Genomic DNA, 133,947 nt, shown 5'->3' with positions numbered 1-133,947 from the left:
AATTATCCCAAATTTGGGCAGTAGCTTTAAGTCAGCTCTTTTCACATGCCCCAGTTAGTCTTGGGCATTTCCTCGTTTCTAACACTAGAAGCTATTTCAGATTGACCTGGTATTTTTCCCTGCTCCAGGGCTGGAATCCCCCTTTTCCCTCTGGTGGACAGTGGTGTTTAGAAACCAAGGTCTAGGTGCCAGGCAGCTCATTGCCGCCACTGTGTCATTGTTTCTATATCCTTTCAACGGGCAGAGACATAAACACACGTTTTAATCATGAGTTCATATGATGGTGCCTTTACCTGCTACCTTCAGCCCAGCGTCAGTGGGATCTTGCTCACAGTCCCACACCTTGTGTTGGTTTATCTCTCTCCTCTCACAGCAAGAACCCAGGTTTCCAACGTCCACATATTTATCCATTTGCCAATCCTACAATACAGTAGTTTCGTAATTACTCCTACTGAAAGCAAACCTATTAAGTAAATTTCAACACTTCTTTATGGCTCTTTTGTCCTTAAAGTGTGTCCTACTGGAAGGGGCACAGAGTAAACTTTTCAAAAGTTACTTGAATTGTTATTTTCTTATGTGGTTATAATATCAATTTGATATATAGTTAGGTTCATCTGTTTCTGCTTGTAGTCAATTGTATTTGATTCCAAAAACAAAAGCCAAGGAAAATAGAAGAGTGCCACCTTATCCAAAGTATGTATAGAGCACCGTAACAGTGGAAAATAATACTCAGGTTGTTAAAAGGCAAATTTTAATTTCAATTAAAGAGAAGATACATCTCAAGAGATGTAGTGATATAAAATTAGACTTAGAGGATGATGACACTTCGATTATCCTTCACTGTTCTTTTGAGCAACCTTTAGAGGGCTAGGGAGACTTCCTAAATAGTCACACCATAAATAAGGGCAAAGATGGACCCCTGAGATCTGATCAACCAGGATAAGAAAAATATCACCTGCTGAAAGAACACAGAAGCACCTGGTGACCTCAATAGATTAAACGAAACAAAAAAACCCACCAAAAACAAAAAGAGAAAAAGATGAAAGCCTGGTATCCACTGGCCGTTCAGAATTGCTAGGCGTTTTCTGACTGTGGAACGGCTCTGAGTCAGAGCCGCTGTGAGGATGACCCGCTGTGACACACCCGGGTTCTGGCCGCTTCTCACTGAGCCTATTTGTCACTGGGCCACCTCTCCTCAGGACACCGCTGCCACTAGATTTACAAACTGTTCCGACCACAGTTTGGCAGCTCAGCTGCAACTTTAAATCTTTACTCTCCCTGAGTGTCATTCATAATATTAATTAAAATGTTGATGCTCATGGGATTCACAAATTCCATAGTTTTAAAACTTTGTGTAATTTTTTAAATTATGATTCAAATAACACTGACCTCTCCGAGGAGTTACTTTACAGTAAGCTGAACTAGCAATAAAATTAAAGTGTCAGATGAGAGTGAAATATACTTTTCTACCTTAATAAATAGCTGATACTCACATACTGTGAATGCAAATGTGTTCCCCACGATGTTTCTCAAACGTACCTAGCAAGGCCTCCATTCATCACCCTGGGTTTCCCTGGAAACCATTGATAAGATTTCAAAACACTTCACAACAATATAACCGTTCTCTTGAGATGTTTCCTCGGTTGCCAAGGAAACCCATCTCTCTTATTTTGGCTCTGGGCGTGGAAGGAATGGAGATTCCTATGCCAGGAGCAAAACGGTATCTAAAATTTTTTGAAGACAAGATTAGCCCAGAACAGGAGGATGCTCAAGTGTCTCCACCCTGCTGCCCGCTGGGTCTTGCCCACCACCTGTTGTGCGGGGCCCCCACTCGCAGGATGGGCGATCTCTGCCCCAAGGCCAACCTCCTCCAGCAGCTGGAGATGGAAACTCTTAGAGGGTGCGCAGGCAAGCAGCGTGCGGTGGTTGCAACGCAGCGTAGCACCGGGCGTCTCTCCCATCTCCGTCTCTGTCTCTCTCTTCTCAGCTGCGTGCTGCTATCCAGGTAATTAGTGGAAACGCAGCATGCACAACTGGCTCGCCCCCGCCCTGTGACCCAGCCCAGCTCCCTGGTTGTGAGGAAGGGTCTGTGGTGGGAGACAGGGAGCGGTTGACGTCTCAGGGCGGAAACGAAAGCTGGCCCAGAGAGGGGAAGCCTCTCCTGCCCCCTCCGGCCAGGGCTCAGCTCCTCCAGCAAGTCCCCAGGAAGGAGAAGTGGGTGCAGCACCCGAGGTCAGCGTCTGGTCAGAGGATACAGCGGGGAACCCAGGGGCTGGGTGGGCCAGGACCACTGAAGAGCTGTCTCAAGGGTCGGGGCTGGGGCTCGGCGGGTGGGGAGGGCAGGGGGAGTGAACGGTGCGCACGGGAGTGCACCGGGCAGGGCAGGGCTGAGACCTCTGAGGTGGAGGCTTTGTGGGGAGGAGGGGAAGGTGCAGAGGAGGGTGTTCCCGGGATGAGCCCAGAGCGAATATTCCAGAAGGAGTTGGAGGCATCAGTTTGTAGCCTTGTGGTGTGGAGCCCCCTCACAAACATATGACTCTACTTTTTAGAGAAAGTACAAAGGTTTTCAGGCAAGTAAAACTATGTATAACTTGGGCTCAGTTTGGCCTAATGGGTTGGATTTGGGCTGGGCAGGGTTCCTGGTCCCTCAACTCCTCTCTCATGGGGAGACAGGGATTTGGGGGTCACCTGGGGGGGCAAGAGAGGCCTTTGGGAGCCTGTTGCCACTGGGCAGGTGAAGATGAGTCCTCAGGGAGGGCCGGTCGTCCAGCAGGGGAGCTGAACGTCCAGCCGTCTGGAGCTCAGTCTGTGGAGGTGGCAGCCACAGGTGGGCCCGGGCAGGTGCAGGGAGCCCCCGGCCACTGCCGACTGGCAGGGAGCCCAGAAAGCAAGTGGGGGCATGATGGCTGCTAAATGTGCCCCCTTGGAAAACGTGGGGACCTTCCTTCTCCCTGGAGAATGGGGACAAAGGCAGGATTTAGAAGAAAGGCAGGCAGAGGGGGACAGTTTTGGTCTATGGCTTTCCCTGCAAATGAGAAGAACGTAGGTGGGTTTGCAAGATGCGCGGTGGTACAAGGTGGGCATCTTAGGTGAACACCGGGCACTCAACGTTCCTCTTACCTGAGACGATGCCTTGCCAGGCCATGTCAGGTAGGGACGCGACTCCTGAGCTAGCAGCTGTGCCTGCCCGCACGGAGAAGGAGAGGAAGTGTTGCCGCAAAGACGGAAGCTCATTTGGCGCTGGGCCACACCCCTCTGCCCTGCTCACAGCTAGGTCCTGAAATTCTCCCTTGAGCCCGTGTCATCTGTTTTTTCCAGCTACCAGATTGTTCCCATTAGCAAATAAACCAAACACACACACACATGCGCACACACAAACACACACACACACACCTCTGGCCACTGCCCTCTCTTCCTTCTCCCCTCTGCAGCCGGCTTCCCGGAGGAGCTGTCCCACCTGCTTCCTGCACCTGTTCTCCTCCCACCGTCAACCTCTCTCTGTCTGAGCTCAGCCGGCCTCACGGACCCAGAGCTGGATCAACCACAACCTCGCTTCCTGATGTGCCCTCACCGCTGATCCACGGATGGCCCACATTTGCTTTTTGAGTTATTTTTAAGAACCAGAGAAGTCGCTACCTGAAACAAAAGCTCGAACTTTGACAATGACCTTCATGTGTCCAGATGGCTCTCCTTCCCTCCGACCCTCCCGCCTTCCTCCACCTGAGCCGATCGTCACCCGAACCCCAAGCCCCCCACTCCCTTGCTTGCCCTTCTGTACAGCTTCGTTACCTCGATGTGTGACAGTGTTCACTTGCCGGCTCTTCCTTTGCCTGGGTGAGGCCATTTCCAGGTTTTTGTGGAGGCCCACAGGGTTGCAGGGAACATTCTTGTACATGTTTCCTGTTGTATGTGAGTGACATCTCCTGGGTTGGTCTGTCTTCTTTTTCAATTACTTGATCCAGAACTATTTTCAGTGCACATATGTCTGTTTTTTTTTTTTTTCAGGAAACACGTATCATGCCATTTCCCGCACTTCTGTTCTCTCTGCCCTCATTTTCAGTGGCCACATGCTCCATCATACGGACATAGCCATGTACCTGGGGCTTCCCTACACCTGTGGGCCCCGACCCCCAGTCCATGGCCTGTTAGGAGCCAGGCCGCACATCACCGCCTGAGCTCTGCACCCCAGCCCACCCGCGGTCCGTGGAAAAATTGCCTTCCATGGAAACGGTCTCTGGTGCCAAAAATGTTGAAGACGCTGCCCTACAGCATGACTCATGGTTGATGCAAAAGGTCCTACCAGGAGCGTCCTATTGATGCATCCTCCTTTGTATTTGATTCATTTTTCCTTTCTCTCGGTGTCGTCACAGATCATTGCAAACTAGAGTTAGTGAAGCAAAAGCCTAAATGTGGATCCTCCACCAGCTTCACTGCATGAGCCTCTGTGGCTCTCTATCTGGCATGTCTGTACAGATCTGCGAATGAGTGACTATTGTTAAGAAACAGTAAAAGATGCTTCTTTGGCTCTTCTAGAAGCAACTGGAAGAGTTCAGGGTTTCCTCCAACATAATAAATGTCAGGCAAAACAGAAGGAAAGACTGAAAAATGATTTTCCATCCACGCGGAGGTCGAGGAGCAGAGCTGTCAAGCAACGTTCCAGTTATTTGTCACCACAGAACAGAATTCCCCAAAACCTAGAGGTGGAAAACAGCAACCATTTTATTATGTTCATGGGTTTTGTGAGTCGAGAATTTTGGCAGGGCACTGTTGAGATGGCTTGTCTCTGTTCCACAATGTGAAAGACATGAATGACTGTAATCTTCTGGAAGCTTCTTCACTCACACATCTGGTGCCTGGCCTGGGCGTCCGTCTCCACGGCTGGGCTCTGCTGGGACGGCTGACCAGAGCATTTCCACACGGCCTTCCCACGTGGCTTGGGTCCCTCAGAGCACAGCGGCTTCAGAGTACTTGGCCTCAGAGTATTTCTTAGATGGCAGCCAAGACTTCAAGAGGAAATGTTCCAGTGAACAAGGCCACATGGTTGCTTTTGTCCTGGCTTCAGAAGTCACGTAGGATCACATTTGGCCTGGAGGGCTCTGAGGACTTGGTGCCCCTGGTCACGTTCCCACAGGACATGAGAGTGGGGTCCAGCACCTCTCACCCAGCCGCACGTGGAGAATTGCCAAGTGGTGCAGTTGTTCCCCTCGCATGTCCTCACCGGCTGTCACCGGCCTTGGCAGCTCCTTCCTGAACAGGAGCAGATGTGTTGGATGCACCTGGAATCCATTCTGATGAGAAAGAAGAGTATCTTGGCCGACTATGATAGAACAGCGTTGGGACCCACTGGCTCCTTGGCTGGAGAGAGGACAGCAGCAGGGGAGCTGGCAGAGGGGAGGCCAGAGTGGGGGTGGGGGAGGCCAGGGGCCTCGATGCAGCTGCAGGGCCGGGGGAAGGGCAGGGACTGATGGTTTCTTAATTGCGAAAATAGGAACACAAACTTCTACATTGCTATTCCAAAAATAAAAGTATTATGTGAATGATTAGTAAGAGAATACTATCTTCTTCATTTAGCTCCTTTTTAAGGTATAAATATATTTCCTTTGGGGACCTTCCTGAGAGAGGTGTCTGGGATCCAGGGCCGAGGCAAAATTCCAGCTTAACAGCATTCCAAAGTGGCTCCATGCACGGTTACACGGGTTGCTGTTGTGGTCACGGATCTAGCCTGGGTCCGTCCCTGGCCACTCACCACGAGATAATGGGGTAACCGTGTGTTGGAATTCTCCTCAAATCAGCAAATGACAAAACTGGTGAAAAAACACACCAAACTCCAAGAGGTGTCCTTGATCATTTCCTGCCTGGAGGGAGTTTCAGGGGAGCTGAACGGAACCACACCATTGAGAGTCCTCCCCGGTCCCAGGAGGGCTGCAGGACAGCCGCCACCACGCTGCGCCAGCCTTTCTTGCCCACACAATTCCCAGGGGGATTTTCGACATAGTCCACACGGAAAGATACCTGGATTACCAAAAAGATTGTTCATATTTTTGTTTTAAACATCTTTTGGAAAAACATTCCTTTGGTAGCACATTATTTGCACCTGTCTGAAAGTTCCGACCTTGCTGCCTTGTCTCACTGCGTAGTCGGGGCTTCCAGCTGGTCAGGCTCTCCTGTGCTTGTCCCAGGATTCGGATGCGTCTGGGCAGGGCTCTATGGCTTGTCCACATGGCCCACAGGCTGACCCCACCCACCATACACTTGCCGAGACTTCCTGGGAAATAGCTCATCCTAAGAGGAAGGAGCTCGGACAAGCACAGAGAGGCCAAGCCAGTTGGCAAGAGGAGGGGTCGCTCTGATGACAGACAGTGTCTGCCCCACAAACTGCTGTTGGCCCGGCACACATGGAGTCACGCCCACATCTTGGGAAGAGGGTCCTGAAATGACAAAGTGAGAACAGTGAGTAGGACGGAGGAGGAGGGGTGAGTGTGCTGGATGGTGGCGGCTGGGTCCCGGAGGTGTCAGGGGGACTTCAGCAGCTCCTTGCAGCACAGGTAGCTTCAAAGATGTCCTTGATCTTGGTGAGGGCAGCCGACTTCTCAGCAGGGAACTAGAATCCGAGTCTGACATCTCGCCCCTCCCTGTAGCCTGTAACTTGGGCACAATTCTAGGGGCCGTGCATGGGGTGCTTTCTGCATCGCACAGTGCACAAGGCTTGAGGAGATGGGAAGCCAAGGAACAGACCGGACCCAGACCGGCGAGGAGGCCTGGCCAGCAGGCAGTGAGGTGACTCAGGGAGGGATCCCCTGAGTTGGCAAAGGAGCAACCAGCAACGTTCACCAACTAAAACAAATAGGCCCTGTTTTCCAGCTATCGAGTTGGCAAAGATACTATAAAATTATAACCTCCAGGGAGAGCTGGAACCAGTAGGTGAAAAGCCGATGGGAAACTTCAGACAGATGGATCAGGCCGATGACACCTGCCTCCTCTCGTCTATCTTGACGTCGCCAAAAGTGGGACAACCAGGCATCGTGTCCTCTTGACGCTCTGCAGTGGGAAGTCCCCAGAGCCAGCTGGGAAGTATCGTTGTCTAAAAACTGAACCTGAACCTAATCAAAGCTCCAGATCTAACTCTCCATGCACAGGACATCTGAGGGTTGGAACAAAGCCTGAAACGATTCCTCAACGTTCAACCAGCCAGACCCAGAAGTGAGACATTCCGTAGGACAAATGATCTGGAAAGATTGTTTCCAACAAACAACTGGCTTGGAAAAACCAGAGGAGGTGGTGGAACTGTAAGATCATGCGAGAATTAAGAGATATACCGGCTAGAAGCAATGAATAGAGCAAATGAACCATGAAAGACATTTTTGAGACAATGGGGGGATAGATAGTTGAGGATAGATAGGTTATTAGATAATGTTAGGAAATTATTACTAAGCTTTTGAGTATAATAATGATATTGTATGTGTGTTTAAGCTTTAATCACTTATTTGTTAGAGATAAACACTGGAGTATTTATGCATGAAATGATCTCTGGGATTAGTTTTATTGATTTATTATTCATTTATTTTAATTTCTTTTAGAGACAGGATCTTGCTCTGTCATCCAGGCTGGAGCGCAGTGGTGTGATCATAGCTCACTGCAGCCTTGAACTCCTGGGCTCAACCCATCCTCCTGCCTCAGCCTCCCAAAGTGCTGGGATCATAGGTGTGAGCCATGCTCTGGCCTGGGATTGCTTTTAAATGCTCTAGAAAACAAAGAGAGGGTTTCAGGAGGATGGGTGAAAACACGAAGAACAGAACACGGGTAATTGTTGGAGTGGGTGATGGTGCTGGGGGTTCATTATACTACTTTTTATACTTTGTGTATGCTTGAAATATTTTCATAATAAAAAATTTTTAAAAAATTGTCCCCCCGGCTTGGCAAGGTGTGGAAGGACCTGTCTTCGGTTGGGCTCTGCTGAAGCAGATGGTGAGAAGCAGATTCATGCAAGGGTGGGGCATCGGGACGTGCCCCGAAAAGACCACTAGGGGAGGGGAAGTGGAACCAGGGAGAGGAGGGGGAGGGAATCCAAAAAGTCCCCTGGAGGGTAACTTTGGCTCCTACAGGAGAACTCTGGGGACAGTAGCACTCACACTTTAGAGTCACCTCCAGCAGGGGCAAGGGAGCTGGAGTGTTTATTTTTAAATCCTGTGCATGGAGTACACACACACACACACACACACACACACACACACACACACACGGCAACGACACTAGGAAGTACACTCACCGGTTACTTGTTTTCTCTAAGTAAGGGAGGTACAGGTGACTTTAAATTTTCATCTATATAATTTTGCAAATTCTCTACAATGAATGTGTATTGTAATTAAAGATTTACCGTCGGCAGGTCAGAAGCACAGGCCACACCTGGGCTTGCAGCTGGCATCTGAAGTGGGGGGTGGTTTTGTGGGACTGAGCCCTGGACCCTCGAGGGATCTGGTGCCATCTGCCGGTAGTGTTGGAATTGAATTGGATTGGAGGACACCAGCCGGCGTCTGCCGCAGGACTGGTCGCTGGTGGGAAGAAATTCCCACATGTTTTGGTGGCTGAGGGTCACGGAAGTGTTCTGTGCTGACTGTGTGTGGTGAGTACATAGTGGGAGAAACCGAGTCTGCGTTTTCCCATGGCCTCTTGCCAGTGAGCCGTGGCTGAGACCCATCTGCTAGTCGCGTGGCTCACGCATGTCAAGCGGACCACGCGTGGTCCGCAAGCCACGTGTAGGGCCCAGGAGAAGAGGGAGAGAGTGAAAAAGGGCCCAGGACAGAACCCACGTCACCTGGAGGCTGCATTCCTGGGTGTAGCCCGAGAAAGAGGACACATCTGCCCACAGAGACGCACTCACGGACGTCCACAGCAGCTCCATTCCTGGCAGCCTCGACTTGGAAATGCTCCAGGCCTGTCGTAAACGGATCAGCAAGTTGCCCTGTACCCGGGCAGATAGAGCAATACCAAGGGAATCCAGAAAGAGGAATCAATAAAAAGGAAAAAGCAGCTGATGCGACAACATGGGTGAAACTCAAAACCTTTATTCCGAGCAAAAATAATCGTTCCTTGTAGATAAAATTTTAGAGTGATGATTTGAAACATACTAACAGGAACTGATCAGTGGTTGCCTGGGGCTGGGGTTGGGCTGATTGCAGGGCCAGGAGGAGCCTTTCTGGGGTGATGAAATTATTATTCGCCATGGCTTGAAGCCAGAGTCCAACTTTACCATTTCTTAAAAAAAAAATTATTTCACTAGGCTAGAAGCTTCTACTAAATGAACCAAAGCAGAAATTAGGTTTTGACAAAAATCGAATCAATGTTTTTCAGCCAGTATGAGGAATATCTAAGGGAAGAAATGAGTATTGCTCATTATGTTGTCTCATTTCTTCAGTGGTTATCTTTGCAGGAAGAGACACATGGAAAATATAAGAAAAAAAAGTGAACAAGAGAAACAGTGCCTATCGGCCAGAGAGACTTTTAAAAGAAGTTCAATGTTTTGAATCAACAGTGAGCAAGTTAACTGACAACAAGGCTGCAGCATCCTTTCTCCCCAGCCGTCCCCACAGCAGGACCGGAGGCCGTGGTCCACTACCCAGGTACAACTGGGTCTGGATCCAACACCTAATAAACACGCATCCCCTCGTGGCATGCTTGGAAGCCTTTGCATTTTTGCCAGCCCAGTACTTGAGCGGACAGGTGCTGGCACAAAACCACTGTTATCGAGAGTGTGAATTCAAAGCAAATGAGCCTGTGCAAGAGCAATGAACAGAGACAGAGAGCAGGGACAGTGAAATCCCAGATGCTTTTTTTTAAAGGAGACTGCCCACCTGCCCTCTCGCTCAGTCCTCGGGTGCAGGGCAAAGGAGGTTCCCTCGGTGCTGGGGAACGATTGGCCTGGCTGCTCTCCCAGGGTGAAGAGGGCATGTTCTGGAATGAGGCTTAGGCCTGGAGGCTGCTGCCCACTGCCTCCCCTCATACTGAGCCTGCCTCCTTGCTGGCTCCGCCCGCAACACCAAGAACCAAATTCTTTCCCTGTGTGTGAGGTTCATGTTGATTGCTCTGAGGTTAGACACGGTTTTGTCTTTCTTCATTTAACTTTGGCTATGCATAAATAACTCAGGAAGAAAAACCAGCAATGGATATATCGTATTTGTTGCAGAGCAAAATGTGGTAAATGCAGTTAAAGGCCATGAGTTTTCTCAGAAGACTAAAAGGAACTCCAGCTGAGCTCCTCTTGGTCTACGGTAGCCTTTCATTTTGACAAAGTTGAGCTATAAAGCCACAGGTAATGATATTAGAACCAGATGCTTCTAGGCAATTTTTAGGAACCTACCATATATCCGGGTCTCTGTGTATGAAATGGTTTTATAAAATATGATGGCAGTTTTGTCACTTTAAGCAACTCTAAGCACAATAGAAAATGTTGCTTAAAAGCAACATTAAGAAGCTGAAGGACTACTGAGCAGCCAGCTGCGGCCCCCAGCGGGGGATTCCTCACTCCGACACCGCGATGGCCGGCTGTCTGCATTCGGGTATGATCCGCAAAACGAACGCCGTGCCCGGCTCCAGGCCTGAGCTCGGCAGGGTTGCCAGGCCAGACTGTCCACGTGAGGATTGAGATGAGCCCGCAGTGGAATCCTCCCTTTGTTCCCTGCCTTCTCTGCCTTCTCCTCCCTTCCTTGTTTCCTACCACAAGGTTTGGGGTGCCGACCCCCATCCTGACTACCAGGGGTGCAAAAGCTGGCACGGCCAGAGGGGCAACCCCCCCTCTCGTGGTGGGGCAGCGTCAAGGAAATAATCCTACTAAAGGTGATGTCACTACAAAGTGAGGTAGGTTCTCCGGAAGAAAGGGTCCCGGGTCCCGGGCCCGTGAGCATTTAACAAAGAACCCGGCCAAGGCCAGGGCTCGGGAGGGCACCCCTGGAGAAGCGTTAGAAGGAGTTACCCAGGAAGGGGGCAGGAGGGGGTATGAGGGCGACTGATCTCCAGGGAGGGGCCCGAGAACCTGAGAACCGAGAGCCGCTCCCAGGTGTGCTTTTTCAGGTGTCAAACGTGACCATCCCGTTCATCTCGTTCTCCCAGAGGCCTCTGCTGAGGAAGTGGCATCCCGGTGGGCAAGATGCTATTCTGAGTCCTCCCGTCCATCCAGATAAGGACTCCCGGCTGCCTCTTCTCAAGGGACCAGGCCGGGCCAGATCCCGGGGTGACCTCGACAGCAGCACTCGCAGCTCCCTGCATCTTTCATCACCCGCCTGTCTCTGATTTTTCATGCGGCTCCCACAGGGACATTTTGGAGATTTACAGGCTATTCAGAGGACGCTTCAAGATATTCTAAAGAATCGGACTACATGAAATATACCTCTTTTGAACTATTTTAGAGAGAGCTGTGATAAACAAAGAATATGTTAAAGAAATATGGATTTCAATTTATCCTCAGAACCTTAATGAAAGGACTGATATTTTCCAAAATTACACCTTTTGAATTGCCTTACAGCTATTCCTTTGGGTTTATAGAAAACGTAAATCAAAGGTACTTTGGATGATTTAAAAAATACCATCTTGCGTAACCATGAAAGAGAAGCTATGATCTGAAATCATTCTCTGATAATTTCTCATAAAAGGCTTGGCAAGTATCCATGTATTTTGGGCTTTCTCTTTTGGAAACTAAGGAAATCTTACTTTTTTTTTTTTCTTAGACTGTGGGTGTTTGCAGGGATATACTCAATCATTTCTCCTCCTATATTAAATTCTGATCCTGACAACTTCCACCATGTTCAAGACAACCATTATATTATATTGTAATATACAAGAGGGAAAATTCTTAGACTGTGGGTGTTTGCAGGGATATACTCAATCATTTCTTCTCCTATATTAAATTCTGATCCTGACAACTTCCACCATGTTCAAGACAACCATTATATTATATTGTAATATACAAGAGGGAAAATTTAAAGACTACACTTGCCAGCATCTATTTAAAATACAAGCTTCTTAAATTAAAATTTTGGAATTAATATAAAGAACATGAAAGATTTTCAAAGAAGAGAATGCTTTTAAGTTTATATTCATAATAGTCACTTGCCATTAGTGAGTTCTTGGCCTTTGAGGAAATATCATGTTTCGAAAATTTCATATTACAAAAATATCCCCCAAAGCTTCTCCCGAGGAAATACAGCTCAACCAAGGAGCGCCGGCGGTTGGATTGGTGCAGTGAGGGCCCGGGCCGTCTGGTGCACCTGAAAGAGAGGTGGGTGTGGTCCCGGGAGGCCGGCGGGGACCCCGCATGGAGAAGCCTTTTGATCAGATTCAAGAAACTCACCGCAGCCAGTCGACGGAGTTCTGTGTAGATGGAGATCTGCTGCCTCACATACAGTCACTCTGCACACGTCCAGACCTGTTTGGTCATTCGGTTCGAGACTGTTTCTCGTCGCTTCTGCTCCCGCTTCCCCACCAAACACTTCCCTGCTGACCGGGCTCATTCCTTGTGCAGCCTAGGAGAAATCTGTCCCTGTTGTTCTGGTGTCCTGGGGTGGAGGAAAGAGCTCAGAGAAGGGCATCCCGGTTTTCTCTCACGGTGAGGGGTGTGGGCAGCGACCCGCACACAGGACAGGCGCGTGAGGTTCTCGGTGATAACAGAGGTGGACAGAAAGGCCACGCTCAGAACAGGAACTTGAGCTGTGTCTGCGAGTGGATCAAGCACAGTTGGTCGTCTTATTCAATTTATTCGGGTCATGTTATTCAATTCATTCGGATATGTCCGTTTTATGAAAATGCATTTTGCTTTCGCCAGGAATCCTTTATGCTATTCTAGCTGCGTCACGGCTTTTATCAGAATGAAACTTGGATAGTTAAAAACCACGTAATCACATCCGTCTTTGATTCCAGTGGCACTCATGAGCGCAGGTCGGAGGCACCCCTCTGGCTGCACTGTCACAATGGGGCGTGAGGCCGGTTTTTAGGCCCAATGGACCCAGGAATCCGTGCTTGTCAGTTCAGGGAAACAGCCACGCACACGTGCTCCCTGCGTTTCCTGCACAATTTCCGCGGGCTCCTAGGACTCACAGGACCCCTAGTGGTTTATGGCTACATTGTCACCAACTAGTGAACCTGACGCTCCCCACCCGGCCCCAGACTCCCTCATAACCAGGGGGTGGGCACGAGGCACAGTCCTGGCGAATGAAACACAATAGAACCCTCCTGAGTGCAGTTGCCCACAAGGTTCTGGTTTCCCTTTTACAAAGAGACAGACTTAGGACCCCCTGGACCCTCGGCCCTCTCCCCTTCTTCCTGCCTGGAAAATGGGCCTGAAGCGCAGAGGTGAGCAACCGTCTCGACTGTGGGACAAAGCCACACCCTGAGGGTGGCTGTGCAGGAGGCTGGTGTCCTGAGCAACGGCCTTGCCCGGACCACGCACCTGCCCTGGACGACGTGTGAGGTGAGAAAAAGAACCCACTTCCTCCGCAGGGCTGTTCTCCGTCAGGGTCCTGCTGGGCTCAGCCTAACGCGACCCTGCAGATGGGTAGAATGACGCATGCCGTGGACATGGCACACCTGGTGCGTATCTGCTGAAAACATCCGGGCAGGGGGCTCCTGGGGTCGTCACAGCCTGTGTTTTCGTTCCTGGAGACTAAGAGCCTTGCACCTTACTTTCGTTTAGCGCTGGGTTGCAGAGTCGCTCGCTAATACTTGGTAAAACTCTGAATAATATAATCTTTCATACTGACATCCTCTCTTCCCTAGCCTCTAGGCTAGTGGTTGCTAAACTTTCGTGGATCATGAATCTGTGTAAGAATCTGCTAAAAACTCCACAAACCCTCTTCAGAAGATGCACACGCCAAAATTAACAGAACACTTGTGTGCCATTTCGAGGGTTTCATAGACTCCCTAAAACCCACCCATGGGCCCTGGCTGGAAAAGGCTTGTTGTAGGCATACATAATCTGTTTTGATTATCTGCCTATATATGCCCACTTGTTGGTTAACAACATGTAAATTAGGTACTTGTTTGATTTTTAATTTTGCAAATTGGGGCATTCGCTCTATTCCTTGGTACTTACAGCCAATTCTAAATTGCTCTCATTTCGTAAATTATTATCTCTAGCAAAAAAATGTGTAGAATTATGAAAATAACATCGGCACAAGTAAGATAGTAAGAAAAAAGGATACACGCGGGAAGCTGAGTGCTTCCCCAAATGCCGATGTGCATGTCCCAGCAAACCCATGCCATGTTTCTTGGGCATCATTCTAGAAATGCTTTTGTATGGCTGTATTTTTTTCTTTTAATATAAATAATTTTTTACTCACTGTTCTGTTTTTTCTCCTTACTATATCTTGGAAGTTCTTCCACACCAATAATTGTAGAGCTACCTTTTTCCTTTTAATGGCGGAACGATATGCCACTATACGAATGTACTGCAATTTAACTGCCCCATTATTGATGGGCATTTACGTCGTGGTAAATTTTAAAATCACTCCTGGAGGACCGTGTGCGGTCTCCATGCCAGCCACTGGAGTATGCAGAGAGAATACAGACTAATTATATCTTCCTGGACAAAGGAAATTAAAAACAAAAAGCCAATGGCAAATCCTTCTCTACTTCTAACCATCCTCTCCCGGTAACAAGTCATAAATTATAATTTTTGCTGTTTAGCACTTTGAATTGTGCAAGTTGTCATTTCTTTCTCTTGCTGGGATTTTTGACTCACAGAAAACCATCACCTGGGCTTCCTGGGAACAGGCTACGGCAAGAACCTTGATTGGAGCCAGGCTGCCTGGGTTTGGATCCACACTTCCTAGCTGTGTAACTTTGGGAAAGTTACTTAACCTCTCTGTGCCTCACATTGTCATCTATAAAATACAGATAGCAATTGTACCTACCTCACAGGATGTTGTCAGGATCAAACCAGTTAAAATCTCTAACGCGCTTAGGACTGTGATGGGCTCAGAGTAGCACTAAGGAAGTCCCGGCTGTCATTAGTCCAGGTGACCTTGAAATAAAACGAGGGTTGCTTGCTTCTGGTGCTGCCCAAGGGAAGGAACACTAGGAGCCAGGCCTGTCTCAGAACCCTCCTTGACCCGGGTGCAGACACACATGCACACACGTGTACATCTGCACACGAGAAAACCCCACTTGCGTACCTCCCGGGTGCTTGTGAAGGCCTGGTGAGGACCAGCGGGAGGGAAAGGGGACAACTGTGAGTCTGCCCACATGGCACCTGCCAGGGGGACGTTAGTCCTCCCTGAGTACATGGCCTCAGGGTCTGAGGCCAGGTTCCAGCAGGGGACAGAAGTCACTTTCCCTGGCAAACAGACAGCCTGAGACGGGCTGTGTTGCTAAGCCCGCCTGGCCCATTTCTCCCTCTCAGTGGAGACAGCCCAACAAGCCCCAGTGGCACAGTTTGTATCAGAGAAGACTCCCTGAAAACAACTGCCTGGATTTTAATTAAAGTTCAGCGGGTGGTGACTGCGACCAGGACCATGACTGCAAGCTGGGCCGTGCAGAGGGAGGAGTCTGGAGTGGCTGCTGCCGAAATATTGAGAACGCACGGAACAGAACCCACAGCTGTCCCTGCCTGCCCAGGAAAGGGAATCATTTGTTTCTCTTCTGCCTAGTGTTTTACCGTGAAATTAAAAATTGAGCTTGTCCTCACACTTTAGGGTACCTAAGAATCAGATGAAAGCTTGCTAAAATGCAGATTCCTGGGCCCCCACGAGCATCAGATTCAAGAGGCCTGGGCAGGCCTTGGAACCTGCATTTTATATGCTTCCTCCTGGTGAGTTTTATTCAGGTGCTCCGTGGACTGCACTTACACAGGAGAGGGGTCACAGCAACCACGTTTTCAAGATGACGTTACATAGTTGAATGTTTTAACTGTCTCCTCCCAGAGCTGTGAGTGTAAGAAAATATAAGGGAATCCAAGGTAATAATTATATTTCAACCAGAGCTCTGTTGTGATCTGATTGACTTGCAAAATACCCAAATTAGACAGTTTTATAAAAATGTTAATAATGTAAAGAAAACATATTTTGAAGACATTTTGAAAATACTGATGCTAATAAGCTGCTCTGTTTGACGACGTGTGAGTACAATACAAAGTTCTTTCATGGAGGGAGAGAAAACTGCCTGACTCTATCAAAGGCATCCAATAATATTTTAAGCAGAATTTTGGAATGCGTTACATGCATGTCACAAACACTTCCATATGAATTTCTGAATGCAAAACAAACTTATTCCTGCTTTGACAGCTTGAGATATCGTGTGCATGGCGTGGTGACATCTGCCTTCAGTATATCTCTATGCATTTTGTACAAACCTAGTATTTGAAAAATGACAGCTGTCTCCCAGGTCCCGGGTAAACACATAAATCTCCTGGGTTTGTGCGAATGATTTTTAAGTAGGTCAAGTGCCCTGAGTCCCTCGACACAGTCATCACCTTTTCTGTCTTTAATTTCTCAGCTCATCTACCACATGGAAAACGTGATAATTAGGAATATATAAAGGTGTCGTGCAAAATGCCTCGGAGAGCTGTAATCTGATTTTCTTTTTTTTTGTAATCTGATTTTCTAAAGTGATTTTTAATGCATAATTATATTCTTACGAATTCACTGGCTACACAAAGAATCCACCTCCATACGCACCTCTATAAACACACGCAGGGCTGCATTTGTATATCTCCATGTTACAAGTTGTTACGCTGAACCATCAGTGTGGATTTTCTATAAATTCTTCATTCTGTGTATGTTGGTTCTAACCAAGCTCAGAGTCAAAAATGAAAGTGACTCAATTCTCTAGATCTCTTCTCTCCTAGATAAGGACGACTCTGTGAGCCCAAGTTGCCGGGCAACCACCCCACCCCTCCTCCTGCCTTGGGCTGGGCTCAGATGTCAGGGCGACCGTCCCACTGTCCGGAGAGAATTTGCGACACCAGGCAGCTCACCTGAGGCTGCAGACTTTCATCAAGTGTCCCCACATCTGCTTTTCTCACCTAAGTGGGGCCATCTACACCTCGGGTGTGAACTGATTTTGCACTTTAAGTGCAGAAAGATATGTGGGTGTGTGAAAAATAGAGCAGGCACTTGTTAAAGCGTGAGCTTCAGCTGCGCTAAACACACATTATATTTTCCCCACAAAGCTCGTATTTGTTTGATAGAGAAAGAGTACTACGAAGTACATACAAAGCTCTTCAGGCCCTAGTCCCTGCCCTCTCTGCCCCCAAAGGCATCGCCCCGTGGTGTTCATTCAATCCATCGTTCACCCAAGACTTTACTGAGCGTGAGTTTGCATTTATTGAGTGAGATGCACTGTGGCATCTTCCTTGGCCAGGTCAGCGTGCGGCGCGCTCGGAGCAAACCCACAGCCGTGACACAGAGAGATTCAGGTAATGCTTGCAGTTGGGCGAGGGCTGCGGGGACACGAAGGAAGGGCCTTTCGCCAGATAGGGCATCCGAGGAGACTCCGGAGGAGTCTGGTTTTCAGAGCTAAATCCGGGAGGAGTCAGAAATCAAGGTGCTTATGTGCAGGCAGCAGAAAGTGCCGAGGGCTGATTCTTCACAAAAGGGGCTTGTTAAAGGAGACTTGGGTAACTCACCACAGGGTGGGTAGGGCCGAAACCCACACCAAGCACTAAGCTTCCAGGAACGGCGTCCAAAACAGGCCTGGTGAGGAACGTGCCACTGCCGGGGGCCCTCCGAGCACCAGGGCAAACTGCCATGGCCACGTGTCCCCCACAGACGCTCGGCTGGGCCAGGAGCTCACCCAAGGGACCACTGCTGCCCTGACAGCCGGACGCTTCCGCTCAGTGCCTCCTCTCCTGCAGCCAGAGCGCCTCGGCGGGAGGCTGGTGCAGGTGAAGGCCCCAGGACCTTCCAGACTAGCGGGTGTTTCTGAGATGCTGAGCACCTGGAAGACGCGATGAGGGCAGGACAGCCGCAGGCAGTCGCCTCGTCTCCTCTGTGCAATAAGCCAAGTCGCCGAAGGTGTCATCAGCCTGCCTTTTTCCTTGCCGAGCGAGGCATAAAAATGCAGAAACAACTACTACCACCACTGCAATCTACCACCATCACTGGTCACCAGGATAAAGGGCCTTTTAACACGAAAAAGGAGTGAAGGGCGTGATCTCAGGGTCAGGAACATTATTTGGTTTGCACCGATGTGGCTTGATGAAGAGCCTCAGGGCGCTGTCCTTTCTTCGCCCACTTTGCGTGTGCGGGTGGGAGCCTCCTGGGGCCGGCAGTGATGTGTGCTGGCGCAGGGGAGCCGTCCACTCGCCCGCTCAAACGAGGGGGCCGCTGGCGGTGGGGGCCAGGCAGGAGGCGGGCGCGAGTTTCCACTTTTGAAGGACTTTTCGGGCAGCCGTGGGAGGGTAAGCTGAGGGGAGAGGGGGCAGTGGCCGGGCAGAGGGAAGAGACGAAAGGTGGCTGGGGGAGAAGCCTACTGGCCAGTACGACGGGTGGGTGTGGCAGGGGAAAGGGCACCCGGATGCTGCCCAGGTTTCTGCCGCGTTCCCCTCTCTTCTTCCCAGGGCCTTCTCTGGCGGCCTCTGCACTCGGGTCGGCGAGCTCTCAGTTCCGCCTCGGATCCTTCCACCCCTCCCCCGTCCATGTCTTACTCAGCCCTCCCCCACCGTTTCCATACTCTGAGACCACCAGCCCAGCCTGGCCTGCGTGGCTGCCCCACTCCTGCCCACACAACGCCAGACTAAGCTGATCCTCCCTGGTCCCCTACACCCCGCCCTGTCCTCCTCATCCCGGGCCTCTCCCTGACAGTGTGTGAACTCTGGGGACCTGCATCTGGGCGTCCGACCATTGGCCCACCTTCCCACCTGTCCCAGTCCGTCTGTGCTGCTGTAACAAACAACCCGAGACTGGGTAGTTCAAAAACAGCAGGACTGATCTCTCAGGCTGGAGGCTGGGAGCCGTGTCCTGGAGGGCCTGGTCTCGGGTTTCCGCACCTGAGGTGGTCCTGTGTTGCTGCGTCCTCCAAGGGGAAGGGAAGCCACGTCCTCACCGGCAGAGGGCAGCAGGGCACGCGGCGCAGGCTGTGAGAAGCCTCTTATGAGTGCCTGAATCCCATTCTCGAGGGGAGGAATCCTGGTGACCCCATCACCTCTGAACGCCTTCCCATTTCAGCCATTAAGTTTCAGCTCCTGAATTTTTCCAGGGACACGTCCAAACCATAGCTCAGCCCACTCCGTCTGTCCCCGGCCATACCCAAAGCAACTTGCACTCCACTTTCCCTGAACCGCTCACTGCTCACCACAGTTTGCCGCATCGGAGGGGCCTTCCAAGGCCACCCTGCTCCCCCGCTCGTCCCGGGGTCACAGGATAGCAACTGTTTCTCTTCCTGGCACTTGCCTCTACCTGATCTATATTAAGTATCGATCCAGTTCCGTGCTGCTTCCCCACTAGCACGTGGGCGCCACGTGGCAGGGACAGCACCAGTGCCCGGAAGGTAGAAAATCAGCACCTCTCCTGCCCTGTAAGGCAGTGTCTCCTAGGCATTCTCCTCTGCCTCGGGCGTCTCTTCCCAGCCCCGGAATACCCAACCAGGACTAGTGTTCAAAGCTGCACCACCCAGCGGCTCTCTCCTCTTCAACTGCTTTCTCGAGCCCCTCTGATGGTGGCGCGTCAGTGTCCCGTGCGTTTCAGGGATTCGCTCCTGTGTCTGGATCTTCCTCGTTGGATATAAACTCCTGGAGGCCCAGGAACCAGCTCTTCTCTCCTTGCTGCCTGGGCCCCTCTCGTGCCCCGACTGCATCGGCAACACAGATCGGATGAGCAGCTGGCCGGTCCTCTGCCGCGCTGCCCCTGTCTCGCTGACGTTGGTATTGCATCCTCAATTTGGCCAGCCTTTTCCTGCCCCCCAAAATGAAAATTACACTGAAAGTTGGAATATATATATGACATGAGTATGCAGTTTTTTTAAAAAAGTAAACCAATTGAAATAGAGAGTTAAGAAAGATGACTTTAGACATTTAAAAGTCATAAGCACAACCAATTAATTTCTTCAAGTTTTCCTTCTCCCCCATTAGGCAGAATATTACATCAGAGAGGCAAAGCTTTAAAAATATGATTCCTGCTAGCCTGCAGCAGAGAATTCCACTGGGGGAGGCAGCCCCTGGTCTACGCATGGATACTTACACTAGGTTTTATTTTTGTTTTATTTAAAGTTTGGTTGGGTACAGAAAACACACACACACTTAACGAGTTAAAATATCCAAATAAAATTTACTGCAACTTTTGTAGAATTTAATTTGTGCTACAAGACATGTTGCATAGGAAACTATTCAAAGCCCCTGAGGAAAAATATCCATGGTTTTAAGGTGCAACTGGTTTCGTTTCTTCTTTGGGGAAAAAGGAGAGATGACGTGAGGTTCTGGGAAGCAGAATCAAGTTTGTCGCGTGTGATGCGTGGGGAATTGTGTGTCCCGGTTCCTGCAGCATGAACATCTAGTGTTTGTGTTTTCAGTTGGTTGGTCTTCAGTATCTGAATCAGTAGCTATGTAACAATGTTCTGGCGCAGGAGGGGAGCACACATGGATTATACTAAATAATTAACACGTTTCAAGAAGCGGTTTTAGAGAATGAGATTGAGGGACCCCCGGTGGCCCAGCTCCACTTCCGACAAACACGGTGCGTGTCCTGGCACATCCCTGGGAATCACCTCACTCCGGGGACTGGCCAGGTGTCAGTCCTGGTCTTGCCCCCCTCTGAGACGCCACCACTACCATGCAATTGTAGAATTCAGCACACATGTCTGCACCCTAAAGGTTACTAATGCAACGCTCTGCCAACGTCCTGATTTTATATGAGAAACATTTTCACTTTTAGAAAATGTTCATGTTGCTCAGATGATCTTTATGTTGTACAAAAAATGGTTTCACCTACATTATTTCTTTTCAAGGAGGTACACCAGGAAGGAAGAGGGATTAAATCTCAGATGAAATGAAATGAAATGCAGAGTTTGGCAAATGGCAGCTGGCACCTCTGCACGTCAGCGTACGGTGCCGCTTTTGGGGCCGACCGTGGTATTTGCAAAGGGCGTGAGAAGAGTTGGTGGCCGCCAGGGCTCTGATGCGGTGGTGAAGTTGTCTTCCCGTCCTCTGCAGGAAGCACCCCCTGCCCTCAAGGGAGAAACAGTACGATGGCTCTTGGGGCAGCAGGGGCCACCTCATTGTCAATGGCACTGTTCTTGCAAGTGACACAGGCAGGGGCCGTGAAGAATGTCACCTCCTGGCTGCTTTCTAGTCTGGTGGCAGAAACACCTCCCGGCACCTGATTGCTAACGTGGGATTTAACTCTGCCCTCTAAAGCTCACCAGAGATTCACGTGTTCTGTGGACGATCACCGACTACAGCATGAGGCAAAAGACGGAAGACAATTAAAATAAGAGGCGCAGGACCTAGGGCTTCTCCGAAAGAATGGGTGTGGGCTGCGCCCACTTACTGAACAGCCGCCTCTCCCGTTCGATTTATCTTTTTGCAAGCGGGGAGTGAGAAAGGTCCAGCACCCGAACAAGCATCCTTCTGTGCAGTGTTGAAATGCAAAGTATGTCTGGGAATCAGAGACGCCCCGATGACCTTTAAATACCTATGTACATCGGTGACATAATTTAAAAAGGTCTTAAACAACATAAAAACTTCAACAGCATCTGCCCCTATTAAGTTGTTTTTTGTTTTTCAACCTTTGTGGTCCATTACAAAATTAGATCCCACCTTTCTCGTATGTCCCCTCCCCCCATTCTTTATAAAAGTGATTTTACATTTAAATGTATACTTAACAAATAGAAAGCTATTTGATTGGCAACGACCAGCAGTAGAAAATCCATTCGGGCCTCTCCCTGGAGGGGGAGAGGGTGGAGCATCACGTGGACACGGTCCCTGGGTGCGGGTCCAGCGGGTGGACCCTGAGTCAGTCTGAGCAGCTGCCAGGTGACAGTAGGGCAGCTGGGGACTCGTGCTCCAGAGCAGCAGCGGGTGGCAGGGAACCCGTTCAGATCACAAGTTCAGATCACGAAGTCGTCGTGGTCGGCGGGGCTGAAGGCGGCGGCTCGCAGGATGTCCAGGGAGTTCACGAGGATCAGCGTCCCTGTGAGGTGTTTCCAGCGCTTGGTGATGGGGTTTTTCATCTTGTCCAGGCCCGTGTGCAGCTCCTGGATGACGTCCCGGTAGCTGTCCCCGATCTGGTGGCTCCAGGTGAGTAGGAAGTCATAGGCGGGTTTCCACATGGCCTGGGGGGTGGAGCCATAACAAAACAAAGGAGGGAGGGGGACAGAAGATCAGGAGACAGTGAGAGAGTTGTTCCTGTTCCTTGCCGCAGCTACGTTAGCCACTGTTTACCACACTCTTCCAAGAGTGAAACAAGCCCACGGGAGAAACAGGTGGAACCACCCTGGGTAGGCACAGCACACGCTGGAGGCAAGGATGGCACTTTGTGTGAGAGCAAGTGTGTGCCCAATGGCTCCGAGTAAACAGAAACGATTGCTCTTCCCTTACAATCCTCACAGCACTTCCTCCCTGTGCCATTCGTTTAGAAATTCACTGGGCTAATCAAGGACACCCTTACTGTTGGGACTTCCTGCTTCCTAGGTCTCGCAAGTCTGAATGTCTTCGAGGAGGCTCGCCATGGTGACCTTTGCCAACAGGAGTGAATACAAGAGCCTCTGAGCAGGAGCCCACCCGCACCGGCGTCGCCAAGGGCACGGAACACTAGATACTGCTCCAACACAGCTCGAGGATGGAGAGCAGGCCCGGTCACAAAGCACTGTTTGTGCATTACTCGATCTTGCTGAAGGTGATTTAGGATAGAACAGCACGCTGCAGGCAGTCCCGTGCGCGCCGCTCCCTCCCGTGTCGTGGGGGAGTGGCTTGCCATCCCAAAGCCAGGGCTCTCTCCCGCTCAGTGAGGGTGCACCGCATGCTGGGTACAGGCTCACATGTACCAGCTCGTCTTAACCTCATGGGAATGCTGTGTAGACCTTTTTATTATTGAGCTATGAGGGTCGAGGGACAGAGGGACAGAGGGGCTGAGTGACCACGGAGCTTGTTTGCCACTCACCTCACTGTCTACGACTCCGTTCCTGTCCCTGTGGGGAGACTCGTAGGCGTCCATCTGCTGCTTGGAGACCTTGGCCAGCTTCTCGGCCAGCTCCCGCCAGCGCGGCGCCACCTCCACGGCCGTGGTCAGGAGCACGAAGTCCTGGATGAGGCGGACCACCAGGCCCTGGCAGTCCATCTTCAGCAAGGCCTGGGGAGGAAGCACAGCGTGAGGCAGGGCAGAGTGCCGGCGCCGCGAGCTCAGATGGGTTCCACCCAGGGAGAAGGACAGGGAGGACAGAAGTGGCCCACGCAGAGATGGAGGGTGCACCACCAAGCACCTCAGTGACCAGGCCAGAAGACCCTTCCCAGGACTGTGAAACGACAGGAAACATCTTCCACAATCGATGCCCCCTTGTCAATGCTGCATGCATTTTCTAGTGTGTCTTTAGGACAGGGGTTACAACCACAGCGGGACTCGGGGAAATGCCCCTCACCTGGGAAGGAGGCCACAGGACAGAGAGCTCTGCTTGGACAGTGCAGTCCCAGCTCAGCCCCCAACAAGCACGTGGCCACCTTGGGACTCAATCCCATCTGGAAAAGGGGCTGGGTCGGACAGGCATCCGACAGAAGCCTCGACAGCCTGATGCGTCTGTGCAAGCCCAGCTGGGGTGACACGGACATTTCTGGTTTAAAGGAACAAACCAATCAGCGGGCAGAAGCCAGAAGGCCGCCGAGTCCGCACACTGCGCAGAGTGAGTCGCCCGCTCCCAGCCACAGGACTGTGCTGGGTGTCACATAGGCGGCTCTGGCTGATCACAGCTACAGAGGAGACCAAACACAGTGAGCGTGGGGCTCTGAGCTGGCCAGGATGACATCACCCAACAGGAGGAGCCCCATGAAGGCAGGAGAGCAGTGAGGGTCTGATTGTGGACCAGCCCTTAAGGCTTTCTGCTGTCCAGCAACGGGAGGAGAGGGGAAAAGACGTGGCTTCCTGGGAGAAGCGGGCTCCGAGGCATGCCCAAAGATGGTTTCTGAGTCTACCGTGGGCCCCTGCACAGGTGAGGATAAGACCACAGAGATGCTAAGATAGAAAAAAGTCACCAGGCCTGGCGTTCTTTCTCTCTATGCTCTGCTGGAGCACCTAAGGTTGTCATTTTAGAACTCCCAAGAGAGCATTTTAAAAAAAGCAAAACAACAAAGCCCACCCCACCCCCACCCTCCTCGCAGCTGGTGCCAGAGCTCTTTGGTCGGCCACTCTGTGAGGACGGGAGGGCAGGCTTGAGTTAGTGGCGCGCAGTCTGCTGGGCTGCACTTTAAAGCAAGCACAGCTGGTCTGGGCCGAGTGTTCCGACGTCTACTTCATGTTTGCCTGGGGCGGCCTGGCCACACCGAGGAATGGCGATGTTTCTGGTGACTCACTACGTGCACTGGGTGAGGCAAAACCCTTAGCTGGACACCCAGCAACTCGATCTGTGTTGTTTAAAAAAATCCTCGAGTGACAATGCATCCATCTGCGCCCTCCCTGGATCAGAGAGGTTGGCGGCTAGCTATCAACGTGGTCGGCCGGGAGGCGGTTTGAGGACCCCATGGTCTTTTTCTGTTTTTTTATAAGCTACTATGTGCCCCAGCACTCGCTGCGAGCCAGGCACTGGGCTCGTCCACTCCTCGGAACCACCCCACGAAGCAGGCGCTGAGTCAGCCCATGGTGCAGGCGACAGAGGGAAGTGTGGCTTCTGACTCTGCACCCAGTGACGGCAGGGCCAGAGCTGTGCCAGGCTCCTACCCAGCCTGCGGTTTTACTGGTAAGGAAGTGACACTGCAGAGGCCGTTGTTTGCCCAGGGTCCCATGGCTGGAAGTGACAGGAGTGGACAGAGGCAGATGCAAACTTCTTGGCACTCGGCCGGGGGCCTTTCCAAGTCTGTGAGCACCACATGGCATCAGGATTCGAACCACATTTTAAAATACTGGTCTGGATCAGGCTTCATTTCAACTACGTACATAATTCAGAAAATGGCCTGTTTCAACTTGAATTTGGATATATTCAAAAATTATTTTTTAAAAATTAAATGTTTACTAGATTTGTGTTTCAGAATTAAAAAGAGCGCACATGTATGTGTTCATGCGTGTGGGAGGAGGGAAGTGTGATAAACCTGTCAGAGTCTAATTTCTTTGGTGTGGTGGGCGCCTCGTCCTGGGAGGGTGTGCCGGACGGCAGGGCTGGACGCTAAGTCTCTCGCGGCTTCCCACCACACACCCACCAACCCGCGTGGCCGTGTGTGTGCTCAGCTGCCTGGCTCCGGAACGGCCCTGTTTTCTAGGGAAGAGAACACATCAAAGTCACCTGCTTCTGAGTGAGTCATTCCTGGCATGAGCGATCAAAACCGCTCTGTCCACAGGACACAGCGGTCCTGAGAAATGCAGGCTGCGTTTCTGGCCCTGGCTGGGGAGCAGCGCACCTGGACCCCGCCCGGGGGCAGCCCGGGTTCCATCTCCACGGAGCTCGATGAATGAAGAGGTCGGCATTTCCGACACCAGGACTGAGGCATCTTTCACGCCCTCACTCCGGCTCCACTGTACCACTTTCCCCGAGCCCAGAGCTGGTTCCATTTGCTACAGAGCTGCCCACATGATCAACAGGGATAATTTGTGCATTTTTTAAAGGGCAAATTTTGGGTGCCCACCAAGTTTTAGCAAGAGAAAAATGTCATTGCAGGAGGATTTAGCTCTGCGAACCTTCTCCCTGTAGCTTCCTCGTTAATGTCCGTGCACACACGGAAACCAGAAGACACCCAGTGAAATAATGCACAATGCTGATTTCAACTGGAATTTCGTTAACTTGCCAGAACTATGATGTGAGTCAGGGTAACCAAACTTTACCTATAAAGGGGCAGACAGTAAATACTTCTGGCGTGTGGGCCACAAGATCTCTGCCAACCTGGCCTGGTCGCAGCCACAGACAACACACGTACACGCAGGCCTGGCTGCGTCCCAGCAAGCACCATGTGCATGAACGGGGCGCACGGGCCATCGCTTGCCGACTTCTATGTCAAGAACATTCTTAGGAAAATCCAAAGAAGTGCCATTCAGATTTTTGCTGTACGTTTGTCCCACCCTGCTTCCTTCCCAGGATGTTCAGACACTAGACGGGAAGCCCACGGATGGTGGGCCACCTGCCTCCTCCCTCCACATGCACAGCCACAGGGGTAGAGTCCCCTGCTCTGGGGCCATGTGGAAGGACCCCCCACCCCCGCCTCAGGACTCTGTCTCATGCCCAGCTGTCAGCTAACCGCCTCCTCTTCTGGAGAACAAGGTGGGCTTTCTCCCAGTCCACAGAGAACCCCCCACACCTCTCTCTCCAGACCCAGATCTCCTGTTCCCTCACTACCTCCTCATTTTCGTTAGTTTTCCAGCCTCTCTGGGTTTATTTCAGCTCTCACCCCGCCCCTAAAAACAACCACCCTCCCTTGATTTGCATCGCGTAGTGACTCTTCCCCTTTCTTTCTCATAGAAACTTCTCCGCAGAGTCCATGACACCCCCATTTTACCTCCCACCACTTGACCAGAGCGACGCTTGTGACGCCCTCACCAATGGTTCCTGGTTGCCAAGCCCAAGGGCTTCGTTCTTGGTGGCGGCCCCAGGACCAGCTGTGACTGCCAGCCCTGGCCCTGCAGGAAACCCTCCCCTGGCTTTTAAGCCATTTAGTGTTTCTGCCCCATCTCTGACTGTCATCTCCACCACCCCACCCTGCCCACGAGACGGAGTCCATGCGTCTGTTCATGACGGTACCCCAAAAATCTAGAGTCATCTCGCATGGAAAGCATGTTGTCTTTCTAGTTCTTAAAAGCTGGTCCCCCAGGGTCTGTCTGCCGCCCACGTCTCCCAAGCACCCTCCAAACACACACGCTTTCTCGTGGGATGGCCGTCACCCAAACCTGCACAGGTGCACACACAGCTTGAGCCAAACTCTTTCTTCACTTGGTGTTTTCATAATTCACAGTACAAATATGCATCAATGTGTGTGTACTTCCCACTTGGGCTTCTGAACACAGAAAACCCTTTCTAAGAGACACAGAGTACTTTAAACATTCATTAAAGGACTTCGGTGCCCTAAAAACAAAGAATGTATTTTGTAGTTTCTCCGCTTTATAAAAACAACAAAAGGTCTCGACATCAAAGCCCAAGGCTCTCAGAAGCGAGGCGGGCGTACTCACCAGCGCGACTCAGTGCAATCGCTGCAGCAGCGCTGGACGCTGTCACCGGTATGCCCTGCCACCCTGGCGCCTGGCTCTCCCTTAAGTGACGCGTGCTACCGTGTACTCTGTCGATGGCTTTCCAGGTCTCTGGAGTGGGCTGCAGCTCACAGAGACAGCAGGACAGGGACACACCTCGCAGCAGGGGCAGTAATGGTGAGAAGCCAACGCTTCCAGGCCCTCTGGCAGCCTGAGAACCACCGGTGCCTTCCCACACGGCAGCACCCGAGCCTCCGCCGCACACAGAGCTACCTGCGCACGCTCCTGCGCGGGAAAAGCCGATTAGGGAACAGCCCGCATGACAAATTCCATTGAACTCAATGGACAACCAGTGTGTGCTCTGTTAAGAGGCTGCCTCTGGGAGGCGGGGCTGGGAGAGCCTTCTCTTCTCTGCCTTTGTTCTGTGGTATGGTAAAGTATGGATGCAAACACGCCTATGCTGCTCTTACAAATAGATAAAGCAATGAGGATTATTCTTACCCCGGAGAAAAACGACACCTGGGATGAGCCAAAGCAGCTGTGCGAACCCAGAGACCCTGGAGCTCTGGAGCCCGTGCTGATGCGCCCAGGGCCCTCGAGCACATGGGGGGGGGGGGGGCGCGCTTCCCCCACCACCTGCTGCGAGGCACCCAGAACGGAAGGGCTGGCCGCAGCCTGTCCCTCCGCTGCTGACTGCCAGGTTGGAAATCAGACGGAGGGGAAATGGCCAAGAGAGACTCTGCACAAGCTTGTCGGGGTGCTCCCAACCTAGCAGCCCCTGGATTTGAGCCGTACCTCTCACCTCTCACCTCTCTCCTTGGCTAAAAATGAATTATCCACTCTTTGCGTGAGCAAGAGAAGAATCCAGGGATGAGGGGACGAGTGTGAAAAGGAGCTGCTCCTGCAGACCCTGGTGTTCTGTGGGAAAGACACTGAGCGCCAAGAGGCAGCAGCGCAGACTCCCCTGGGCTCTGACGCCGGCTGGCCTGGGAGGGAATCCCACCAACTCCCCATCACCCCCCTAAAGCCCGCAAACCCTCCCAATGCCACAGGAGAAGCACAAGCCTTCCCTGGCCCAGGAGGCTTCATCCTCCTCCCCGACCCCATCTCCCAAATCACCCATGGTGCCTCTGCCCCCCTGGTCCTTGCCCGTGCTGTCCTCTCTGACCCGGTGTCCTTCCCCGATCAGGGGCTCTTACATGTCCTCCAGGCTCCAGCCCCCCACGCCCAGGAGGTGGATCGCTCCCAGTCTTCTGTAGGGGAAAGGCCCGATCTTCGGAAGCGCAGCACCAACAGGCCCTGCAGAGATGCTCAACGCCCACTCCTGGTCTGCTGGGAAGCCGCGGCCGTGACCTTCCACCCAGTCAGCCTTGTCCTGCCTCTGACAATGAATGTGACTTCAAAAGCTCTTAAATTTGAGGTCTGGGGGCGTCCCAATGTCAGGCTCCCCTCTGCCACCACAGACGGCCGTGGCCCTGATAGAGAGCAAGGTGGCCCCTGAGTGCAGCTATAACCGCATGTGAGGAGACCCACGTGGTTGCGTGAACGAAACCAGAGAACGAAGCATGGTAATGCCACGTGAGAATGTACCGGGCTCTGATCCTCAGCCCGGCAGAGGCCTGCACTCATCGCTCACTCATTCGTTCATTCGTTCACTCATCTGTCAGACATTCATTCATTCACTGAATGTCTCCTACAGGCTAGAGTCCCTCCTTCCTCCGCTGGAACAATGTCCAATGAGGGCAACAAGGAGAAACAGGTACACAGGTAGTAAACAAGACCAAAGCTCTGTGATGACAATGACAGGGGATGGCGAGGTGCACGGTGACCTGGGGGCACAGGGCTGCAGGGAAGGGCCCCTGCACGGAAGGTGGTGAGGATCAGCCCTGTGTATCAGCTCCGTGAGACCGGGGAAGAGCTCCAGGCGGAGGAACAGCATCTGCAAAGGCCTGAGGCGGGCAAGCCGGGGTGTGCAAGACACAGAAGGGGCTGGAGTGGCCGGTGTGCAGGGAGCACGGTGGCCCCCGGGGGAGATGGGCAGGGCCGGGCCTTACAGGGCCTTGTGGGGCAGGGCGGGGGCCGGGCTGCTCTGATGGCAGTGGGGAGACAGACGATTCAACTCCTCTTTCCTTCTCATCTCCCTGCGAACTGACCGTCCCAAACCTTCACCTCGCCTAATGCATTAAACACTTGGTTTCCAGAGCAGGAGTCCTAACAATGAAACAGAAAGCTATTCCAAAAATAGGATGGGGGGATGTGGGGTGGTCAGGCTGAGACTTGCCAGGGAGGGGCAGGGAAGGCCATGGCCAAGGCCGTAGGAAACTTGACTGCTCAGTGATGACCAATGTGTAGAAATGAAACACCGGGTTTGCAGTGACTCCTCAAATGGGCTGTGGTTTCTAGAAGCCTGGCCAAGACGATGGCTGAGATAGGTAGTGACGGGTGGGGGCGGGGAAACTGCAAAACCAGTTTCACTTTATTTCCAGAAATGCTAACCTTGCCTCAGGGAAACGTCCGGCCAAGGGCAAGTTCCGCTTCCTCCTCCCTGGGCAGAGGGGGACCCAGGGCACACAGGCCCCCTCCCTCATTGAACTGACCCGAGGAAGCCACCGAACACCCTCTCCCAAAGTTCGCCACATCGAATAAAAAGAGTTTGATCATTTAAGTCTTCTGGAAAACATTAGAGGGAAATGACCATAAAAGCCGCCTCCCCAGTTACTGCTTTGCCGTAGCTGGCGAGGGCTGCTTGGGTCGTTGTGTACTTCACCTCTGGCCACTCCAGGTGAGCTTTTTCCACTCGGTGAAGGAACAAGCGACCCCGGCATGGTCCATGAGAGCACAGTTCCACGACCCAAGGAGACACCGGCGAAGGCTCTCAGGAGAGGGAGGCGCATACTCCCATGGCTGTGCGGGGTCAGTCCACGGAGAAGACCAGGCAATGCGGTTCGGCACAGCTTCTGGAAAGCTATTTCACAGGAGGGCCAGGAGGTGTGTTCTGAACTACATGTGGGCGGTGGCCAAGGGGAGGGACACAAGTCAACCCTGAGCCCCGAGGCCAGGGGAGGTACCTCTGCTGCCCTGTTGCCTCCTCTCCACCAAAACCGCACTGACCTCCCTTCTAACTGCCACTTTCGCCCGTCTCCCGACGCGGGCAACCCCAGGCCTTGCCCGCTGCACGCCTCTGGGGCTGCACATTATCGTGGGCTAAGGTCAGAAGGTCTTGCTCATGCCCCATTCGTACCAGGCGGCACCACGCACACTCTGCGCACAGCAGCTGTGCCTCGGTGGACCTGTTCGTGTCATCCTAGCTCAACGCAGACAGCCGGGACACGGGTGTGTGCGATGTCGGACCCTCAGCCGTGCTCGTGTCGACACGCGCATCCCCGGGCCCTCTCAGATGCACCTGGCTCGCTATTCCACGACGTGCTCTCAGAACCGCAGGTGTCGGGTGGGGAAGGGGAGCGGCAGAGCGGGCAGAAAGGCAGGGGAACTGAGTCACATCTCACAGAAGCCAGGAGGCGAGAAAGGCTGGATGGGGCCGGCGGAACGGAAAGTAGGTGGCAAAGTGACAAGGGCTTCCCCACGGGAACTAAAACTAGTGCTGTGCCCCTCAGGAGGCTGGGGCTGAACCTGCTCCATCGCAGAAGACGCCGCAGAGGACACCTGCCACGGACACAGCTGGGGGCTGCAGGCCAGGGTGTGTCCCAGAGCGTGACACTCACTTCCCCCTTTTCATTCCTTATGATTCCACTCACTCAAACCAATGCGAAAGGGGGAGGAAACAACAACACAGGTGCCGGAAGCTTCAGGCAAGAAAAGGAGAAAAAAACTTACACTGAGGTAAAGTCAGGCTTTGGGGCAGTGGCTTTTAAAGCTTTTGGGTCACAGAGATCTGGTTGGGAACCTGATTAACCATGAGTCAGTCTGCTCCCAAGAGACCTGAACAGAGGTGGTGGGGACACAGGCCCCCTGTGCCCCCACCCCCACTGGGTCCACTCTGAGACTGCTGCGGACCCCTAGGTTCAGTAAGAAGAGACACCGGATGCTCTTCTCTGTAGGGGTTTCTGGGTTTCGGGCACCCTCAGGAACCCATGTAGACTCCCGCCCCAGGTGCACACTTCAAACCCCGTCTGTGCACTCTGGGCAGCTGAACATCGGCCAAGACACTGTCCCAGGACCTATCACCCTGCGCCCCTCACCCAGGTGTATCAGGAAGGGGCTGAGAGGCTGAACCGAGCCTGTCCCCGTCCACCCAAGCAGCCGCCCAGCACTCACCATCACGAGCTCCTTCTGAAAGGACTTCCGGTCTTTGCTCTCCGTGTTGTTGCAGTCCTCCTTCAGCTTCTCTAGGACAGACGCCACCCGCTCGGGCTCACTGTCCAGCTCTGCCCGGCAGAAGAAGGTGAGCGGCAGGTTCACGTAGCCCAGGGCGTCGGCGAAGGAGCGCCAGCTGCTGATGTTCTCCATGAGCAAGGTCCTCACCGAGGCGTAGATGTAGGTGAGGAACTTGCAGGGCCGGAGGATCTGCTCCAGCAGCACCGAGGTGCTCAGTTCGGGCCCCGAGAGCAGGCTGGGCCGGGCCCTGCCGACCACCAGCACGTTCTTGGCGTGCACGAGGCCAACCTTGCCCTGGTAGTAGCCGATGTACCACTCCTTGGTCCATAGCTGTCCCTTGAGCCTGATGCGCTCCTCACTGAGCAGCGCGATCCCGTCGCCCTTCTTGTACTCCAGTAGGTAGTGGTTCTTGTTCTGCCGCACCACGGTCTTGAGCAGCTTGCCGAACTTGAGGCTGGACACGGGCCGGTCCTGAAAGGTCGGGTACTTGGTGGTGGCGGCGAAAGGGGACAGGATGATTTTCCCAACTTCGTTCTTCTTGAGAAACCTCCTTTGCCCAGATGGCTTGATGGCACTTTTCGGGGGTGGCTGGGGAGTCTGGACGCAGAACTGGGTCAGGATGGCCTCCTGATCGTCTTTGACCTGCACCCGCAGTGTGAAGTCAGAGAGATCGCCGGGGTTCTGCGAGGTGATGGGGAATATGAGGCGGCTCACCCTGCCCAGCTTCATCTGGAAGCCCCGCACGACCTTGGCCTGCTCCCCGGCCTTCACTTCGTAATTGGTCATATTGGAAAACATGCATACTTTGAGATCCTGGGGCCTGGACAAGATGAACTGGTGCTTGCCCCACAGCTGCAAGGCCACTGGGGCAGGGCTGGGGGCCTGGCGGGTGACCTCGCTGACCAGGAGCGTCTTTGGGGCACAATCATGCCCGAAAATGGTCACCACTGTCTTGAAGGATGGGTGGATGTGTTTGGGGCCATAGAGACCCACGGTGACTTTTTTATGGATGAAGTCCCAAACAGTGGAGGGGTAGAGGATGTTCGGGCCGTGGGCAACGATGGCCAGGTACATACAGGGCTCGAGGTTGTCCAGCTGTACCTGGATCGTGTCCCCGTAGCTGTAGACAAGCGGGATGGAGATGTACGGCCCTTCCTTTGAGTCGCTCCTCAGGCACTGGAGGGCCACTGTGCTTTTGCTAAAAAGGTCATTTTTCACCTCGGCTGAAACTTTCATCTCCAAGATGATGAAGGTTTTCACTTCCAGGTTGCTGAGTTTGACCTCTAAAACGGGGCTGATGCTGCTGGACTTGTCGTTGTTGAGTTCCAGTGGGGGGTCCAGCAGGGCTTTCATGGAGATCTGCTGCGTCTCCCCAGGGGCCACGTGGCCCTCGGGCATGTGGATGCTGATGCTGGTGTCGGGAAGCTGCACGGCGCCCCCCGAACTATCCAGCTTGCACACGATGTTCGTCTCCACGGCCTGCGTCTGCCCCCAACCGGGGCTTTGGCCAAGCAAGTCCAAGTCGTGGCAAGACCGGGCCAGCTTCCGGTGGTTCAGCCAGGCAGTTCGAAAATCCTCCCGGCTCTGAAATTGCTCGGGCGCAGGTGACTTCAACCCCGTGAAGAAGTTCGATGACGTGGGAACGTCAGCCTTGGCTTGGAGGACGGAGAGCTCCGACAGGCTGTAGGAGCGCTTGCTCCTGAAGAAGGGGTTGTCCCGCTTGGCCGGCTGCTCTGCGTGGAGTCCGTTGGTGGCCGGAAGCTCATCGAAGATGTTGCCGGTGCTGTTCGTGGTTGCTGAGCTGGACTCCGTGAACGAGGAAGTGCCCGTATCAAAAAGGAGCAAATCCACAGTACTTTTGGGATTCAGCTCATCCAAGCTGGGCAGCGCTGGCACGTTCCCATTCAGAAATGGGTTTGTTTGGACCCCGCTCCAGAAAGGGTTGTTACTGTACGTTCTGCCCAACCCTTTCTTGTCATCCGGCCATCCCCCGAGCAGCTCTAACTCTGTGGCGACTTCATCCGGGCTGTCCGGGAGGTTGTCGATGACGCCGCTGTCGCTCAGGGTCGAGTTCCGGTAGTTCAGCGGCTGCACGTAGGAGGAAGGGATGTAGCCCATCTCGGTGGTGTTGTGTGCGTACCACCACTCGCCGCCCGACGTGTCCAGCACGTAGAGGTGGTCCCCCTTGGAGAACTTCAGGGTGGTGAAGTTGTTTGGGCAATAGTCCTTGATCGCGATCACTTCCTTTGCGTTTCCAAAAGGTGTGGGGCTGTCCGCTAGCAAGGCACTGGGGGAAGGCACTGTGCAAACAGAGAAACAGACGGTGAGGGCGAGGCCAGCGGGTGCCATGGGACGCTTCAGAGGGTAGGCAGAAAGGTGGTGTGCGGGAAGCGGGGACCGAAAACCAGGCAAACAACCAACAGAAACAAACCAGAGTGAAGTTCAGCACTTAACTCACTCGGGACAGCACCGTTTCCACACGGTCACTTTGCAATTCAATGGGAGGACCACAGAGAAAGTCTCTCCCTCACCCACAGAAACGCAGATCAGCGCAGTGGGATATTTAACATGTCCCTACAGTCCAAGCACCTCATTCTGACGCAATTTTTCTAACTTCTTAACGGAACTGCCACTAGGTACAGAGAGAAGCTGAATGCGATATATTAGAAAACACAGGGATGGTATGAGTTAGGCAACTCGTGGCATTTAACTCAGAACTGGAAAGGAACAGCTTCCAAAACAGTCTCTCAGTCTTGTGTAGGAGCCCATTCCAAGTTCTGCCTTAACACGGAATACGTCACGGAGGGAAAGGCTCCCTTGACAAACAGGCCAGGTTCTTAAATACCCAAGTTCAACTTATTCCCCACAGAAACGAAACTGTTCTCTTTAGAGGAAAGAAACAGTGTGAGGTCAGTCTCTTGCAACCTCTTTTAAGTGATCATTCGAAATCACTACGTGAAAATGGACTGTCCACACACCCTGAAAATCAGAGGTTTATGCCTGGTTGTCATTCACAATGCTATTAAACCAGTGTGTGAGCGGTCTGGAGAATTCCAGCACTATAAAAAGTGAATCAAGTTAATTTATGGTTCTTGGCATTAAACTATGTATTTTACCAAAGGAGACAGCAATTGCAACAGCAAAAAAGAACCATCTAAATAACTGGTGTGCGTTTTGAAAAATAATGGGTATGACTAAATACCCAAGCATTCTCTCCCTCCCATACATGAGAAGGTGTATTCAGAGGATGAAGGAAGTTCTTTCTGACAAAAATAAGCCCCAACACTTCTGCCCAGAACCTCTTACCCCCACCTCAATTGCCTTGTTTCCACAGTTTGCTGATATCTGCCTTCTTATAACAAGCAATTGAAAGAAAGCTTTTTTTTTAAGTTGCCTATGCAAATGATCAAACAAAAGACTAAATTTTTAGTTGAACTAAACCTACATCTTTTCAATATGTAATTAAGTCAACAGTCATCCTACTCTTATCAAGTTGGCCCTCCAAAAAAAAAAAAAATCATCTGCCAGTTTCCTTTCCCTTAGGAAAAGAATAATGAAAATTGAATTATATTTTGTTGGCAAAGTCTTAGGAAATCAGGCAGGAAGTTTCTATTAATTTACATGAATTAGGCTACAGAGATGCGCTTGGCTGGGAGCATGCTTGGCCTTGAAGCCTCACCTACCCCTCCTGTGAAACTACATTGTCTTTCTGGGGTGTTTCAGAGCACCTGGCTCTGGGACCACCACACCTGGAATACATTGACGCCTTAGAAGCTGTGTGATCTGTGCAGCACGAGATTCTTTGCGAGGGAGAACAAGCGTCTTCCCTCCGTGGGCTTTGGTGAGGATGCGGACTCACAAAACGTTATGTGAAAACGGACACCTCCGCCCCACTCCTGATGTTATTTTCTCCATAGGTCTTATCACCGACCACTCTGTCGTGTACCTGAGGGGGTTCGGAACATGCTACCCTAAAATATGGCTCCACGAATATTTTAAAGCTGAAGGAGTCTGAGAAACAGCAGGTGCAGGGAGGACTCCCTGACCTTCCCCTGGAGCAGGTGCTCAGACCCTCCGGTGGGAGGTCCCCTCCCTAAGCCTGGAGGACAGAGCACCCTTGTCGCCAAGGACACAGGGAATCTGGACACACAACCCTGGCTGCTCCCCCTTGTTCGCTACGCTGGGCTCGGGGTTTTGCTGTCCTATCCCTTCTCTCCACGGCTCCATACTTCATCAGATCCAGGACAAAAACACTCAGGTTCAACTGTTTCTTTGGATCTTCATTTCCTTATGAAGGAATATATACGTAATACTTTCGTAATACACACACAACTAAGTTTTCATGCTTTTCTCTCATTAATCTTTTGTTCCGGGGGCCCGAGCCAAGAACTCAGAGAGTAGAAGAAAATGACATTTTTCCTTGCCTGTGTACCTTACATATTTGTTTCGATTTTGGGGGGTGGGGAGGGTCTCCATCTCCCCATCAGGGTATAAGCACCGTGAGAGCCTGTTTTGTTTGCTGTTGTGTACCCGGTGCCTCGTGCACAGCCTGGCACGTGGCGTGGGCTCAACGAATATTTGTGGAAGGGATGGTCATCGTGCACGCTTCCTCGGCACGGAGAGGCCACACCCATGTCACTGGATGGTGGTGTCGGCCACAGCAAAGTCTGAATTCCCTTGGCTGTGCCCTTACACTATGAAATCACAAGACAGACAATCACTTGGCCTGGCACGGAAGTGAACAAAACAGTAAGAGAAAACGGCTTTGGGGGGAGGCGGGAGGAAAGGCTGTGGGCTGGGCCGAGGCGGGGATCCATCAGCAATTCTCCCCACTTGTTTCCTAGTCCTCGTCCTCAGAAACATAAACCGTTTCGTATCCTTGACACATCTATTGGAAATGTCACATAAAAACTAAAACCAAACGAAAATTCAACAAAGCTTGCCAGCCACTAAAATCTTGTTAGAATCCTTCAAACAATCCTTATGACGTTTCCCCAGAATAATTCCCTTTCAGTAATATTTTCAAAATTAAAAAACCAGAACAATCAAGCATGCTTTGTGCATAGCCTAAAACACATCAATGCAAATGATCATTTTGGCTTTTTTTGTTTTTTAAACCAGACTGAAGATAAGAAGGGTTTTACTTAAAATTCCAAGGACCTTCCTTAGAAGAGAAGTGGTCACATAGATTCCACTCAAGGATTCGGCTCATCCAAGAGGAAACTGCACCCCTTCCCTTCGGGACCCCCAGGAGGTGGATGTGTGGGCTCCTTTCGAGACGAGGCCCTCCATCTGTCCACTGCCACCGGGGACACCGGGGAAGGAAGGGGACACCACTCCATCGAACGCCAGAAAATCCCTACTGAATTCCACCTTAATGAATTCTGGGGCGCGTTGCCCAGATTCACAGCTACTTTGATTGTTATACCAAAAAAGCTCCCTGGTGTTAGGAAGTTGAACGCGCTGCATAATATATTTCCCATCTCTCTGCCTACGTTCTTATGCAGCAAAGCATTCATCAGAGCAGAAGATTCCACAGCAGGTATTTCGGCAGGAATAAATTCCCACCTTGAAGCCTGTCCGTCATTGGGATGTGATGCCGCGTGGGATGCCGCCGGGGGCACACGCTGCCTCTCGGCAGAGTCCAGAGGTCTCCGGCCAATCCGTCAATCTCGGATTCCCAAACACCCTTCTGCCCAAGCGAACCTGCCCCTCCTCATGTTTGAGGCTGTCTTGTTTGTCTTCCTCCCTTCCCTGGGGTGTTCTTTTAGAAGTAACAGCCAGTATTTCCTTCCAGATCATTATTTTTTAAAAATTCAGCTCTCTGCCCCTGGCTTTAAGACCCAAACCGCATAATTTACCCTCACATTTTCTAGCTTTCACACTGATTAGCTGGGCTATAAAGTAAGAAAACAATGTGCATTACTGGAAGCTGAAAAATAAATGCTTCCGTTACTTACAGCAACACCCGATAACTCTGTTGCTGTCTTATTAATAAAATCTCATGGTCCTTGTGCTAGTCTTTTCTCTTAAAGAGCACTTACAGCAACATTCAGGGCTGCACACACAAACCAGAGACGGGAAGCGTAATAGTCAGTGAGTCGGACATGAACATGGCATGTATGATTTTCAGTGCAGCAGGGGGAGCTTGTAATTCTATCTGGGGGAGAGCAGTTTGGTTCGAGAAACATTTATTTAGCGCTGACTTTGTGCAGGGGCTAAGGATGCAAAGGTAGTTCCTCCTGTACAGCTGTGCTCTAGGCAGCACAGGGGTGATTTCGACAGAACGTGCTAAACGCTACGAGACAGCAAACAAACGATGACATTGATGGTGACGCTGCTGCTGCTGCAACTGCACAAGGCACGCAAGACAGGCTCTGCACGGCCGAGTCAGGGTAGACTTCTAGGAAGAGAATGACGCACGGGTATCCACCTCGGTGTCCAAAAGGCAGGTTTTCTCATCAAGCCAATTTTATGAGGCCGCTGGCAGCACTGAGCAGCGGGGTTGCTAAACCCTGGGGCTGCCTTCCAGACCAGGTGTTGGCAAACCACAGCCCCTGGCCAAAGGTGGCTGGCAGTTTTTGTAAGTAAAATTGTCCTGGAACACAGCCATGTCTGTTTGTTTGCCCACTTCTAGGGCTGCTTTCGGACTGCAAGACCAGGGTCGAATGCCGTGGCAGAGATCGCAAAGCTTAAATTAGTCACCATCAGACCCTCTGCAGAGAAAGTTTGCTGAGCCCTGTCCCAGCCGACCTTTCCTCATCTCTAGTACTCTCAGCAGGTCACTACTCACCACCCTCTCCTTCCCCCTGGGTTTCTGCACCACCAAGACCCCCACCTAACTGTGGCCAAAACTCCTCAGGAGAAAGCAAACATATTCTGTATTAAGAAGGGGTTTCGTTATTAATGGAGACATGCAAAATCTCCTTCCAACACCAAAAAACAAGACAAGTGACTACTGTTCCAGGGCTGAACTGACAACATGATGAAGTGTGGAGAGCTAAAGTATAATTGTCTGAAAGCTACACTGGCGGCCTTTAAAGTAGAAAGTCCCTGGGTCTGAGGGCACTTGCCAATCCCAGCCTCTCCCCTCAGCTGCAGTTCCGTCCCCAGACGCTCACCTTTGACATCGTTAAAGCTTGTCTCTGAAAACCCCTCGCTCAGGTCGATCAAAGTCCCCTCTGACTTGCACCGGGGGAGGCCGTTGGAGTTGGCAGCTCGGATCCGCTGAGCCGCCATCTCGAAACTTGCCTCCTGCGTGAGCTGCTAAGGCCTCATGTTTCTTCCTGCAGCTATTCCAGCGGGTGCCGACGCCTCCGTCTCAGGCAAACACGGTGCACGGCGGCATCAACCTGGCAATGTGCTTCCTCCTGAAAGGAAGAGGGAAAAGACGATTTCCCTTGAGCAAGTGGACATGGCTTCAACAGTACTTTTATGGAAGTGGGAATCCTCTTTCTTGCAGGCCGTTGCGGCACAGACAGACCCATTTTCTCTCCCCTGGCCTACGAGAGCACAGCGCGCTCGCCCCGGACTCTGTGCCCACTTTGTGCTCTGCTCATCGGCTCCCTGGGCACACACAGTCTGGGCAGCGTTTCCTGGCTGCCGCCTGCACCTGCTCCTCGTGGGGGCACAGTGAGGTTTGTGAAATCAGCTCTAGCACCTGCCCCCCCGTTCACTGCAGTCAAAGAGGAGGACAAAATGGGACTGTACAGGCCACGCTGCTCGTCACAGGGTAGGGGAGAGGAGACACCCGCCTCCGTCTGTCCAGAGAGAGCTGGTCCCGGCGGAGGAGCAGCCATCACGGTCACTCGGCGCAATGGCTCTCGTCCTGCTGCAGTGGCCGGGAGGGGATGTGCCTGCCCACCTGCTCCTAAAATCCTCCCCTGACCCCAGACAGACCATTGTAAGCACAACACAGACTGGCCATAAAATATTCCTGGTGTAACTTATGCAGACGCACCTGGGCATATTTACTGAACCAGCACATTGTTACGAAGCCAGCAAAGATGTTTCTGTAGGAGACAGCACAAGGATCACCCCTAAGGCCTCTGCTTTTCCTGGGAGGGACACACGGACAGGACTTAAGCATTGGGGGGTGTTCTGGATACAATGTGGTAACTGGCTCTGAGCGGACCCTTCACTGGGACCAGTGGATAGGAAACAGGAACGGCTGAGAGCCGATTTCAAAGAGGTGAATTTCACACGCTGTCCAAGAGAAAGAGGCAGACACCGCCACAGCTGGCCCGCAGCACGCGGACCTGAGAGCAGGCCAACTCCACCCCAGAATAGCTGGGCTCACACAGGATGGTCTGAGGCCCCTTATCCATCAATTGCTCTATCCAGTGACGGCTGGAAACGTGGCTTCTGAGCTGGCGAGCTACCTTTGCCGTGCAGAGACCTGGAGGCCCTGACACCACCCTCTGTGGAGTTTCTGCATGGGGTGGGGGTGGGGAGGACCTGGGCTGCGCCCATCCCCACTCTTTCCCCAGGCTCTCCGCGTGGTGTCCACGGCTCAGGTGGCCACTGGCAGCGAGCAGAGCCAGGTCTGCATGTTCTGCTGCTCAGGTTCAATATTCGACCCTACTAAGCCTCAGTTTTTGTATTGTGAGCTGAGGTAATGAAAGCACTATCTTGATTTGATTTGTGTGAAGAATAAGTTAAGATAAACCACATAAGACACGTGGGACATGCAGCAGGGGCTCAGTGAGTGCCGGCCACCACGCCTCGGCTGCCACAGCCAGGGGCACCAGAAGCTGCAGTCCCAGCTCCAAGTGACCGGTGGGTGGCGGCTAGAGGGAGGTGTCCCTTTCTGTCCCAAGGCCTCGGACGGCTGCACTCCTGCACCTGGAAGCTGCCCACAGGGAAGGCATGTGTTAGGGATTGAACGGTGTCCCCAGGTCCTATGCTGGAGCCCTGACCAGGGTGATGGCATCTGGAAGTGGCGCCTTCAGGAGACAGTAGTTGGATTTAGGCGAGGCCCCAGGTGTGGGGTCCCCATGACACGATTAGTGCCCTTACTTGAGACACGAGAGAGCGTCCTCTCTCTCCCGCTCTGCTATGCGAGGACACAGTGAGGCCAGGAAGAGCCCTCACCAGGACCTGAGTTGGGGGCACCTTGATCCTGGACTTCCAGCCCCCAGAACGGTGAGAAATAATCTCCCTGTTGAAGCTGTGGGTCTGCGGTGTGTGGCCTTGGTGGCCTGAGTGGCTGAGACCGTGCGTTAGCAGCAGGGCAGGGGGAGGCGGGCAGAGCTGCAGTCCCGGACCTTGTTCCCAGCCGGTGCCACCGTCCCTCCCACCCAGCACCGCAGGGAGGGGCTGACGAAGGCAGGTTATTCCAAGGGAGGAATAAAGCACCTGGCAGTTTTCCTGTCAGGGGAGCTGGCATATTTTCCAGCCTGCCCCGGGAGGTAAGGACGGCTGGACTACGCGCTCTCACTCACCGTTCCAATCCCAGAGGACGACCTGGCGTCCTGGGGGTGGCAGCCCCAGCCCCCCAGGCTGGAAATGACAGCGCTGGAGCCAGGAGACCCTCTCCCGCCCAACACTCCACCCGAGCTGCGGTGTGGGACACTGAGGCTGGGTGCTGACAGGCTCTGGGGACATGGCACCCCCACCCCCATTGGAAGCAGTGACCAGGGGCTCTGTCTGCACATGCTGCGTGTGGAGCTGGACGCAGAGGCCTGGCCACCATTCCAGAGATGGCTCCACCATGGCCAGGCAGCCTGGAAGCCCAAGTGGCCCCCAGATCCTGGGGCCACATGTCCGGGACCCTTAAACAAGGACTGCTGGGCAGATACCGCGGAACCCCAGTGACAGCACCTCTGGAGCAGCCTGCTTTCAAAGGGCTGAGAGACAGCAATGAAAAGCCTTCCGGTCCAAAAGGCTCAGTATCATTTACTGGAGAAAACCAACGTAGACAGAAAAAAGCCATGTGTGAGCAGGTAGGGGAGGGGAGCTTCAGGACAGTTTAGAGCCCACAACCTGTGCTGGCCTGGGGGACTTTCACATGTGACAATGACACTTCTTACCGCAGTCTCAGACTGATTGTGCCTCTGGGAGTCAGCGACGGGCTATGGCCCAAGGAGGAGGGAAAAGTCAGGAGCTGTCAGCTGTGAGAGTGACTGGGGCACACCTGGCTCACCCCTGGAGCACAGCTGGCTCACCCCTGGAGCACACTTGGCTCACCCCTGGAGCACAGCTGGCTCATCCCATAAGCAGCTGGGCGTCCCCACCCACTCACCCAGTCCAGAGTTGCTCTAGGACCCTGTGAGCACAGGTGGAAGGGCTCTGGGGTCGCAGCTCGCTGCGCAAAGGCTCCTGTTCATCACCAGCACGTGCTCTTCCTGCTGCACCCACTGTGTCCTTCCGTGGAAGGGAAAGAGTCGTGCGTGTGGCAGCAAAGGCAGGTCTCTGCTGACAGCCTTACACAGAGAGACGCCGGGAAGCTTTGCAGGAAGGCCTTGCTATGGGGCACCTGCTGGGCCAAGGGGAGCAAACCTGCTCACGGGGACCCCCCAACCTGGTGAGAGGCCCAGGGCTATAGCAGGGATGGGTATCAGACAGCATGACCCGCTCCCTGGTGAGGGCCTGGAAAGCTGCCGAGAGAGCGAGGAGGAGGAGGAGGAGGAGGAAGAAGACCCTGCCAGGCAGAGGGCAGGGCCCAGCTGGGCAGGGGCCCAGGGCCTGAGAATGTGGCAGGCGTGGCGGAGAACGGGCTTGTAGTGGGGCCTGCAGCAAAAAGACGGAAGGCAAAGTAAACAGGGCCATGACATGGTGGCGCAGGGTCAGTCTTTCCTTGAAGACTCCAGGGGGCCACTGAAGGTCTCCGTTTGAGAAAGGCACCCGTGGCTACAGAGGAGGAAGAACCGAAGCAGCAGTGCTGTGTTCTTTGGAGACTGCTGGCACAGTTCAGCAGGGGCTGCTGAGGGCGGGGGGTGCAGGCTGCTATGACGATGGGGCAGAGATGCCGGGATGCCTCCACCTCCCTCAAGGTCTTGTGCAGAGTTGCTGGGTGAAGTCTACCCGGGGCTGACTTTATCCAGTGGTGGCCAACATCAGGTTCTGTCTGGCTAAGCTGAGGCACCTGCAGGACAGGTTTCCAACGATCACTTAGAAGAACAATCTGGGGATCCGTAGAAAGAAATGGAGATAAACACTTAAGAGTGACCAAGACCAAGAAGGCAGCGGGAGGAGAAATCAAGGCCTTACCGCTGGCCAGAGGAGAGACAATCACAGAACACCACAGTGTTTCCTGGAGATCAATCGTTGTTTTGGTTTATTATCATTGGGGGAATAAAGCCATTTTTCCGAGACAGAAAGCTAAAGCACTAGCAGTTCTAGAAAGAGATCTGCAGTCCTTTTCCCACGGAGAATGGCATTCAAGAAACAGAAAAGTCCCTAACTGTGTTGTCCGACGCCCCCACCCCTTCTCAGCCAGAGAGAAGCCATGCACTTAAGTCCCATCCCGTCCCAGACCAGAGCGCACTGTGTTCACACTGAGCATCAGTGTGCTCACTTACACGTCGCCCCGTGGGGCGGGGGACATTTGTCCCGTGGTCCTCAATGCTCTGTGCAAATCCTGGAGTGGCAGCATTTTCTCCAGGGGCAGAGGGAGGATGTCTTTGGATGGAGTCCTGACCCCACCAATTTAGTCATGGTGAGAGCAAACAGAGCCATCGACCATCTGGCCCTTGGGGAATTTTTTATACAGCAAAGAAAGGGCAGGCAGCCCCTCTGTGGACCACGCCTGTTGGGCTCCCTCCTCCAGAAACCTCCCCGAGCAGATGCCGTCAGCACAAGGGTGAAAGTGAAGCTCTGCTCCTCTACAAACCACTGTCTCTATGCAGAGCCAGGCACAGGCCAGAGAATGCCACTTGCGTCCCCAGAGAGCCCCTTTATCCTCCTGGCCGGGGTGTCATTGGCCCTGTCCTTGCTCCTACGATAGAATCCTCTCCCCCAGACTCCTCCTCACAGCTCAGCAGAGTGCAGCCTCACCTGCACCGGCCACCTCTGGACAATGACCCCCAAGTCTGTCCATTGGGATCACCCCGCTTCCTCTGATGGACCCTCCAACCGTCTCCTGTGTTGACTAGAAACAGATGCTGACATTTATGGTCCTTCACCTTACAGCAGCGACTGTGCTACACACTCTGCCAGACACCATCCCACTGGGTCCTCCAGAGCCCTATGAGGCGGGTACCAGGCTTAGGTGCACTTTGCAGACTTCGTGACAACAGACTTGCAGAGATCACTACGGCAACGTGCCCAGGGTAATGCTGCAAAGATGCGAGACTGTCAGACACTCTCTGCTCTCCGCCTTGCCAGCCGTTTCTTCCCAAACCCAGAGTCCATCCCAGGACTTTGCTGCCAGCAAGGCCATTGAAGCTCACTGCCATGTGCCCCAGGGGGGCCCGTGATTTTCTCAACACAGCCCTTCAAGGTCATGCCACTCCCCTGCTCAGAAACCTCCAGGTCCTGCTTACTACTCTTAAAAAAGCAAAGTCCAAATCCTGGCCCGGCGATACAAAGCCCCCCCACTACTTAGTTTTCACCTGCATCTCCACTGCCAACCTCAACCCCCAGATCCATCCCTGGCCACGTTTGGACTTGCTGCTTCTCAAGCCTGCCCGGCACTGTCAGCTTCTGCCTCCGCGTAGTTCCTCTGCCCGCTCCCTGGAGAAGCCCGACTCTCACCTGCGCTTCCAGGAGCCCCTCTTCTCTCTCCTGCCTCCCCCAGCTCTGTGAGGTCCTGGAGGGCTCAGAGTGCTGGCCTCCGACCTGCAGAGCCCACGTCCCGGAGCCTCAGATCCAACTCGCCGGAGTGCAAGCACCACGCCCTTGAACTGTTCCTTGCTTAGTAGAAAATTAACGTTGGGGTACAGGGCAAGATTTTCTGATTTACTTAACAATGAACTCGTGAAGGTTCATTACGCTATTTTCCCCATTTATGTACGTGCTTGAAAATGTGTGCAATAAAAATGTTAGAAAAAATTAGGAAAGTAATATTAGGAAACATATATTACCTGGTTTCCCAGGCACGTGCCAGGAAGGAACGTGTGTACGAGTGTGGATATCGCCCCTAGACTAGGAAAACCCCTAAGAAGCCACAACTAAATGCACAGGCAGCCCAGGCCCCTCAAAGGACAGGTGGACATGGCTGGGTTCCCACTCCGTTGACAGGTGACCTCTGTACCTTAGACTCAGATACCCACCTACTCTCCAAGAGCTCCCTTCAGTGCCTAATGGGCATCTCGAACTTTCTGGGCCAAAAGCCAACTCTGGGGGTGCCCCAAACCTCCACTTCCCACCTTCCTATCTCAGCCAGGGCAGCTCCATTCAACCAGCCCCAAAGCCTGATATCTTCCCCTATCTTTTCCCCCTCTCTCTCACACATGCGTGCGTGCACATGCACACACCCCCTGCACATGTACACGCATGCACACACCCCCTGCACATGCACACGCAGGCAGTTCTACTTCCACTTCAGAACATAACCCTGTCCGACCTCTTCTCAGCACCCCCACACCACCACCATCTCTCGGCTGAATTACAGTAATCGGCGCCATTCCAGCAGGTCTGCCTGCATCCACCCCTCAATTAGCAGCCAGAACATTTTGAAAAGTCAGTCAGACACCCTTGGGACTCTGTTCAAAACCCTCCAAAGGCTGCTGAGCTCTTAGGGGGCTTCCACTGTGCTACAGTGTCTGCACCTGCGTCTCTGATCCCATCTCCTGCTGTCCTCCCTCCCTCCACCTGACTGCTCTGGGCTCCATGCGGTTCCCCAGACACCACGCCCCTGCCAGCACAAGGGGCCTTTGCGCACGCTGTCCCCTGACCTGGAAGGCCCGGCCTAGATATCCACCACACTCGGTCCCTCACTGCACTCAGGTCTCTGCCCCAACGTCACTGCAGTGGGAACATCCGTCACCCCACCCTCTCTCCCTACCTTATCACCCCTGGACACACCGCGCACTTGCTTGTCTCTGGCTCGACTGCTCCACGGGAACGCAAGCTTTCTGAGGGCATGGGGCTTAGTTTCTGTTCCCACTGCTGAGATGGACCTGCGCAGGGTCGGCTCTCAAATACGAATGAATGAATTCTATTTCAATAAAGATGACGGTTTCAGAGGAATTTTGGTAGTATCTCTGGGATAATCTCTAAGAAGCCAAATGGCTGAAGTGGTTTGATGCAGGCTGAATTCAGGAATTCTGCTCTGTTCCTGAAATCTAAGTTGTACATTCCCACAACACTGGCAGGCTTCCTGGGTGGGCACCTTGGACACATGTGCACAGCCTGGCCCTGCAGGCTTGGCCCCCTCCTCTCAGCAGGCCCTAGTGGCCACGTCTCCAGGGCAGCCTGCAGCAGCCCTGCCCTGTCCCCTCCAGACCACACCTGGGTGCAGCGGGGAAGCAGCCCTCTACTCCCCCGGTGGGAGTCAGTCTAGAAGACAGAGGGGTGCTGAAGCTTACCTGTCTCCCACTCATGGCTGAAGAGCTTTTCCCTTTCTTGTGTGAAGGCTGATTCATTTAGAGAGAGAAGTTGCTGCTTCTGGCTCCTCCCCAGGACCCGGGAGGTCAGTCTCTGAGCGCACGGCACCGCTGCACCCAGAGAGAATCACTGACAGATTCGCGTGCAAGCTCAGGGAACCCGCACACACCCCCTTGGCCACAGCTGCCGCCTCACCACTCTCAGATTCCAGAATCTCAGAGCGTTCTTGTAGTGGCCCTGCTGCCAACGATCCGCCTTGAGAAACAATTAAACAACAAACCAGCCCAGAAAAAACGACCTAAGGTGAGCACGTCTGGATGCTTCTCTGGCGGCCGGTGGCTGTGGCCCGTGACCTTGTGGAAGGAAAGCCAGGGCCTGGGGGAGGAACGGGCTTAAATACTGGTCTTGGTTCCTCCCTTGCAATCCATGCGTGCCTTGGGATGACTCATTCTCCACATTTCATTATAATTGCTGGAGTATCATGTTGATTTCATCAAATTTCTCTAGGTTCAGGGGAAAAAGGTGTGAGTTTCGATCTGCTCCTGTGATTCCAGCCACCAGCCTCTGTTGCCAGAAACTTGTCAGCTCTGCCCCCCTCACTGTCGAGCCCCAGCGTGTTCCAGAGGACCCCAAGACCCAAAGATATCCCCGCCTCAGCTGACTGTTTCTCCTGTAAGCAACTCCCTGGGCTTTGGACACAATTGTACCGGCAATGCCTTTGGGGACAAGGGACAGCAGACACACGTGGCTTTCAAGGAGTCACTCTGATGACCACGGGGTTAACATCCCAGATCCCTCTCTCACTCCGAAAGCAAAGCCATGGAAACTGGCCTCCAGGTCTTGACCCGGCCGGTCTGGGCAACAACCCAGGTGGAGAGCCGACACGTGACTGGTGTCCCTGCGGGGCACTTCCAGGAGTGGCTTGGCAGGGAACCCACACAGGCCCCTATTCCTGGACGGGACCAACCTGCACAATGAAATTCAAACCTTCCCCGCCACACTGGCAGGACACTTCCTCCCCGGCACAGAAATCCGACGGCCACGACCTTCCTTTATCCTCCTTGGCACATGAGAGGAACGTGCTGTCCCGTGGCCTCCAAGGCGGGCTGCCTCCTTTGCGAGGAGGAGAGAGTGTGGCCATTGCAGGGCACTGTGGGCACGTCGGGGATTGGAGACTCTTACCACTGCCCATGTGGGGTGCACTTCCCTAAGCAACTGAGCTCAGTTCAGGAGGTGGCAGCATCTGGAAGCAGCTGTGCCCTCTGGGTGAAGGAACGAGGTACGAGGCGGAACCATGCAACCCAGTGCCGAGTCTGAGAAAGGTGGGCCTCTCGGGGGCGTCCCATCTACCTAGGACCACTGCACAGCCATCACCTTAGTGAATATCTACTGAGCACCAACCTCTAGGAACAAGGATCTGGCTCAACGCCGGGGACAGGAAGAAATGTAAGAGCTGGTTTTGAGGAACCTGTACCTGAAACACACACAAAGAACGAAAGACGTGAAGAGGAAGAAGAGCGAAGGTTCTACGTAGCAGGCACCGGGCTAGTGACCTGCACACGTTCAAGGCTTACCTGTCTCCGACTGAGACAACCCAGCAGAGACTCACGGAAAGCAAGTGCCTGGCAGCGGTAGGCACTCCTTGTTCCCTGTCTGTTTACTGTGGGAGCGAGCCGGCTTGGAAGGGGTCGGAGCAATGACCTGGGATGTTTTCACCGGCCAGTGACAAAGTGAGAAAACCTGCATCTCCCAGGCAGGTCAGGGAGAGGATGGAAGGGAGGGCGGATCCCTGTCCCCCAGACCTTCTTCCCACCTGGCTTCCTCCCTCCCCTGGACGTGACCCGGCTGTGGGGTTGTTCCTCCCAGTGTGCTGCACTGATCCTACCACTTCCCCAAGTTCAAAGCAACAATCCCAGACTCTTCCGAGGCTCCCACAGCTTGCAGGAGACAACCCAAACTGCGTGGCTCGTGTTTCCAGCCTGCCATACCTTCCTCCGTACGCCCTGCGCGCTCACCAATCACACCTGTTGTTTCTTTCAAACATCTCCTGACCTTGTGCCTGTCCTTCTCCCGGCCTCCCCTTCTTGAAGATCCAACAGGGCTCCCAGTTTCTGCTCCATTAAGCCTTCGTGTTTGAGAATGATCCACTGAAACAGCACCTTTGCAAGTGGAGTCCATCTCTTTCCTGAGCTCTCTTGGGACACGCCACCGTCTTCTCTGGGCATTTACTGCTTTTACCCCGAGCATCACCGCTGTTACTCTGCTGTTGTTTTTTTCTTACTTCCCCAACTGTACTTGTTTCCTTGAAAACTGGGTGCGGGGCTGCTCTGTCTTCATAATTTCCCAGCACCGAGCCCAGTGCACGGCCCACGCTGGTGCCTGGTGCCATCTGTTCAACGGATGAATGTTTCCTCCAAACATTTACTCAGCATCACATGCACTAGGGACAACCAAACCCACAAGGACCCGGTCTCTTCCCTCCACTGCTTATAATTTAAGACAAAACACATGAAACCGACACCGCAGGAGAGAGAGGGTGGGGGTCCCACCCTGTCTTCTGGGCGCACATGAGACTGAAGCCCACAGACATCTCCGCTCGCTGTCCAATGTGTGCCAAGGTCGGGCACCCACAGCGCCCCTCTGTGTACCACCTGCTGCTGAAACCACAGCGAGCTCAGAGACTACCCAGCGTGTAGCCGGTCGAGCGCTCGCCAAGCACAGGGCTTGGCAGGAGGCTCATCAGGATGGTTTGCGGTCTGAATCACATGGGAAAGCCCACCCACCCGTGCGGCACGGCTGACAGCAGACAGCCTGTGAAGTGGGACCTTGTGATCAGCCCAGACTAGAAACACTTCCAAGCTCTGGGCCCCAGCCAGGGACCAGGAAGAAACAGCGCCATTATCTCTGAAGATGAGAGGTCCAGCCATGTGATGGGCTGGCCAGGGGGCTGGAGTCTACTCCCAGCTCCCACCTGACACATCAATCAAGACCGCAGAGCGTCAGCAGTAGAAGGATTTGTGCTTTCCAAACAAACACTAGTCACTGATTTACCACCTTCCTTTTAAAAGAAATCAAATATTTAATAATTCTCTTTAAATCAACTCACTTTTTATAACTTGTTTACTTTAAAGGAAGCTTTCTATCACTACTTTAGATAGACTATCTTGATAAATCTTTTGTAGTAACATTAACTTAAAAGAATTTTTTTAAGTGCTTCGTAGATACCACCCTGGGAGACGCAGAGCTGGCCGGCCCCACTCATTCCACTGATGAGGAAACAGGTTTGTTTCTTATTAAAAGGGATTTTTCCCTGAGGTTCAGATTAAAATGCTGGACTCGGACCAGCCTGAGAGGGGGAGCAGCTTCTAGGGTTAATGCTGTCCCCAATTCTCCAGACAGTTCTCGGTAGTGACACACATGCCACGTTTGAGGCTCATGCTCGAGACAGGAATTTAACGCCGTGACAACAAGACAGGAGCCCCTGAAACCAAAGCAGACATGCAGGTGTGCGACAGCCCTTCCCAAACCCCGCAGGCAGAGAGTGGGCCAAGCCCGCCTCCCACCCCAAGGCACAGCTGAGAAAGAGTCGGCAGACGCCCGGGAGCCCTGACGTACTAAATTAACCCCATGCAAACTGTCGGTGGCCTCAGGGATTGCTCAGGAGAGAGGACTCTGCAAGGACAGATTCCCTTAGTTACCGTTTTAGTTTAGCCAGACCTTCGGCCACAATGGAAGGGAATGATCGCAATTTACCCACCAGTTTACCCAGGGTCTGGCATCCAGCCCAGTAAGCAATCAATAAATTCGTGGGATGAATGAGTGAATTTCTGAAGAGCTACCATGTCCACGAATCACTGATCAAGATACCTAGAGCAATAAACCAATCACAAATCCATACTTCATCAACATTTATTAAGGGGACAGAATTCTTGTCCCTCCTTCCATCCCACTGTCCCTCAAATATATCTGTCTTTAGGAACTTGAAGATGCAGATAAAGTGTTTACAACGACAGAGAAATGGAAGCAACATAATTATGCAACACACAAGCTTGAGGGCACCGTATTTCCACAAAGGGTGACGTAGCCATAAAAATCTATTTTCTTAGACTATTCAATAGAATGTGGAGTCCATACAATGTGATATTAAAAAAATTAAATCCATAAATTTTATAATAAAATCTTCTTCCACTTTGTTTTAAAAAAACATACATTTGAGCCGGGCAAGGTGGCACATGCCTGTAGTCCCAGCTACTCAGAGGGCAGAGGTGGGAAGATCACTTGAGCACAGGAGTTTGAGACCAGCCTGGGCAACACATGGAGATTTCATTTCTAAAAATAAGTATGTACATATATGTAAACATAAATAAATAAAAAAAAGGAAAACTTGATAGAAAAAGAAATTTCACACTAAATGCTTGCATTATCTCTAGGTGGCAAGTGTACAAAAATGTTTTTTCTTTGAAATTTTCTTAGTTTTCCTAAGTTTTCTATTTCTTTATAACAAAAAGAAATACATTTTATAAAACAAACTCCCATTCTTAGTCCCAAACATCAAGCCTTGATTCCAGCAGGTTCTCTGCAACTTTGCCAGGCCCTCTTCTGAGCGTAAGAAAAGGAACGCCATCTGATTCTGGATGCTTTCTGACACCTGACTGAGCACCTGTGTGACGGTGCAGCAACCCCAGCGGACCTAAATCCAGGCTTCCCGGCCCCAGCTCTGTGATTTGGGGCAAGCCATTGTACCATTACATGAAAGCGAAAGGTACGACTGTTTCTCCTGGCCTTGTTACCCACTAAGTAGGAGACAGGGGCTACCAGGCAAAGAGGTGAGGCAGGAAGGCCAGGCCCAGCCAGACCCACTGGGTCTTCCCTGCGGCTTTGCAAAGCGAGTACCTCCCGGACCCTGCTCCTCCCAGCAGGCTTCCACATTTTTGCTACCATAAATGGCACCGTAGTGGCCATCTTTATACCTAACCTCCCTCCGCATCTTGGATTATTTTCTTAGGACAACTTTCTAGTAGAGCATGAAGTATGCCAATCGCTTTCCTGGAAGGTCGTGGCAATTTACACTCTCGACAGCAGCAGGTGTCCCCTTCCCGCACTTGGCCAGCAGCTCAACAGATGCTTTGCTAATCTGACAAGTGGGGACAGAATATCAAAGCTTAAATCCACTTTTCTTTGACCATCAGTCAGAAAATTTTCAAATCTTTACTTCTTTCCTATCTTGTGGACTATAATTTTGCATCCTTTGCTCAATTACATTCTAAAATCTCATCAAATCAGCTGCAAATATCTTCCCCACTCTGTCTCCACCATAATCCATTTGCTAACTCGATAACGTCTCAATTATGTAACCCTATCAATCTTTCCTTTGTGATTTCCTCTGGAAGCACAGAAAGGCCTCCCTTAATGAAAAATTTGATAAATATTCACATCTATTCTCCTTTACTTAAAAAATGGTTTGTGTACTGACATTAATGTACAAAGAATTTATTTTGCTTCTCAGTGAGGAACTTTACAAAATAAATTAGCAAACAGATAAGCAATTACTCCTGCATGAGTTCCTGAACAATTTGTCCTCTGACTGATGTGATGTCATCTTAATGCATTTTAAATGAGTGTAGACACCGGGGTCTGAATTGGGGCTGTTCTGTGTCATTAGTCTCTCTATGTTTATAACATTAACCCTTATTTAACGACAGTAGTTTTGCCATGTTTGGCTACATGGAAAGACGAGTTTCCATGTACCAATCTATTTCAAAGTCCCACCGGTTATTTTTACCTATTTTTTCTTCCAAATGAACTTCAGAATAATGTAATAAAATGTCTTCCCACCACCTGATTCCCTCAAAAAGGTAATCTCACTAGGATTTTTTTGGTATCGTTTTGGTAAGAACAATCTCTATACCCTTTCATCTTTTCTTGCAGAAACATGGCAGGTCTCTATTGATTCAGAAATGAGTCCCAGAGCAGTGTGGGGCGGAGGCTGCCAAACGTCTCCTGCAAAGGGACACAGTAAATTAGGCTTTAGGGGTCATACATGCTCTGTTACGAAGACTCAGCAATGCCCTGTGGTCCTACAGGAGTCATAGACCAAACACACTAAGTAAATGGGTGTGACCGTGTTCCAATGAGACCTTCTTTATAAAAGAAGCAGGTGGTGGGCCACAGGCTGCCCCTCTCTGGTGTCAAGGTTACTAGCATGGAGGCTCTGGCTGGAGTCTGGCTGGCAGACTCAGAGCTTGGCACCACCAGTCACCAGCTGGGTGGCTTAGGGCAAAAATCACTTGACCTTGAAAAGGTGTCCTCAACTGCAAAATGGAAACAATGAGGGCCATTGTGAGGATGGAACGAGATAATACAGTCAGGAAAAGCACTCCCTACAGGGAGCACGCACAAGCAGCAACTAGTCAACGTTAACTGAAGGCAGTAACAAAAATTGCTGCCCAACACCAGCACTTCCACTAGCAACAACTATAGCAGCAGCCCCGGCAGTGCTGGGAAGAGATGAAGGAAGAGAACACTAAAAGTGTTTTCTTTCCAGAAAACATTTCCAGAAGATTAAAAAATTTCAAATTTGGGTTTTGATGTCATCATTGTGAATGCCATCTCTTTTTCCCATTATATTTTCAGGGGATTTTTGCTAGAAAAGAGAAGTCATTTACTTGAATATCTATGCATTTTAAATTCAGTAAGTAAAATCTTGTTTTAAGGACACCCATTCCTATAAACCTGCATCCTTCGCTCCCTCAGAGTCGGCCCGGCTCAGGGGGTGTCTGTGTCACCGTCTTTCTGGTTCCTTCTCACTGTCTCAAACAAGAGGATCTCCCTCGGAAAACTTCCCCTTTACTTTCTTTCCCATAATAATCAATTAAAAATATCATATACCACAACATTTCCAAAAAGAACATTTAATTTGTTTTTCTCTCTCTTTTTAAAAAATACTATTCTAAAAAAAAAAAAAATTAATCTCGAGACCTCTCATCTGGAAAGTGGGAGCTGAGCAACAACGGTCCTCAAGACGCGTCCATCTCAGTACGCCAGGGACAGGCCTCTTCCTGGTATGAGATGGCGGCAGCAGCAGCAGAGCATGGTGACAATAAAGTTCGTCCTTGATGCCATCAACCATCATTCTCACACATGACACTTTCCCTCTGCCCCCAAATCCAGCCCATCAAGTCTAGTTGGTGCTGTCTCCAGTTATCTCAGTCTGACCTAGGCTCCCTACCACCTGGTCCCAGCTAAGCACCTGTCTCTCACCTGGCCTTCCTGGCTCCACTCCCTCCACCTCCAAACCCCCGACCCTTCTCTTGGAGCCTTGGCGGCCCTGCATGACCTTTTCTCCTCCTTGGTGCACAGCTTTTCTCCTTCCTGCCCCAGGACCCTGGCACTGGCTGTTCCCTCTGGGGGGCAAGCCCTGCATCCCTCAGAACTTCACTTGGCTGACTTTTGCCACTCAGCTCTCAGGCCGATGCCACTTATTCAGAAAGGACCACCTGACCATTTGCCAACGCAGCCACACTCACTCTGTTCTATTTTATTCTTTATGGTACTTGACTCCATCATCCTTGTCTTTAGGTCTTGTCTATCTGCCGGCTCCCTCTGGAAGGTAAGCCCCATAATCATGCTCTACCTGTTCCCAGATGTGTGCCAGGTGTGACTTATACTAAAGAAAACAGGTTAAAAAGAGTAATCAAAACCCGAAAAGAGTACCCCACACCTTGGGGGTCTCTAGAACACCTGGTTCTCACCTCCCTTGTCCCAGAAGTACTTCACTGACGGAAACTATCAAAAGCCATCTAAATTAGCCAGATTCATGTCTTTTTTTTTGCTTAAAATTTTCAGGAATGTTTGCTTGCAAAAACCATGGAGGGGTGGAGGAATGATTTTCCTATTCAACAAAGGAGGCAAGCTTGCCCCAGAATCGCATTAGATGCTACGGTGCTACGGTTAACTTCAGTGTTTAAGAGGAAGATGGCAGCTTTTGCCTCCATCTGCTCAGAGGCTGACCTGGGAGGAACGGCCTGTCCCGCCCCCATTACCCTAGAAGGGGTGCAGGGATTGCTGTTTGACGTGTTGCTCTTATCCCCTTACCCTACTCACAAGCACCCGAACTCTTGTGGAAAGAACTCACAGACATGACCTGATTTACATGATAGGAAAGAATCACCTCCCCTGCCTCCCCCTCCCCCCACTCCCACAGAGGGTCTGGCAGTAACATAAACTACCCAGACGCGTGAACACAGTGACCCTGTGAGCTCCCCTCTGCCCCCACCCTTCCTGAGCCACCGAGAACTGGCCTCGGACCCCAGAATTAGACGCTGCAGCTCATTTCTGCACAGGAGACTTCTACACAGACGGTGTTTGACAGGACCCAGTGCTTTCTGCTAGAATGGACCACACGGAGCGTCTCTGCTGTGTTTCGGAAAGAACCAAAAATTAAATATTGGCAATTTGATGTGGGTCAACCTAAAACCCACATTCTACAATAATTCATTACAGACCTATTCTTCAATGTAGTGCTGCCTATAATTTCCTGAGGGATTTTAACGCAGAGAACAGACAGGCAAGACTCCGTCCATTAGAAAAGGCAGGGGGGACCTGGCACGTGGCACCCCCACACTGCCATGCGAGGAGTGAATCACCACAGGCATTTTGGTGGGGCAGGTGGCCACAGGCAGCTTGCAGAAATACCAATGCCCACCTGTGTCGCAAAGCAATTTACATCCAGCCATTCACTCTAAGAAGATGTATGGGGAGGGTGGTACACAAATTCCAGTGATAACCCAGTGCACCAGGGTGAAAGTAGGTTAATAAATTCTGATCTATGGATGACCAAACACCAAGCAGCCATTAATAGGCCTTAAGAGAAGATTTTAAAACATGAGACACATTAATGTAGTCAGTCTTAAAGTATTTTACCAAACAATATAAAGCGTGGTTTCAATTTTCTTCTTGTACATGAGAAGGACATATAACGCCCCCCAAAAGGCAAACAGAAACTTGCTGCAGGAAGCGAGATCTGGGTGATTTAGGTTGTTACTTGTAATTTTTTCTGTGTTCCCTAGATCTTCCAAAGTTAATGTGTTTTACTCCTGGGGGACATGTCAGGTGGCATCCCCCTCCCCATAGGCAGAAACCTTATCTCTGTGCCCGGTCTGAAGGAATGGACGAACGGAAGGACGGGTGGATGGCGGTGTGGAGGGTGGGCAGCCCCCCAGGCCCTGCTTGGTTTCCAGCCTCACTGGACAGCTGGAAGGTGTCTCCCTCCAAGCACAACAGAACCTCACTGCAGCTGAGCACGGAGCCCAGGCAAGCTATAGGCAATTTGCCTGGCCTTCCAAATCTCTTCTCACACACAGAAGAAGCAAAAACGAGGGCGCATTTCATTTTCATTCCTTGGATGCACTGGAGTTTTCAGCCCAAGCCTCTGTCCGTGTGGGTATGTCCATCACGGCAAACTCCCCGGGCTGAACACAGAGGCCACTAACGCTGCCCCTGCCCTGATCCCCCAGTTATGATGACTAAAAACCTCTCCGGACCCTACCAAATGTCCCCTGGGGAAGGGGTACCCCCAAACCACTATTCTAATCTGAGCTTCTTAATCTCAGCCAAATGTGTGCCCCTCAAATCCCTGCAATGTGCCCTCCATGTGACTGACACTGACGAGCACAGGGACCCCTCTGGGCCCTCCTGTCTGCACCTTCCCTGCCCCTGCCCAGCTCAGAGTCAGGCTGTGGTCTCTCTTGGGCAACACTGTGTGTGAGAGCACCCGAGGGAGAGCTGCCCTGGACGAGGCATTACTCCTGAGACAGGATGGACTCCCTGACTGCTTGCACCTTTGTCTGCTCTCAGCCTGCCCCATCCTCCTGGCCCCCACCACTTGGGTCCCCAAGAAGCTGTTCTCCAGCTCTTCTTGCCCCACCTTCTTCGACCCACCGTGGAGGACTTGGGCTCCCCCAGAGGACAGTGCGTGCCACAGTCGCTGACACACTCTCACTGCTGATGCTGGACTCAAACCATCCTTACCTTCCCCCCAGTGCCCTGCAGAGGAACCAGACTGCCAAGGGCAGCTGCAGAGCATTGCCACAGACTCTCCGGAGCTAGGGCAGCACTGCAGCTACTGGCTCTGTGACCTGGGGAAGGCACCTGACCTCTGTGTCTCACTGTCCTGATCTGCCAGGGGGGCGGACAGCAGCATCTGGGCTACCGAGTGAGACGACACGGCACAGTGCGAGGACTGGGGCCTGCCGACTGCTCCACAGAGGTCGGAGTTAAGCTGTTCATTGTGACCCAGCTCGCACACGGGCCCCACACTTTCCTTCAACAAGTGCTCTAAGTCTGCGTGAGACACACCCTTATTTTCACGAGGCCTTTCTGCTTCCCAAGTGCACCACTGTGGTCTGGAATGCAAAGACTTAAACCAGGTTGGGTTGAGTTTATAGCAGCTTCATTAAACAGAGTAGCAGATTTCTTTATAAACCACTGGTCACTTCATAACTTTTACCTCCACTGGCGGTTGTGACAACTATGGGCTGCGTGTAGTGAAGGTTTAGTGATGTTCACTGCACCTTACTGGTCCCCAATACCTGCACATGGGACCTTATTTGGAAACAGGGTCTTTGCAAATGGTAAGTAAAGTGCTTGGGGTGGGCCCTCCTCCAAGATGACTGGCATCTTCATTTATAAAAGGCAGAAATGTGGACACAGAGAGACTCGTACAGAGGGCGGGTGACGTAAGGACTAGTGAGGTGGCCAACTGCAAACCACGGAGGGGAGGCTGGAGGAACCCACAGCGAGGGGAGAAGGGCGGGGCAGGCTCAGAAGGAGCCACCTCTGTTGACACTTGGTTTTGGATTTCTGGCCTCCAGAACTGTGAGACAATGAATTTCCACAGGTCAGGACACCCAGCTGTGGTACTTTGCTGTGGCAGCCCCAGGAAATTCACAGGCCTCCCTAGAGGCTAAAACAGAAACATGTCCGAACATAGATCCACCTTCTCTGAACCTCACTCACCCTCAGTGTGTGTGGCCCCTGCCCCGGCAAGCCGCCCCCTGCTGTGCTGGGTCACAGTGAATACAACAGGGACTCCACGCAGTGCCCAAAAGGCAAGCGCCTGAATCACAGGGAACGCTCCATCCCAAACTCGGCTGCCTGCACACCTGTCCACACTTCCCTGCGATCCCAAATCTCCGGCCACCACGCCATCCCTCTCACATTCCTGAAGGATGAGTCTGACGTCGCAGGCAGTGGGTAATTACGCCCTACAGCCAAAGTGCGATTCACAAAACCTCATTACGTCACCTCAAGAGCCATGCAAAGGCATTTGTTCACGGAAACCAAATGGCTGGGGCTCTCAAACAAACCGTCACTAAGATACTGGAGCCATCTGAACACGGTGGTTAACTAACTCGCATGGGACACGAACGGGACAAAGCAGAATGGACTGTGGGCAAAGGCAGGGGAGGCTCTCGGCCCCTCAGAGCGGCTACTTCGGGAGCTCTCGAGGCAGTGCTGAAGAAAATCGAGTTCCTCTGGGGGGCCCAACCAGTCTGCAGCAGCGTATATACCAACTAACAAAATAATTACTAATGCAAATAAACGCCCATACATAGTCACAGCGCTAACATCAAAAAATTCCCTGAACAGAAACGTCCAGCAGCCGGTAGAAGCTGCAAGGAAAACCAGCTGCGGGCAGGAGACCAGGCTGCGGGGAGGCCGGGAGACACGCGGGCTGCCCGGAGACTCAGGGAAGAAAAAGCCCCACATCCTAGGTTCCTGCTAGGTCGTGGGGATGATGGGCTGCACCTTCTGTGAGGGAAGGAAAAAGGGCCACAGCAAATCATGCAGGCCAGGGAGAGCCACTCGGGCAGCAGAGGCCTGAGATCTCATCTCCCACCCCGGCCAGACGTGCCCTGTTAATCCACATTTAGGGTTTCAATGTGTCTTCGAAAAACAGTAATTCTGGGAGAAGACCAGGGAATAGAAAAGCTGTTTTGGAAGCATCTATTTTTCCTGGGAGCCTCCTCTCCACTGGGCTGGCCGTCTCCACTGCCCGGGAGGTAAGCTGTATCATCACCTGCATTTAGCGAGTGTGCACACTCAGCATCCTGCCCGGCCCCGAGGCTGAGGCCCAGAGAGAGAGGCACGGCCCTGCTCCCCGGGCCCTGTGCGCCCTTCCGGCGCGGCCCTTGGCTTTCTCACCGAATCCTTGGCAAAATATTAAAAATTTGTCGACGTCTCCTTCCTCCTGCTCCTTGGACTGCAGCAGGGACTAAGCTGGGGAGGTGGCACGGCACAAAGAAGGAAATACAGGGTTTGGAGCTGGATGTGAGCGTGGACGCACACGGAGGAAGCAAGGCAGGTGAGAGGAGGGCTGCAGGCTGTGTCATGCCAGAGCAGCCCGTGGCACGTGGCCCTGCCGGCCAGGCAGGTGAAAGAGGGAAACGTGAGTGTGGGGTGGGGTCAGGCCAGGCCTGCAGGCACTTGGGTCCCTGGAAGTATTAATAAAAGGAGGGCCCTCCCTTGCAATGCAGAGAGTCACCATTCCTGCTCCGACACAGGCGCACTTTATTTAGGTGGGACACTTGCGTATGGGAACACGACAGCCATGCTGTTAACTGGGACCTCCAAATAGGCTAAATGTGGCAGCATGGAGATAAAGGAAGGCGGAGGTTCTCCTGGACTTGTCAGCGTGGGGGTGTCCACGGGTGGGAGTATACACATACTGTAGCAGCGACAGACCCTGGCTAGGTCTGGGGTCAACAACTTGGGAGATACCCGTACAAAGAGGGGATGAGATCAAAGACATGGGGCAGAGGCAAGGTCACGGTCAGGACCACCAACGGGTGGGCCAACCAGCAAAGCGCAGAGACAGACGGGAAAGAGTGGAAGAGAGAGACCGAGAAGTAACAGTTGACCACAGCAAGGAGCGACGCCCCAAAGCACTCTTGGACACAGAGCCCCAGGGCTCCATCCTCCACGGCCCCTCTCCTCCACTCTCTGGATTCTCTTACCTCTGGCGCACTTAGCGGCACATTTATCCTTCCAACAATCCCGCCGTACTGGAGTGAGCCTCTGAGTTTTGTTCCTTGCAAGTGGAGGGGCCAAGTGTCTCTGCCGGGTACAGGCCCAGGGCAGACAGGACACGCAAGTGCATCCTCACACAGGGATATCATCCGCAGAGTTGGTTCGTGGAAGAGAGAGCACACTGGGGCGTGTGCTTACCCTAAATATCAGTCCCTAAGTGCTAACGAGGCAGGTATATCGCACACGAAACTATTTCTATGTAAACAAACCCAACAGCGGATCGGTTGTGAGATCAAGCTCTCAGCTATAGGGAAACAGTCTTATGCAAATCAGCTGATATCTAGACAATCCCAGTGACCACAAGCTGTCCCTCCACCTGCCCCTTGTGGGCAAGCCTCAGCCCAGCTCCAGGAGACCAGAGCTGGACCCCAGTGCCATGCTGGTAAGGTTGAACTAACAGGACAGTCAGACAAAACCAGGCGGCCATCGGCTCCCATTTTTTGTTTTTTAAATCAAAGCGTAAATGAGCAAACCCTGTGTGAATCACTCCATTTTCTAGTACAGTCTCTGCTGCGTGTCCATACCAGAGATAACATGGAAAGCAACCTACCCGACAGGTTTCACACCGGGAGAGTGAGTTCACCAGGCCTGCGGCCTTAGGATAATTCTTGGCTTGTTCTCCTTGGAGTTATTACAGTGACGAAAGGAGAGTAGCTTGTGACCCGGAGCCAGAGGACACAGCCAGAACCAAGGGTAACTCAGAGAAGCTTCTCTCGTCTCCAACGAAAAACTACCAGAGGTGCATTATTCTATACAAGGGTTAAGAAAAAGAACCAGGAGAAGGAATACCACCTATGAGGAGAAACGTTACAAGACGGGCCATCTCCAACGTCTCTCTGTCCTCTGCTTTATTTTGTCATGGTCCCTGAGCAGCCTTCTGGCTGGTTCTTCCTGGCATCTTCTCCCTGGCCCTCCAGATTCGCTGCAGGAAGGCCGTGGTGCAGAGCATCGCGTAGATGACCACCCGGCCCGGAGCAGTGCTGGGGCCTCCTTCCCACAGAGGGGCTGCCCCAGCCCAGGGCTGTGCAAGCGGCTGGCGGGGGAGGCGAGGTGGGCAAAGGGCCTCCTTCCTTCCAGCTTAGAAACCTCCCGCCTCCAGCCCAGCACCGTTCTCACCCAGGGACTTCCCTGTGCACCTCGGACAGCCTCTGGGACCTGCCAGCCACAAGCAGTGGCCGTCCCCTTTCTCCCAGGGGCACGGCTCACAGGTCCTTCTCGTCTTCCTTCAGAGCTGCCCCTCCTCTGCCCGCCCTCGGTGTCCAGTGTCCCCAACGTCCACCCCTGCTCTGCTGGTCCCCTCATGGGGCATTCTCCTTGGGGGCCTGAGTCACAGCCACGGCCATCCCAGGTATGGACTAAAGGCCACCTAGTCTCTGCCGATGCCCAAACCCGTGTCTCTATCCCATCCCCCCAGTACTATGCTCCTAACAGCTGCCCCCCACACCCGGCTCTGATGGCCACAGTCCCTCAAGCCCCACATGCCCAGCCTCACCTTCCCCATCCTAGCAAGCGGCACCTGGAAACTGTCATCCTAAACGCCTCCTTTCCCCCTAAAAAGGCCATCAATGCTTTAGTTGAAATAGCAAACTTTTTCTGGGAAAGAAAATCTGTCTTTGCCGTGGCCAACCTGTGTCCTGTGCGTGTAGGATGTTCAGCAGTGTCTCCGGGCTGTACCCACCAGACGCCTGTTGGACTCTCCTCCCTGAACTATGACAACAACACGTCTCCAGACATTGCGGGGAGGCGGTAGGGCAAGTCAGCCCAGATGGGAGTCACTGCTGTAAAGGGGCAGAAAGTGAAAGCTGGGGGCCTTCTGGGCCATTTGATCTCAACTACAACCTGAAGGAAGTGGGGGGGGCATCGCCCTGGATTCCATCTGCCATCTGTCCATCTGGCCAGCCCCGCTCTGCTCCCCCCCCCAGAGACTCACCTGTCTCACCTGCCCGACCCCCTGCTGCCTCCAATCTGCCTCTGCTATTTCTCAGGAAGACAGAATCATTTCCATTCTGATAGGGAGGTGACACCCTTCACTGTGGCCAGGCCGCGTGCCACATGCTTCACACGCTAATTTAAATCTCTGAAACAGGAATGGTTAGTGAGGAGGGTGGATGTGGAGAGTGAACTTGTCAGAGTGCACAGACGCCGCGTGGCATCCAACCTTCATTACTAACCACAATACCACCCTCCGTGCCACCGCTGTCACCACGCACCCCACCTCCCTCTGACCAGCTCCTCTTTGAACTCACGGGCAGAGCAGGAGGGTGGGAGCTGGAGGGTTCCGGCAGCTACACGGCAGCACAGAGGGGCACGCTCACTCAGGACCAGGCCTGCGCCCTTGGCCTTGTGGGTCCTGGTCGCAGACCTACGGGGCGCTGGCCCTGCAGAAATGCAGGCCGAGCAGAGTGAGGTGGGCAGAGCCTGCACACTGTGGCTCTGTGCATTCTGCGATCCTGACCACCCTCTGCCGCCCGTGTCCTCTCTGGCATGTTTGTATCACAGCTAAAAGTCCATGAGAAATAAAAACCATATACTTTGTTTCCCATAAAAATCTGCCCCGCAGATCTCTGACCCACCCAGTCTTTACTGGACTCACAGTCTGCTGTGACTCCGCCGGGCAGCCGGCAGCCCTTTGGAGCCTTCCCGGAAACACCCACTCCTAGCCCAAAGGAAAAGGACAGGAAAGAAACAGCCCTGCTGCAACAAGGCGGGAAGGGATGAAGACGACCACTCTCCCCACCCCCACCTGCTGTCCTCTCCCTACTTGGCCAGCGTGTGCACCCAGTGCAGAGTGGGCCCCATCCGGGGTCCCTCCACTCAGCCAGCCCCGCACGCACCAGGACGGGCGGCTACCACACAGGATTAGTGGCTGGAGCCAGAAGGCTGGAGCTGGACAGCTGCAGGGGCGAGGCCAGACCCCTCCCACACAGGGGTCAAACCTCGCTGCGGCACTCCGATGGCCAGGGATGGCCAGGAACCCGGGCCGGCACACAACAGCGGGATTCCAACTGCAGGAGCTAAAACAGCCCTTGGGGCACCCTGCCTGGGACCCCGGGCAGCCAGTGCTGGCTTGTTGATGGGTCAACCTTCCCAAAGCCACAGGCTCCGCCTCTCCTCCCGTTCTGCCCCCACCGCACTTTGAAGACGCGTGTTGAACATGCAAAGCCTGGATCCCCGGAGCGTTCAGTAACATTTGCTTGCCTTGAAGCTCTAAAAGGCAGACGGCAGAAGCGAGGCCAGCCTGGTGCCTAGACACAAGGGCGCTGAGAAGGTCAACGACCATCCGGGAGGGGGCCCACCAGCTCTGAGTGGTGTCAGTGTGTCAGGAGAAGCTCGTTAAAATGCAGGTTCCTGGGCCCTGCCTTAGAGACTCAGTAGGGACAGGATGAGATATCGCTCAGGGTCCCAACAGGCAAGGGACAGTTTACTACAGTGAATGGGGTGTTGGGACTCCCGGTGGGGAGTGACACTGGGGGGGTGGGAGGGGGAAGCCTCTACTGGGACCTGGCAGGGACAGGGACCCTCAGCCCAGAGAACCAGAATCAGCCCCAGGCAACGCTGCCCCCACCTCCTCTCCTCTACTAGCCAGGAGGCAGGGGAGCCCCCCATGCTACAGCCTTTCCAGACCACTTCGTGGACCAGCACCAGAGCAGGTGCAGCCAGGCTTGGAGGGGCAGACAGACACAGGCCGGCACAGAGGCGGCCCAGGAAGCTGCTTTTCACAACGCACCTCCTGTGTGATCCTGATGTAGGTGAGCAAGGGACCCACACCTGGGCAAACACCTGGCCTAGGTCTGCAGTTGACCACCCCACTCTCTGTGAGCAGTGACCTCACCACTTCCTGGCATTCTCCTGTTCACACACAGGCCAATCTGCAGGGGGACGGCACCAAACTCAGGCCCTTATGTGACAATGACTGATGCTGGTCTGAGCCAAGGGTGAGTGCCTGGCTTCCCAGAGAATCCTAAAATACGGGGGCAGGCATGGGGGGAGGCAATCAAAAGCTAAGCTGGGGGTCTCTCAAAGAACTTGGAAATGAGAGAAGACAGTTCTTAGAATAAAATTAGAACATCGAAATACAATGAATCCTAGCAGCACTAGTCACAACAGTCAAAAGGCGGAAACAACCCACGTGTCCGTCAGTGGATGAGTGGATAAACAAAACGTGATGTATCTCTACGACGGAATATCATGCAGCCACAGGAAGGGATGGAATCCTGTTACCTGCTGCAGCATGCATGAACGTTGAAAGCATAATGCTAAGTGAAGAAGCCAGTCACAAAGGCCACACACTGCACAATTCCATTTATGAGAAACATATAGAACAGGCAAACCCACAGAGACAGGGCAGACTGGTGCTGTCAGGAGCTGGGAGGGCAGTGACTGCTCATGGGTTTCCTTCTGGGTTGACAAAATGTTTTGGAAATAGAGGTGGTGGTTGCACAACTTTGTGAATATACTAAATATCACTGAATCGTGACACTTTAAAATGACTAATTATATGGTTATGTGGCCTTCCTCTCAATAAAATTTTCTACGAAATAATGAAACCTCGTAAAGAAGCCAAGTCTCCCTGAGGCCACTTGGGCAGCAACAGGCAGAACTTAAGAATGTGCCCGTCAGAAACCCATCTGGGGCTAAGATATTATTTTGTATATGCACTGAGACATCTGGAAAGATACCTTCATAAAGAAAACTGTATACCCCGAGAGTGTATTTCTGTCATCACGAGGAATAAACTATAAAGGATGGAGGGGCTGGCGAGGCAAAGGGAAAGCCCTGAACAGGAGTTGAAGCAAACTCCGCCCACAGAACAGCCAGGAGTAGGAGTCGGGCTTAGGAGCTAACTGGGGGCCTCGGAGCCCTGGGTCCCCGGAGCAATGTGCCTTGATGGGGACAGTGCCTGGGGCCATTTCGGGTGGGTTTTCGGACTCTAAAAACCCAACTGAAACTGGCTGAGCAAAAACAGGAACCGACTGGGGTCTCCAAAATCAACCTGACAGGAGAACAAGGGCAGGGCCAGCCCTGGGACCACGTCCTTGCAGACACTCCACAGCTCCTGGCCTCCAGCCCTCGTCACTGTCACTGCAGGTCAGCCTCTTTGTGCCACACCTACGTCCCCATCTCCCGGTGCAGGTGTGTGACTGGGAAGGCTCTACACACCCGTAACTGTGGCCTCTCATTCCCATTGTACAGATGGGCAAACTAAGGCACCACAGGGCCCAGTCAGCAGAGCCACACAGCCGTCAGTCACCAAGATTCGACCCCAAACCAGACAGTTGAGCTCCAGAGTCCAGGCTACAGCCCACCAGCACCCCACAGGTGAAATGGGAAGAAAAGGGGTGGTCTTCTCAGCAGACATAATAAATAGCCATTTGATCCCACAAACGCCCCTCATTCTGCTCAAGCCCCCACCCATCTGTAGTGAGGATACACTATCTAGACCCCCAGTTATCCCTCCTCTTCAGGTCAAATTAATAAATTGGTACCCTGGCCTCTGTGGCCTGGGTTTGCGGGATCTAAGTCTACCCCAGAATCCAGTGTGTGAGCGCCAGACCCCCGGCAGGGGAGCGTCCCCCTGGGTCATGCCGGCCCTGCCGCCCAGCCACGTCCCGCCCAGGGCAGCCCTGGGCTCATGCAGCCTGGAACTTATTCATGTGTGGAGGCCTGAAGAATTTTACAGGAACCCGGTGTCCCAAGTTGGGCAAACTAGTTCACAGTGACTTACACACAGACCGGCCTCCTGGCAAACGTTCCTGCCCCAGCAGGTGGAGGCTGGGTTCAGGTTACACTGAGTCCTTCTGAAATCAAGATCGCAAAGACGGTGGGAACCTGGTGTTCAGCGTTCCTGTCAGAGCCGCATCCAGACCCTCCTCGGATTCTGCCACTGTCGGGAGGCTCCTTCCTCTGCAGGACGGTTCCAGAACCCTGCTTGGCCCCCATCATCTGAGCCCAGTCCGTCTGCGCTGGGGACCCTGTGCAACAGCGCCGGGGCCAGAAAGGTCCTGTTTGGCCCAGCCCTGCCAAGCGTCTGACCTTGGTTTAATCGCTGCTCAGTTTCTCTGAGGCACAAGTTTCCTCACCTGTAAAAGGAGGCTACTGAAGCATAGTCGGCTCGACCCACCTGTCCTTGAGAAGGTTACGCGAGATACAAACCTAAGAGAGCTCTGCGATCTGTAAACCACTGTGCAAGATCTAAATATGAAACAAGCCTAGAGAATGGTCCCCCACCCTCAGCTTCCTCTATGCCAAGTCTGACAATGGCCCCAGAACCATTTAAAACCCACCCTCCTTGGACAGCCAACTCATAATCCCCCTGCAACGGCAGCACATCGAGGCCTGAACAGTCCACGAGGACGACTCTTGCCAGTCATCTGTCCAGGGGTTACCTGGATGCTGCCCTTAGCCTGGACCCTGGGTGTCTACTAACCACCTAGAGAACACCTTCGATTTTCAGGTGTTGTACGGGGTAAGACCTAGTTCGATGACAACCCAAAGATAATTTTCATGAGCCAGGTCTTCCCTACTCTGCAACTGAGCAAATAATATCTGGACTTAATGAAAAGCAAATGAAATAAAAAATAAATAAAGGAAAGAAGAGTTTTACTGGTTTCTGTCAAGTGTCATCTGGGTTTCGGCTGAGCACTCCAGCCAAGACACTCAGCCCCGGTACATCCTGCCTCAGCTTATCTTATCTCGAGTGTGATAAGCTCCGCTCAGGCCCTTCTCCGAGTCAGTGGCTGTGAACATTTTTGAGGGTGCAAATCCTTTGAGGAACCTGGTCAAGGCTGTGGGCTCTCTCTCTTTTTAGAAAACCAGCTATACCTGTAAAGTTTTGCGTAATGCCAGGGGTTTCACAGACCACTCTCAAAGGGCCGTGCTTGGGCCATGAGCCCGGGACAAACACACCTGTTCTGCTACTGATAACAATTATGTTCAAAAGCCCGACCTGGACCAGTGTTTGTGGTGCTCCCGCAGCGGCCACCACAGGTCACCCTGGAGCCTCTGTCAACACTGTTTAGAATTAATTTCATCAAAAATTGAAGGCAGAGAAGAGGCTCTACAATCCAGCTCACACACAGAAAATAAGCAACATGTAAACAGATTAATGGGCAACGACAAAGAAAGAAGGCAAAAAAATCAAGCTGTATATACTAAGAGCAAAGGCCAGGGCTGCCCCAGGATATAGGGGGAAGGAAAGGTGTCAGAGCAAGGTAACCTCTGCCATCGAGCAGTCGGGAGATGGGGACACAGCACACAGCAGGCAGCACCCACGCGGGGCAGCCAGCACAGGGAGCAGACCCTGGTCTGGGGCAGCAGACGGCGGTGGCCACAGCACAGCACTACGAGACCTCAGACAAGTCCCTGGCCTTTACGTCTCTGCTTCCTTTTCTGCCAAGTGCAAAGGTTGGCTCCATGGCCTTTCACGTCCTTTCTGGTCTGTACAGAGTGGAGAGGAGATCCCAGGCATACATGTGGGACTCCAGGACCAACCTCTACCCAGCGGGGATGTGAGCATTGCAGCTGGGTGTCCTACCTGTCAACAACTCAGAGACAAACATCATCAGAGCTCAGCCCCAAGACCCAGGTTTACCCCTGCCTGCTGGGCCTTCTGCTCCCCTCCTGGAAAGAGGGGCCCCACATTATTGACTCTGGGCAGGGGATCATGCTAAGCTCTCCTCTGACCTCTGTGACCCCTGGGGGGGTCAAATGGACAGGCTCAGATCAGAAGGGCACCCTGCCTGAGAAAACGTCAGGGACAGGTTAGCCCCCTGGTCCCATCAATCACATGCTCACAAAGAAGATGGACAGTTGACGCTCGGGGGCCCCGCAATAACCAAACAAGAACAGTGAGGCCCAGAGAGGCTGAAGGGCTTGCCCAAAGCGACGGGGTTGCGGGGACTTCTGAGGGAAGGCGGAAGGCGGGAGGGAGCGCAAAGATGTGTGCACACCACCGCCCCCACTGCCTGGGGGTTCCAGTGGCTGCCTGGAGAGGCACAATCCCCAGCCTGGATGCCCCTGTGGGTGTCCCCCCATGGACCAGCAACCAGGCCAGGTACAGATGAACCAACCCACTGGTGACCTAGTGCTTGGGGATGGGCTCAGCTGCTTCTCAGAACTGGGAGTTGGAACCCCAAAAGTGGCCCTGGGACAGCTCCTGCCAAGGGCTGCTGTGCATTGGCTGGTGGCCATTCCTGGGCCAGGGGTACGCTGGTGAGCAGCAGAGGCCAGGTGACAGTTGCACAGGTGAGGGGGACACACTTTTTCTGAAGAGCAGCTTCGTTTCTCAGAGTTTGAGAGGACCCTCTGTGCTCCGTCTCTGGACTTTCCAATAATCCTGCCCCTTCTTCCGAGGGCCTATGTGATTCCTTGTCAGTCTTTGAGAACCTTCAGAGACACTGGTTCTATTTTTACCAATGAGGAAACTAGCGTTTAAGTACACTAATTTATGCAACATGCTATTATGCCCATAATTGAAATTTGTCTACACTCAGAAAAGGAGATTAAAGCTATAAGCGCTTTGTGTAGGTATTTTTCTGACCCAAGAGTGAAATATGTCCCCGTGCCCCTCCTAAACTGCAGTCTGCTCAGCCAACTTTAAATAAGGAACTAACAAAGGGGGAAACTCCAGCCGCAGAGATAAGGAAATGCGGGCTTTTCTGATTACCTTGGAAGGTTCTTCAAAGTCAAGCAGGTTTCAGCAAAGGATTAAAATAAACAATAGGGGAATCTTTCTTCCACTGACATCTTTTATCCCCCAAACCTCAAGTATGTTAAAAATTCCTCCTCTGTCCTCAAGGCTGCCTGCTTTAAGAAGGGTGAAAGGCAGGCTAGGCATGAGGCTCAAACGCCAGCCTTTTAAGAAGGCAGATGTCATTTTCAGTCTAATGCGTTGCTGGGAGCGCGGAGCGCGGCTCCGATTTCATACTCATCTGCCCGGATTCCCAGGCTCCCCGCCGGCGGCTGACGACCTCCCATGCTCAGCTGTGCGCTGGATTTACTGAGGCAGCACCACCGTGTTGGCATCTAAAAGCAGAGGTTTGCGTTCAGCCACCTCGTGGCCCTGAGGTTCCGCTATTGGATCATCTGCTGATAACTAGCAGGTCAGGCCTCACCCCGAGAGGGCCCGAGCAGGCCTGGGTGTCGTGCTGCTCAGGATGCTGGCCTGAGCTGCTCTGTCCCAAGGAGGACTGAGATCCAGGACCTGAGCCACAGATTTGAGGCCCTAGGACTTGAGCCCAATGCAAACCTCAAAAATACACCAATTAGTGGTTGCCTGCGAGTAGTGGGCAGGGGCGATGGGAGCGATGACTTAGTGAGTACGAGGTGCTCTTCCAGGGTGACAAAAGAGCTTTGACACCGAGGTGGTTGTTACACAACACCGTGAACATGCAATGCCAGAGCTCTGTGCACTTTCAAATGGTTAACTGGATGTTACATGAATTTCACCTCGAAACCAAAGCAAACAAACACACACACACACACACACACACACACACACACACACACATACACAAATGGAAAAGTCTGGGCACTCTGAGTCTGAAAAGTGACCCCTGGAGAACTTTCCCCCGAAGCCCAGGCAGAAAGTGCCCGGCCAGAGTTGGCTCAGGCAGTCGCCTGCAAACAGGGCAGCGCGTCCGGCCACCGAGGCTGGATGGCGACCTCCTAGTGTCCAGTCCATTTCTTAGTTCTTTTCCCTGACTTTCGTGTAAGTTCACAGTGCTAAGGAAAAAAGTAGTTTCACCTGTTTCTTTTTACTTCTCCGTGGCTCATCTTGTGGTTCGCAACTGATTCCTAGCGGCTAGTGCTGGGGTCGAGGGCGCGGTACTTGCCCAGGTAGTTCCTGTGCCCTCCCAGACGCCTGCTGAATTAAGGGGAGCAAAGGAGTGGCTCACAGGGCACACAAATGCGGGTGGACTCCAGGCCTGGGCTTTGCTACTTCTTAGTAGCAATAACCCACTGAACTTGAACCTGAAGGGACCCGCTGAGTCTTGTTTTATCTGTGAAATGGGCAGGGAGTACAGAGCACCCCGGGGCTTGAGCAGATACGACACACGGCGGGTGGTCACTGAAGTAGCTATGGCCTGGCGCTCACCCTTCACAGCCGTCAGCAGGTCCCTGTGAACACCCATGAGGACAACCTTGAGGGCGGGCCTGCCGGGCCCCGTCTCCCCACCAGCCCCTGTCCCTGGGCTGACACATTCCCCAGGGAGCTGGCGGCCTGTATTCTGCTATCAGTCTCCGTTACATGGGTCACTTGCAATGGACTCAAAGAGAACTGAGACCGGGATTGTTCCTGCTCCCTCCATCATCTTGAACAGAAGTAACCACAGGCGTTGGAATAAACCATTTCTGATGGTGACAACAGTGGACACAAGAACAGGTTAACAACTTGAACCCATGTTACGGGAACTGCATTCAGATCACTAAATTAGGCCCCAGTAAAACTGTGGGCACACAAACCGAAATCCCAGGAAGCTCCCTCGCACCACGGCCCCGAGGCAAGTCAGACTGTGAATCTTAAGAAGAGGCTGCATTTATGTTTCTGGGGAAAAAAAGCCAAAACAAAAGTTGGCCCAAAGTGTCCCAGCCAATGGATGGTCTCTGTGAGTGCTGCGACGACCTGTGTCCACCCCTGACGGTCCACCAGCCGTCTCCGAGGCGAGCCTCCCTCACTCGGCTCCCGCAAGCCTGTGTGCCCACCAGGGAGACGGCAGGCCCTACCACGGCTCATCTCGAGATGGCAGAACCCCGTCCCACCCTCCTGTGCCTCTTCCCAGATGTCTTGCTGCCCCAGTAATCCTGGCACAGTGCCAGAAAAAGCAAACCACACACATGCCACCCAGGGAACTGCTGGAGCCACGGTCACCCCCCCATCCCCCCGCTTCCTTAACCTCCTCCTGCCTTGCCTAGGATGGGACCTGCTCTGGCCAAGCCGCACCCCAAATCCAAAGCGCAGGGAGGTGAGACCACGATGGGCACACACTGAGCCACACTGCACAACCATCCGCCGGTATCTACCAGGTGTATCGAGAGAGAACTGAGCTGCAGTGCTTGCCATCTGATCTGGGAAACCATCGCTTTCTGGCCAAAGCCAGGCCCAAAGAATGCTAGGAATGTGGATGCCTTTCAGTAGGTTTCACCGCAACCGAAACACCCCAGAGCCTCTGGGGAGAGGGGCTGCACTTATAAGGCAAAGCCTGCTGGTGGCCGCTCCTGGGCAGAAGCATTTCAAGTTTAGGGCAGAGGACTGACCTGGGACCAGAAAGCTCCTGCATCCTCACCTCACCATGAGAGCCCCGAGTCTTAACTGCAGACACCCCCACCATCTGCCCATCCTGGTGCACATGCAGATTCTGGCATGCAGAGGTGGGCCGAGGAGAAACAAAATCCAAGCAGCTTCCCTCAGTGTAAAGGATTTAAAGAAGAACCTGAAACAATTCAAGTAGCCGCCTGCTTGATTTGTTTTTTTAAAATTCAAACGAGACCCTAAGAGGAAGCCCACCCTGCTGTGGCTTCTCAACGCCCCTCTTTGGCCCCGAGTGTCCAAAGGATACGTTAAATTACAGCCAATCCTTCCACTTGGTGGGGAGAGACTCCTTTGTTGTTTTCAAACGAATGGAGGCCACACCACGTGACGCAAGGATAACATTCCTCCTGCTGTCAGCCAAGACAACAAAGACCAAGAGAGCCAAGAGGACACCCGCGAGCACTTTCCCAGAACACCATCCAACGCAGGTCTCCCTCGTCAACACCAGCCAGCGCTTCCTCTCCTGCCATCGCATGCCAAGGACAAATGTGCCCGAAGCCCCAGTGGGGGACCTGCACCCACGAGGCGAAATGGACTCTCTGCCCCATCTGGTCCCTGGTGACCTCTTCCCTTGGGAGAACAGTGGTTCCTTTGTGCCTACACGAGGACGGCCGACCTGGGCTCTGTCCCACGGCTGTCGGGAGAGAAAAAGCTGGCAGTCCGGTTCCTCAGCAGAGGGGACGATCTCTTAGCGGCAACAGAAAGGAGTTCACTGAAAACAAACAGGGACGAGGGGCTGTTCTGGGAATGCGCCAGTGCCAGGCTTCTGAGCTGTCACACTGATGGCAACTGACCTTCCCAAGCTGGGACGACACTGGGCTGACGAGGATGTGAACAGAGAGCCACGAGGGAGGTGCCTGCAGCTCCTGTAAAGGTCAGAAAGTGTCACCAGAAGCTTCCAGAAGTGACTTCTCCCTCCTGTGGCCACTCTACATGTGTTTGGGACCTGTATCCCCACACAGCTCACAACACAGCTGCCGCCACAAGGCAGGCCGAGGGCGGAAACCCATTCACACCGCACACCTGCACGGCCTGCCTGGCACCGCCCTGCTCCTGACCCGGAGGAAGAGCCCCAGGACCCGGCCTTGCACCGGGAAAGGCGGAATGCCAGACAGGAAGGCAACTCGAGTGAGATTCAGAGTCTTGTTCAGGGAAGGACTCGCGTTTGTGCTTCCCTCCAGGACAGCTCCACGCGCTGGTGAGGCGGCTACGTTCTGAGCACATTTCCATGGCAGGTGAGGGCGGCAGTAGATGCTGCCACGTGGCTCCCAGGCCCCCTCAAATCCCACGGTGGGAGTGTGGCGCAGAAGGACCTTCCCTGCGGGCCCAGCCGGAGCTGCCTCTCGGAAGGATCCCTCCCCAGGTCAAGTCAGCCCCTTCCCAGGCCCCATCCCCGTGACCACTGTGACGGGCCAGCCCAGGCCGGAGCTCCTGTGGGGTCAGAGACGGGGTTTGTAGGGCTGCATCCCAGCCCTGCCCTCCCGCCCGCTCCTGCTGCGCTCCCCAACAAACCTCAGCCTGTGACGACAGCTCATTGTGCACCCCCAAACCTGAGTCTCCCCTTACCCGCTGTTACTTCTGCTGCAACGACTGGCAGTGTTGGTGCAGCAGGATAATCTCAGCAGCTGAGCAGTGGGGTCTCTTCCTGTCCCACGGTGCTGACACAACTACAGGGCCTCCGTCTGTGGCAGCAGAATTAACCACCATTGACGAGAGACAGCAGTAACAGAGCCGCCGTGGGGCCGCGGAGGAATCCCACACGTCGTCAGGCTGTGGAAGAGGCCGCTGTCGTGGGGACTGACCGGGCTACGGAGCTCCCACAGAGCAGCCCCACAGGAGCACAGGAAATGTCCTGCACGTGGTCAAGCGCCTCCATCAGACATCTCTGTCACTGCTCACCCCTGCCCAGGCTGCCCAATTCCCACCCCTGGGCACAAAATACATGTTGCTGAACACTCTAGACCGCCACCTTATCTTAACTCCAAAAAGTTGCCAGGCTTCTTTGTCTACCAACAGAGAGGCTGCATTTATAACACCCTCACTCACTGCAGCTTTGAGTGCTCATTCTCTTAGTGCTTTTTTAGTGCTTTTGAATAAGGGCCCTGCAGGCCCTCGGGAGCTTTCTACACACTCATTCTGGCAGGTTCTTTAGGTAGAAGGCCTTTACTTATGGCCCCTTGGTCCTGAAGCTGACTTGGATTTCGTCTCATAAATCCCCGGCAGCCTCCTTGGATGGGGACGATGGCGTAAACTCACACCTCTCGCCTAAATGTGGGAGGGCCCAGCGTTGCCCAGCCAGGCTGACTCAGAGATATCTGCTCTGGACCCTGGGCAGACACAGGTGCACCCCCCCGCACCACCTGCCAACTTGGCACTGAGTGCAGGGGAAGGAGGGCATGTGGCTGTGACTGTCATGCTGGCGAGGTCTGGGGTGGATGGATAAGGGCCCCAGGACCACTGGCCTCTTCCCACCTCCCCACCTCCTACTTGACCTTTCTGGAAGCCCAAGGTCTCTGGACAGGACCAGCTTTCCTGAGAAGAGAGGGGAAGGGGCATGACCTTTTGGCCAAGCACTGTTCTCCCGAGGGAGCCGCCACACCAGTGTGGGCCTGTCAGTCCTCACAGCCCTCCGAAGAGAACCATGCGATTTAGTATGGGTGGATCGAGTTAGCATAAAGTCTAAAAAATGCTTAATTCTCTTGTTGTCTGTTTCAAGAAACACCAACATTGTCATCAGGCAAAATTTATGGGAAATCTCCACAAACCACAATGCCAAGAAGGCAAGATCCCGTTGTCTTCAGGAGCTCAAAACACAGGTGTCCTCTCCTGTAGTCCAAGGAGAACAACACCTATGTCCCTGTCGTGCAGCTTACAGTCTCAGTCGACGACAAAGCTACAGAGTTTATCCCACCTGAGCAGGCAGAAAGCTGGAAGGATCAGTGGTAGGAGGCTCCTGGTCCTCACCCTACCAATTCAGACAGGGAACCACATTCACACACAGACCACAACTGTGTCCTAAATCCTCGTTCCAGGACAGTCACCAACAAGACAGCCATTCCCTCCACTTCCGTATGTCACAGATTGAACTGTGTCCCCCAAATTCACATGTTGGCACCCTAACCCCTAGTACCTCGGAATGTGACCTTATTTGGAGACACAGTCTTTAAGGGGGTGATCAAGCTACATTAGGTCATGAGGGTGGGCCCTGATCCAGTATGACTAAGCGACTTTATAAAAGGGGGAAATTGGGAGACGGAGACACACGCAGGGAGAGGGCCGCGTGAACACGAAGACAGAGATCGGGGTGATGCTCCCACAAGACACGAAATACCAACAATTGCCAGTAACCACCTGCAGCCAGGAGAAAGGCGTGGAACAGCGTCTTCCTCACAGTCTCAGGAGGAACCTGCTGACACTCGAGCCTCGACTTCCAGCCTCCCGAATGGTGATACGATGAGATGATAAATTTCCATTGTTCAAGCAACCCAGCAGTTTGTGGTTCTCTGACAACAGCCTGATCAAACTAATCCATGATACCGCGGATGCTCCACCTGCAAAATGGGAACAGGAATTCTCATGGCCCTGCCCGTCTCAGGGGTGTTGAGGGGTGACGGCTTTGAAAATGCTCCGTGAACTCCTCACCCACCGCGCCCTACAGCCCGGCCTGTGCTTGGCCACAACACAGGGCCGAGCCTCTCAGGGCAAGACCCGTGCGGCTTCCTAATCTCAACGAATACACAAAACGTTCTTTGTTCCAACAACCTTAGTATGGGCTCAACGGTCTGATCCGACAGTTAGGTCCGGCACATAGTTTGTGAAGAGCTGACGTGAAGCCATTTTAGGATGGCTTTGGGGAAACTGGAAAACTCCTAGGCCTATTCCTTAGGTTTCCGAGCTGCCAGAGTAGACATCTATGGGTCCACAGGCCAAAGAATCTTCTGCATTCTGCATCTCCTGTAGCTGGAAGGAATCGAGTCTCTCCCACCCTTACCCCCACCACACACAAGTGCCAAAGGAGTAGAACTAAAGTACAAAGTAGAACTAAATTCAGGTTGAGTATCGTTTATCCAAAATCTTGGGACCAGAAGTCTTTAGGATTTTGGAATATCTGCATATACACAATGAGATATCTTGGGAATGGGACCCAAGTCTAAACTCAAAATTCATTTATGCTTCATATACACCTTCATATACATGTAGCCTGAAAGTAATTTTATAGCACATTTTTAATAATTTTGTGTATGAAACAAAGTTTTGATTATATTTTGTTGCCTGTCACATGAGTTCAGGTGTGGAATTTTCTACTCATGGCATCATGTCAGTGCTCAAATGTTTTGGATTTTGGAGCATTTCGGATTTTGGATTTTCAGATTAGGGAGGCTCAACTTATGAATTCTTGTCCTATACCAGAGGCAAACTATGGCCCAAGGGTCAAATCCAACCTGGCCACCTATCTTTGAATGGCCCATGAACACAGAATGTTTTTATATTTTTAAATAGTTGAGAGGCAGGGATCAAAAGAAGAGTATTATTTCGTGATGTGAAAAGTACATGAAATTTAAGTTGCAGCATCCACGACTAAAGTGTCACTGCGCACAGCCCCATCCACTCCATCAACGGTTCTCTTGTGCTATCACAACGGAGTAGCATGGACAGAGACGTTATGGCCCATAAGACAATGTTTACTCTCTGGCTTTTTGCAGAAAAACATTTGCCAGCCCGTGTTCTCTACCAGCCTGCAACAGGCAAAGGGCCAGGCGGGATGAGGCTCAGGCCAGAGGGCAGTGGGCATTCACCGGGGTGCCTGATGCCAGCAGGGTTTGCCGAGAGAGGAGAGATGTCGAGAGTGAAGGAAAGAAAACCAGTGGAAGGTGCAGTCCGAGAGGGAGAAAAGAATGAGCCCAACAACAATTTCAAAATTATTTCCTGAGCTGACTCCAATCTCAAAAGAAGGAGGCATTTCTGGTCCCCCTCCGGCAGCACGGTGAGGCCCACCTCCTTCACCACAGGTTAGCACAGTCCGTTCTCAGTTCTCACGAACTGACGTCCAAGACTGCACTGGGATTTCAGGGACTCGCGTGAACTTAACCCCAGGTTTTTCACCGTTTATGGGGGAAGATTATTCCACTCTGAGACAACCAATCTACAAAACTGAGAAAACGAAGCTTTGGTAGATGACCAAAGGCCTTTATATTGAATGTTATCAAAATCCACACTACAAAAACTGTTAACAGATACTAAAAAGTATTTAGGCAAGTACGGGTGATGCGGCCAAGCGAAAGTGTCTGAAATGTCACCTGATCTGTATGGTTGGATTTTCTCATGCGGAATATAGAACCGGTTCATTTACCTTTCCAATAATTACATAAAATTTCAAAGTTTACAGAGAAAGCAACCACGAACATGATGCAACCTTCCTCACACCAGTATTAAACCTATATTGAACACTAAGCACGAAACGGGGGAGCGGTGTCAAGACCAGCAACAACCAGGAACCCACAATGGTTTCATCGACGTTTATCCACCCACGTCCCACACGGTGCAGCTCCCACCTGGCACCTGTGCAGTGTCAGGTGGATGATTTAGCTTCCACTGAGTGGCCGCCTTTCCCGAACGCCCTTCCTCCCTGGCAGAGTGGCAAAGGAGGTCCCTTTTTGTCTCTGTGTATGAAGACGGGGAACGGTGACACACAAACCTGCCACACCTGTGGCCGGAAGGCTGCCTTCTCCTTCCGCTTTGAGTTTCTGCTCCCACTGGCTGGAGCTGGTGGTCCACGTCAGACTGCAAGTGAAAGGTGCCGCAGCCTGCTTGCGGGCCACACGAGAAACACCGTCGTTATGCCCACGTCCAGGAAAGACCTTTACCCAGCAGTTACACTGGAAGATACATGTACGTTTGGCTTTTTCCATTTAAAAAAAATTCTTCTTCTGGGCTTTGACTAACTTTTTCAGCTCACTGACCAATTACGTATGGACCTTCAGGGCTCCACCAGCAGGGCTAAAGGTTTTAATCCAACATTTCAACAATCACCACTTGAAAGGTAATGAAGAAGAACTTCTCAAGGAAGAGTCCTGCGCTCTGCTTCTGACTTTGTAACTGTCTCTCGTGATTACGTGGGGAGATGTCCCAGTAAACGGAGGACTCGGGATATTACCGTGAGTCAAATGTGTGGGGTCACATTTCAGACTAGCTCCATGACCTTTTCTAAACTACCTAACTTTTCTGGACTTTGTTTCCCTCGACTGTAAAACAGGGCTTTCCATCCCATTATATCCAATGAACATGGGTTTTTCTTCTTTTATTTTTTCTACTAGCACATAGACCACGTTGAGGGCAGGCACTCTGTCTTTTTCTTGTTTGAAACATGAAACACCAGACACATAGTGCCAAATACATAGCAGAAACTTCACAAAATACTTGTGAAATTCTTTGAATGAGACGGTGGTTCTCAATCATTAGCGTGTCCTGGACCCACCTAGGGGGCTCATTACAGCACAGATTGCTGCACCTACCCTGAGTTCCTGATTCCGCAGGTCTGGGGTGGGCCTGGGAATGTGCATTTCTAACTTGTTCCCAGGTGACGTCAGGAGCCACACACTGAAAGCCACTGGTATGACGTATCCCAGCTGATAATGTACTTTTCCACTGGATCCCTGGTTATTTTTCACATCCCTATGGGATAGGCAAGACAGGTATCATCATTCTCATTTGCAGGTGGGAGAACTGAGGCTGACTTGGGTTTCAAAGACTCACTCGAGATCAAAAAATGAGAAGATGGGACCATAACCCAGCGTACTTACAAAGCCAACAGCAGCAACCTTGATAAACAGAGTGACGGCAAAGACCGGGAAAGCAATCCGAACACAAAACAGGGGCAGTGAGACAGGATGTTTACCAGTGAGGGCATAATACACCAGTCTGGGTTCCAGCGTTGCATTTCCTTCCTTCTTTCCTTCTTCATGGCAGGTTGTAAAAGCTCCCAAGTCTTTAAAAGCAGGAAGAAGTTAAAAATCCTGCCTAGAATCAGATCAAGAAGAGTTTGTGACTGAGTCTTGAAAGAGTTTATCCTTCGTAACATATCTTGAGGGGGCTGAAAATACTTGGAAAAACTCGGTGTGTCGAAGACTCAGATCTTATTCGAATTTGCTCTCAAATCCTGGCTCTGTCACTGAATGCTGTGACCACAGGCAAGTTTTATCCTTCCTCCTCAACGCTGGGTGGGTCGGTAATAAGTGAGATGACACCTACGCCACGGTCCCTGCGTCGAGTGCTGGTTCCTTTCTTCCAGGACTCCAGGTGGCTAACGCCTCCCTCAGAGTTGTCTCTGCTGTGTGCCCACCCCTCCCTGACCGCAGGGAGAGCTGTCACAGACAGAGGACCACCAGGACAGATGGGGCTGGCAGGGCATCCCAGCCATCTGACCTCTTGGATTCTCCTTCCTGCCGGTCAACTCTTCACCCCGGCAACCTCCGACCTTTGCAACAGTGAAGAGGCCAGAGGGAAAACGCAGGCTGGAGCCACCACGTCAGCCTTTCACACTGACCCAAATTCCCCTCCATGCCTGACTCACTGCACACTGAGAGCCCTCTTATTCAATATTCAGCTTTGCAAGGGGGTCACAGGGGCCCCCACCTTACTGCCGGACTGTTAGAAAGCCTAGCCAAAGCACAGAGCAGCGTGAGGAATGCTTGCTTTAGAAGAGCATCGAGTGATTTATCATTCACTAACCTGATGGCGTATCACAGGCCGCCCCCTTCAGATAACAAATCCTGCCCTCAAAGCATGCAGAGAGACTGGGTCAGAAAGGGAGTCACTGGAGCATCTGCTGAAGCCCAAGACTGAGTAAAGTTAGCAGAAGACCATTCTGTATCTTATTTCCCCAAAACGAATCCTCGGTTTCTAAACCTCCTCGCTGAGATGAGTCCAGTATGTTACCCAGAAACACAAGGCAGTCCCCAGCTTCGAGGAACATCTTACTTTTTAAACAAGACATTTAAAAAAATGCAATCTTCAAAAAAAAAAGGTGGTTTCTTTTTTTTAAATGCAAACTTGAAACAGGCCAGTCCAATGGCCAGCTGCCTGTTGGAGTGGCTCCATTTTGGGAGATGTTTCAATTGGTGGTCACAGGGTTGGGGGACCAACCTCTCCCATTCCACGAGCAGGGCTGGCCAAAGGGCACAGCTACATGGAAAGTCATTTCCCTTAGCGATCCCACAACCTCCTGGCTGCAGTTCAGGTCCCAGTGAGAACACACCAGTCCAGGTGGTTATCCCGGGACATGAAAGGCAGTTTCTGTCTACTATCCCTCTCCCCCAAACAGAGCCATCGGAGCCTCACGGATTAGTCTCTCCATCCGGTGACTGCTCTAAATATTTATTTATTCTTCCCTTTGTCATCAGCAACCATAAATTAGGCGTGAAAGGCTAACACAACTATAAACACAGCTTAAGGTCTCATGGCTGGTGCTTACTTAGCTTAAAGGGACATGAGGTTGAAGAATGTCAACCCATCACTCCGTCATCCTGTGAATCCTCACGCCTTGTACAGTACAGAGAGACTGGTAAGAGAAATAAAAACCCCAGGTCCTGCACTTTAGAAGTTGGAAGAGAAAGCAAGTACCTAAATATAACACAAAATAAAAAGTGGAAGATGCCAAGACATCACATTGCTCACGTAAGTGGAGAACCAGATAGAGAAACAAGCGCTGGATGGAGTGAAGTGACTCGTGCGTCAGAGAAGAGGCCAGTTTGGGCCAACTGGGATCTGAGCATACCCCAAGGAGGGTGCTACGTATAAAGTAGTGACAAACCCCTGTCCAGGTGAGATGCCTGTCATCTCTGTATTCCCCGTCACTCTCCACAGATTCTGACGTTTTCTGATGTTCTTCTAACATCTTCCAACACACGGATGGTTCGTAGTCATTAGGGCAGACCTTGGTAGCTGTCTCAACTCTTGGTGGATGGAGCCAAAATACTCGCCTTTCTTATGATAGGCACAAAGTAAGGACGTATAGAAGGCCACGGCATAGTGCATGCTTGTACAATCAGCTACTCTGTCGCCACACTGTCAAGATATTCTCCAAATGATGGGTGTCATCTGCTGATGCGCCCCCACCCCAGCACACCACGGCTGTGAGCCCCGGCTCGGCCTGCGGGACAGAGAGGATAGGCTGCAGAGAAATACCTGCCGGGGCAGCCCTGGGATCAATGTCCCAGCCTGTCCACTGCCTGAGGGACAATACCAAGGCATATTCTCTTGGTCCTCTAGAGCTGTGGCCCCCAACCCCCAGGCTGTCCAGCAGGAGGCGAGTGGCAGGTGTGCCGGGCAGGTGAGCCCGGCAGTGAGGAAAGCCCCACCTGCATCCACAGCACTCCCCATTGCTCCATCACCACCCGAGGCCCCCAACCCCGGTCGGATGAGCGGTGGCATCAGACCCTCATAGGAATTCGAACCCCACTGCAAACTGCAAACTGCACACACAAGGGATCCAGGTCGCGTGCTCCCCATGAGAATCCGACGCCCGATGAGCTGAGATGGCGCTGCTGCCTCCCTCCATCCGTGGAAAGGCTGTTTCCTGCGAAACCGGTCCCTGGTGTCAGAAAGGTTGGGGACTGCTGCTCTGGAGGGCCCTCAGCACGATGGAGCCCCAGCGGACAGTCACGGTGGCCCTCAGCTCAACAGCTCACCCTGGATCTGCTTTCCCTCTTCCCTCATCTCACCCTCCTGGTACCAACTCTCGCTTGCTGGGACTCGTCACCTCCCCAAAAACATCAGCACCCAAGTCCTTGTCTCAGGCTCTGCTTTCGGGGGTCGCAAACCAGAACAGGTGGCAAATGTGAAACCGGCTTGGACTGTTGGTCTCTTGGCCAGACACAAACATTAGGCTGAGTGACAAAAATGAACTACCCCAGCGAGTTCTGGCCCAAGCCAGTGGGCTATTTTGTATTATTAGAAACTCCCAATTTAGAAAGCCAAGCAAATATGTCGTTTCATTAATAAGAGACATTCATGCTCAGCTAAATCTGGAGAAAAGCAAAGGTTATTTATATCCCAACTGACATTTTTACACTAAAAATACATAAATTCACTGTGGATCACTTCCAGGTGGAGGGCGGCTGGCAGAGCTCACAGTTCCCAAGGGATTCCTGACCCTCAGCGGGGCCCAGATCTGGGCTCGGGCTCCGTGGTCCCAGCCCACGTGTCAGCAGGGAAGCCCACCCTGCGACGTGCCAGAGGGCTCTGCCCCAACGTCACCTCCTCAAATTCTCCCTGCGGCCGGTGGTCCCCCTTGTCTGCGGTTTTGCCTTCCGCATCAAAGGTGGTCCAAAAATACTAAATGGAAAATCCCAGAAATAAAGACAGGGAGACCACATTCACATAACTTTTATTACAGTATATTGTTGTAATTATTACATTATTAGTTATTGTTGTTAATCTTCTCCTGTGCCTAATTTACAAATTAAACTTTATCACAGGTATGTAAGCACAGGAGAAAAACAATTTCCACAGGGCTTGGAACATATCTCCCAAGGATAAGGGGGGACTAGCGCATTACTTTTCTATGGCTGCTGTAACAAATTACCACAAATTTAGTGGCTTAAAACACATTTATTCTCTTACAGTTCTGCAGGCCATAAATCTGAAATCTGTCAAGGCACTGGCAGAGCTGGTTCCTTCTGGTTCCTTCTGGAGGCTCCTTCTGGAGAATCTGTCTGCCTGCCCCTTTTAGCTCTAGCGGGCACCTGGGTCCTGGCTCGCGGCCCCGCCCCCATCTTCAAAGCACGTCACTCACACGGGCCTTCTCCTCTGTGGCCAGGTCTCGCTCTGCCTCCCTCTTACAAAGACACTTGTCATCACATTTAGGCCCATCTGGACAATCCGGGGTGATCTCCATATCTCAAGGTCCCTAAATTAATCACATCTGCAAAGTCCCCGTTGCCAAATAAGGTAACACTCACAGGTGCTGGAGATTAGGATACCAATATCTTCTTTTTTTGTGGAGGGGTTACTCAGCTGACCACACACTCCATCAAAAGCAGTGTACCTTTTCCACTTGTTCCCTCACCGGGGCTCATCTACCACTCTGGACATGCTTTTGTCGATCATTCACTTACTTCCTTTCTCTCCCGCCAGAATAAATGCTCCACGAAGACGAGGGCTGTGTCCTGTTCAGCTGAGCACCTGGAACCACCTGGGATACAGCAGGCTGGGTAAATGTGTGTCGAATGAATGACTTGTAGGGTATCCATAAAGCACAGGTGCAAATGCAGATAAAAGGATGCAGACTTGGAGGTTCTCAAACCCAGTGTGTGGACAAGCAGCAGGAGAAGCACCTTGAAGGGGTTGCTCTAGAAGTCCCGTGTCCAGCATGCCAATGTCTAACAAGCTGAAAAAGTGGTCCTCGGGGCAGGAATGCACCTGTGTTGCTCACTGTTGTGTTCCCAGCCCCTCGGCCTGCGCCCCGCACGCAGTAACATGCCGCATGAATAGTTCCCGTTGCCGAACAGAAAGGAAAGCTTCTCAGGTACCCGTAATCTGCAGCCCGGTTTGGGATCCACTGATCCACTGCCTCCCAGCTGGTCTCAGCTACACCCCTCCACCAACTTGATGGTCCCACCACCTCACCCTGCACCTCACCTCCGTGCAGCATACCTGGCTTATGAACACCAAGTGCCCTGCTCCTCCCTGCCCTGCCCCCTTTGGAGCCAGGCTTCCCTGCCCCATTTGGGGGTTTTCCTCAGTTTGGCCCTACCTCTGTGTCCAGCCTCCTCAGTGCCCACTGGCAAATCCTCACTCCGGCCAGGTCAGCCGCCGCACCCTGACCCTCTCCTACACACATGCCACCTCCTCCCGTTCTTCCTACTGTAGGGAAAGCCTCCTTAATCCCCTCCCTGCCTCTCCTTCAAAGCCCAGCTCACAGGGAGGCTTCCACAAAGCCCAGGTCTCAGTGACAGCCCCCTCCCGCCCACACTCACAGTCCCACTGCACTTCCTCCTTGTGGGTGACTTTCTGACAATCACCTTTGCTCTCCAAGGAAGATGATGTTTACATTTCTCCTGTGTCCTCCAGCTCCTGGGCTTGGATTCTTACAGACCAAGAGTTCAAACCCCAGTGCTACCACTGGCCAGCTGCATGGTACTGACCAGGCTGTTAACCCTCCATGTCTCTCCATTCCTCATCCATAAAATGGGCACACAGTGACCCACAGCCACCGGCCCAGCACGGGCACGAGGAGGTGTGCAACAGGGAAGTGAACAAAACCCGGAAGCCACATGTGTCCACTGGTGTCACCAGCCAGCAAAGAGTAGGCAACACCCCTTCTCAAGTGGGAGAGGCCTGGGGACCCCCAAAGACCAGGATGGAGGGCTGCAAAGTGCAGCCAGGGGCGTTGGGGGTCTCCAGGTCAGATCCAGAACGCCCAGTTAAATTTGAATTTCAGGTACACAACACATGATTTTTTAGTGTATGTCCCCAATCCTCCTGGGTGTCTTGTATTTTCACTTGCAAAACCCAGCACCCCTCTTGGCTGTGCCAGTCCGACCGGGTTTCCCAAGAACTCTAGCCTCACAGGAGCGACGGGAGGAGGCGAGCGGCAGACTCACGAAGGTCACTATCAGAGATGAGCTCCGTGGTATTGCTCCTCATTAACGAGCTGCTTTCCAAAACAGATAAATAAATAAATAAAAATTTTCTTGCTAACTACCACAAGGGATTGTTTCAATAACATTTTCCATCCCAGTGTAACTCTGCAAGACCTCAGAAACAAAGCAGTGACTCCCACAACAAAGCTCACCATGGCAACAGCTCACCTCCATCCCCGAAATCATGACTTCACCTCACATTCCACCAGAGACCCGGTATAGACTGTTCCCAAAGAATCCTTGTGCAAACAAACACCAGTCAACTGCGACTGAATGGCAGGAAATGTAGCAGCTTTTTCTAATTTTAACTTTCTCCAGGAACGCATTCCATCTAAACACGCGGGGCCAATTCTCCCCAAACCCTCGCAGACCACGAATTCCTTTGCAGTCAAGCAACCACCTCCAGAGCCCAGAACTGGGATTTCACGCTTGCTGGTCTGGCCGTGGGGTCCCTGGGCTCCGGGTCCTGTGCTGACTCACTGCACGATGTTCCAAAGTGACTAAGAGGCTGAAAGGAGCTATCTGAACAGGAAGGCACTCCCAGACCAGCGGGCGCGTCGCCGACGGACGGAACAGAGCGCTGAGCAGTCTCCGCCTCAGGAAGGCCGCGCCAAGCAATGAGGACAAACAGAGCCGGGGCCCAGAGGCGAGGGACCGAGGGTACACAGGCCGGGACCGGGAACACTTCGAAAGCACCGTTGTGCAAATTATCCCCACCATGAGGGACAGAGGATTCAGAATGCGCCTCATTTGATTTTAAAAGCCCACAGGGCAAGGGACAAGCTTGGAGGCAACATTTGTGGTGCTCATAACTAAGAATGGCTTATTTTCCAGAAAATTCAGAGCACTCCTACAACTCAATAAGAAAAATGGGCAAAACCCATGAAAAGGATCTTCACATGGGAAGAAACCAGAACAGTCAATAAATTAGCTTGTGGTTAATAATCAGAACCTAAATGAAAAACAAATCAAATACCATTTCACTCCCACCAGGCCATCCCCTCGAAATTAGTAAAGGTGACGACGACAAGCGCGGTGAGGACGTGGAGGAACCTGGCGAACTTGAACGCCGCTGTGGGAGCCGATGCCCAGGTGCGCTCCTGGCAAACAGGTGCACACTGAGCTGCAGGTCATTTACAAAGACCTTCACAGCAAGTGTGGTGTGTGACGGCCAAGGGCTGTCGTTCAGGAGCAGCAGTAAGTAAACTAGGGCACTAACATACAGTAGCGCCCCTGACACAGGATGCCACGGTTTCAGTTACCCTCGGCCAACTTTGGTCCGAAAGCAGGTGAGTATAGCACAGTAAGATATCCTGAGAAAGAGAGAGAACCACATTCACATAACTTTTATTACAATATATTGTTATAACTGTTCTATTACTAGTTGTTGTTAATCTCTTACTATGCCTAATTTATAAATTAAACCTTATCATAGGATGTATGTATAGGAAAAAACACAGTATGTACAGGGTTCAGTACTACCAGAAGTTTCAGGCATCCACTGGGGGTCTTGGAAGGTATCCTCCTCAGATAAGGGGGGACTTACGATGGGAAACGACATAGTAGTGACAGTGGATAAACTAAGCTATACGTATCAGCACAGATGAACTGCAAGGACATGTTTAGCCAAAAAAGAACTCTTGGAAGAATATGTATTAGCTGCCTAGTGCTGCGTAACAAATCTCCCCAAACAACAGGCATTTATTATTTCACAGTTTCTGTAGGCCAGGAATCCAGGTGTGGCTCTCTTTAGGGTCTCCACAGGGCTGCCATCAAGGTCTTGGCCAAGGCTGGGGTTTCATCTCAAGGTTCAACTGGGGAGAATCTCCAAGCTCATCCAGTTGCTGGCAGCATCCAGCAACTGTGGGCGTGGGATGGAGGACCTCAACTCCGTGCTGGCTGCTGGTGGGAGAACACCCTCAGCCCATGCCACGTGGGCCCTTCTGTATGGCCGCTTGTCCCACAAAAGCCAGCAAGGGAGACAGTCTGTTATCCAGGAAGAAGACACAATCTTATGTAACCTAATCACGCAGGGGCACCATCACTTCTGATCAATTCTATTAGTTAGAAGTAGGCTGCAGCCCAGCTTACATCAAAGGGAGGGGAGCACACAGAGTGTGAACACCAGGTGTGGATTACTGAGTCTGCCAGCCACAAATGGAAACTGTGTGGTTCAATTTATATAAAAGTTGAAAACACAAAAAACAAATGATGTTCCTTAGGAACAGAACCTATGTAATAAAACTAAAACACAGTAGGGAAGGACAACTACAAAGTTCAGGACCATATACCTTAAATACTTCAGGTATATTAGATAAACACATTGGATGAGAATAAGCTGAGATTGGAGGAGCACAGTGAATGTCAAAGATAAAGGTGACATCCCATTTCCTGGCCTGGGTTGTGGCTACACAAGTCTGTACAAATGTTTGATGTTTCTGTGATTCTTTAATCATCCCCAGATATTTTCAAATACTGTTTGTATTTACTCAGAGTTTAGGGACCACAAGGCTTGGCCCCTTGGCACCCCATGGAACAGTGAGGACAGGTGCTCTGCACCCTGCAGGACTCCTGTGGGGCATCCCCGCCTCCTGCCCGCCTTGCCTTGCAAAGAAACCAGCTCCGACCCAGAAGCAGGGCCACCACCCAGAAATCCTGCTCTCCCTCCTTGCCAAACTGAATTCAAAGGCCTCCAGCCTTACCTGGTGCTAAAGGTTTTCCTCCGGGAGGTTCAGCCTGTTCCTCCGGGCTGAGAATGACTCCAGGGGCTCGCCCCACTTCCGCCCTTCAGTTTCCAACACAGGCCGTGAATGCTGCAGAACCCGGTCTCTCTTCATTGGGCCAGGGCTCCCCTCCAGGACCTTGAAGCACCCTATTGTTGGGGGGGGGGGGTCTGTCCCTTTCGAGGCCGCCGAAAACAACAAAAATCGATTGCTGGAAGTTGGGAGTCTCCCAGAACCACATCCTGTTTGGCCGCAGCAGTGATTCAATCATGCCAGTGCTGCCCGGACAAAAGAACTTTCTACGCAGGCTTAAAGGAGAGACATGATGCCTGCAGCAAGGAAGGAGCCCAGCCAGAGTTCACTGAACCGGTCACGAGCACAGAGTGCTGGACAGACGGCCAGCAGGGCAGGGAACGGACATCTAGCCCTGCAAGGACAGCAGTGGCAGGGACCCTGCATTTTCACCCAGGCTTCGGCACCCACACGCCGCTGTACAGGCTGCCAGATACTTGTCGAATGAATGAATAAGTAAATGTAACTCTCCTCCAGATGGGGTGAGGAAATGCCAAAATATAAACAGACCATCTGGGAGAGACGGAGTTGCCACTGGCAGCAGAAGGGCAAAACCCTGGTGACACCCTTCTCGCCTGAGATCAGAAAGGCAAGTGCAGGGATCCTGTGTGTGCACGTGCACACGCGTGTTTAGTTACTTTCCTCGTGTGGGGCTCACTCTCTGTGCACTGACTAATTGCATAAGCAGAAAACATCCGACAGAGCAGGCACCTCGGTGTGGCGGTGAATATCTGTACATACTTTAATCAGCCATCTTTGGAGAAGAGACAATCTCATTCTGTTTTCCATCTGCCAGCCCTAAGCGGCTAACGGGATTAGTGGGGGCCTTGGCCCCGGGTCCGACACCTGCCAGTCGCTCCAAAGCCTGTTGCTCTGGGCTCTGAATTTCAGAGCGGTTTAATAATGCACCATTGTCCCCGCCGCTCTGCTCTGTTTCTCAGGTTCACTTGGCAAAAAGATGAACCGTGTCTGTGTTTAGAAGCTCCTCACAGGCCGGGAGAGCGGCTCACCTCCAAATGGCCAGAAAGAACAAAGAACACACCAGGGAAGAGAGACAGGCCTCAGCCGAACGAACGCCGTGGCCCACCCAGCGAGGCTTCGTAGAGAAGGGCAGGTGCTGGCCAGGGTGTGGGACCCGGCGCTCCTCCCTGGCAGGGGTGCTGCGTGTCGCCCGAGGCACTGGGATTCGGACACCAGCCGTGGTCACACCACACAAGGCAGACGTGAGCACAGAGGGCTAGGCCAGTTTCCCCATGAGCATCTTACATGAGCGTGGTACGTTAGTCAGAATTGATGTCACTATGTTATTATCAAAGAATAAAGCCCATTCTTTATTCACATCTTAGTTCCTCCCTAAGGTCATTTTTTCCATTGCAGGAGCCCACCCAGGATACCACATGACATTTCCTTGTCGTATCTTTTTAGCTGTGACATTTCCCCAGAAATCACTTGTTTCTGATGACCTTGACAGTTTGGAGGAGGACTGGTTAGGTGTGTTGTAAGATACCCCTCAGTTGGGATTTGTCTGATGTTTTTCTCCCTATTAGTCTGCGGTTATGTGTTATTTAGAGGAAGACCACGGAGGGGACATGCCCTGCTCATCACTGATACCATCAACCCGACTTAGCGCTGTGACGCTGACCTTGCTCACCTGGCCCAGCCTCTCTCAACCCCTTCCCCAGGCCCCGAGTTCCCTCTCTGCTCACTGCCCACTCAGTACAAAACAAGAAGCCCAGGTCCAAGGGGCAGTTGCCCTGGCTTAACCGCAGGCAGCCACGTGTAAGAGAGGCCTTCTCACCTTGCACACCCCTGCCCTGTCACCCCACAAGGATTTAAGTTGGCTACTGAGAACTACCAGCTAACTGTAAGCTCAACACGAGTTTAAAATTGGAGTGACTGAATAAATAAATAAAGGTGAAAACCTGGCCTGTGTTTATAAAAAGGCAATTTCTAGGAAAAGGGCCCAGATACTACGTGCCCTGCCTAGGCCCTTTAAGCCTGTCCAGGTGGTTGGTGCTGGAGTGACCTCGGCCCCTGCAGGAGCTGCTCTTCGTGGGGAATGTGGGGTCTGTGGGTGACAGCGGGCCCTGTGCCTGGAGATGCAGCCCCACACACATCCCAAGCACTGAACCTGGCTGCAGACCCCTGCGCTCTGGGGTCAGCCTTCACCTCGGAGTTTCTGTAGGGACTTGGGAACGCGGGCTGGCAGATAGGAGAATGAGGCCAGAGGAAAGAAACACCCTCTCTTAAGCAGAGAAGCAGGGAAGCCGCTGGGGGCAGGGAAAGTTAAGATCAAATACTCTTCTCGGTCAAGCTACTTTTGTTTAATTTTTGACTCCCAAAGCTTGGGTGAACTGCTCGGTGCCTCAGTTTCCCCATATGCTGAATGAAGAGGCTTACAGTGCCTGGCTCACAGGTAGGATTCTAGAATTAGGCATGAGTTCCCCAGGTGAGGTGAGGAGGAAAGCCCCAGTAGACAATGGGGTTCAGACGCTGGATGGGAAGGACTGCTTAGGTGCACCCAGACTGCTGGGCTCACGTTCTGTCGCTACGACCTCAGCAAGTGACCGAGCCTCCCTGGGCCTGGCTTCTCCACCTGCAAAAGGGAGAGCAGTGGTGGGTGCAGGCAGGGCACCGTGAATCGGGCGCTGCCTCTGCTGAGCTGTGCTGCTGTTACTATTTCAGAGGCAGGAAACCAATTCGTTGTGGGATAACAACCCAACCAAGAACAAACTGCCCAGCCCCCAACCCCAGCTCTCCACCTGTTCGACTCCACTGGGAATATTCAATTCCTGCACCAGACTAATTCAGAGAAATACATTCCAAGCCAGCCTTCCCCTTTCCAGCTCCTGGAACTCTGGGAGTTCTGAGGCAGCTGCTTGTTGCCGGATCCTGGCCTGCTACCGGGACAGGACTGAGGCGTGTGCTGGGCACACTTCACACATGCCTCTGATCAGGCTGAGTTTTGTTATGATCCCCATTACAAATCGCCACTTGTCACGGGCAGGCAGGGCCTGCGGTGGTGATGCATGGACCGCAACACCCCAGTGCGAATGCACTGACTAGCTCAGAGTCCTTCTCCTCCTCCCACCCTTGGCCAAAAAGAACCCTGCCACCGCCACTGCCACCGCCACCACCACCAGCCAGGGAACAGACAGGACACGGAGGGGAGGGAAGAAGCAGAGAGGAGATGGAGAAGCTGGCATTGGATTCCTGGCTTTTTCTGAGCTAAGAAACCTTGTGAATGCCCTGGGCTCTGGGCTGCATCTAAGTGGTACTGTAAAATGCAGCTGGGGAACAGGGCCCCCCAATCTCAGTGATACACCAAGGCCAGCACCAAGGCAAGAGCTTAAGGGCCAAGTCAGAAGCTAAACATTCCAGATGCTCCCCGGGGCTTCCAAGAGGGCTCAGCACATCCAGAAGTGGGACTCTGAGCATCCTTGTTGGCTTCAGGGCAGTGGGCCCACAGGGCAGCTCCCCCCACCCACTCCACCAAATGCAGCAACCTAGGGGGCAGCAAAATGGGATGGAGCTAACGATCGCCATGTATCTCTAGATGACGATTTTCATCCAGAGGCTGGTGAGAAGCTGATGAGTTCTGGAAACTTCTCCTCTGACCTGTTAGACCTAGAAAAGCACTTGGAGATTGGCTTACATTCCATGTCAGCAGCACAGCCTTGCAGCCCCCCCAAAATACAGGCTTCACAAAGGAGAGAAGGGCTTTCCGGGAGCCTGCAGCTGTGCTACGTGAAGAGAAAGCACTCACGGTCTGTTCAAGAGGGTGTTTATCGCGTACGACTTCCCCAGAAAGGCAGGCTGCTTTCAGACTCCCACGTAAAAGGTGGTCGGTCAATAACTCCCCAATGACCTGATTTCAAGACAGGGTGCTGGAACTACTTCTGCAAAGTGAAGCTGTCTATCTTGCTTAGGGATGCTGCTGAAATTCCAATCTTAGAAGAGAAGATTGAAAGGGAAATGTTAGAACTGTGAGCGCACAAGGGCAAGTGAACTACTGCCTCCCATCAAGGAGGGGTCAGAAAGCCGCACAGAAAGCAATTCCCCCCAGGGACAGCATTCTATCGGCCACTTCGGGGAGGGCGAGCAGCTGGATGGGGAATAGCTGGGTGGGGACTGCCTGGTGGAGGCGGCAGGTTGCAGCGCTGAGCACGAATGACCCCATTTTAAAACTCGCGTCTGTGTGATTTATCTCACAGTATGGAGTTATAGGTAGTCAGAGGATTTTTAATTTTGTCTACAGGCTGTATTTCCTAAATCTTCTCTGTATACACATGCATTAGTCATAAACAAATAAAATGACACGCACTGGCCATGCTTTAGAGTCACCGGGAGGCGTCTAGTCTCAGACTTCAGGTCTGCACAGGGATGCTTATGTTTTGTTACTCATCACCACATACTTTAACTAGGTCGACTCTTTAAACAATTTGCAAGGGGGAAGATTAACGCTAGGAGGAAGGCTCAGTTCCACTTTCCATGGGAGGAACTCCTCCTTGTATGTGGTCTTTTCAAATTAAGCTCCCCAAGCAAATGTGCAAGGAGAGAAAATACATGATATCTACCATTCACTTGAGTTTTCATTTTTATTGTAAGTAGTTTCTGTACCTATAAAGAAAAAAGCCCAGCAGAAAAACTTTACAGAAAGTTGACGTTAATAAATGCTGTTTAAAAAGGGAGGCCGGACAACGAGCATATATATGCTCAGCATCACTCATCATTAGACGCAAGTCAAAACTGCAAGGAGGTATTGCCCACAGCCATCAAGACAGCTACTCCCAGAAACGCAGAAAACGGCAAATGCTGGTGAGGATGTGGAAAAACTGGAATTCTCGCACACTGTTGGGGGAAACGTAAAATGCAGTGACTGCTATGGAAAACAATATGGGGGTTTCTCAAAAAATTAAAAATAGATTTACCATAGAACCCAGCAATTCCACCTCTGGGTACATATTCAAAAGACTCAAGAGCAGGGTCTGGAAGAGATTGTGTGTACACGCCCTGTTCACAGAAGCATTACTCACAGCAGCCAAGAGGTGCAACCCACATGTTCCTGGGCAGATGAATGGATAAACAAAATATGATATAAACATATGATATTTATTATTCAGCCTTAAAATGTAACATCATATGCCACCGCAGGGGGAACCTTGCGGACACTCTGCTAAGTGGAATGTGCCAGTCACAGAAAGACAAAAGCCGTTATGATTTGGTATGACCCCCTGGAGTGGTCAAAGTCACAGAGACAGAAAGGGGACGGGGTTGCCAGGGAACGGGGGAGGGACACATGGGTAGAGAGTTTCAGCTTTGCAAGATGAAAACATTCTGGAGATTCTGTGACACAACACATTGAACTGCTTGCTTAAAGATGGTTAAGATGGTAAAAATCTACACTATGTGCCTCTTACCCCAATTAAAAGCTTTAAAGAATAGAAAGGGGAGCTACATATAGTAGCCTATTTTGTTTTCTTCACGGAGTTTCTGAAGAAATGTGTGTCTGGCAACACACTGGGCAGCAGTCCCCATATCTACCTCCTCAATTCGGACGGATGACCCACACAACAGTTCTAAGGCAGTTAAGGAAACAAAAGCCAACCCCCTTTCCAATTGCTTTGTGAGGCAACAAGTGATCCCCATCTCCAGAGCTGATAAACACAAGAGAAAAGGAGAGTTGAGTCCCATCTGGGAACACACACGAGGAAACCTAAGAGACAGAAGTCAGCAGAACGCGCCACATCAGACAGAATTAGCCTGAGGAACTCAAGGCCCGCTCGGCTGAGGAGTAGCTGCTCCAGCAAAGGAGTGACTCACGTTTCACTTTCTACGTGTCTGCAGTATTTGCCACTGTTACTAAGGCATTATTACTCCTACAATAAAAAGACCGAAGCCCACCCAAAGTTTTGAAAAACCACAATCTCAGAAATGCTATCACTCAAGACACGTATTCCAGTGGGAGAAACTCTAAGCTGATCATTTTCAATCTCGGACATAGAGTCGCCTAGGATGCTTTTAAAATTAAAAAGCTGGGGGCCACAGCCCCAGGCCAGCTGAATCTCTAGGAGAGGGACCATGCGATGTTTTGAACCCTCACAGGTGACTCTGACGCACAGAGTGAGGAGAAGCCGGGCCAAGGTTTAGAGATAGGCCGAGAAGCCCCTTAAATGCAAGACACCCTGGGGGTCTGTCCTTCAGCATCGGCGTTTACAAGTGTTTTGAGTTTTGACCAATGCAGCTAGAATTAAGGCAGAAACACTTTGGGGGCAGAGAGGGAGCAACTGGGGATTACGGGGTGTGTGTGCTCGTGACATTTAGCCTGAGAGCTAAGGACGAGGGTCCAGCCAGGCAGAGGAGCAGGATGAAGGCCCGGGGTGCACACATGCTTCACAGAGGGGACCAGCAAGGCATCTTAGGGACCAGCCTGGAGGATGCAGGACAGGGCCAGGCTAGAGACGAAATGCTCCCAGTCCAGCCTGCCAGACTCCACGTGGCACCCTAGGCTCACTCCGTGAAACCGGGAAGCCCTCGGGAGTCTGCAGGCCAGGAAGCAGCATGATCAGATCATCCGTGTTTTCAGTTCTCGGAAAAGGGCAAAGCGCAAAGGCCATGGCAGGGTGTCCGGTGTGCTAAAGGCACTGTGCACGTGTTTGCTGAGCAAAACACGAACGAATGGAACGTGGGTGGAACGAGGGTGGGGGCCTCCCAGACACAGCCACATCACCCACAGCCGCTGCCATCCCACCCAAACCCATGAGCACACACAATAACATGCCACCTCCAGAGAAGGGGACTCTGCGCAATGGGACTGGGGTGGACTGAGACCTGGGCGCTCGCCGTGCCCCGAAGCCACCCAAAGATCAGAGCATTAAACACACAAAATCAAAACCACACGAACAAAACGCTGGGAAAAAAAACACAACAAACTGGATTTCCTAAACATAAAACGCCTACCAAGATTGGCAGCTTCAACAATACAAAACTGAAACTTCTCAAGGAACACTCACTGCCCCGTGGCTACGACTGGAAGAGGGAGGAAGTGGCTCCGGGCTGAGATAAGCTCAAATGTTCCCCGCTCCTCTCAAGCTAACAGCTAAGTGGCTATGGCTACGGTGGGTGGCTGAACTTCCAAATCATAAAGGAGGAAAGCGCGACAAGAAGGCATGAAAAGCAAAGTCTTCAAATAAAAGAGCAGAGATAAAACCAACCAAATGTGTTATTACACCAACCATGAGAAACCCAGAAAGGGGGGCTGTGGCCCAGCAGAAAGATCCCTTAGACACTGTTTTCATGAAATAAAACTACAACAAAGTGGCCCAGAAAGGGAGACGATAAAGGGATTATCAGGAAAGTAAAATTCACGACCAAAAACATTAAATACACACACAAGAGAGGATTTTTACACCGACAAAAACTGTAAAGCACCCAAAACATCCAGTTACATGCTGAAAGAACAACTGAAATATATGAAGACAACTGTCCGTGTGGAGTCATTCTGCGAAGCGTAAGCCCGTCTCTTGGGATCTGACAGTCTAGACAAGACACGTGGCACGTGACACGAAATGGAGCACAACCTAGGAGCTTAATTTAACTGATCTACATCAAACCCCCTGAGCTGCAGAACTACAATTGCTTTTGCAAATATCCAGGCAATAATTCTTGGCCAATAAGCTTCCCAAAGTGAAAAATTGTACAGGACACCACCTAGCCCCAATGCAATAATACTAGGAGATAACTAGAAAGTAAGAGGAATAAAGAATTTTTTTAAAAAACCCTCTTGAATTAAAGAGGACACTAAAACTAGAGATTCCTTAGAAGGTACAACAAGGACACCCCAGAGTCCATCTGGCTCTATGAACTCACAGACGCACAGGGTGACGTGTCTCTGCGACGCCTCATCATGGAACACCACCCCTCTGTCCTCCACGCCACGGTTCTACTGATGTCGGTGCTGCCAACTACTCCCTGTGAGTAGAGTCCAAGCTGTTCTGAAGAAGAAAGAACACTCCACCAGTCATGACTGCTATGACTGAGCTGACCTGATCCCCGAGCACCGGCTCCAGCCCAGACAATCCCCACCGTTCGATCCATCAGGTAGACCTGAGAGTGGCCACCTCACCTGGCCAGGGGACGAGTGGGTGCCTCCACAGGTGGCGGGAATCCCAGCAGGCGCCTTCGGGGTGGGGAGCTTCCCGTCCAGCATCAACTCTCAGTGGAACATACAACGAGTAGTCAGAAAAGCACCACGAAGTGGAGACATCTGAGGCAAGCTTCTTAGGGTGCCCATTTATCTCTAAAGCTCCTGCCCCTCCGGGTGGTGAGGGTCTGTGCATCTGCCACAGCGCACGCCTCACAGAGGAGGGCTTATCGTCACCGGGTCTCTGGGCTTCAGTGACACCTCTCCAGTGAGGGATGGAAAAGAGAATGTGGGGTTGCCGGATGGGGGTTACAGGACCGCGAGGTCAGCTTCAACAAATACCACTGTGCTGAGGTGTGAGCGCAGAGACCTGCAAGGACGGGGCGGAAGTTTCAGGGCTGGAAGGAGAGTTAGTGACTGCACCGGGGAGATTCCCAAGGAGGCAGAGAAGATGGTACCCAAGCGCCAGGGTGCAGATGTGGAGAAGACCGAGACCTCGGCTCCACCCCCTCTTGGCGCTGGGGCCTCTCCCCGTCCTCCACACCTTGGCTCCTGCTGTTGGACTGGACTCGTCCCCCCCATGCCTGCACACCTGCTTTCACACACCCGCCCTGACATCCCTCCCTGCCTCCCCACACACTGCCGCCACGCTCCTCGGTCTGGTTCCAGCAGGCGCCTTGTTTGCCCCGAAGTTTGGAGACCTGGTGCCCGGTGTGGGGCAGAACAGTACGGCAGCTGGGACTGCCTGGACTGAAACCCTGCCTTCTGCACTGCCGGGCTCAGACAAGTCCCTTCTACCCAGAGGTGCCTTAGTTTCCCGATCTGTTAAACAGAGATACTAAGAGTCCCTCCCCTCCTACACGTCAACAGGATGAAGAGTTTGTAAGTAAAGTGCTGAAGACACTGTAACTATCATTATTATTAATGTAAGTGTAACATATGTGTTATGCATGAACACTGAACTAGGATCTGAAGCAGAGAGGGAATACATAAACATGCTCTGTGAGTGAAGCTGGATTACATATTTTATAAGACTTCTATTATCAAGTATAATGTTAGTTTAACTAAACAGAGCTTTTATACATTCTCTGCCAGACAGGCAATGTTCACAACAGTTTGATACCAGGGCTATTTGCCGTCAAGGAAAATAACTATTTCTGAAGTTTCTGAGGACCCTTATCATTCAAAGGAAGATAAAAAAGTCAAAATGGCACAGGCGTCCTCAAGTGTCGAATATGAAATAGAGTCAGCATAAAATCAAACGGCATGCCTGAGCCCCCATCTATAAGTCCTTCAGTTAATATCCAGACCTAAGTTCCCACACAATTTACTTCCTGGTGTTTCAGACACTTGCTGTGTCCACAGACACATTAATTATCCTCTCGGCTTTAGTTTCACCATTGTAAAATGTGAACGCACTGAGTTTTCCCGAGGATTAAATAAGGGAAAGAATCTAGTATAGTGACTGCCTGTAGGTGCTGTACAAGTATTAGCCACCACTTCCCTTCCTCCTTTTCTCCCCAAGTGTTTTAAATTTGCGGTTTTTTGTTTCCCTAAAGACAATAGGAGGTGGGGTGGGGGTGGGCAGGAGATGGCCATCCTGAACCTCACCTGACAAATCTCAACCCAAACAACAACTGCTATTTTTCTGCATTCCCTTCCTGGCCCTATTTGCAAAGCTCCACCCAGATGCCCATTTGCAATTCCCAGCAGCCCAGTCTGAAGTCAAAAGACAACCACAAAAAACCTGACATATGCAAAGTCACACACGGGCAAGTTTTCCCCCAAATGCCTAACTGACGGTCACCTGCTGCGCAGTAACCGGCACTCTGTCCTGAGTGTACTCACCCGTTACCGCCCTCCAACATGGCCTTCACCGTGGGAATCGCCGCTATGCTCCCACTTCCCTGCTCGTCAAAATAAGCCCCTCTTCTTCCCAGAATAGTGATCAGACTCCCGACTAAGCAAGCAGCAAATTTCTAGACAATTTCAATAATGACAAAAAAACTGGTGCTTATGACATCATTTTCCAGCTTTTCACTATTTCCTTTTAACCTTGAAAAAATAATGGTCCCCAGCGTGCTGAGGACAGCTGGTTTTCCCATTGCAGCAGCAGGTTGTATTCAAGTTCTCCCAGTAGTAGAGACAGGATTAGCCAGGTTAATGTGGGTTAAACACAGAAATCTCTGGATGGCTGGTAAGCTGAAACTTCTCCGCAGTTCGGTGGAGTGCAGAGAAGGTGGTTTCAGAAGGGGACAGGAACTGACAATCAAAGCCAGGGCACATTCTGACTGCTGACCTCCCCCACGGGGTACAGCCGCGTTCCACGGTTGGGGGCTCAGGTGACCAGACTGGGTGCTCTGATGCTGGGTCTCTCACTGGATGCCCCTGATGTGGTTTTAGCTGGAGAATCTCCACTTCTTTAATACCTTTCTTTCTGGAATATAAACATCCTGTGATTCCTTTAATTATCCAGCTGTTGGCTTAGTTTCTGAAGTGTCCTTTTGGGTAATAAAAGTAACTTTTACAAACTGTACGGGGCAGTCATTTAATTAGGAGATGATTTTATAAGAACCTCGCAATAGGCCTGGAGGGATCGTGTGTGGGTCACACATGTGGGGTCACGGGAGTACTGGGGAGGGAGCCCAGTTCAGCCACAGGGGTGCCAGTCTGCGAGGATGGGATCCAGGGTGATATGTGGTGTGCCAGGCATCAGCCTGGCTGGGTCACCCTCACTGGACAGGTCATTCTCCTGGATGGGTCACCTTCCCAGCCCCTTTCAAGTCACGCTCACACATCTAATCATGTCTTCCCAGGACCCTAAGATAAAAGTTCAAAGCTGATGGAAGCCCAGAAGGACCAGTCGCATCCAGCCACCTGCCTCTGGCTTCCCACCCAGGTGCTCCTAGGAAGTTTTCACTGTGTCCCTCTTTTGGTTCCTTGGACTTGCCCAGCCACCGCCCCCACAGGTATCCACACAGTTCCTGACTTGCTCCTCCTGCTTAGTGGGGCTTCTTTGGGGAGCCTGTCCTGACCCCCATACAACCTCATGAACCCTGAATTCCCCTTGTCAAACTCCCTGGTGGGGTCCCATCCCCTCCACCTGGCACAGAGTGGGCTCAGTTGTGAGTCAGAGAATGAATGAGTTAAGGTTAAACAAGAGTTAACAAGAAGATGGGAAGAGGGCCAGGACAAGGTCCCAGAGGGTTACGAACAGGTCAGCTCTCAGACGTGATCTCGGGGGCCTCAAGTCCTGTGACAGCGTCCTCAGCACTCGGAACAAATAACCAGAACTCATGAGTGGCACCTGCTTCCAGGCAGGGCCCAGGTGTTTTGGGGATACCAGCCAGTCCCTTACCTGACTTGCTGGGGTTTCACAAGGCCGCAAAAGTGCTGCCTCATGTTACCATTAGGTGGATGACTCACAGATACTGCAGCGCCAAGACCAGAGAGGCAGCCAGGCCCCTTTGCTCAGGAGACGGGCCAAAAAACATTCCGTACATGAATTAGTTTTCCTCTCTTGCCAGGATGAAGAAGGGCTGTGACACAGACCGCAGTTGGAGATCAAAATTACTGCCTTACCATCAGCAGACGGCACGACGAACTCTCTCCGCTTAATGAACCCGGGGTCCTGACAACCAAGTCTGTGCTTTTGCCGGATGCCAGCCCCAAGCAGCCCATCTTGTCACAGCTGATCAAGAGACACAGCCCCACAAATCAACCTCAATGACATAACCCTGGAGAAGTTCGAGAAGCCAAACACATGGAAATTATCATTCGATCCCTTCTAAGGGGAGTGGGCCCTGAGACCTCCCACAGAAACACCTCTTGGGCTCTGGGGCACACAGTTTCCCCCACGTGCTAATGGTTCCGGAGCTGGCATGTATGTGCCATCCTAAAACTGAAGTATGCCTTTAATGGATGAACCCTTTCCTTTTGACCCAATCTCCCACCCTGAAGGCTCAAAATGAAAGCACATTAGGATCTGGACAAACAGAAATCAATGCCCCCAAAATGGGTGGCAGCGAGTAAGGCTGATCTTAAAACTCACAAGTTTCAGACAACAGACTTAGAAACTCTTCCCAATGTCATTCCCTTTCGAGGTGCTTTTCTGAGTAGTGACTATATATTCACCCAACAATTAGTATAACTAGAAGTTCTTCACAGATTTTAAGCACAATAAAAGTCATTCCAAAGAGGAACTTAACATATATTAAAAGATGTGTGTACCAAAGATTTTCACTGCAGTGATCTTTATAGTTTATAATAATAATTTATAATTATTAGAATATAATTTATAATAATAACTGGGAACTATCTGTTCATAAGCACTTGTTAAATAAACAGGGCACACACCTATACAAATCTGACATTAAAAGTAAGGATGCAAATCTGTAGTTATTGATCTGAAAATATCAACAATTTTGAATAAAAAGCTGTTTTAAGAAAACACAGTATTCGACAAATACCTATTGAAAAATTACAATGTGCCAGGTGCACAGTGAAGTCCTCACTATATTATCCTGTTTTTGTTTGGAAGCTCCATGTTTACATGTAAACACATCTGAAGGACACACATACACGTCCACAGTGGTTATTGTGTGAGTGGTAGAATTCCACTGATGTGAATTTTTTTCTCCTTTTACATTTTCTAGTGTTTCTAAAAGGAATATGTAATTAGTTGATAATAAAAAAAAAAACTTAAGGACAAAGGGTTTTTTTCTTTTAAGAAAAGAAGAAAAATCACAAGGAACTATTCCCAAAACAATGCATTTATCTATAAAGTACTTATACTGAACAAATGCTTCTCTCCTCCTCCCCACCTCCCACTTCCCCCAAGGGCAGGTAAGGACCTCCTGCAAATAAAGGCACAGGTACAAATAAAGGTACAAAAACCAGTATTTTAGAAGAACATGATTGCAGCTTTGTGACTAAATTCTCACCAAGGATTTTCCTTGATAAAACGACTTTCAGTTGTGCAAATCAGGCTGTTTCATACTCCTTCTATGCTACCGTGCACAGCCACACTGGACCCCAGGTCTGGGGACTGGGTCTCATCAGACACATCCTCCTCCGCCCCACCTCTCCCCGCAAGCCCTTGAGGAACTGGGCTAAGTCAGCACAATGGGCCCTAAACCTTATCTGGACACCTAGGATGGCATCATGCCCCTAGTCCACACTGGTGTGCTTTTTAAAGGTCACACTGAACACCTAAAAGTATCAAACTCCTACACTCCGTTCAGTTCAGATGGTGGAACATTACAACTCTCCATTTACTCAATATTTAAGAATAAACTCCGGTACATGCACACAAAACTCAGATAAGGCCACAGATCGTGAAGAATGCCATGCTGATAAGTGTGCCCCAAAACCAACACGGACACAACACCGCAGCCAGACGTGCAGCTAACCATGTGCTGGCACTTTATGTCACCTCACTTAAATCTCCCATCTCCGGGAGGTAAGTACTATGATGGCTGTGTTGCACGTCAGAAGCCTAAGCCTCAAAGAAGTCCAAAAATGTGCCCAAGGTCAAAACAGGAAGTAAAGAGAAGCCAAAGATTTGGATACAGACAGGTGTGCTCTTTCCCACCGCGATCCGCCCAGAATGAAACTGGTCCCAACAAAGAGCCAGGTGAGAAGCCCCTGGAAGAAGGAACTGCTCATATTCCAGTTTGTGAAAATGTCATTTCAGCTGCTGTTCCCTGACAATGGCTCGGGTACAAAAAACAGTATGTCAGAAGAACGTAATAGATAGTGACAGATCGATGCTCAGTCACTAAATTCTCACTAAGGATTTTCTTCCATACAATGACTTTCACTTGTGCAAATCAGGCTGTTTCATATTTGACTGACAGCAAAGAAACAGCTATTTCCACAAGTGTCACCATGCCTGACAGGGAGGGAAAAGCCCAACAAATACAGGGAGAATCTGAAACCACAGAAAAAGCCCTACGTTAAAAACTGCTACTGAGCATTGCAAGTGTGGTGCGTGCGTGTGTGTCCCCAAACAGTGAAGTACACTTTCCCCAATTGAACACTTCTGAAACCACAGGTGGTTCTAATAAAATACATGTATAAGCAAAAAATGTGGACTAAGTAAACGCCTGAGATTTCGTTTGATGACTAGCCAGAGGCTGGTCTCCTGTTGTCACCCAGAGTCAGCACCCTCTGACGTGGGCCTGAAATGGGACCAAAATGTGAAATTGTTTTGGCTTCCTACTCCCACACTATCAAGGTGAAATATCCAATGGCAGCCCATCAGTACAAGACCAGGAGAGCGTTCCTCTTGTAAGCACCTTAAATCCCAATTTCTGAAGCCACAAGACAAAAACAAAAACACAAGTTTTTCAAGGGGATGTTTGGGACAGGGATAAGGAGGAGGAAAAGTGAAGCCAGACCACAGTAGTAAGAACCACACTGCGTTTTTACTTCTCACCACCTTCCACACCAGCTATGGAGTTGCGCTCGGGCACAGGCCCTGGGCCCAGCATTCTACATGAGTTATTTACAAATATTCTGTCAGCTCCAAGTATCATTTCCATTTAGATTTGAACACAGTACCTTTATTTTCCATTTATGCATGAGACACACACAAATATTTGATATCACTTGTCAATCAAGGCTATGATTCTTAGAGTGATTTAAAAATGTTTAAATGCACATGCATTTTCAGGATATTCCATTTACCTCTTTGTATCCTAAAGCTATTAAAAATTCAAATACTTTTGCAAAGGGCAATAGTGTAAAATGGGTAAACACAGGCATGGTAAGCCTACCTGATTTAGAAATTAAACTGCACAGAACTATGGGGATGTCCACTGGACAGTATTTATAAATGAGCTGACTATTATGCACAGGCCAGATTCTTAAAGCCAGAAATTACTTCTGCCATATATTATAAGTTTTAAACTGCCAAGATATCTAAGGAGAGAATACTAAAGTTGTCACTATATGGTTATATGAAGCTACCACCCTAAGTTTTTGCCTTGGCCAGCCTTTCTCTCTGCCAGTTTATGGGGCATGTTGTCTCCAAGGGCACAAGGATGCAGAGATAATAAGATGCAAACTGCCCCTAAGCAGTGCCCTGCTGAGTGGAACAACAGACACATAAGGACACCTGGACAGAGGAGATACATGGTGCAGGGCCAGCTCCTGGCCTCTGGGAGCCAGGGGAGTTTGTCTGAGCCACAAACCCCAACCGGGCCTGGAAGGGCAAATGAGTCCCATGAACTGGGGCCTCAGGACAAATGGGTCCCCCAGCCAGCCCTCCACAAAGGCTAGTGGGAAAAGCTGCAGATGCACAGCCAGAACAGGCATTTGGGGAAGTTCCTTTAACCAGCTGCTCCTGCTGATCTGCTATTCACATTCATCCCCCCCTCCCAGTAACCAAGGCCGCTCCCCAATGCACGGGCACCCCCAGATGCATTCCTCAGCCCCAAGAACCCCAGCCCCAGCTCACCCCGGCCATCCTCACATCTCAGTCCTATTTCTTTTATCACTAACATTCTTCTGAGTGGCCTTCGCTCTGTGTTCCTATTTCTTCTAGAAGTTTCCCTGCTATCACAATTAGATGGTTCTTATAAGCCAAACCCAGAGGCCTCCAGTCCTCCAGTTCTTCATCTCTCTGTGCATTCCCTCCCCGAAACCATCGGTGCTTCGGGGCCTCCGTGCCCTGCCACCCACCCCCAACTCCCTCCTCCTGGGCCTCAGGGACAAGAACAGAACTGGTTCCTCTGTCTCCAGCTGCGCCGTCACTGCTCCCCTTAGCTTCCTGCTCCATCACTGGGTGACCCAGAGGCGTGATCCCAGCCCTGATTTTCACACTCAACTCCCACTGTTAGCTCTTCCACACGTGGTGTGGCTCAACTCTAAGGACGTGAGCCCAAGCCTGCCCTTTCGCAAACGGCCCCTCTCTGGCCAGCAGGGCAGACCCTGCACTGGATGGACAACCCTGAGAGCTGAGAGCCAGCACCTCCTTCAATCCTGCCCCTGGGGCCCTCCCTTGCCTCTCCCCAGCCCCAGAACTGCCAACCAGGACTGGCTCTGAGGTTGAATGATGCTCCCTCCTACATGCTTACTGCCTCCAAAGGAAGCTCTCACATTTCAAAATAATTTTACTGTTAATTATGATGGAGAAAAAAATAATCAGCTTATGTGTGCACCCAACCCTCAGCCATGGATCTTGAGCAGTAAGGTTTCCCTTTTCTTCACTTGGGTGGTCCCAGGAAGCCCCTCGGGACTCCTGCCCCCTGCTTTAACATTGGAGAGCAGTTCATCACACTCACCCACCTGCCTGGCTTCATCCCGCCCCATCTTCCTTCCACGAAGACCCTTCTCCTTTCTAGATCAGAGAAGCAACCAAAGCAAAGATAAGTGACCACCATCCATCTGCAGAGGAAAAGGGCCATTGGAGGAAGACGGGCACTGCCCACTGGGAAGATGGACACTGCCTGCCTTTCCTGGGAGCCTGGGACTTCCTCACATGCCCAGAATCCTCTGTGGAAAAACATTCCCTTGCTCTGCAAGGGGAAAGTCTCACCTTCTTGGCCTCAAATACAGAGTCTGCCATGCCCAACCCCAAGCTGCCTCCCAGCTCTCTTCTTACACAAACTCATCCCTGTATCCGTGTGTCCAACCTAGATGTGCATTAGAATCACCTGGGGAGTTTTTCAAACCTACAGACGTCCGGGCCTCCACACCCAGAGATTCTGATTCAACCGAGGGACAGGCCTGGAAAGTTTATTGGTGTTTTTTTGTTTGTTTGTTTATTTGTTTTAAGCTCCCATATGATTTTAATATGTAGTCTGAGTTTTGAAACACTCTACTCTTGCTGGCCAAATTAGGTTACTCGATGATGTCCAAATCCTTTCTTAGCACTGCTCCTAGACAGACATGGTCCAAGCAGAAGTAGGAGGCAACTATTTCATCCGTTCCGTAAGGGGACTGGGTTGGCGGGGTCTACGCAACCAAAGGCGAGCTGGGGCTAGTTCTTATTGGCTCACAGACTATTAAATATTTAGTAATGTTGCCAGCCCAAACTGGTAGTTTGAAATCAGCCATGGTGGGAGTGTTTACACCACAGAAATTGGCAGATACTACAATCTAGGCTTTGCTTTTTCCTCAGAGAGCAGGTGTACCAGCACACTACCAGCTCAGGGAACTCCTACATTGGAGAGGCTAAAAAGAATGGGGCAGGGTTTTCTCAATCATGAAGGAGGATGGGGGCATGAGATTTAATAAGAACTGGGAACTATGAAATCCTTTCAAAGAAAGTATTCTTTTCAATCTGTTCAGAAGAGTTGGGCTGAGATGTCTCAGCAAATAGAGTTTCCCTGAGACAAGCTTTTATTGTGCAGATAAGAATAATCTCACTAGTAAGTCATTTATTTGATTGTGAATAGGAAGGTGGAACCCTTATACATTTACTTAATGGCCTTCCTATAATCTTATTCTAGTGACCTCATCTGCCCAAAATACCCTTTCCTTGGGACAAGGACAGTCTTCATAGCAGATCCTGTCTTCAAAATCATAATCTTCCAAATAAATCAAACTTTACCCTAAGGACAGGGTGAGTGGCTTCAGGAACCAAAGTGCAAACTGGCTGCCTTCCATTTAGGCTGAGAAGGTTTCACAAGTTTTAAAGATTTCATCACCTTCAGAGTACAAGCTATTTTATAATTATGTAAGGGAGGCTGGCACCCTGCTATTTTCATGCCTGTGTCTTAATGCTCCCAAAATGTGTGACTGAGAGCTGCTTATTTCTTTAACTTCAGCACACTAGGAGATGCGATTAAGAGCTCTGGACAGATCCAGGTTCAAATCCAAACTCAAGCACTCATTAAACTATTAGGTTGGAGGAGTTACTTAAATTCGTATAGCTTCCCTGTAAAATGAAACCCTTTGTAGTTTTTGTGAGGATTCAAAAAGTATGCACACAGGGCTTGGTATGTTGATAACTATTTCCACCCCTTAAAATGCCCCAAATCTCCAGGTAAATTAGAGAAACTCAGTACACCATTGTCCTTCCTCAAATTCATATGCTGACTGGTGATTTAAGGAGGCACCGTTCACCTGGCAGATGGGTGGCTATGATGTTCTAAAAGGGATTTCACCCTTCACACCTTAAAACATACCACATATACCCTTTATTCTGCATTCTCTCCCCTTCTGAAGATTGATTATGGACACTCTTCCCCTTAGAGCTGGTCATGACGGCATCAGGTGCTGAGTTATGTAACACGCGGATGCCCTCGGGGTCCACAGAGTGGCTGGTTTAGGCTTCCTGGAGAACATGGAATAAAATAGCTGGATTGTTCCCTGGGTGTTTTGGGGCTTGGTGAATTATTTTCCTGTCACTCCTCCATAGGGTGGTGGCAGAATGTGGGGCTTCTATTGTGCAAACATCTGAGGAGCCCAGAGACCCAGTCCAGCTCCCTAAAAGCTGAGTGTAAACACTGGATGCTCCTCCCCGCCTGGAGCTAAGCCTGCCAGAGACCTTTCCTGATTCCTGGCTGTCAGGCAGTGACCTGAGACAAAGAAGTCCTCGCACCCATCTCCAGGGCCCTGGGAAAGGTCCCAGGGGCCTGACTCCAATTCTCAGAAGAAATATCACAACACAGCCCAATTCAGGTGTCCAGTTTGAAAATAACAAAGCCAAGGGAAACCCTCCTGGCTGGCCACTCGCAAAACAGCAGCTTCCACTTGGTCAAAACAAGGCTGGCACCTCAAACAGGGAACTAGGGAGGCTTGCCCAGAGCCAGGGAAGCGGTCAACAGGGCTGCACTCAGGGCTCCCAGCCTTGTTTGGGTCAAGGGCTCCAGTAAGAAGCTCCCCAGGAAAGAGAGCACAGACACCTCCCACAAAATTTCAGGGAGGCCAAGAGCTCTTAACCAGCCGGCATCAGAGGATTTAAAAGCAGGAGCAAGCACCTCTCAGGATCCAAGGGCATAAACAGTATTCCCCATTCGCATATCTTATCATACTAGAAACCAGCATTAGAATAAGAAGAAAGTCTATTCAAACAGCCCAGAGGGAAATAATTCCAGGCTGCCCGATGAGCAAACAACAGCAAAGGAGAAAATCCAGGAAGACTCCCCCTTCCTCCCTCCACTGAGAAAATGCACAATGTAAGAATAGATGATGCTGCCGGTTAAGGACACTTTATTAGCAATTCATCCCCCTACGTTCTAGGTCTTTCCAAACGCCCTGTCTGAGCTGTGATCTGCAGCGAGACCTTGGTTGGACCAAAATGTTGGTGGGAGCCACAACTAAAAATGAAACTATCAAATGACAACTGGTGGAGCCCAGGAGACCTGTTACAGAAAGAGGATCTTCCACCTTGGTGGCTTGGGGGAGGGGGATGCTCTGGGACAACAGGCAACCATGAGGCTTCTCTCCCCACTTGGGCTTGTGGTATCTGGGATTAACAAATGATATGGGTCCCCATTAATTGTTTTATAAGGTCACTAAAGTGCAGTGCCTAACTCCTGGGACAACAGGAAAAAAAATTAAAGCTCACAGAAGCCTCTCAGGCAGCTGGTCATTGTTCATTTAATAAACAAGTGGGCATAAAACAAATCCCTAGGAAGCCCGTTTTGTTCACTTCAAGTGTCCTCCCAGAACTAACTGTTCCCTCTCAGATCAGCAAGGCCTCGGCATTCCAGACATGCAAGCATCAGGCAGTGTGCAACCTGGGGCTTGCCTTGATAATGCCCCCTTACTTGAGGAAATCCCCCATGTGCAGGAAGCAGAGGTGGGGGAGAGAGGATTCAGCGTGCGGGCTCCCTCCAAGCTCCCCACACTGAGGGATTTGGCCTGGACCAGGCTGCGCAGAGCAGGAAACCAGGAATATTCTCCTTCAATCCCCACACTGTACGTTCCTGGAGTCTGTTTCCTGGGCAGGATGGCCAGGTCAGAGGTAGCCTGCTGTACTGGATGACCACAGCAACGTGGACCAGCAAAATGCTCCCCAGCACCCTAAAGTACAGCCGCTGTCCATCCACGGATGTCAAACGCTCTGGAAACCATCCATTAATTTTTACGGTGGCCTGGGAAGCAGATTGAGAATCATTACCTTTATGTTTACAAGGAAAGGAACCAAAACCACACAAGGAAGCATGGCTCCATCTGGGCCACAGACCTCATGGAGAGCCCCAGCCCTCGGGAAGGGACCTGGGTAAGGAGCCAGGACAAAAAGCCAAACTTTGGAGCTCAGAGACGACCGCATTTAGCAGGGTGGAGAGGGGAGGGCTGCATAAAGGAATGACTCTGGTTGGGGCAAGAATGGCTTCAGCTCTAACTTAATGATTTAACATGCAAGGCTACAAGGCTAGCAGGAAATATGGGATCTGGGATGGCTTCTGTCTTGCTGTTTATACTCCTATTTCCACGCTTTCTGGTCTGAGAATGCATTGTTTTTGTAATCAGAACAAAAGTTATGCGAACTTTATTATTATCATTGATAAACCATACAGTACCAATCGGCTGCACTAGCTTGGAAAGAACAGGCACGAACAAAATCCAGTACAGTATTCCTTTTCAATCGCATTGATCCGTGAGTTCCACAACTCTCTTCCACTCCGAGCGCCGCGCGGCACGTCCTGGGCGCCCCGCACTGGGAAGGGCCACCGCCCGGCTGCACGGCCAGCCCTGGCCCGGAGCCGCGGGACCCAGGACTGGGACCCCGTCGGACGCCCACGGCACCGCGGCGCGGGCCGCCGAGTGAACGTCGCCGAGAACACAGTGCCTCCACCCCAGTCCGTCCCCACCCGCCGGCCGCCGGCGCTGTCACCTCGCGGCAGCCTGGGCACCCGACCGCCGAGCCAGAAACCGGAGTTTTCAATCCCATCCTTAAACGAGGGATCTTCGAAGAAGTTGAAATATGCATTGTCACCAACAAGTTTAACCGGGAACCGCGCGCCCTTCCTTTCTCCCCAGAGCCGCGCGCGGGGGGGGCGCCCCCACGGCCCCGCGCGACCCCCATTCGCTCCCCGAGGACGCGCCGGGTTGCCCGGGGGGCCACCCAGCAGGGCTGCCCGCCCGGAGTGGGGGTCTCGGCCCGAGCGCACGCCGGGGGCTCCGAGAGCGGCCCGGCGCCCGGAATCCCGGCCCCCGCCCGCCAGCCCCGGGGAGCCCCGCGCGCCCGGGGAGCGGCGAGGGGCGCGCCAGGCTACCCCGAAACCGCCCCGCGCCAGCCGAGCCCAGGCACCCCCACAGCCCCGAACTCAGGCGGCGGGGGATCGAGCCACCGAGCAAGGCGGCGGGGCTGGGGCCGCAGGGGATCGGGTCGTGCGGCCGCCTGCCTACCTGGCTCGCATGGCGTCCCCGCGGGCTCCCGCGGCTCAGCTCTCCGTCCGGTGGCTCGGCCCAGCCGAGGGCGCGCGCGGCTCCGCGGGAATCACCGCCGCGGGTGCGGCGAGGGGCCGGGACCGCCGAGAGTGCCCAGAGCGCGCGGCCCCCGCCTCGCCGGCGGAGGGTGGTCCCGCGCGGGGCGGGGCCGGGCGGCGGGGCGGGCCCCGAGCGGAGGCTGCGGGAGGCGGGACCGGCCCGGGCGCAGGCGGAGGGTGGTCCCCGAGCCGGAGCGGGGGCGGGGCGAGCCCGGCGGGGCGGGGAGGGCCGGGCGAGGGCAGCCTGGCGAGCGGGAGGCGGCGCCGCCTCTCCGGTACCCGCGGGGATCCGGTACCCGCGGGGATCCAGCCCCCTTGCCTCCTCCTCTTCCCGCTCCTCCTGCTCCCGGCGCCGTCCGGACCAGCGGGATCCGGGCCGCCCGGCGTGGCCCCGCTCTTAGTCCCGGGTCCCGAGCGGATCCGGTGCAGGCCGCGCTGCCGTACCCCGCACGCCTGTCCTCCCACCCCTTGGCCGGGAACCCGGCGAGGCCCCCGGGCGGTTCGGCCAGCGAGCGGGCGTTGGCGGGGCGTGGACGGCCGCACCTCCTCCCGAGGCTCCTTCTTACCACGCACCTGCCGGGCGGCGAGAGGGAGGGAGTGCGAGGCCGTGGGGGCAAGCCAGAAATTAAAAAGTAGGAGCAAGACAAAAGGCAGTCATGCGGAAGGTCACAAAGGGAGGAGAGCCCTCTGCTAAGTGGAATGCGAGTTGAATGCACCGGTCAGAATCCTGCGCACTCTGTCCGACTTGGGCGCCCTGGGTCCCCAGCGCCTATGCATGCCTGGTACGTAGTAAGCGCTCAATAAATGCCCAGTGAATGAATGCACCACTTACTGTGTGGCAAGCACTGTGCATGGACTGACACACTTAATCCTCAAAAAATCTCAAGTCTGACAGCTCTCCTTGGGCCAATGCAGGACGCAGAGAAGCCTCTGGGCAGAGGAGAGTTTCTAGCGGGCACATTTGGAACAACGACTAGGGAGCCAGCCTGCTGTGCTTGAATCTCTGCCAAGTTATTTTGCCTCTCTGTGACTCAGTTTCCTTAATTAGTATGAAAATTAAATGCAGCATGTAAAGTGCTCAGCAGAGTGCCCAGCAGAGTAGCTTTCAATAAGTTTTAGGTACTATTATTACTGCTATCCCAGATGACGGACATCCATGCTGTGTTATAAACAATGCCTATACAACATTGAAAAAGACAAGCCAGCAGAAAATGGACAAAAGGTATGAAAAGACAATTCCTGAAACACCATGAATGGCCCAGAGCATGATTAGCTCCTCAGCTACGCTAATGGGAGAGCTAGGGCAAGACACAAACAGCAAATAAGCAAACCGAAGTCCATTCCAGGCACAAAGCGTGTGCGAGTAAAAAAGCAGCTGCACATGTCGCCGGGGGAAGCAGAGAGCATGCCTTGCGGTGTCCACTTATTATGCACAATATGAGGGACATTCATGCCATGAGCATTTTCAAACCAGCTGCATCCTAGGAAAGGAATTTACAGAGGTCAGAATGTTTAAAGAGATTGACAAATAAAAAAAAGAGACAAGAAAACATTGTCTTATAGTCTTACTATAATAACTTGAATTGTTCTTCGGCTTGTGTGAGCTGGGGAGACAACATTACATGCTTAGGTGTAAGTTGTCTGTGAACTGGTTTCTCTTTTGTGTCCTGGAAGGCGAGGAGGTCTCTAGATGCTTCCTGTTGAATTTATGGTTTCTTGGTCAACCAGGTTTTGTTACTTGCCCTTCTAAAAGTCTGTAAGAGAAAAGAAAAAACAGGAGCTATTCATAACATTCCATTATTCAATAAACATTTCCAGTGGGAACACATACAGCAAAATCAATAACTTGTTTTTTTAGTACAAAAATAATACATGTTTGTTTCAAAGGATTAAAATGATTAGAGAAATGTGTAGAGTAAAAAGTAAGCATTGATCCTAATTTCATACCCTCTCCCAGATTCCATGGTTAACAGTGATTGTATGTCTGTCCAGAAGCTTTCTGCAAGCATTCACATATGTGTTAATGAGTATGTGTGTGTATATATGATACCTGTGTGTGATGTGAATGTGTATGTCTATATACATACACAGACACATATAGAGAAAGACTGTGGTGGGTTCCAAAATCAGGCTGCCTGGCTCTGAATGCCATCTGCACCATTTGACACTTGGGTAACATAAGGCAAGGCCACTCTGCCTGTTTTCTCATCTTAAAATGGGCACAGTGCTTGCAAGGATTAATTGAGGTAATGCATGAAGATTGCTTAGCATAGTGCCGGGCACACAGCACATCATTTAAAATTATAAGCTATTATCATTATTATTTATACACACAAGTTATTCTTGGGTTCACATAAAACCCAGGAGAATGATCCTAGTTTTAAAATAAACTCCAAGGAGAAATATTTTTTCCAAGAGGCTGTCCACATTGCTTTCCCGAAAAAGGGTTAATGAGACAGTTCAAGATGGTGAAGTTCAGACTTCACAAAAGTCTGCCACTTGGCAAGTCTTTCCATGGGCATGGACTCCTCTGTGTTGGTGTGTACTCAGTGAACAGTAAAAGTGCCATTTTAGGAAATCTCCCATGTCTAGGAAAGTAAGATGCACAGAGAAGACAGAGGAAGGGAGTGGGGTAGGTTTGACTGTCAACACAGCATGTCTGTTATTAAAACCAGTGACAGTTCAATCTACACCAACCACCACCACCAAAGATTCATTCTAGGGGCTTCTCAGAATCCATACAACACTCCCAGGAACAGCAACTCAGACAAGAATAACTCCCAACTGACATACACTATCCTGAACTCTCCAAAACTCTCTAACATGTTATAACATTCTGGCTACCTATAAAATACACTTCACATTAGGAAATAACTACAAAGAAATTGCATGTGGGCCTGTCATGAAAATACCTCTCTATGTACAAGGACATTCTCAACAATGAAATAAAAAGAATAATATTGGTGAAGTGAAGTGAAATCAATAATGATCAAGATGCTCATGTCAGGGGGAAAATAGAATAAAAATATACAAAACTCAGCTAAGGGAGGAAAGAAGAGCTTAAGGCAGACAATATTTTTCAAAAGGAATCTATAACAATAGATATTGAATCATCAATGTGGGTGGATGGAATTTCAAGTTTGTTGTCTCTGACTGACAGTATGCAGAGGGGATCTGTTGGCGAGACTCAGCCGGGATGCACACTGTTGTGGGTTTAAGTTGAGGGAGAAGGTGTTCCTCACATGATTCACAAGCCTGCAGAATGGCATGCATGTGTTCCAGAAATATGTACCGAACATTTACTATGTGGCAGCCCCTGGGTGTGACTCCAAGAGCAGGAGCCTGCGCAAGACAGAGAGCTCTGGCCTGCAGCTGCTGAGAGCCCAGCGGGGCGCCAGACAGAAGGAGAACCACAAGCCAGCAGGTGGTGATGAGTGCCTTCAAAGAAAGCACAGGGGCTGTTCGGGAGGGCGACAAGAGAGACCTGTGGAAGGGCTGGAGAAGGTCCTAGTGAAAGTAATATTAGGCCCAAAGGGAAAAGAATAGGGAGGAGCATGTGGGAAGAGGCTCTCAAGACCTTTGCACCCTCAGGGAACTGAAATGACACTGGCGAGGTTGGAGAGAAAAGAATAAGGTGCTGGATGGGGAGAGGAAAAGAGCAGGAGAGTCAAAGGGCACCGTGTAGGAAATGGGAAGTCCTGGGCCATGCAGATGCTGCCCCATCCTGTGTCCCTTCCTCGGCTTCCCCAGCAGCTCAGAGAAAATTGCTTTGTCAGAATTCAAAAAGACACTACCTATGAGAGAGAGAGAGAGTCCTCTTTTAGCCAGAAAATGTTGGGTGATCTGTTTGCCATTCTGAGAAGCCTCTATGAAGATTGCTTAGCATAGTGCCAGGCACACTCTATCCTTCCAGTTCTAAAATATTTTGACAGGGATCTCCCCGCCCCGCCCCCCCACACCCCGCTGGCTATCCTTAATGAATCTGCATGCACTGGGGCACAACCAGGGTATCACAGGCCCATGCAGAGTCCAAAAAGGATGCAGAGACAAAGTGGTTTGCGGAGAGAAGTTCTGTGGCTTTAAGGAAGCTTCTGGAAATACCACTAAATAAATATTCATTACCTTGCCCATTTATTCACTTATGCATTCAACAGATATGTCTGGAGTGCTTACTGTGTGCCAGTCAGTGTGCTAGGAACTGAGGATAGGAAGATAAGTATGTTCTAGATCCTTCTAGCTAAGGCGTGCATAGCTATGGGAATCAGCAATTACTTTATAGAGCGATTAGTTGGATAAGTTCAAGGGTGCACAGAGGAAGGCTACCTGCACCTGGCCTGGACATAGGTGGGCGTGGGTGTCCTCAGGGCTAGATGATGAAGGGTGACTATGATTTGTTAGTAGGCTTAGAAACAGAGAGGGCGGGTCGGCAGCCTGGTAGAATCTACAAGTACAAAGTTTGGAGGTTTGAGGGTGCTCTGGGGAAGGAGGAAGGGGCTTGCTGTTTCTGGTAAGGAGGGTGGGGGATGTTTTCGGAGCCAAGGAAAACCAGGCCAGGTGTGCGGGCTAGCCTGAATCCTAGGAAGCCCTGCAATTCGTAGAATCCTAACTGTGCAAGGCTGGTCCTCGCCACAGTTAATATTTCAACGTCACACTATGAGAATTTAATAAAAGCATTTTAGTCAGTATGGGAAATTAAGGAAGAGGTGACACTTTTGGAACCCACAGCCGGTTTTGTGATTAAGAAACAGCATGAACAGCAGAAAGTTCTGCCCAGAGGCCTGAGATTTACCCAGACTTGTTCCTCTTGTTTGCACATGGCTTTTCTACCATGTGCAAACTCAGCCTGGGTCAAGTTGCTTTAACTCTTTTACAAAAATTCAGTTATGGTAAGGCACGGTGGCTCACGCCTATAATCCTAGCACTCTGGGAGGCTGAGGCAGGAGGATCGCTTGAGTTCGGGAGTTCAAGACCAGCCTGAGAAAGAGTGAGACACCATCTCTACTAAAAATAAAACAATTAGCCAATCATGGTGGTGTGTGCCTATAGTTCCAGCTACTCCGAAAGCTGAGGCAGGAGGATCTCTTGAGCCCAAGAGTTTGAGATTCCAGTGAGCTATGATGATGCCACTGCACTCTACCCAAGGGCAACAGAGCAAGACTCTGTTTCAAAAAAAAAAAAAAAAAAAAAAAGAAATTAACAATGGGTTTGTCAACATGGGTTTAATTTGAGTTTAAATATGGGTTTAAATTGGTGTTTTCCACCCACATCAAAAAAGAAGAAAAAAATCTCAACTAACATTATGCCTCAAAAAAAATAGAAAAAGAAGAACAAACTATGAACAATGTTAGTAGAAAAAAAATCACAAAGATCAGAGTGGAAAGAAAGAGATTTAAGAAATGCAAAAGATCAATAAAATCAAGAGTTGGTTTTTTGAAAAGATAAAAACAAAATTGACAAAACTTTAGCTAGACTAAGAAAACAAGAGAGAAGACAAATAAATAGAATCAGAAATGAAAGAGGACTTATTAGAACTGATATCACAGAAATGCAAAGGATCGTAAGAGACCTGATGGCTTCACTGCTAAATTCTACCAAATATTTAAAGAAGAACTAATACCAATCCTTCACAAACTCCCTCGAAAAATTGAAGAGGAGGGAATACTTCCAAACTCTTTTTACATGGCCAGTATTATCATGACATTGAAGCCAGACAGGACATCACAAGAAAAGAAAACTACAGGCCAATATCCTTGGTGAACATAGATGTAAACATCCTCTACAAAATACTAGTAAACTGAATTTCACAACACACTAAAAGGATCATTCACCATGTTTAAGTAGGCTTTATCCCTAGGATGCAAGGATGGTTCAACATATGCAAATCTATAAATGTGGTATACCACAGTAACAGAATGAAGGACAAAAATCATATGATAATCTCGTTAGATGCAGAGAAAGTATTTGACAAAACTCAACATCCTTTTATGATACAGACTCTCAACAAATTAGGTATAGAAGGAATGTACCTCAACATAATAAAGACCATATAGGATAATCCCGCAGCTAACATTATACTCAATGGTGAAAAATTGAAACCCTTTCCTCTAAGATTCAGAACAATACAAGAATGCCTATTCTCTCCAATTCTATTCAACATAGTGTTGGGTCCTTGCCAGAGCAATTAGGCAAGAGAAAGAAATAAAGGGCATCCAAATTGGAAAGGAAGCAGTGAAATTGTTGCTGTTTGCTGATGACATGGTCCTATATATAGCAAATCTTAAAAGATTCCACCAAAAAATCATTAGAACTAATAAATGAATATGGTAGTTTCAGGAGACAAAATCAACACACAAAAATCAGCAGTGTTTCTACTGATTTGTTGACACTATCAATAAGCTTTCTGAAAAAGACATCAAGAGAACAATCTCACTTAAAATGGCTTAAAAAAATTAAATACTTGGGAAAAAGTTTAACCAAGGAGGTGAAAGACCCAAAAACTATAAAACATTGATGAAAGAAATTGAAGAGGACACAAATAAATAGCAAGATATTCCAGGTTCATGGATTGGAGGAATTAATTAATATTGTTATATGTCCATATTACCCAAAGCCATCTATAGATTCAATGCAATCCCTATCAAAATTCCAATGTCATGTTTCACAGAAATATAAATGACAATCTTAAAACTCATATGCAACCACAAAAAAAACCCCAAATAGCCAAGACAAAAAGAACAAAGCATCACAATACCTGATTTCAAACTACACTACAAAGTGGTAGTAATTAAAACAGCATGGTACTGGGATAAAAATAGATACATTGGCCAATGAAACAAAATAGAGAATCCACACAGGTGTGGCCAATTGATTTTTGGTAAAGGTGCATGAATACACAATGGGAAAAGAACAGTCTCTTCAACAAATAGTGCTGGGAAAATTGAATATTCATATGAAGAAGAATGAAATTGAAACCTTATCTCACACCATATACAAAAGTCAACTCGAAATGGATTAAAGACTTAAACATAAGACTTGGAACTGTAAAACTACTAAAAGAAAACATAGAGTAAAAATTATACAACATTAGTCTGGGCATAGATTTTTAAAATTTGATTCCAAAAGTGCAGGTAACAAAAGGAAAAATAGACTAATGGGATAACATCAAACTAAAAACCTTCTGTACAACAAAGGAAACAATTAACAGACTCATGAAACAAACTACAGATTGGTAGAAAATATTTGCAAGCCATATATCTAGTTAGGGGTTAATATCCAAAATACATAATAAATTCATACAACTCTATAAAAAGAAAACAAATAATCTAATTAAAAAATGAATAAGGGACTTGAATAGATATTTCCCAAAAGAAGACATACAAATGGCCAAAAGATATATGAAAAAATGTTCAACATCACTAATCATTAGGGAAATGCAAACCATGATGCTATAACCAGTCACACTTGTTAGAATGGCTATTACTGAAAAGACGAAACATAACAAGTGTTGACAAGCATGTTGAGAAAAGAGAACTCTTGTACACTGTTGGTGGGAATGTAAATCAGTTCCTCCAAAACCCAAAAATAGAATTACCATATGATCCGGCGATTCCACTTCTGGGTATTTATGCCCAAGATTTCAAATCAATGTGTTGAAGAGATATCTACACTCCCATATTCATTGCAGCATTATTCACAATAGCCAAAATGTGGAATCCACCTAAGTGTCCATCAACAGATGAATGGGTTAAAAAATGTGATGTATAAACACAATGGGATACTACTTGGCCTTATAAAGAAAAGAAATTCTATCATTTTTGACCACATGTATGGAATTAGAGAACATTATGCTAAGTGAAATAAGCCAGGCACAGAAAGACAAATACTGCATGTTTTCACTTATATGTGGAATCTAAAACAATCAAAGTCATTGAAGCAGAGAGTAGAATGGTGCTTACAGAGGCTGAGGGGTGGGGGAATGGGGAGATGATGGTAAAAGCATACAAAGCCTCAGTTAGACAGGAGGAATAGTGGTTTTTTTCTTTGAGATCTCTTGCACAGTGTGGTAAATATAGTAAATAGCAGTGTATTGTACATTTCAAAATTGCTGAGAGAGTAAAATTCATATGTTCTCATCACAAAAAGTGGTAAGTATTTGAGGTGATGGATAAGTTAATCGACTTGATCTAATTATTTCACATTGTATTCATGAATCATAACATCACTTTGTACCCCATAAATATATACAACTACAATTTGTCAATTTATAAAAAAATGATAATTAGGTATGATTGGTAAAAAAATTAAATTGGCGTTTTCAAGAATGTCAATGGGGTATGGACACAGATTCCATAGCAAACCTATAAGATTTTCTCCTCTTTTGCTGTTGTCTTCTGGTGGGATGGGCTTTTCTTTCTGTGTAGAAGATGTTGGAGAGGGTGTTCTCTCTCTCTCTCTCTCTCTCTCTCTCTCTCTCTCTCTCTCTGTCATCCTTCCTCCCTCCCATGCTCTGTCTCTTTTATTCTCTCCTCCCCTCCTGTCCCCTCCCCTTCCTTCCTTCCACTCTTACGTAATAAGAATCTTCCTTTACTTCTTTCTTAGCCTCCTTAGCCACATTTCTGTCCTCCTTGTCCTTTTGGGAGTCAGAGGGAAGACTATATTTGATATTGCTATTTAAATAGCATGTTTTTCACTGGGGAGAGGTAACATTCTGGTCAGCATGTGGTGTTTTGGTTTTTTTTATTTTTTTAATGTCTAAAAAATTAACAAGGAGCCTTTGTATTACTGGCTGTTGGTGTGTTTTGGATTGCCTTGCCTGCCCTCCAGCCGCCTCCTTTGTGTACCGTACCCCAGTCTTCCTTTAGGGGGGTCACACTCTCCTGTATGTGCTTCTGATGGGGCTGACAGCTCCTGACTCCAGCCCAGACAATCGGAAAGTCTGAACCTTCAGGATAGACACTTGACCCACGTCAGGCCAATGGGACACAAATCTGGGACTTTTTCTGGAGGCTGATGGAAGGGAAGCTGCACAGAAGCCTGGTGACATCTTGTCATTTCCTGGGGAGGCCCACAGTGCGGAAAGAGGAGCCTGTGGGGGAAAGAGGCATGTGCCGGCAGCATCATTTGCAGCCCTGGGATGTGGGAGGCCACAGGTGATCATCATAATATTAACCGCTACCATTACCAGCCCCTGGCAGGGGCCTTGTGCCAGGTGCCTTAGATGGGTGACTGTACTCAATCCCCACAGCACCCTTTGAGGTGAACATAACCCCCATCATCCCCACTTTGAAGGTCGGGAAGCTAAGGCTCAGAGAATTCGAAGGACTCTCCTAAGATCATAGCTAGTACAGCCAGAACTTGATGCCAGGTCTGCCCTCTCCAAAATCGGAGCTTCCAGCCACTGTTCTGAGGCTGCCTGGAAATTACAGGCATGAGACTATGTCAATTTCTTATTTCCATCTCATTTTGGTTATAAAAGCAAAGAGGAGGGAAATGATTTGCTTATTCACATTTACCTGTGAATCGGGTGCCTTTGAGAGATAGTTTGAAAAAGAAAAGAAAAAACTCGTCCCTAAGTGGGGATGCTTGTTTTGCATGGGGACCCATCTCTCCTGCGCACTCGGTGTGGAGGAGAGTTCACATTTTATTGGGACTTTAAGATAGTCTTGGCCTGTACCTTACAATTCATTCGACCCCAGTCGTCTGAGAGCAGACAGCCGCATTCTGGAGATGAATTCTGAAGCTACCAGGCAGTCCCTCCCCTCTGGTCAGCGGGGAGCAGCAGCTGGAACCATCCCCTGTGGCAGGAGGCAGTGCTGGGGGGTGGCCCCTGGTGGGCTCAGCTTTGGGATGGTCTCTCCCCAGGGTCCTCCCTTGGAGCTGACTATTTTATGTATCAGCCACTCTCCCCAGGGGTTCTGGGAGAGGGGAGGGTAGTGGGCAGGTGACAGTTGGTCTGAGGAGGTAACCCTGCTCTCTCTCCACATAACTGGCATGTTGAGGGCCACCATGGGGTCAGTAATCAGACAGGCTCTCTGCTCAGACATGTTTAGAAAGAAGGGGGAGGGGCTTCCTTACTTTCCCCTCTGAGCATCAGAATCTCACCTCTCATAGATGGGGGCAGGGAGGGGTGTCATCTCTTTCTGGAGTCTAATATATGAGAAGTTCTTTTAGGCAGCAACAAAAGGACTGGTTCTCAAAGAACTGTAACATATTAAAAATGTATAATTATACAGCACACTAACCCCTTCCTTGGGTTTCTGATATCAATTTCCAGTTCTTCCTCACGGAGGTAGTGGTGCAGAACTTAAGCAAATGAATGGCATGCTGGTTTCTGGGATTCTTAGTCCTTTGAAACCTGATCTATTTCACCTGCACAAGGACCTGTGACCGCATTTCTCCGAAGAGAACTCCCAGGCCCGGTGATTGGCACACTGTTTACGTACTTGTTCAAAATGCGATCTTAGGATGCCAAGTCTTTGTCAGTTGTTTCATGAGAAGCTCTTCCTGAGGTTTATTTCGTTTTGCACCTTGCAGGTGGATCACCCTGCCTGGGCTTGGGGGCTCTCTGACCTTTGGGTCTAGCTTCTTGGGCAGCTGCAGAGAGAGTCAGGCCCAGGCGCAGCCTGTCTGTCATCTTGGGATCTCCGTGCATATTTTCCAGGGTAGCACCTTCCCCGGAAACTCTGAGTCCACTTGAACTAACAGTCCTTGGGTGCTGCCAGTGAGGCAGATGCTATGCTGCATATGTTGCCTCCTATCATTTTCATGTTACAGAAGTCATTCTCAGTGATTAAATATTTTTGCCCAAGATCATACACAGCCGGGTAGTGGCACATCAGAGACTGGAACTCAGGTCTCTGTAGCATCAAATATTCTTCGCCAGCAACTCTGGCACCTTCTGTTGCTTCCAGCAGGTGAGGGCTAGATAGTCCTATGTGTGCCCACAGCCACCTATGTGAGCCTGAATATGTCGATTTTCTTCTCTAAGTTTGGATCAAATAAGGCAGATGGCCTGGATCATCTCTGAAGTCCCCCCAGTCCCCCAGAGTCCAGATTCATTTATTCCTGTAATAAATATTTAAGAGCCTACTATGTGCCAGGCATTGTTGTAGCCACAGGGAATACGGCAGTGGGCATGCTCTCCTAGAATTAAAATCAAGGAGGGGAAACAGACAATGAATAGTCACACGAAAAATCTGAGCTGCAGCTGATCCTTGAGCACCGGCTGGTGCTGGACATCTCTGGAGAGGTGGGAAGACAGAGGGAGACTCTTTATGCTTGTTTTAATGCCATGTATCTCCAGGAAGATTTGGACAGTTTATGGTAAATAATACAAAGTCCACAAAGCCATGAAAAAGAAAAAAATGTTTCAGAGCCTTGTAACATGAACTAAAGATGGAAGGAGATTTTTACCCCAGCAAATCTTGGCTGAAGACAATGCCTGCAACTGAGCATAGAATTTAACTCTGAGCTCCCTGACAACCAAAGAAAAGGGTAAACACAATAAATTATGAATAAATTTATTATCTACTGACAAGAATTTTATCGCTTTATCCAGAGAGACCAATTTTTTCACATCTAATGTGCAGAGCCCATCTTAGGAATAGATTTTTTTTTCTCTCTGAATGTCCTTGGAAATTTCTGTTTGTTCCCAGGGTTATGAAACTTCTTGAGATGCTTCTTTGTCTTCTATTTTCATCTATTGTGATTTGTGATGGACAATTTAACAGCCTTTCAGTCTGGAAACACATGTGTTTAAATTGTAGGAAATTTTCCTGAAATTTTTTTTAAAATAAGTTGAGCCCCTCTATTTGCTCTTTCTGGGATTCCTATTTTTTGGATGTTTGACCTCCTGGATTGATGCCCTCTTTTCATTATTTTTTTTCTCACCTATTTTCTATCTGTTTGTCTCTTTGCTCTGCTTTTTTGAGATACTGCCTCCATTTTATTTTCTAAATTTTCTATTGATTTTTTTCTGCCATTACATTTCTAATAGTCTATTTTTTCAACACGAATACTAGCCTCCCATACACACTGTACTGCACCTTGCTTTCTGCATAAACAGAACATTCTGGAGATGGTTCCGAAGCAAATGACAGAGTGTTGCCTCCTCTTTCATGGAGAGAGAGTGTTTCATTGTATGTGCCCAAATTTATTGAACAAGGTGGGTTGTGTTCCAAAGGATGATAGGCATAAACTAATGGAAGAGGTTCCTGGGATCCAAGTGGAGGAGTGAACCCATGGGAAGATGTGAGGATGTGGGGCAGCCAGGGACACTGAAAGGCAGAGCAGGTGCCTCGGTGGGCGGGACAGAAGAGTGTGGATGTGGTATGTATGTGTGTGTGAGTGTGTGTGTGTGTGTGTGTGTGTGTGTGTGTGTTGGGGAAGAATATGACCCAAGAGTGTCAAAGGAAGGACAGATCACTTTTCCAAGGGATTTTGATTGAAAACTCTAGACTTAAAGCAGAGGAGGAACATGATGACTTCGGTTCTTCAAAAATCCCTTCTGTCTGAAATATGGAGGATAGACCAGGAGGGGATAAGGCTTGGGTCAGGGAGGACAGTGAAATGGCTGTTGCACGAAGTCATGAACGCCAGGACAAGGGTGATGGCAGGTTATGGATAAGCAGAGAGCACAGGCAGAGACGTTGTGACTGAGGCAGGGGCCATCCAGTCTGTGGCCGCGTGGAGGAAGCAAGGGAAAAGAAGTATAGAATGATATCGCAGTGTGGGCCTGGCTGACTCAGTGGGCACTGTCCCCTTTTACAGGGTGGCGGATCATTCTGGGCAAAATGATGAGGTCAGGCTTGGAACTGGTGAGTCTGAAATATTTGCGGAACATCCAAATAGAGATGTCTTACCTTAATAGGGGTCTGAGTCTTGACTGAGAGGCATGGGCTGATGGTGTGGATTCATCGGGGCAATGGTGGAAATTGCCTTTTGCCCCTGGCCACCTTGGCTTTAGTCCTCTGTGCACCCCTTCCTCCCACCACACCCCCTCTGCCCCTGAACACACCCAGCGGGCACCTGCCTCGGGATCCCTGGACCTGCTGCCTCTTTGGCCAGGCACATGCCCCACCCCAGACCTTCACGTGGGCCACCTCCGTGTGTCATTCAGTCTCTGATCAGCTGTCGCCCTCTGGTCACCTTAATCCAGTTAAATCCTTTCCTAACCTTACTCCCGTCAGCTTTGCCTCATTTTGTTTCGCTGTCCAGTGCTGACTGGCATTTGACCTTCTGGTCCATAATGATGCGTTTATTGGTCACTCATTCCTTGCTCTGCCTCTCCTATTCCCCACATCAGAATGTAAGTTCCACCAGAGGAGAGACTATTGTCACTACCGTCTCCACGGGGCCTGCCACACTCCCTGGCAAACAGTTGGTGCTCCAGAAATACCTGTGGAGCGAATGAATGGGCATCGAAGGGGGTTGAGAGAAGACCCAGAAGAGGCCATCAGAGAAACACAGGAAGTCGGGGCAGCTGGGGCCTCTGACGGCCGAGAGGGAACGGGTTTCAGGTAGGAGAGAAGGGACAGTTACCTCAGCTTCCAGTGAGGCGACGAAAGAGCGAAGAGCAGAGGAGCCCCTGTTGGATCGGCAGTAGGAGGGTCACGGGTCACTTCGGCCATAGCGACGATGATGGAGCGGTGGGAAGAGCGCGGGGACTGCGAGGTGACTGCGACGACCGGGAATCTGGCGACTACCGGATAGAGACTGGACAGCGGCTGGAGGGTACCAAGAGTTTTTGGTTTTTGGTTTTTCTCAAATCATTGTTTATTGGTTTGGAGGTACAGACGAGAAGGCTAAGTCTGAACGGTGGCCTGGAGGGGCCACATCGTGAGGGGGCGGGGCGGGCTCTGACTCCCACCCACCCCCGCGGCCTCCCACGCACCCCCGCGGCCTCCCACCAGCTTCTCCCTCTGGCGTCCTGCTGCCGGAGCTTCCTCACAAACAACTCCGATAACTCTGGCCTCTGGGAGCGTCTCTTTTCGTGTCTTGCGTGTCGCAGTTGGTAGCCGAACTCAGTTTGCGGGCGGCGTGAGGGCCTCCTCTCGTCACAGTTTCGAATGGCCCGAAGTCCCGCCTGGGCCCGGACCGCGGCTTGGCCTTCGTTCCGGGGCGTCGTTGTCGCCTGTCGTGACTGTGGGGACGGGGTGCCCCTTGCTGGTCCAGGCCAGCCTGGCCAGGGGGGTTGGAAGCGGAGGCCGCGACACTCGGGCCAGTCCCATGGGTGACGGACGGACGCTGCCAGGCCAGGCGGCCCAGTGAGCACCGGCGCCGCCGTCCGTGTCCCCGTCTGTTCTCAGCATCATCTGCGGGACACACAGAGACACGGAGAGGGGAAATCAGTGTCAGCCCAGGAAGGCGACGCAGAAGTGCAGCCCTCAGGCTGGAGAACCCGGGCCCAGAGCTGCTGGGAGCAGACGGGAAGGCCACTGTGGCTTGTGTCGTGCTGGACAAGCAAGTGTAGATGACAAGAGAACAAAACACCACAGGGAGGACAGCTCTGAAGATGATAAAAATCGTATTTGAGAAGGAGAGTCCACAGTCGTGATGGAGTAAAACTGATACTCAAAAAACAAAAACAAAACAAAGAACCCCTGTAGAATAAACTACAAATGAGCCGTGGAATAGAACTCCAACAGGAGAAAAGTATGGCAGGAGAGGGCCGGTGGTGAGCACAGGTAAGCAGACGAGGTAAATCCACATAATTTTTCAAACACTATTTTAAAACGTATTTTTTGATGTTGAGAGAAATGATGTGCTGGGTAAGGTGGAAATGATGGTGTTTATAGGTCCAGATTAATTTGTCATAGACTGTGTGTGTGTGCGGGGGTGGGGGGGTGGGTAGGTCGGGAGGAAAATCTCCAAATCCACCATTTTCCTTGTAGAAGGATGTTACAAGGCTTGTTTTGTTGCTGGCTTTGACGGTTTCCCTTAAGTTTAAGAATGCACTCTAAAGTCTTCCATGTAACAATGGCTAGATTAAAAGAATATTTGCCTTACGAATCACTACTAAAGTCTATGCAGCAAAAGAAAAAGGGGAAAAAGAAAACCCCACTCAAACAGAACAACGAAGGATAGAAAGGAAACAACCAGAAAACAAACAAAAGAGCATAAAATGAGGTGACAGGAGCAAAACCAAATAGAAATAATGATGATGAGTATAAATGGGTTAATTCTGCAAGTACAAGGAAAAAAATTGAATTAAAAACACGGAATCCAGTGTTAGGCTGCTTACAAGTCAGACCTACAACCTGATGACAAAGGGAAAGGTAATTCAAGGCAAACATATAGTGTCAGGTAAGTGAGAACCAAAAAGGAAGTGAGGAAGGATGTATTAGTACCAGCCAAAGAGTTCAAAGGGAAAAGCATCCCTGGGAAGGTGGGAGGTCAGCTGCTTTGATTGATAAGACAGGCAATCAACACTGGCTCCCCGGGGGATCTCATCCACACTCCCACAGTTAATTATCATCTATATGCTAATGACCCCCCGATTTACATCTCAGGCCCAGATCCAATCTGCCACTTCCATATCCCAGTTCCAGATATCTACTTACCACCTCTTCCTGGAGGGAAGCCTCCTATTCCTGTCAGAGTCAAGTTCCTGCAAGAGTGTCCCACTATTCAGGTTTGCCCAGGGCTGAAGGATTTCCAGGGACATGAAATGTTCAGTGCTAGTCTGGGACAGTCCCAGGAAAACCCAGATGGTTGGTCAGCCTGAGTCCCTCTTGTCCCAGAGAAGGGGACATCCTGGTGGTCTGCTCCACGCTGTTAGGCACAGACTGTAATTCCAGGCCATTTCTGTTTCCTTTATCTCCTAGTGCAAGGAGGGCAAAAACTGTGTTTGGGGTTATTTGCCTTTATATTCACACCTTTGCCCACAGTGTCTACCACTGAATCAGTACTGGTAGAATAAAAGAATAAACGAATAAATTTCCTCCACACTTGAGGGCCCAGAAAGTCTGATCTCTCCAAAATGATAAGCCCAGGAGAATGCTGAAAGATCACCTGGTGGGGGAGGGGACAGAAAGAGGTTTAACAGGGGCTTCTTAATACTTGGGAGATAGGAAGGGACCAAGGAACAAACTCCAGAGTGCATCTGTTGCTCCCTCGGGTACCACATCTGGATTAATGTCTGCCAGGTTCTTTGGAGGCCTTACCTTACCCTTCCCCATTCATTGCCACCTGTGAGAAATGGGGGTGCCCCTGAATAAGGAAACCTACCAAGGTTTACATTTGCACCTTACCCTGAATAGCCAGGAACCCTAGAGAAGCAGCTAGCCGAACTTATCTACAACCTCCTGACTCTCGGGAGAAGGATGGTTTTAACCCAGAATTATGAGTGAGCTGTTAACTCTGAAATATACTTGGGAAACAGGCCAAGCATAATAGTCAAGATCCTTCATGTGCTACAAAACAGCATCGGAATATGCAGCTTCCAAATAATTTGCTCGTTTAAATACATTTACAAAACAGTATAAAATGACAAAACATAACTGTTTGTGTGGGGGGGGCGTTCCCTTTGGCCACCTTCTCTAGAGGGACGGTTCAGGGATGCCTCCATCTCCTCAAAAGCCCTCATGGGCTTTCAGTTGTCTGCAACCATTTGTTTTGCTTTGCAAAACGTTAAATTTTTCAATACATTTTATTTTCCCAAGATCTTGATTTTCAAATTCCTTCAACTTTGCTGAGTAAGTTTGGATTCCGAAAATAACAAATTGAAATAGACTCACCATTTATTACTGAGTAAAAACATTTTTCTTCTTGATGTAGGAATCGCTCATGTTGGTACTATTTACAGAAACACTTTCTTTTCCCTAAATATTTATTAATGAAATATTTTTATCGGCCAAACATGCCTTCTAAATATTTACTTCTTCAGGACACTTTTGCGAAGTTCTGTTTATGAAATTGCTAGGAGAAAGTGAGAGCAACTCTTACTTCACAAGACTAGGGTAATTTTAAAACAGAAGTGAAAAGTTGTTTGGCTTTGCTGGGAAATAATAGATTTGGTTCAGTCATGTTTTGTGTGGTTCTAATGTTGAAAACACTTATCCAAGAATTGTTGCATATGAATTTTCTGCAAGAGGGGACTTAGCTGTAACAATCCCAAACAGGAGCGTGAAACCCGAGAGTCACGGATGGGACCCCTGTTTTTTGTTCATAGCAGGTGAAGGCCGACAGACACACCCACTGCCTGCATCACTAGACAGTAGGGCATGCACAAACACACCCTCACACGTCCTTCTCACATATCCAGGACAGTCCCTTGGGTTCCTCTCCACCTTTCCAGAGCTTTTCCCATTCTTAACTGTCTACCTGTGTCCCCATTTTGACAGAGCAGCGTGGTTTCTGTGCCACAGCACTGCCAAAACACCCCCTGAATTTATATTTTATACTGTATTATATTTAAATATTTAGGCAGTGTTCTGACAGCATGTAGCAGATTCATCCCAATTTTTGGCTAAGAAACTGTGATCCAACATAACTGGTGCTTTTCAGCACTTGATAAGAAAAAATGAGTTTTCCCAAGCAAGTTTGCCCACAAATCTCCTAGGAGAAGTGAACTCAAGTTTTGAGTATGTAGTTAGTGTGCAAAATAAATGCCGCCTTTTTTTGTTGGAGGTATGGGACAGGGAGTGTATTACTTAAAAGGATGGGGGCTATTTTATTATACACTTATTCTAGCTCTTCTCAATTGGGGCGTTGCAATGCACAGGTGTTTTCTACATAGTTGGTGTATTACTCCAACTAATTTAAAACAAATTAGAGCTGTTACCTCCCTGATGGCATTCTTACTTGCTTGCATTCATGTGGTTTATTGGATGAAGGAGAAGGTTTGGAGTGACAGCCAGCAGTCAGGAGCTTGCTCTTGTGTCCCAGCAAACTCCCCAGGACTATGTCAAACCTGTGAGCATCATCTGGTCTCTTGTGACTTACAGAACTTTTTGCATTATGTCACTTGTTTTCCAAAAACACTTCCAGCTCTTTCCTTTCTCTCTAAAGTGAAAGAGGCAGTTCTGGGAAAGGCGCTCTATGTCTGGAAATGGAAATCTTTAAGCAGAGATAAAGGAAATAGTTTATTACAGATTAATGTTTGCGTAAGAGTTTTGATGTACTTTATAAAACTAAATTATTTGTGCTAATAGAGGAGGTAATGAGGAGATAATGCAAAACGGGCCCACAACCTAATGGTCTTTATTTTTAGCTTTAGAGCATGTCTCTGTGTGTCTCCAACCAATTGTCCTGCCCAGTTCTATTTTCTTAGGCCAGTATTACACTGAGCATGTATGCTCATTTGTGGTGAGCAAACCCCAGCTAATCCCAGGAAATGTCTCCCAAATTGCTAAAAAAGGAAGCCCAGAACTTAGTATTTATTGTCACAATCTGTAAATTGGATAATCTGTATGCCCTCTGTTGAGTATACATTAAAAACAAAACAAAACAAAACCCAACACTGTGTCCAAGTAAACAGAAATGTAATAATTTATCTAGGTATTAATAAGAATTGATGTCACCAAGATTTAGTGAAACTGACCACCTAATAGATTGGTCCTAATTATTCATCCTGCTGGAAAATATGTTCTCCACATGTCTGTGGGAGTTACTCTAAAATTCAATTTTCTTTGAATAGCAATTTTATCTTTAAAATTCACCTGGTAATTATTCTTGAACTGCCATATGCTAACCACCTAGTTGTTACCTTTAACCGTTACTAAGAATTTTAATTATTCCACTTTTGGCATGTGTGTTTTTCATCTTTTCAGTTATAGGGACTATATTTTTACTGTCTGGAGCCCTTTGGTGTGCCAAAAACGTGGTCCATGTAGAGTACAGTTCAATATATTTTAATTCAATTTGAGGCCCTTGTCCGAGAAAGACCAACAGAACAAATTTTAAGATCACATGTTCATAGAACTCTTGGAGGTCTCCTGTGGCAACATCCTCTGACTCTGAGTCCCTTTTCTCACCTCCCTCGCCAGCCTCTGCTTTTACCCCTGCAGAGGTGAGAAGTTCCTCAGTCCCTGGTGGTCTGGGCATGTTAAAGGCAGCTGTTGCCAACTGTGACCAGACGTTTACTTCCCTGAGACTGCCAGCATCAGGGCTGTGTCTGACTGACCCCTAGGCATATACGAAGCTATGACCTTCTTCTTCCGATGAGAGCCCTTTTCAGGCTTGAAGGGAGCCTCGTCCCCTCCCCACATCCTCTCTGTCCTGGGCTCACTGATGACCAAGTTGTCTTGCCCACCCTGTTTGAAATCGTTCCAAGTCCTCTTGTCCTGTGGCTGCAACATGGTGAAGGTTTTCCAAGCCTGGTTTCCTTTTGGCTGCCCCGTGTCGGAAGCTCCTCTTTATATATGAGGAATATCACATTTTAGGAATATTTTATGGAGAATGAGCTCACTTTCCACTACAAAAACTTAACCCATGCAAATAGAGCAGCTTTCAAAACCCTCCAAACCTGCGGTCCCCAACCCCCAGGCCAACTGCAGACCGGTACCATTTTGTGGCCTGTTAGGAGCCAGGCTGCACCACAGGAGGTGAGCGGTGGGCAAGGGAGTGAAGCTTCATCTGTATTTACAGCCACTCCCCATCACTCACATTACTGCCTGAGCTCTGCCTGCCTTCCACACCCCACCATTTTCTGTGAAACCGGTCCCTGGTGCCAAAAAGGTTGGGGATGGCTGCTCCAAACCAGTTCTTGCTTTCTTATCCCCTCAAAGCCAGTGCCCAAGGGTGTGATGCAAGCTTCTCCAATACATGACCAACTTGGGCTTCGATCTGAGATACACAGAAGGACCTTCAGGTTGCTCTGCCCAGGCAGTGAGTGGGGTGCTTGTGGAGGCATTTGGGGTCCTGGGCTCAGAAGCGGTGACAGGCCTGTCCTCTCAGGGTGATTCAGGCCATTGGTACCAGCTCTGTGCCCAGCAGCCAAGCTTCTCTAGCTCTGCTGGTGGCTCCCCATGTTCTTCTGTAAATGAATTTGCCACTTAAATCAGCCAGAGTCTGTTTTTGTTGCCAGCAGCCAGGAACCTCGTCTGATTGTGCACAGCATAGGGTGGTGGTTAGGAGTTCTGATGTGAAGCTTGAATTGGGGGTTGCCCATCACCTGGTTCCCCACCTGTGTGGCCTCAGGCATTAGCTCCCTCTTTGGGAAAGTGGGGTAATAATAGCAATCCTACCTTATAAGGTTTCCCACTAAATAGTTAACTGTTGTGTTACTTTGTTAGGGCTGCCTTAACAAAGTACCAACAGGAATTTGTTTTATAACAATTCTGGAGACTAGGAGTCTGAGATCAAGCTGTGCTGGCAGGGCTGTTTTCTTCTAGGTTCTCTCTTCTTGGCTTATACTTTACATGGCCTTCATGATTGTCTCCCTGTGTCTTTTATTTTTATTTATTTATTTTTTGTAGAGATGGGATCTTGCTATGTTGCTCAGGCTGGTCTCAAATACCTGGGTTCAAGCGATCTCCTGCCTCAGCCCCCACCCCCACCCCGAGGGCTAGGATTACAGGTGTGACCCACCTGTGTTTTTATCCTAGTCTCCTCTTTTTGTAAGCATACCAGTTATGTTGGACTAGGGCCCATACATATGACCTCATTTTAACTTAATTACCTCTTTAAAGGCCCTGTCTTCAAATATCACATTCTGAGATATTGGGGATTAGGAATTTTACAGGAACACAGTTCTGCCCACAACAAAGGTCATAATAAATGCAAAGAGTATGGCATAGTATTTGGCATGCTGGAAGCATTCAGTCAACATTAAATACCATCATTACCCTTTGTACAGACAGTACTCACCCCCGAAAGGGGGTTTCAGAAAGCTTCACCTCATGACTATGCTTGGTTGATGGAAATATGTTGTTGCTGTTGTTATTTATTATTGTTTTTAGCTTTGGCCACTTTAATGATGTTGCAGAAGAACCTGGATGCGTTAACAATTTGAGTTTTTCAGATGATTGGGAGGTTGAACACCATCCTGTTTCTCTCTTTCACTGGGTTCCAGAGCTCAGTTCCTCATTGGCTCACTCTTAAGGATGCGGCAAAGCAGCTGAGTTCTTTTCCTTTGTTGGTTTGTCTCTGAATGGTTGGGGCCATGGAGGTACATGGTAAATTGCACTGTTGAAATGTCGCGCTGTTCAGTCAGCTGCTATCAAAGATCTGATATGGCCAGGCCATGCCCACAGGCAGCCTTCAGCCATGGGCACTGATGGAAACGCTAATTTCTCCTGAGTTGGTCCTTTGGGGACTTTACCCTTCCCTGAGCTTTATAGGAGGGTCTGTAGAGAATGGCAGATAACACAGGGCATGTCTTTTGTGCCAGAATGACCTCCCAAATCTGGCACGGAACTCATGGGCACATTCCTGAAGGACTAGCTCAAGAACTTGGGAGGCCTATTGCAGATGCCTGAGACCTGAGCTTTGTGCTTTTTCTTTTCTCCCTTTTAATCCCCCGGTGACAAAAGTCATACAGATGAACAAGTTTTCTACAGAAATGGAAAGCGAATCAGGAGCAAATTACAAAATGCTCATGATTCCTCCTACTTTGTTTCCTAAAATAGGCTGAATATAAATCTAAGTATACTGGAGTTGCTGTTCTATTAAAGTAACATGCTTTATGATTTGGGATCATGATTAGAAGCAAGTTTTAAATATGGGCTCCTCCGTTATTTCCAGGAATCTGCCCTCTAAAATAGACTCAGAGATGGATTCTGTTTATGACCACAGCCACTCTGAGTAAGCTCTGAAGAGTGCTAACTCTGCATTCCTGTTTTCTGAATATTCAACATCACATAAATGCGTTTGATGTGCAGTCTGAATGCATAGCCCTTTGGGTTTCACTGTAAAATGCATTGTCAAAATGATGGGTTATTCGCTCAGCTGTGTATTGAGGATGTCACAGTCCAATTATAGAGGATCTCAGAACAAGTCAGGCATGGCTGGAGGTAGTGCATCACCATAGAAACTAGAAGATTCTGACTCACAGAAAGTAAAATAATTAGTTTCATATTATCCTATGATGCTGAAAATGCAGTGTTCTTAAGGAATATCTCTATCTACCTATCATCTAGCTAGTGAGCTATCTATCATGTCTCTCTCATCTCCCATATATGTAAGAAGGTGTAAATTTTATTATCTTATGACTAGTACCAGAATTATTCTTAGGAAGGGAGTTGTCTTTGTTGAAGAAAATACTTTGATAAGCTGTTTGATGAAAATCTAAACCCCTGAGGGTGTTGGATGATAAGGTACAAAAAGACTGCTAATCTGCTTCATTGTAAAGAAACATACATAAAAACAGATGAGAGGTGTAAGAGGAGATGAGGAATGTAGAGCGATGTTGCTAAAGTCTGCCTTGTGGAAATAGATGAAGGACTTCTAAGAACTGGAATGTTGCCATTATATTTTAAAAAATTATTTTTAAATTGTGAAATATAACATGCCTACAGAAAACAGCATAAAACATGAATACATGTGCAGAGACTATTCAGATATTTTTCCAATTAAAAAATTGGGTGTTTTGTTTTATTCTTGATTTGTAAGTGTTCTTTATGTATTTTCAATAGAAACCTTTAGTCAGAGATGTTGTGTAGTAATTATTTTCTCCTAGTCTGCAGCTTGTTTTTTATGATTTTCTTAAAAGTATTTTTTTCTCAGACCAGAAGATTTTCATTTTGATGGCTAGTTTATTAATATTTTTGTTTATAGTTTATGTGTGTTTCGGCCCAAGGTTCATGTGACCTGAGTTGAGGTTTATTTTTTATTTTTTTCCAAATCAATATCTAGTTGTTCAAGCACCACTTGTCAAAAAGACTATCTTTTCTGCATTGAGTACACCAGCACCTTGCTGAAAATCAACTTACCAGATATATATTAGTCTGTTTTCTGGGCTCTCTATTCCATTCTGTTTTTCTGTATGTCTAACCTTATGCCAATACCACACTCTTAATGAATGTACCTTAAAAGTCTTGACATTAGCTGGTGTTAGCCCTCCAACTTGTTCCTCTTTTTAAATATTGTTTTGGCTATTATAGGCCCTTTGAATTTTCAAACAAATTGTAGAATCATCTTGCAAAGTTCTATAGAAATGCCTGTTAGGATTTTGGTTGGGGTCACATAATATAATTTATTGTCATACAGTGTTCTTTTATACTGTGATCTTGCTAAATTGACTTATTAGTTCTAGTAGCTTTGTTATCTAATTCTTTGGAATTTCTCTATGCATGATCTAGAAACAAAAGTTTTACTTCTTCCTTTCCAATCTGTATGCTTTTATTTCTTTGTTTTTTCTTGTTGCATCACCTAGGAACTCTAGTACAGTGTTGGACAGAGGTGATGAAAGTGAAAATTCCTGCTTTGTTCCCAATATAAGAGGAAAAGATCCAGCCTTTGCTGTAGTTTTTTCATAGATTCCCTTTATCAGTTTGGAGAGGGACTCTTCTATTCCTAGTTCATTGAGAGGGTTTTTAAAAAAATCATGAATGATTATAAAATTTTGTTAAATACTTTTTTTGTGTCTATTCAAATTATCATATGGCTGTGCTCCTTTATTCTGTTAATGGTAAATTATATTTATTGATTTTTAAATGTTATACCAACCTTGCATTCTTGGGATAAGCCCAACTGATCATGATGTTATTTCTTTGTTTATTATCAGATTCAATTTGTTAAAAAAAGATTTTTGTATCAGTGTTCATGAAAAATATATGTCTATAGTTTTCATTTGTTGTAATATCCTTGTCTGATTTTAGTATGAGTATAATATAGGCTTCATGAAATGAATTGGAGAATGTTTCCTCTTTTTCTATTTTCCAAAAGAATGTGTAGAATTGGTATTATTTATTTCTTAAAGTTGTACTAGCATTAACCAATGAAGCCATCTGTATCTGCAGTTTTCTTTATGAAAAGATTATTTTTTTATCAATTTTATTTTTTAGTAGATATAGAGATACTTGGATTTTCTATATTTTTTTGTGTCAGTTTTAGTTATTTGTGTTCTTTAAGGGATTTATCTAAGTTGTCATTATTGGCATAAAATTATTTAGAATATTCTTTTATTATTTTTTAATATTTATAGTATATGTAGTAATATTCTTTTTGTTATTTCCAATATTGGTAATTTGTATGTTCTTATTTTCTTAAAGACTTTAGCTAGAATTTATTAGTTTTAATACTTTTTTCAAAGAAATAACTTTTGGTTATATTTATTTTTCCTGTTGTTTATCTGTTTTCAGTTTTACCAGTTTCTGCTCATATTTATTATTTCCTTTCTTCTACTTACTTTGCTTCTAATATGCTTTTCATTTTATACCCTAAGTCAAAAGCTTAGATTATTGTTAAACTGTTTTACTTTTCTAATATAAGCATTTAAGATACAAATTTCTTTCTAAGCACCATTTGGCTGTGTCTCTCAAATTTTGATATATTTTTATCATCCATTTTGAAATATTTTCTTATACCTCTTCTTTTTTTTTTCCTTGAATCCATGGGTTATTTGGAAGTGTGTTGTTTTAATTTCTACATGTGTAGAAATTTTCCAGATTTCTCTTTCTTATGGACTTAAAATTCAATTCCATCGTTGTTGGAGAGCATACACTGTATGATTTTAATTCTATATTTATTGAGGCTTTCTTTATAGCCAGCACATGGTTTATCTTGGCGAATGCTCCATATGTAAAGAACGTGTATTCTGTGTTGTTAGGTGGAGTGTTCTGTGAATGTCAATTATGTTACATTGGTTTGTGGTATTGTTCAGTCTCCTATATCCCTGCTAATTTTCTGTGTACTTCTCCTATCAGTACCACTTCTTAGATTCCTAGCATTTCTATAATATGATTATCTCCATCTTCCTTAATACAAATGCTTTTTAAAGGTTAAATTTTACTGCATTTGGAATAGGAAGAGCCCAAACAGCATGGAGACAGATACCTAAATTGAACCATGTTAGAAATCCCAGAGGGTAAGACCCAGAAGTTTCCCTGAAATATTTGAACCTGCCTAAAAAACTTGGAGAAGACGTGGGGAGATAACTGTACTATTATATAACATGTGGAGTGTGACTTAAATCAACTTTGGACTCCAAATGACAGAGTGACACTAACTTCTATACATTAAACAAATATTGTTTTTGAAGACATTTTTTAGAGCAGTTTTAGATTCACAACTAATATTTTTTTTTTATTTGAGCATCTACCATGTTGTAAACACTGTTGGAGCACTGAGTCATACTGGTAAAGAAATTAGTTAGTACCTGTATTAGGTTCTCCAGAGAAACAGTACCAATGTGATATATACAGATACATAGAAAGACATTTGTTGTGTGGGATTGGCTAAAGCAATTATGGAGGCTGAGAAGTCCCATGATGTGCTGTGTGCGATCTGGAGGCCCAGGAAAGCTGGTGGTGTAGTTCCAGCTCAAACCCGAAGACCTGAGACCCAGGGGAGCCAATGGTGTAAGTTATGGTCCAAGGCGGAAGGCCTGAGACCAGGAGCACCAATGTCTGAGGGCAGGAGAAGATGAACATCTCAGCTCAAGCAGAGAGAGAACAAATTAGCCTTTCCAATGCCTTTTTGTTCTATTTGAGCCCTCAATAGATTGGGTGATGCCTGCCCATATCAGTGAGGGCAATCTTCTTTACTCAGTCTGCCGATTCAAATGCTAATGTCTTCCAGAAACACCCTCACAGACACACCCAGCTACCCTGGGCATCCCTTACCCCGGTCAAACTGTCACATACAATTAACCATCACAATTTCTTTTTAAATATAGATTCCACTGTAGAGGAGAAGTATATTAAGCCAAGAAAGAATGCATAAAATGCAGATAATAAGCTGCAAAGACAAATGAAGCAGAGTATGAACGCGGGGAGTAAGGGGCCATGTACTTTCAGACATATTCATTATGGATGCTTCCTCTAAGTGAGATTTTGCAGAGAAATGAGCCATGCAAAAATTTGAAGGGGTAGAAATTATTTCTAATAGAGACAACAGCTGGTGCAAAGGGCCTGAGGTGGAAGCTTGCTTGGTCAAGCAGAGGAAGCAGGAAATATCTTTGAATTTATAATGTCTTATGACACTTAGATAGGGAGCCCCCTTTCCCATGGACCTTTATTTTGGGATGGGAATTGAGGACAGAGGGCATTTTGGCTACACTCAGTGTGTCTTCAAACTGAGAGGAGTTATAGTTTGGTTACTGCAGCATCTCACAATACTGCCAGAAGAGGGAGGCTTCAGTGTCCTGTTGGAAGTTGTAAGAGGGGATAAGGATGGAGCTCTCATGGTCGTAGGGACATCATCCTGATTTTGACTGGGGGTCAGGCCATTCTAGGAAGGAAATCCTTTCTCATTAGAATACTCTGATGTCTTTGGGAGAATAGGTAGAAAATTTCTCCCACCATCAGCCCAGGAGTCTCTAAAGCAGGGAAAGGACACATGAAGTGCAGGTAGGGTGACCAACTCTC

The 133,947-nt window shown here is 50.1% G+C and overlaps 1 protein-coding gene across 4 annotated transcripts; it reads right to left on the bottom strand.

Annotated features, from left to right (window-relative positions):
- Positions 1-20,466: 20,466 nt before the first annotated feature.
- Positions 20,467-107,495, bottom strand: SH3BP4 (SH3-domain binding protein 4). Of its 4 annotated transcripts, none has more exons than XM_012648861.1 (5): positions 107,400-107,495; positions 38,744-38,992; positions 31,563-33,922; positions 23,076-23,264; positions 20,467-22,248 (listed from the first exon to the last, which is right to left on the bottom strand). In XM_012648861.1, the coding sequence occupies exons 2-5, from the start codon at positions 38,859-38,861 to the stop codon at positions 22,024-22,026; spliced, it is 2,892 nt and encodes a 963-aa protein (XP_012504315.1). In that variant the 5' UTR covers positions 38,862-38,992; positions 107,400-107,495; the 3' UTR covers positions 20,467-22,023. The 4 variants fall into 4 exon arrangements, with proteins under 4 accessions (XP_012504315.1, XP_012504316.1, XP_012504314.1 ...); XM_012648862.1 differs by lacking the exon at positions 107,400-107,495 and adding an exon at positions 73,864-73,912; XM_012648860.1 differs by lacking the exon at positions 107,400-107,495 and adding an exon at positions 46,094-46,209.
- Between the last annotated feature and the right edge of the window lie 26,452 nt (positions 107,496-133,947).

Source organism: Propithecus coquereli, unplaced genomic scaffold (genome assembly GCF_000956105.1).
Source record: "Propithecus coquereli isolate 6110/MARCELLA unplaced genomic scaffold, Pcoq_1.0 Scaffold295, whole genome shotgun sequence".
Taxonomy (NCBI): Eukaryota; Metazoa; Chordata; class Mammalia; order Primates; family Indriidae; genus Propithecus; species Propithecus coquereli.
Note: the sequence above shows the minus strand (reverse complement) of the source record. Positions and strands in the feature narration are given on the sequence as shown.

Coding starts and splice junctions, on each gene's coding strand:
- SH3BP4 (XM_012648861.1), bottom strand. CDS start 38,861: ATGGCGGCTCAGCGGATCCGAGCTGCCAACTCCAACGGCCTCCCCCGG. Junction 23,265..31,562: donor TTCAGAAGGAGCTCGTGATG/GTGAGTGCTGGG, acceptor CTTCCTCCCCAG/GCCTTGCTGAAGATGGACTG. Junction 22,249..23,075: donor ACGGAGTCGTAGACAGTGAG/GTGAGTGGCAAA, acceptor TCCACCCCCCAG/GCCATGTGGAAACCCGCCTA.